This window comes from Hyperolius riggenbachi, chromosome 2 (assembly GCF_040937935.1).
Source record: "Hyperolius riggenbachi isolate aHypRig1 chromosome 2, aHypRig1.pri, whole genome shotgun sequence".
NCBI lineage: Eukaryota > Metazoa > Chordata > Amphibia > Anura > Hyperoliidae > Hyperolius > Hyperolius riggenbachi.
In genome coordinates this window covers 65,374,264-65,486,701 of record NC_090647.1, presented here as the reverse complement: position 1 = coordinate 65,486,701, position 112,438 = coordinate 65,374,264, and the positions used below count along the sequence as shown (strand labels likewise).

Here is a 112,438-nt window from a genome sequence, read left to right as displayed (position 1 = left end):
CACCTCGGGTTCTCTTTAATAAGATTGGTGCTGTCTGAGATTAGAAAGAGTTCCTTATGTGGCTACATTAGATGCAGATACTACTTTGCTGATTTTTGTTTTTTTAATAATAAATTATTTTCATAAATGCAAAATGCAATTGACCATTATCTAAAAAACTCATTAAAATGTACAATGTGTGCTTTACAATGAAAGGAAAAAAATATATAATATACACTCAAAAATTATAAATATACATACATATATATATTTATATATACACATTACTTTACAACAGTAGATTTTAGCTGCATCACTTAACGGAACAGAAAAATCAGTATCTCCTCTGCAGCCGCGTGCGGGGGTCAGCGGACAGGCTGCGAAACTTGTGCGACGCAACCGCGTTCTCTGCTAGCTGGGCTGGAATGTGGTGAATACTCTGCAAAACAAAGGCAAACACATTGATTATACATAGGAATAGCTTCATTGATAATACACAATGATAAAAAAAATCCTTACATTAGAACATTAAAATAAAGCTACATAATAACATTTAAAAAAAAAATCGTATTTTAGCTTTTAATTATTGCACTAGTAGACCGAAGCCCGTTTAAAAACTGCCTCTGGGTCTCTGTGACACCGCTGCCCGCATCTTAGTGCGCATGCACGTGCACCCGCCCGCCGTGGGCACGCTCCGGTTCCGCTGTCCGTGCTGCACTTGCGCAGTGGCACAAACACACGGGGACAGGATGACGCAGGGACAGTTAGGGGTTTTATTATATAAGATGCCTTAGTAATAATGGTAGCAGTAAGTAGATGAGGGCGGCACCAATAGCACCGCAGGCTGGTGGTGCGCAGTTATTTCTTAAGGAGGCCACACACCATACAATTTTTTAAATATCTGTAAATTTAAGAATTGCAATCAATTTTTCTGACTGATTGTAACATTTCAAAAATCTGACCAATGTACCACACACCTATGTTCAATTTTTCCCCAATTATGATAAAAATGATTGGAAACTCTGACAAAATTGCTAGGGTGTGTATATTAATAAATTGACAATCTACCACACACTATACAATCTTTAGAAAGATTGAAGAAAAATATCTGGCATACCGGATCGATCAAAATCAAAGAAAACGGGAAATCCGATCTGATTTTTCAGTCAAATGAAAAAAAAGCTTTTGATTTTTTGGGGAGATCCTATCGTTTTTAGCGAATCGCCGTAAAATCGGATCATTTTATGGTATCGTGTGTGGCCACCTTAAGCATGACCGGTAGTAGAAAGCAGACGAGGCACCAATCCACCGTCTCCTCATTTACAGTAGAATCTCGTTATAGTAAACCTCTGGATATAGTAAATTGAGTCCTCAGGTCCCAGCAACTGTGTCTGTATAAATATACAATGCATGACCAATTCTGATAGAGTAAACCATTTCCTGGTCCCTTGCAGTTTACTATAAAGGGATTCTACTCCAGCACCAGCACAGACAGTACAGCAGACTGAGATACCAGTCTAACAGCCGTCTCACGGGTAAATACCATGACCCCCTCACAGACAACATGTACCGTATCTGCCGCCCAATAAGCCGCTTCGGAATATAAGACACACGTAGGTTTAGTGGGCAAAAAACAGGGAATATATATATATATATATATATATATATATATATATATATATATATATATATATATACAGTGGTGTGAAAAACTATTTGCCCCCTTCCTGATTTCTTATTCTTTTGCATGTTTGTCACACTTAAATGTTTCTGCTCATCAAAAACCGTTAACCATTAGTTAAAAATAACATAATTGAACACAAAATGCAGTTTTAAATGATGGTTTTTATTATTTAGTGAGAAAAAAAAACTGAAAACCTACATGGCCCTGTGTGAAAAAGAAATTGCCCCCTGAACCTAATAACTGGTTGGGCCACCCTTAGCAGCAATAACTGCAATCAAGCGTTTGCGATAACTTGCAACGAGTCTTTTACAGCGCTCTGGAGGAATTTTGGCCCACTCAGAAACAAACTCATTCTTTGCAGAATTTTTGTAATTCAGCTTTATTTGAGGGTTTTCTAGCATGAACTAACTTTTTAAGGTCATGCCACAACATCTCAATAGGATTCAGGTCAGGGCTTTGACTAGGCCACTCCAAAGTCTTCATTTTGTTTTTCTTCAGCCATTCAGATGTGGATTTGCTGGTGTCTTTTGGGTCATTGTCCTGCTGCAGCACCCAAGATCGCTTCAGCTTAAGTTGACGAACAGATGGCCGGACATTCTCCTTCAGGATTTTTTGGTAGACAGTAGAATTCATGGTTCCATCTATCACAGCAAGCCTTCCAGGTCGTGAAGCAGCAAAACAACCCCAGACCATCACACTACCACCACCATATTTTATTGTTGGTATGATGTTCTTTTGCTGAAATGCTGTGTTACTTCTACGACAGATTTAACAGGACACACACCTTCCAGAAAGTTCAACTTTTGTCTCGGCGGTCCACAAGGTATTTTCCCACAAGTCTTGGCAATCATTGAGATGTTTTTTTAGCAAAATTGAGACGAGCCTTAATGTTCTTTTTGCTTAATAGTGGTTTGCGCCTTGGTTATCTGCCATGCAGGCCGTTTTCACCCAGTCTCTTTCTTATGGTGGAGTTGTGAACACTGACCTTAATTGAGGCAAGTGAGGCCTGCAGTTCTTTAGATGTTGTCCTAGGGCCTTTTGTGGCCTCTCGGATGAGTTTTCTCTGCACTCTTGGGGTAATTTTGGTCGGCCAGCCACTCCTGGGAAGGTTCATCACTGTTCCATGTTTTTGCCATTTGTGGATAATGGCTCTCACTGTGATTCGCTGGAGTCCCAAAGCTTTAGAAATGGCTTTATAACCTTTACCAGACTGATAGATCTCAATTACAGTACTTTTGTTCTCATTTGTTCCGGAATTTCTTTGGATCTTGGCATGATGTCTAGCTTTTGAGGTGCTTTTGGTCTACTTCTCTGTGTGAGATAGCTCCTATTTAAGTGATTTCTTGATTGAAACAGGTGTGGCAGTAATCAGGCCTGGGGGTGACTACAGAAATTGAACTCAGGTGTGATAAACCACAGTTAAGTTATTTTTTAACAAGGGGGGCAATCACTTTTTCACACAGGGCCATGTAGGTTTTGAGTTTTTTTCCTCACTAAATAATAAAAACCATTATTTAAAACGGCATTTTGTGTTCAATTATGTTATCTTTGACTAATAGTTAACGGTTTTTGATGAGCAGAAACATTTAAGTGTGACAAACATGCAAAAGAATAAGAAATCAGGAAGGGGGCAAATAGTTTTTCAATATATATATATATTAAACCTGGTGTGCCCATGTTCCAGGAGCGTCTTGTAGATGTTCTCCTCCAATTGGTGTCCCCCATGTGTTTTCTTCTGTTTTCAGTGTGCTTCCTTCTGTCCCCAGTGTGTACCCTTCTGTCTGTGCGTCCCCTTTTATCCCCAGTGTGTCACTGACATCCCCTGTGTGTCTGCTAAGTCCCCTTCTGTCCCTAGTGTGTACCCTTCTGTCTGGGTGTCCCCTTCTATCCCCAGTGTGTCCCCGGCTCGCCGTGTGTCTGCTCTGTCCCCAGTGTGTTCCCTTCTGTCTCTGTGCATCTCCTTCTGTCCCCAGTGTGACACTGGCTCTCCCTATGTGTTCGCTCTGTCCACAGTGTGTCCCCTTCTGTTTCCGTGTGTCCCCGGTTCTCCCTGTGTATCCTATCCCCCGTGGGAGGTCGACCGGCTATGCTTTTTCCACAGAGTGCTTTTCTACAGGATAAAAGAAATGCGGAGACTCCCCCTTGAGAAGATTGGTTAGTCCAAAACCTGTCAGATTTTTATTGACTACTGTAAATGAAAGAAACATGGGGAAAAAAATAATTTATGGCGCATTTTACGCTGGGAGATGTACTTCTTATAAATATATATTTTACATTTTGCAATGTTTCACAACAGTGGTCCTTTCAGAGAGGGGTTTGACACAAACAGATAGGCCTTCTAACTCGCTACACAACTTAAACTATACCTGAGATGTAAAACGAATAATAAAATATACATACCTGGGGCTTCCTCCAGTTTAAGCTCATCGGTCCCTCGCCGTTCTCCTGCAGTGTCTGGATCCTTTGCAATTTGGCCCGGTAATCCGGCCAGTCAGCACAGGCACAGTGCGCGCGCTCCTCAGTCTCCTGCACAGTACTGCGCAGGAACAGAATGTTCCCAGCGACATGAGCGTGAAATGGTACCACGCACGTGGCCAAGCCGCGAATGTGCAGTTTCCCCCGATTGGCCGAAATACCGGGCCAAATTGCAAAGGATCCAGGCAGCGGAAGACGGCAAAGGATCAATGAGCCTGAACTGCGCTGGAGGAAACCCCAGGTATGTATATTTTTTTTGTTTTACATCTCAGGTTTATTTTAAAGGGAGGGGGTGTGGTCAGGACTGCCAACACTCAGACCATGCGAGAAAATCCTGAGCCATGTGGGCTGTAGGGGAGATCTCAGCAACAGTCAAATGACTGCAAAATAAATAAGGTGTCCAGTAAATTGTTCACTTAGAGAGGAACTGTCGCGAAAATCTTAACATTTAAAACACATACAAAGAAGAAGTACATTTCCTCCTGATTAAAATGAGCCATATATTACTTCTCTCCTATGTTGCTGTCACTTACAGTAAGTAGTAGAAATCTGACATTACCAACAGGTTTTTAGTTAGTCTATCTCTTCATGGGGGCTTCTTAGCATGGCCTTTATTCTTTATAAAGACATTCCCTGAAAAAGGATTTATACAATGATGCTGGGAAGCCTCCCTGCTCACTGTACACTTTTCTGGCAGTTGGACGGAGCAACTGCCATTCACTAAGTGCTTTTAAAAATAAAGATAACCCTAAGAACCCCCTATGAGAACAAAATGTGTCGGTAATGTCAGATTTCTACTTGCTGTAAGTAACAGATATATAGGAGAAAGGTAGGTTATGGCTCATTTTACTCTGGAAGAAACCTACTTCTTATCTGTATATGTTTACATGTATTTTAAATGTTAAGATTTTCACGACAGAGGTCCTTTAAGACAATAACTGTGCCTGCACTTCTGGAGAAAGTAATGCTATGTTTACTGAAAACTCTGGAGATGGGCTTTCCACTGAAGAAGAAAGCATTGTAAAAACATGAATGGATAAGGGCGACCCTGGAACTCACCAGTGCTGCTTTCATTGGGAAGCCATTTGCTGCCGCCGGAGCTTTGATCATGGTGTCCTGCTGCACATCTGAAACGGGCACACAAACAAATCACAGTGTAAATCCATGGCTATATATGAAGCATGACAAGAGAGCAGACATGTTTATGCCCATCTCTTCCATCAGCCAAATGCTGCTGATGCTATTTTTATAAGTAACTAACTATAGGCAGATGCCGAAACTAGAGTATTCACAAATGATGCACGGAATTAAGTCTTCTTTAAACAACAATGCAAGCCAACAAATGGCTGATTATTACAAGCATATGGGAAGGACAAATAAAACTCTCCAATTATCACTTTAAAAAAAAAAGAATATTTAGAAAAGATGTCTGCTGGCACAACGATCAGTCTGACTGTTTAACCACTTCCCCGCCACAGGTTATTTCCCCTTAAAGTGGACCCAAATTAAAAATACAAGATTTCAGAAATAAAATCTATTTTCTAAATTATAATAATAAATAGCAGCCTTTTTTCAGCTGCATGATGACAAATATAAAATATTATACATTTATTGGAGGAACCCCTCCCTTCCTTTCAAATTGCTGGGATTTTTCCGGCAAACTGGTGGAGTAGATGGTGTCCAGCAATGGAGGAATTGCTAATGGCTGCCCCCAGTATAACCCTAGCTATGAAAAGAGGAGGGGGAAAAGCATGCACTGAAATGATCACAGGTTTTAAGGAGTGTTCATTTATCTTTGTATGTGTCAGAGTGGTGCAACTTAATATTTTTAATTAAAAAAATGTTTGGTTTGAGTCCGCTTTAAAGGACAACTGTTAGGGCCCTTTCATACTAGGACGATTAGCAGCCGTTTACCGCTAATCGCCGACGATCGCTAGCGATTTTTAAAGAGCCAGTGCAATGTAATCTATATGGCAGGGATATCACTGCTGCGATCGCTGGTGATTCGTGATTAGCGCTATACATGCAGCATTTTTTCACAATTTACAGCGATCGCAATGTATTTCAATTGCGATCACTCAAAAAAACGTGAAAATGTCCAGTGAAAAACGCATTTATTGTGTATAAATCACTGCCGCAAAATGCTAAAGCCAATTGCTAGCGCTAATAGCTAGCGTTTTGTGACTGTAAGTGTGAATGGGCCCTAACAAAAGGGATAAGAAGGCTGCCATATTTATTTCCTTTTAAACAATACCAGTTGCCTGGCAGCCCTTCTGATCTATTTGGCTGCAGTAGTGTCTAAATCACACCAGAAACCAGCATGCAGATAATCTTGTTAGATCTGACAATAATGTCAGAAACAATTGATATGTTACCCATGCTTGTTCAGGGTCTATAGCTAGGCAGAGGACCAGCAGGATAGCCAGGCAACTGGTATTGTTTAAACGGAAATAAATATGGCAGCTTCCATATTCCTCCCGTTACAGTTGTCCTTTAAAAACCAGAGACATTTTCACATTTCACGCTCCTCCTATTCATTCGCCAAAAACTTGATCGCTACTTATAACACCAACATAATCTATATATATTATTTTTTACATAAATTAGGCTTTCTTTTGTGGTACTTTTTGCTAAGAATTTTTTTGTTTCGTATGCATTTTAAAGGGAATATGAAAAAAAAAAAAGATAAAATGATTATTTCTCAGTTTTCAGCCATTATAGTTTTAAAATAAGATGTGCTATGATAGATAAAACTCACACATATTATTTGACCATTTGTCCAAGTTATTACAACATTTAATTTTATGTTTCTAATACAATGTATGGCGACAATATTTTATTTAGAAATACAGGTGCATTTTTTCTGTTTTGTGTAAACTATATCAATAATTACAAGCCCTAATTTGCAAACAAATAAATATATTTTTAAACGATATCACTTTTTTTGTGTTATTTTGGTAACTATAGTGGAGGGGGAAATAAGGGATTCAAATTAATTAGGGATTTTTTATTTTATTTTAACATATGTACGTGTAATTTTATATTTGGCCACTAGATGTCCCAGCAGTATCCAGGAATGTAGTTTTCAGTGTAATCCCACTTTAAAGAGAATCTGTAGAAAATTAAAAAAAAGTATACTCACCTAAGGAGAGGTAAGGCTCTGGGTCCTATTGAGCTTTCCCGTTCCTCCTACGGTGCCCGGTCCCGCGCAGGATTCTCTGCCGCTGCTGGAGAATTCGGTAATTTTCGGGAACCTGAGTGTACCTGAACACGGACGCTCCGTACTGCGCATGAACGAGTGTGCGAGAATGCTTGCTCTCACAGTCCGGAGCAGCCATCTTTGGGAGCACTCGGGATCCCAAAGATTGCCGAAGCCTCCAGTGGAAGTGAACAGTCTCTGACCCATCGGTTGGAATCTGCTAACGGGGGATCCAGCACTGGAACGCGGGCACCGTAGGAGGAACAGGAAGGCTCTATAGGACCCAGAGCCTTCCCTTAGGTAAGTATCTGTTTTTTTAAATTTTATATTTGCTTCAAATTCTCTTTAAAGAGGAACTCCAGTGACAATAACCAAAAATACTTAATTTTTACAATAATTATGTATAAATGATTTAGTCAGTGTTTGCCCATTGTAAAATCTTTCCTCTCCCTGATTTACATTCTGGCATTTAGCATATGGTGACATTTTTACTGCTGGCAGGTGATGTCAGTGGAAGTAGCTGCTGCTTGCTTTTGTGGAAGTTGGAAACAACTGTTATTTCCCACAATGCAACAAGACTCCCACAGTGTGATGTCAACGCCATGGTCCTGACATCACACTGTGGGAGGGGTTTCACCACAATATCAGCCATACAGAGCCCCCCATGATCCGTTTGTGAAAAGAAAAATATTTCTCATGGGAAAGAGGGTATCAGCTACTGATTGGGATGAAGTTCAAACCTTGGTTATGGCTTCTCTTTAAGTCATGCTTAGTTCTATTGTTTTTATCACCTCTATTATCACCCTTCTAGAGATTCCTGTGCTGCAGTAGCTCCTACTGGCAGAGCTTCTACACTCAGTGCATTGATAGAGGTAGATGGGATGCTTCCGGCTCCTGTACTTACTGTGCAGCCTCTGATTAAGGCGATCCAGGGACTGGAGGAGCCTCTGTTCCTCTATAGACAGCGCAGTGTGTCCCGTGTTTGGAGATCGGTGCCTGTTTGCTTGCAGTGTTTGCATGGCAGCTAAGATCTCTCCATCCGTCGCAGATGTTTCCACCAGATTCTCTGCCAGCATAAACTGAGCCGTGCTTTCTGAAACTACAGATGGAGAATAACCCAATATAAACAAGAGCCTTGCAATTAGGTACAAGTAACAGTCTCACTTGTCAGGCCATTTCCAGCAAGCGCTTATCCACTCCGCCTGTGTAAGCTGGGCTTATTGTATTTTCTCTTCATTAAAACTTCACGAAAAAGCTTTAAAGAGGGGTCTAGAAATACAGAGGGTACATCAAAGCCCTGCTTAGTGCAGACTTCCATTAAAAGCCCATCCCTACAAATTTTTTTTGTTAAAACTTTACTCCCGCCCACCCTCACTAGTCTTTTAAAAGAAAAAAAAACACCTTAAAGGATACCACAACTGACATGTGGCATAATGAGATAGACATGGGTATGTACAGTGCCTAGCACACAAATAATTATGCTGTGTTCCTTTTTTTCTTTCTCTGCCTGAAAGAGGTAAATATCAGGTATGTAAGTGGCTGACTCAGTCCTGACTCAGACAGGAAGTGACTACAGTGTGACCTTCACTGATAAAAATTCCAACTATAAAACACTTTCCTAGAAGAAAATGGCTTCTGAGAGCAAGAAAGAGATAAAAAAGGGGGAAATTCTTATCAGTGAGGGTCACACTGTTGTCACTTACTGTCTGAGTCAGGACTGAGTCAGCCACTTACATACCTGATATTTAACTCTTTCAGGCAGAGAAAGAAAAAAAGGAACACAGCATAGTTATTTGTGTGCTAGGCACTGTACATACCCATGTCTATCTCATTATGCCACATGTCAGTTGTGGTATCCTTTAATATCATGATTTTGGGGTAAACAGTGAATGGCACAGCGACTATATGCTGTAGCTGAGCTGACCATACTCTGACCCCACTTGCAGCGCCACTCCCATTGACCACCGCAGGAGGGAACCTGAATGGCTGGCAGCTGAGCCACACCCCTTTCCCATGTCCTAGTTGGGAAGGATGGTCAGTGGCTCGCGCCTTACCAAACTCACTCCCACCTGGCTCACATAGGGGCACTACATACATACATACAACTATTACATGTTTCAGAGTTCTGCCTTAACATTAGTAAAAGAATAATTCAGCCATTCTTGCACAATTAAACTTAGATCCGCATGTCTGGCCTAACAATCTGCCATAAGTTCCTACTGTAGGCTGCTAATACCAGTTGGTGTTCTGGGAGATTTTCACTGACACTGCATAATATTTAGTAAGGAAAAAACACCTGACTGCCCTTCAAAGTGGATCTAAACGCAGAACTTCCTCTCTACTCTAAGAGATAAGCAACAGCGTGATAACCTTTAAAGAAAAACATTTCTTTGTTACAGCTTTTAGAGCTCCTACAGAGATCCTGCAGTGTGGTTGCTTCCTGCTTTGCTGGGAGCACAGAAAGGGTTAACCTCCTGTGTTTACATGTTAGCAGAGAACTTGGCAGAAGGCTGACAGCTCAAATTACACTCGCTGATTACTTGCAGATAAGGGAGAATTAGAAAGGCTATTCTCTGTGAAACACATACAGGGTGAATTGCTCCGGTGTTTTCCTTGTCTCCTGTGCAAGAATTTAGGTCCACTTTAAAATAGAAAATGCAGCGTGACAATACATTACATACCATCGCTGGAGCCTGACGCGCTGTGCGCCTGCCCTGGCTCATGTGTACTCAGGAATGGACGTATCCTCACCGTGTGGTAGTTCTGTTTACACAAAAAAGCAATAAAAAAAATCATAAACAACTACTGAGATAATTATCATGAATACATTTACAAATGGCTGGATATTTCTCTTTATAACTCTTGGGCTACATTCACAGCAGGCATTACGACTCCTGCAACACAAAAGAATGGAAAAGTCGCGTTGCATGTTGTATGACTGTTGCGTTCTATACAGTGAAGCACATAGTCAATGAAAAGTATGCTTCACTGTCACTGTTAACGCACGCGTTTTGTGGTAACTCACTGTGAACGCTGCATAAGTGTTGCATTAAAGTGTAACTTTCCATATCACAATGTAGCCGTTACCTCTCAGCGTAACGCCCCACTGTAAATGTAGCCTTAACTTTCATCCCTACATGAGTAGGCTAACTTTTAGGATGTGTAAAATTCCTGAAGGTTTCCTGCATTCAGTCAACAATGTATCTATTTTACTTGGTTGTCTGGTTAGGTCCATTACAGAACTTTAATTAATCATTACCCAGAATCCTCATTCTGATTGTGGGTGGCCTTTCCCTGTATAAAACACTGCTTGGCTATCTGTATCTTCTGACCTCTAGAGAGGAGAAGGGGGACGATAAGTGGGAGTGAGCTGTGTCAGGAAATAATGTTGCTGATTGGTTGTGATTTACCAGACTGCTAAAAACCCATATTGATTGTTGTGATCAATTTAAAGAGGAACTTCAGTGAAAATAATGTAATTGTGTAATTATTGTAATTTTTACAATAATTATGAATAAATGATTTACGGTAGTTAGTGTTTGCCCACTGTAAAATCGTCCTCTCCCCGATTTACATTCTGACGTCTATCACATGGTGACATTTTTACTGCTGGCAGGTGATGTCACTGGAAGGAGATGCTGCTTGCCTTTTTGGCAATTGGAAACAGCTGTAAACAGCTATTTCCCATAATGCAACGAGGTTCACAGACAGGAAACTGCCAGGACAATGGTCCCTGGGTTCCTGTGGGAAGGGTTTCACCACAATATCAGCCATGCAGAGCCCCCTGATGATCTGTTTGTGAAAAGGAACAGATTTCTCATAGGAAAGGGGGTATCAGCTACTGATTGGGATAAAGTTCATGTCTTGGTGACGGTTGCTCTTTAAGTTGAAAGCGTGTATGAGATGTGCAGATAATAGCCCACGAGAAAATCCACAGCTGTACCTCTATTGCCTACACACTGATCACATGACAGTCCAGACATCACAACATGCCCATTACACTCAGGGCCTGAGCCCACTAATGCAGTTGTGCCCGCTTCTGTCCGCTTTTCAGCATCTGTAACACTGATGTGTAACGGAAAAGCGGACACAACTGCATCAGTGGGCTCTGGCCCTTATGGATCTGTCCGTAATGCATTCTGTGTTGGAGATGGCATGCAGGGGCAGACATATGCTGCGCAGCGCACTGTGGTCCCGTGTCCTGTAGGTCCCATGCACTTGCTCCACAGTCAGGGCCAGATTATCCTCTAGAACCCTAGTTTCTCAACGTGTGGTACGCGTACCCAAAGGGGTACTTCTGATGGTTTCAGGGGGTACTCAGGCGTGATATACTTAACCAAGAATAACAAATTTAGAGTTTTAGAAAATGATAAAACTTAAACAACACCAAATTATTATTTGAGATAAATAAAAGCAATAGTAAATGCTTGGAAATTGTTTAGAACCAATTATCATGTATTACGATTAAATATAGATTTGTCAAGGGGTACTTGTGATAATGTTTACTATGTTAGGGGTACTTGGTGAGTACAGGGTTTTAAAAGGGGTACATACCAATAAAATATTGAGAAACACTGCTCTAGGGTCATGAATGTGTTGTCACCCCCTTGTGGCTGTTTCTTATTATGACTACTGTATGTAATTTGTGAAGTGCTGCAGAAGAAATACAAATACACAATCATAATATGGTAGTGAGACTTTAGACAATGGTAGGGATTACATTGCGAGCTCCTCTGAGGGACAGTCAGTAACATGACTGCACTCTGTAAAAAGCAAACACCGTGGATGTTATCAGTGTTATATAGATACAGAATAATAAAATAATAATAATGGTAAATTGAGCCAGATTACTGGGACCGATACCAGTCGAACGGAAACACTCAGGACGACGACGAGCTACGCATCAGTGCTCATGGGGCTGGAGGACGCCCTGGGTGAGTATAAAATCTTTTTATTCCCCCATCACAGGTACACTTTAAACCATATGTGCCCTAAAATATGCTGTCATAAATAAACTGTGCCACCCCCAGCATATGAGGCTGAACTACGAGACCCGCAATACATTTCCATAATGGTGTGCTGGCATGTGAAGGGGTTGTGGGGGAGATGAAATAATCAGACATTGTGTAACCACTTTCATTCAGACATCTGCCTGCGCATGAAGTCATGTCGCCTGTAATCTGCTCGGCGGTCATTAGCTGCCATGTTTACACAATGATGAAAACACACTGATGATATGCAGCCGACCCATGATCTGAATAGACAGCAGTGATTTACAGCACTAGAAACAGCTGCACTTTCCCTCACACTAGTCCTCTCCCTTTCACAGTACATTGCATGCTGCATGCAGGGAACACGGGACACAGCTGCACTTTCCCTCACACTCCTCTCCCTCTCACAGTACATCATACGCTGCATGCAGGGAACACGGGACATAGCTGCACTTTCCTCACACTCCTCTCCCTTTCACAGTACATCACACGCTGCATGCAGGGAACACGTGACATAGCTGCACTTTCCACCACACTCCTCTCCCTTTCACAGTACATCACATGCTGCATGCAGGGAACACGGGACATAGCTGCACTTTCCCCTCACACTCCTCTCCCTTTCACAGTACATCACACGCTGCATGCAGGGAGCACGGGACATAGCTGCACTTTCCCCCACACTCCTCTCCCTTTCACAGTACATCACACGCCGCATGCAGGGAACACGGGACATAGCTGCACTTTCCCCTCACACTCCTCTCCCTTTCACAGTACATCACACGCTGCATGCAGGGAACACGGGACACAGCTGCACTTTCCCCTCACACTCCTCTCCCTTTCACAGTACATCACATGCTGCATGCAGGGAACACGGGACACAGCTGCACTTTCCTCACACTCCTCTCCCTTTCACAGTACATCACACGCTGCATGCAGGGAACACGGGACATAGCTGCACTTTCCCTCACACTCCTCTCCCTCTCACAGTACATCACACGCTGCATGCAGGGAACACGGGACATAGCTGCACTTTCCCTCACACTCCTCTCCCTCTCACAGTACATCACACGCTGCATGCAGGGAACACGTGACATAGCTGCACTTTCCCCCACACTCCTCTCCCTTTCACAGTACATCACATGCTGCATGCAGGGAACACGGGACATAGCTGCACTTTCCCCTCACACTCCTCATCCTTTCACAGTACATCACACGCTGCATGCAGGGAACATGGGACATAGCTGCACTTTCCCCCACACTCCTCTCCCTTTCACAGTACATCACACGCCGCATGCAGGGAACACGGGACATAGCTGCACTTTCCCCTCACACTCCTCTCCCTTTCACAGTACATCACATGCTGCATGCAGGAAACATGGGACATAGCTGCACTTTCCCCTCACACTCCTCTCCCTTTCACAGTACATCACACGCTGCATGCAGGGAACACGTGACATAGCTGCACTTTCCCCCACACTCCTCTCCCTTTCACAGTACATCACATGCTGCATGCAGGGAACACGGGACATAGCTGCACTTTCCCCTCACACTCCTCTCCCTTTCACAGTACATCACACGCTGCATGCAGGGAACACGGGACATAGCTGTACTTTCCCCCACACTCCTCTCCCTTTCACAGTACATCACACGCTGCATGCAGGGAACACGGGACATAGCTGCACTTTCCCCTCACACTCCTCTCTGTATCACAGTACATCACATGCTGCATGCAGGGAACACGGGACACAGCTGCGCTTTCCCTCACAGGCCTCTCCCTTTCACAGTACATCACACGCTGCATGCAGGGAACACGGGACATAGCTGCACTTTCCCCTCACACTCCTCTCCCTCTCACAGTACATCACACGCTGCATGCAGGGAACACGGGACACAGCTGCACTTTCCTCACACTCCTCTCCCTTTCACAGCACATCACATGCTGCATGCAGGGAACACGGGACACAGCTGCACTTTCCTCACACTCCTCTCCCTTTCACAGCACATCACATGCTGCATGCAGGGAACACGGGACACAGCTGCACTTTCCCCCACACTCCTCTCCCCTTCACAGCACATCACACGCTGCATGCAGGGAACACGGGACACAGCTGCACTTTCCCCCACACTCCTCTCCCCTTCACAGCACATCACATGCTGCATGCAGGGAAAACGGGACACAGCTGCACTTTCCCCTCACACTCCTCTCCCTTTCACAGTACATCACATGCTGCATGCAGGGAACATGGGACATAGCTGCACTTTCCTCACACTCCTCTCCCTTTCACAGTACATCACACGCTGCATGCAGGGAACACGGGACACAGCTGCACTTCCCTCACACTCCTCCCCCTTTCACAGTACATCACATGCTGCATGCAGGGAACACGGGACATAGCTGCACTTCCATCACACTCCTCTCCCTTTCACAGTACATCACATGCTGCATGCAGGGAACAAGGGACACAGATGCACTTCCCTCACACTCCTTTCCCTTTCACAGTACATTACACGCTGCATGCAGGGAACACGGGACATAGCTGCACTTTCCCCTCACACTCCTCTCCCTTTCACAGTACATCACACGCTGCATGCAGGGGACACGGGACATAGCTGCACTTTCCTCACACTCCTCTCCCTTTCACAGCACATCACACGCTGCATGCAGGGAACACGGGACACAGCTGCACTTTCCTCACACTCTTCTCCCTTTCACAGTACATCACATGCTGCATGCAGGGAACACGGGACACAGCTGCACTTTCCTCTCACACTCCTCTCCCTTTCACAGTACATCACACGCTGCATGCAGGGGACACGGGACATAGCTGCACTTTCCTCACACTCCTCTCCCTTTCACAGCACATCACACGCTGCATGCAGGGAACACGGGACATAGCTTCACTTTCCTCTCACACTCCTCTCCCGTTCACAGTACATCACACGCTGCATGCAGGGGACACGGGACATAGCTGCACTTTCCTCACACTCCTCTCCCTTTCACAGCACATCACACGATGCATGCAGGGAACACGGGACATAGCTTCACTTTCCCCCACACTCCTCTCCCCTTCACAGCACATCACACGCTGCATGCAGGGAACACGGGACACAGCTGCACTTTCCCCCACACTCCTCTCCCCTTCACAGCACATCACATGCTGCATGCAGGGAAAACGGGACACAGCTGCACTTTCCCCTCACACTCCTCTCCCTTTCACAGTACATCACATGCTGCATGCAGGGAACATGGGACATAGCTGCACTTTCCTCACACTCCTCTCCCTTTCACAGCACATCACATGCTGCATGCAGGGAACACGGGACACAGCTGCACTTCCCTCACAGGCCTCTCCCTTTCACAGTACATCACATGCTGCATGCAGGGAACAAGGGACACAGATGCACTTCCCTCACACTCCTCTCCCTTTCACAGTACATTACACGCTGCATGCAGGGAACACGGGACATAGCTGCACTTTCCCCTCACACTCCTCTCCCTTTCACAGTACATCACACGCTGCATGCAGGGAACACGGGACACAGCTGCACTTTCCTCACACTCTTCTCCCTTTCACAGCACATCACATGCTGCATGCAGGGAACACGGGACACAGCTGCACTTTCCTCTCACACTCCTCTCCCTTTCACAGTACATCACACGCTGCATGCAGGGAACACGGGACACAGCTGCACTTTCCTCACACTCCTCTCCCTTTCACATCACATCACACGCTGCATGCAGGGAACACGGGACACAGCTGCACTTTCCTCACACTCCTCTCCCTTTCACAGTACATCACACGCTGCATGCAGGGAACACGGGACATAGCTTCACTTTCCCCTCACACTCCTCTCCCTTTCACAGCACATCACACGCTGCATGCAGGGAACATGGGACATAGCTGCACTTTCCTCTCACACTCCTCTCCCTTTCACAGCACATCACACGCTGCATGCAGGGAACACGGGACACAGCTGCACTTTCCCCCACACTCCTCTCCCCTTCACAGCACATCACACGCTGCATGCAGGGAACACGGGACATAGCTACACTTTGACCTGCGCAAAAGCAACACATAGCAAACAATTAGATCTCATGGTGGCCCAACCTGTAACTGATTTTATCTCAGTAGTTATAAAAGCTAAACAGGATCTTTAACCCAAAATTTAATTTTATTCTAATCAGTAGCTGATACCCCCTTTCCCTCGAGAAATCTTTACCTCCTGTCGAATAGATCATTAGGGTCGTCTGTATGGCTGATATTGTAGTGAAACCCCTCCTACGGTGTGATGTCAGGGCCATGGTCCTAACAGTTTGCTGTTTGTAAACCTCGTTGCATTGTGGAAAATAACAGCTTTTTCCAACTGCCAGGCAAGCAGTATCCCTCTCTCTGCATAGAACTCTAGGCAACAAACATTCCATACAGATCACCTGGCAGAACTAAAGATGTGACCACCAGTGATAAATTTCAAAAGGTAAATCAGGGAGAGGGAATATTATACAATGGGCAAACACTGACTAAATAATCTATACATACATATTGTAAACCATAAGAAATGTTATTCATTATGTTATTTTCACTACAGTTCCTCTTAAAGGTGGTCATACATCTAGCGATTTTAGTGGCCAATTGTCAATAATAATTGTCGATCAGGCATGCTCTTATTTTTTATCAGATTTGATGAATCTTGGCAGTCGATCACCGCAGTCTGATAAATAACCACTAGAGGGGTTGCATATAATTTACCCATCTGAAATGTGAGAAGATGCCACTCTTTGTCATGGCAGGGCTGAGATTTATCAACACATTACCAACAGTTGTTTCTTCTTAATCTGTTCTAACCAGCAGGGAGAACAGTTCTGCATAATAATAAGAACCTTCTTAAATCCTAGCTAATAGTGGCAGTTTAGGATGAATTTCTAGAGCTGCTCTACAGTTAAGAAAAGTGCAAATCCATCCCTAAACTAGCGCAGATTAAGAAGTGCTTGATAGCAGTTCTACAGGTGTAGAACTGCAGGCTAGACATGATATGTGAGGTGCTCCTCCCCCCTGCTGAATTCCTCCTCAGAGCCTGCTGCTATCAATACAGCAGGTGTGTTGGTTACCACAGCAACAGCAATTCCCTCACACACTGCACTGTCTGAAAGACCTTCCTAGCTCCTCCTATTATACAACAGTATTAGAAGGAATCTGCACTATCTAATGATTTCTTAGGATGTCTGAGACAGTTCTGCCCGGATTTCTAAAAACCTACCAATATTTTGTTTTAGACACTCTTGATAAATCTGGCCCTGAGAGTGGTGATTCTTGTTCACTTGGTGAATTACCACTCCCATTCTGCATTATTATTATTATTTAGTATTTACATAGCGCCGACATCTTCCACAGCGCTGTACAGAGTATATTGCCTTGTCCGTCAGAGGCGCTCACAATCTAATCTCTACCACAGTCATATGTCTATGTATGTATGGTGTAGTGTATGTATCATAGTCTTGTGCCAATTTTAATGAGAAGCCAATTAACGTATCTGTATGTTTTTAGGATGTGGAAGAAAACCAGAGTGCCCGGAGGAAACCCAGACAGACACGGGGAGAACTTACAAACTCCGTGCTGATGTTGTCCTGGCTGGGTTTCAAACCGGGGTCCCAGCGCTGCAAGGCAAGAGTGCTAACTACTACGCCACAGTCTATTGTGCATACTCTCTCCCTTGCCCCTTATGAACTGTCAAGTTAGGGGCTGCTCATCTATATTTAAAAAAAAAGAATCCAGTAAGTGGGAAAGTGTTTGGGCTTCAGTAGTTTCTGGGTCTCACTTCTGGGACAGATATGCTGCCAATGTAAGCAGAATGGCTGACCTGTAGGCGTATTTGGAGTTATGATTCAAGAAGCATTGGAAGAAGAGAATCAGCAAAATAGCCAGGCAAACAGCAGGTTTAAAGGATAACTACCGTATATACTGGCGTATAAGACGACCCCCCAACTTTTCCAGTTAAAATATAGAGTTTAGGATATACTGTACTTGCCGTATAAGACTACCTCTCTCCCAGCGTACACCAAATAAAATGTAAAAAACATCATAAACCGGAGCTATGTATGAAGATACTGGTGCTGTACTGTATGTGGTACCCAGTACATAACAGTATATAGGCGATTGACTGGTTGGATTGGTCAACTCTCCCTCTCCCTAAGTGGATTGGTCAACTCTCCCTCTCCATAAGTGGATTGGTCAGCTCCCCCTGTCTCCCTGTTTATCGGAGCGGTATGGAAGAATAGATTGCGCTGTGCCCATAAAACACGCCTCTTTCACCCGTCTGGCCCACCCATGTATCCTATTTACCTCCTTCTCTGCCTCTCTGATCTCGCACATGTGCGCCTGCACCGCTTCACTACAGTTCTCAGCAGCTTGAGAGGCGGTAACAGGATAGGACGTATCACCCGGCTTCAAAGACACACAGGGCAAAAGATGACACCCAACTTTTCAGATTTTCAAGGGTTAAAAAGTATTCTTATATGCCAGAATATACAGTACTTACAAATGACTGACACCAATATGCCTCCCTAGACCCCAGGTGTTTCTCCCACCATATCTACATCTGCAAAAGCTCTGAAAAGCCTCAACATCACCCAGTCCCATGCACGCCTCCAGGACTTCTCAAGAACTGCTCCAACACTATGGAACTCCATACCTCCACCCATCAGGGCAGCCCCCTCCTTCAACATCTTCAAGAAAGCCCTCAAAACTCACCATTTCACTCTGGCCTACCACCCCTCACAAGTGCTCTAAACCTATGGTGTGTGATCTGGTTTTCTTGTATTCCTGTATAGTCTTTTTGCTGTTTGTCACCCCTAAATATTTTCTGTAACCTAAATTAATGTTCAGCGCTGCGTAATATGTTGGCGCTTTATAAATACAATAAATAAATAAACTTTGTTTACCTGCAACGACACTGCTCCATCATGCCTCTAGGTGGCACTGTTGAGTAGAGAGTAGACATCCTCTCTGTTTTAATACAGAGATAGATTATTTCTATTCAGGCCTGGATTTACAGGCGCCTATAGACACAGATGTCCTGGCAACTTAGACTTCACCCTCCATGAACCTAAAAACCCCGTCAAACTGCACCGCAAATGTGCTGGCTGGCCCAGCTGTCACTTCTCCCTTATTTCCCTTGCCTGTCATAGGTAGATGCAGGTGCCTCTTAGTATTAGGTAGCCAGATGTACCCTCAATAATGAGTAGCTAGAGATGCCCCAAGTGTTAGGTAGGTAGAGGAACATCAGTATTAAATAGCCAGAGGTGCCCCGACTGAAGGGAGATCTCGTCAGTGGAATACTAAGAGCTGGGTGAAAAACCATCATCAGGAGTCTGCATAGGGAAGGAGGGAGGGAGGTACTTAGGGAAGGGAGTGAGCCGCCATTCCATTATCAGGCGCCTGTAGGCACGTGCCTACAGTGCCCTATGGTAAATTTGTCCCTGTTTCTATTATATTATAACTATTGTACTTATTTTGTCGTTTACCCTCTGCCCTTTCTTTCTTTTTTTTTTTTTTAATCAAGCAACAATTACAATATCAAAAGATGATGCAAAATGAACCCAACATAAGAGGGCTTCAATGAAGCATGTTTCATTTAGTTGGGTACAGTACAAAAATGTACGCTGAGTTTGAAAAAAAAGTAAAAAAAATTAAAAATAATTTCTATTATCAAGTAGACCCAATGGCCACCGTGGAGTGCTGGGGTTGGTTGTAAACAAAGTCCTGGCCTTTCAGATTACTGTGCCTGTGATTCTTGCAGGTGTGAATGTAGGGGTGCGTACCCAGGGTGTCCCAGAGGGCATCAAAACTAAATTGTGTTTCATGCGACTAATTTTGACCCTGCTAAGGCCCGGTTCACACTTGCGGTTTAGTAAAAACCGCACCGGATGTCCGGACCGCACCGTATCCGGACCGGACCTGATCCGTACGGTTCCTATCCGGATCCGGTCCGTTTGCATCCGGTTTCCGTGCGGTGTGAACACGGTTGCGGTCCGGATCCGGTTTCTTAAGGAGATAACATCCTTTTAATTACCTGGGGTCTGGGAGGTCAGCAGAAGGGTCTGGGGTCATTGTTGGAGACAGGTGGACGTGTGGAGACCATCCGTGGATACAGAGACTGCAGTTGGGACCATGGATCCAGGCATTTACTCGTAAACTTGGGAATTCTCTCTGTTGTTACTCGTAAACCTGGGAATTCTCTCTGTTGTTCGCCTCCTTCAGCAGACATGTTGCTGGCAAAAAGAGCTCCAGCATGAAATCGCTGCTGCCCCACTCTTCGCTGGGCCCATGTGGTCCCCATCCAAAATGCATAGGAAGTGGGGTAGAACGTCCGGTTTTTGTAGCCAGTGTGTTGTGCGCTCTCCGGCTCTCATTGCTTTGTATTGGCCGGATGGTGCAGTCCGGCTCCGCTCCGGATACGGCTGCCGGAGGAGCCGGACCAAAAAATAGCGCATGTTGGAACGGACGCCGGAGTCCGGATCCGGCCCGGATCCGGTCCGGCTCCGGTCCGGCAGAACGGACGCATGTGAACGGACGCATAGGCTTTCATTGCCATGCCGTGCGTCCGTTCCGTCCGTTCTGAAAGCGGTCCGGCTCCGGCACGGCGATTCCGGACGGCCACCGCTAATGTGAACCGGGCCTTACACCCTGTAGAAGTAGAAGATGAGACCAGCTTGCATTACTTCAGCTGCGTCTACTAACACAATTCAAACTGCAGATAAAATTATATGGAGGCGAGCGAAATATCATAAAATAGAGTCTCTCCTGCCAAATACAAGAAAACATGGACCATATGGATGGAATAACAGTGCAGGTTAACAATGGAAATGAAATGTAACTCTCACATGGACTCTATTATGTGATTATGTGCTCTTCAGAGCGGTCACAGAGTGCTGCATGGAAACCCATCCAACTAACGAAGCAAAATCTACCACAGACTTGTACTGCAAGTGTCTCATGTGTAATAAGAACCAAATACAATGACGTTTACAGCGTTTTTTTCTTTTATACTCTTGTCTTTCTTGTTCTGTACGTTATAAAATTGAAAAAAAAGTTATATCAAAATGTTTCTTGAGAAGCAATATTCTACTGGCACGGATGTAAACTGCAGTTCAAATCGATGCGCAGCATCACATTTCACAGTCTTTGAAGAGCATCGGATCTCACCAAATCTCCACAGAGCATCAGATCTCACCAAATCTTCACAACACACAAGATCTCAGTGACTCTCCACAAAGCACCAGATCTCAATGAATCTCCACAGAGCATCAGATCAATGAATCTCCACAGAGCATCAGATCTCAGTGAATCTCCACAGAGCACCAGATCTTAATGAATCTCCACAGAGCATCAGATCTCAATGAATCTCCACAGAGCATCAGATCTCAATGAATCTCCACAGAGCATCAGATCTCAATGAATCTCCACCGAGCATCAGATCTCAATGAATCTCCACAGAGCATCAGATCTCAATGAATCTCCACAGAGCATCAGATCTCAGTGAATCTCCACAGAGCATCAGATCTAAGTGAATCTCCACAGAACATCAGATCTCAGTGAATCTCCACAGATAATCATATATCAGTGAATCACCACAGAGCATCAGATCTCAGTGAATCTCCACAGAGCATCAGATCTCGGTGAATCTCCACAAAGCATCAGATATCAGTGAATCTTCACAGAGTGATCAGATCTCAGTGAATCACCACAGAGCATCAGATCTCAATGAATCTCCACAGAGCATCAGATCTCAATGAATATCCACAGAGCATTAGACCTCAGTGAATTTCCACAGATCATCAAATCTCTGAATTTCCACAGAGCATCACATATCAGTGAAGTTCCAGTGAGTACTAGATAACAATGAATTCATGTAGATCATCAGATCACGGTAAATCTTAAGAAAGCACCAGATATCAGACTACTAATTCCCAGTGAATATCTAAATTGTACTGCATATTGGTATGTTTTCATCTGTGGGGATGCGTCGTTTTAGAAGGGGCAATTATGTTAAAGAGGTTTTTAAAGTAAACGCCTCATTTTTAGGAGACTTCAGAGTCTCTTTAAGTGATTTGATTGTTTAGATGGTTGGCGTGTGTATGTACTTGTCTTGTAAACAACTTGTTGTGCGGTTGGTCATGTTGTGTGCTTGGTTGTGCTTTATGTTGGACGTGTGTTAGAGTCTATAGCATCTCTGAGGTAACACTGTTTACACAAGAAGGAGAGAGGCAGTTCAAAAGGTACAAATTTAGTTCTGGCTCAGAGGAGAACATGTAGGTCTTTCACAGTTCTGGTAGACTTTATACATGTGTGGCACTATCTGTGTTACTATTCTAGTGGATTCCGTAACCTGGATGTGCGTTACCTGTGTGAGTGCAGGCCTCACGCCCGCTGATCCCGGCCTGCCCTTCCTCTGTTCTAGCAAAGCCTTGCGTTTACTCTCGTTGCTGTCTACAATGTGCCTCCTTCTCGGAAGGGTGACATAACCTAATAAGAAATGAGAAAAACCAACAATTCATACTCAAGTCATGATTTCTCTCCATGGCTGCCAGCTCATATTCACTGAGGACTGAATTAAAGTCTTGAAAGAAAAAAACAGGCAGAAGCAAAGGAGTCTAATGCCACTTACAGGGGGAAAGGGATTTACGGGGGACCCATGTCTTTGTAGCCCAGGGCCCCATTGGTGCTTTTAGTCCTGTCCCAACTCCCACATTAAATGTACAGGCAATTGATAGAGAAATGTATATTATTTAACACAGTCCAAAAAGACAGGGGAGTAAAGTGATTTACAACAGCTGATTTTCATTGGTCCAGTTCTAAGCTGCACGCATTTTCGGAACATTAACATAAAATTTGCATTAACTAAAATTGATGAGCCCCTCTCTGGCCATCTCTGCACCGTAATGTATGGAATCTTACCGTTAACAAAGGGAGAAGAGAACCCATTTATTCTAGAGAGAGATCTCCAGTTGCTCAGTGTTCCGCCGTCGATGATTACGTGAGACAAGTTAGGCCTCGTCTGCTGCACATTAGAGGGGAGGTCACCAGGCCGGACATCGCCTGAAACACAGAAGACAGCGTGAGAAAAGCCTGAAGCAGGGTTCACACTTTATGCAAAAAAATGAGGCTCGCGTCACACTGGGCATTAGTTTTTTTTTTTTTTTGCAGCATGATGTGAGGGTCACATTACACCGCAGCATCAAAAACAGCCTTCAGGCAGCAGGCCAAGCAGGAAATGAGGGTCTCTAGTGCTCACTTCCGGTGGCCTAAAAGACGAACTGCGCAGAAGTGTGGACAAATTGCGCGGTCAAAATAAGCTTCTGCGCATGCATGACGCAAAGACTTGCAGCGGCTGCTTTAAAATATCTGCGCCGCCATAGACTGACATGACTTCTGATTTGAGGCACGACACTGCTGAAGACGCCCGACAACAGACAGGTGCACTAGCAGCAGCCGAGCGTCAAATAGACACTTCCGCCGCAGTGCATCACAACGCAAAGGTATGAAAGGCCCCGTAGACTTTCATTACCGAGTGTTACCGTGCGAAATGCTTTTTTTCACATGTGTTTTTTTAAGGCAGGGTTCACACTTACTGAATATTCACATGCGAATGGTGAAGGTGTGAAAACGTGTTTGTCGTACAGCTAATGAAAGTCAATGGAGAATCACACTTCTGCTAAAATGTGCAAAATTACATCTGCATTTTCTCATGCGCAAGAAGACATCGCTTGCAGCATAAATTTCATACATTGCATACAAATTCACATCGACTAACATCAGCTGCAGCTAACATTTACTGTTATTAACCTCCTTAGCGGTATGCCTGACACTGTGTCGGGCATACCGCTCTGTGGCCCCAGGAGTCCCCCATAAATAAATAAATGTGACAAATGGCTGTAAATCCTCTAGCTAGCACTAGGCTAGCTAGTAAGAGTTTCCGGCACCCTCCAGCGATAACGCAGCCTCCTGGCACAGCTCCGGTCTCTCTATGGGGAGGATCGGGGTTGCGCATGACGTCATCTGCGATCCTCCCCATAGTGTAGACCGGAGCTGTGCGGGGAGGCTGCGCCAATCACTGGATCCAGGCTGGGTAACGTATAAACGGGGGAGCGGCGGGGATCAGGGGTGCCAGAGACTTCTTCTAGCTAGCCTAGTGCTAGCTAGAGGGTTTATAGCCATTTGTCACATTTATTAAAATATCGGGCAAAAAGTAACAAAACCTCCTGAGCGGCGTAACGCTCAGGAGGTTAATGAGGGGTACTAGTAATGAAATCAATAAAGAGTTCAAAACAGAGAAGCACTGGCAATAAATAAGGATAGTCTATAAGGTTAGAAATGAGGGAAACGTCTCTGGGGAAGTTGCAATCTTGGGGAGTGCTGGGGTCAGCCTAGGACAGGTTTGGCTCCAGTTAAATTCAAGAGGACTATACATGCATCAATTTATTCTCACCAATTTGAGGACTTTGGTTGGATCTGCTAGTGATCAATCATTAACCCTAGCTAACAGTGAATCTGCCTTCAGACGGCTTATTAATCAAAATGATTATTGGGCACAGCGGAAAATCATTCTGAAACGAATTGGGGAGACTTGACTTTTGCACATGGTTGTACTACATCCAGCGTTACAACTCATTTGCTCAGTCGAGTCTCGATCGTATTTCTGTTGAACTCAATGAGATCGGGGGAAACGCTGTGCTAACATCAGTCACTATTAACCAAACGATTTCCAATTAAGAATTGGGTCAGATTTGGGAGTCTATTAAACCGTGTTGACTTAGCTTTAGGTGCAAAGAAGGGTACAAAATTAAGGCTAGGCTTAAAGAGGAACTTCAGCCTAAACAAACATACTGTCATTAAGTTACATTAGTTATGTTAATTAAAATAGATAGATAATCTAATGTCTTACCCACCCTGTTTTAAAAGAACAGGAAAAGGTTTGTGATTTCATGAGGGCAGCCATCTTTTTGGTTGAAAGGAGGTGGCAGGGAGCATGAGACACAGTTCCAACTGTCCTGATCAACCCTTCCAGTTGCTAGGCAATGAGAACAACAACATCAGAAATCCCATCATGCTTTGCACAGCATCAGGGGAAAAATGCCCGGACAGTTTTCTTTGATGGGGTGGAGCTTAGCTAAAAATGCAGCTAAAAATGAGGCTTTGGTAAGAAAAACAAAGTTCTGATGCTGTGAAATGGTTAAAGAAACACCAAGCCTTTTCAGTTCTGCTGAGTAGATTTTTAGTCCGGAGGTTCACTTTAAAATTGGGGGTCAGGTCTTAAAACGGCTGATGATTCCTCTAAGGCTTATTGGCCCAGGCCTTGTAAGGTTTTTTGCCTTCCCCTGGATCAAATGGGATATGTGCAGGTTCAGGATGGTGTTTTATTTATTCATTTTTTTTCTGGTTGGACTTGATGGACAAATGTCTTTTTGCAACCAAACTATGTAACTACCATGTAACTATCATTGAGCAGAAAATAAGCAGTGAATATGTCGCCCTATTTTTGTAAACTTCAGATGTACTCAAAGCAGGATCAGTTCGGCTCATAGCCTTGAGAAAGGACTCCTGATGTTCAGCAGGTTTGTATAGAAGGGTACATTTGTTTGGGAATATCAAAGGATGGATATATTGGTTATTAAACTGGAGAATGCAAGTGGACCTAACAATCTGGGTTGGATATTTTTTAAAAAATTGCCTGTTATTAGCTGGCAAAAGCTTACAATCTTAACTTGGGACATATTGACAGGTTAAAGGGACTCCGAGCAGTGCAGAAACTATGGAAAGATGCATATCATTTTGAAGCTCTCTTTCTCCTCTTTCCAATGATATATAAACCGCCACCCTACGTCTTTTAGTTTTCGCTATTTTCGCGATCGAAATCGTGACAATTTCACAAAAATAGCGAAAACTAAAAGGAGTAGGGCTGCGGTTTATATATCATTGGAAAGAGGAGAAAGAGAGCTTCAAAATGATATGCATCTTTCCATGCACTTTTTGGAGTCCAGCATTTTATTACACAGGACGACTTTTCCCCAAAGTCGGCAGCTCCATTCAGCTCAATGCAATTAAATACAAGGAACCCAGGGGGATATAATTACAAACATCATGCTGGTAGGTGTGAGGATATAATTAATTAGTTGTGGGTATGCTTAAAGGCATACCCACAGGCACTGCTCGGAGTCCCTTTAAAGAATACCTGAAGTGCGAAGAATACGGAGGCTGCCACATTTATTTCCTTTTAAGCACTACCAGTTGCCTGGCTGTCCTACTGATCCTCTGCCTCTAATACTTTTAGCCATAGCCCCTGAACAAGCATGCAGCAGATCAGGTGTTTCTGACATTTTTTGTCAAATCTGACAAAATTAGCTGCATGCTTGTTTCTGATGAGATTCAGACACTACTGCAGCCAAACAGACCAGCAGGGCTGCCAGGCAATTGGTATTGTTTAAAAAGGAATACATTTGGCAGCCTCCATATACTTCTCACTTCAGGTTCCCTTTAAGTCAAAGTAAGAGTTGTCAGTTTCCAGCATCGAAAGAGACTTTGTAAAATCAGACAATTGCAGCGCTCCTCTGTAGTACAAATAATGTGATTAGGCTGCTAGGAGAGATATTAAGCAAACAGCCACAGTCTTACTAAAATAGGAGAAATATATAAATACATGGACTCCGGCACACTATGCAAAGAGAAATTATTAGCTTTATTAGAATAAAATCATTAAAATGAATAAAATTCACAGTAAAAAAATGGTCAAAGATGTCCCTAGCAAACATTAGAAAACCCAACCTTAGCTGTCTAGCAAAATATCCTGCGAAAATCTCACAGCGCATCCACACCACCATACACACTGCGAGATCTCGCACAGATAATTGGACAGACCACAGGGATCACTCCTGCAATGTTCCTGTAGATAGAGCCTCCTTCTGGCTCCTAAATCAAGATAAAATGTATACAAACGCCAATATCCATGTGTAGATAGCATAAGACATCCAGCATCGGAAGAGACTTACCTGGCGCAGAGTTTTTATGAGTTAAGGCACTTCGTACTCCTTGCCACAAGAGAGCAATCTCCTCATCGGTGGGAGTGTGGTCCAGGCGCAGTCCATTCTCGCCATACACAGGGTGCCGTTTCCCCGATGCAGGTAAGCTTTCCTGTATAGCTTGCACCCGTTCACTGTTCATAGTCAGGATGGTCTTTGTACTGTTCTCCACATGCTGAGGAGCAATCATATTACCTGAAGAACGGGATATCGTTTGAGAGGGTACTGTGTCCCTTGTTAAAATATAATTAGGGGACAAAGAACTCTTTGAATTATTGACCTGGGATGGAGACGTATTCACAGACTGACTCTTGGCTTCTGTGGTTGTCTCACTGCTATTGTAGTCTGATGTAAGCTTGGGTGGTGGATGAGGAACCATCGCCTTGGCCTGAGTCTTTGCAATCTTACCTGCTTCTGTAGCAGACTGAGGCCTTATTATGACACCCCTTCTATGTCGATAAGCAACAGCGGACTGTGCTTTAGCCGATTTTGGACGCCTCACTACCCTTGTCTTTGCTTTTGGTGGATTTCTAACAGCCTGGTTGTGTCCTACATACTTATCTTCCTCTCCCTTAGCTGTTGTCCAGGCCTGTTTGGTGAAATGGTATCCAGTAGAGTAGACAGAGCTTGGAGTCCCAGTAGCCGATGCTACTTGCTCATTAAGAGAAACAGTTGGGACAACAACATGTTCCATAAGGTTCCCTGTAGTGGAGGACTCCACTGGAGGCTTCTGGGTAGCTTGTGAGTTCCTGCTCATGTTCAATGCCTCTTTGTTGTCCGTTGTTTTGTCAGTTTCATCTAACCATCTTAGTTTTTTATTTTTCTTATTTTCCCTTTCCTTAACCAGTTCTACACTGTCCCTAATACCAGTGGAGGCTTTCTCCCCTAGCTGAAGTATTTTGCCAATACCCAACACCCTGTTACAGCCCCTTTCATACTTAGACCCTTTCTTTAAAATGCTTTTCAACAAGCTGTGTCCATCTTTGCCCGCGCTGTTAACTCGTGCCTTGATGTAAAATGTGGTCAATACAGCATCCTGGTCATCCTGTGAATAAGTACGTCCATTCAGCTGATCCTTTTGAAACTGGGTGAAACCAGAATCCATTTTAGGGACCATATTTGGGGGAGAGACGTTACCATGAAAAACATTCTCATGTTTCCCATTTACAATTTTATTGTGGTCACTTTTCTCAGTTTTATTGTGGTCACTTTTCTCTGTGACTAAGTGTGGTTTATAGGCATTCGACATTCCATTGCTCTCAGGACCTGAATTTATTGAATGAACTTCAGGTGTATATTTATTTGGTTTTAAGTCACTGTTGGTTTGGCAGTTACTGGCAGAACGTCCAGGAAAAGGAACAACTATTGGGGTTGCCGAGGGCTGAGCCATCGTCGGCTTTATAGGTACCCCAGAGCTCTGTGGCATGTCTTTGCTGTCCTGTGGTATCAGGCTATGGATGGTTTCTCTTGAGGTTTGGTCAGGAGTGGCCCAAGCTTTAGTTGGCCTAACCACAAAAGTACCAGGTGCACTTTCTCTATAATTCAAGTCAGAAAAGATCGGCTTGTGCTCTGGTGAAGGTACAGGTGAAAACTGAGTCACTCCTTGACTTGATGAAAACACAGCATAGGTGGAACCATTTTGTGTCAGGGTATCTATCCCTGCATGCTTTGCCCCATCTCTGTACATCTCCTTCTCTCCAGCTGGTGAGTTTTGTTCAATAATTTCATCAGGTATGAACTGAAGAAACTCAGGAGAGCTTTTTCGACAGTTTGATCCACTTTTATTTTCACTGATGTAGTCACTTCCACCATTCGGCGAGGAGATTTGCGATAGCGCTTTGTGCAAAGTGTCTTCTGGAAACTCTAGTGCGGTATAGCTTGGCTCATTTGCAGCATTTGGTTCCTCTTCTAGGCTATCCAAACTTGACAGACTTTCAGAATGGGCTAATTGTTCCACTTCCTGGTAAAAATTCTGAAAAAGAAAAGACGTTTAGAAGAATTAGTCAAGGTTTCCTATATCACTAGCTTATTTCAGGTAAAGCAAACAAACTTCAGCTGAATTATGGGAAGAGAATGTGATCACTGAAATTTCTAACATGTACATCACAAACTGGGAAATTCTGTAACATAATAGATGAAAATAGCGCTCACAGTTCTGCAAAAAACAAAAACAACTACTATTTGACGTTTTGGGTGGAGCCTTCCTCAGGTGTTTGAAGCCTGTGATCACGTAGTTATTCCAGTATTGGGCTGTGAGGCATTTGATTTTTCATCACACTGGGCTAAATTCATGGGCAGGTACATTCTGTTCAAGTAATTTTTCAAGCAAAACAATGTAAAGCTAAGCCTTCTTTAAAGGCCAATTGACATGCATGGTTCAAGTGTGCAATTAACTGATGCTTCTTTAGCAAATCAGCTGCTGATCAACTGCCGCCGCCTACCCTGACAATCAATGCAAACATAGGTGTGGTTGTCTAGCGTGAGGTTAAAAATGTAAATATCTGACAGGCGGTGACTTGGCTGATCTACTCACCCAAACAGGGATCAGTTGGTACGATAAACACCAACAAAATACCAACGTAAAATGAGCTCACCAGTGGTTGACGGGAATGATTCGTGCCAGGATGCGCTGTTCTTGTGAACTGGCCTTTGAAGCAAACCCGAGGAAAACCAAAGGAGAAAAATGAGATACTTGCCTATAAAGAGAGAAGCCTCTGGATCCTCCAAAGGTTTTCCCATGTCCTATTTGAGACCACCTCTGGTGCCGGGTCCCTCTTGAAGTTCACATCTGCACTACCTGCTGTGCATCAGCTCCCGCACAAGCACAGACATGCATGCATCATGGACGAGCGGCTGAGCTCATACACAGTGGGGAGCGTGACCACAATAACCTATCCGTCTAGCTCTTGTTGGATATATTCAGGAGGTCCATGTGTGGCAATGGTGGTCTCCAGGAGGTCACAGGAAGTCTCTGTGTGTTAGCGTACTTCTACTTGAGGTGACAGGGATATAGAAGCTTCCATGTTTATTTTGTTTTAAATAATGTGCTGCTAATCTTTTTGACTTCAGCAGTGTCTGATTCACAAACATGAATCGGGCATGCGATTAGTGTGGTCAGACTTCAGTGCACATGACCTATATACTTTGTCTGGGTCAGTGGCCTAAACTATTTAAGGCACAAGATATAGCTTGTTTAAAAAGGTGCTAAATATGGTAGCCTCCATATCACTGTCACTACAGGGTCACTTTAAATAGGCCTAAAAAACTAAAGGCCTAGAGGGCCTCTGATGCAATATACTTCTACCATGTTGGTGTAGTGGTTAGCACTCTCATCTTGCTGCTCTGGGTCTCCGGTTCAAATCCTAGCCAGGAAACTATCTACATGTTATATGTTCTCCCCGTGTCTGCCTGGGTTTCCTCCCACATCCCAAAAACATACAGATAAGGTCATAGGCTTAAATCACCCTAAATTGGCCCTAGACTTTAATACATACACTACATGATACATACGGTACATAGACATATGGCTATGGTAAGGGTTAGATTGTGAGCTCCTCTGAGGGACAGTTAAAGCGGACCCAAACCAAACATTTTTTTTAATTCAAAATACTTAGTAGCACCACTCTGACACATACAAAGATAAATAAACACTCCTTCAAGCCTATGATCATTTCAGTGCATGCTTTTCACCCTTCTCTTTTCATAACTAGGGTTATACTGGGGGCAGCCATTAGCAATTCCTCCTTTGCCAGACACCTCCTACTCCACCAGTCTGTCGGATTCTGTCCCGGCAATATGAAAGGAGGGGAGGGGTTCTTCCTATAAATGTAAAATATTTTATATTTGTCATCATGCAGCTGAAAAAAGGCTGCTATTTATTATTATAATTTAGAAAATAGATTTTATTTCTGAAATCTTGTATTTTTAATTTGGGTCCACTTTAAGTGACAATACAGTATGCTCTGCACAGCACTGTGGAAGATGTTGGAGCTATATAAATACTACATAATAATAATATTACTCATTTTAGCCCCATTTTATAATACTGGTATGTCAGCTTCAGTATGTACAACTGACTTGTCTATGGACTAATATTAATAATAAAAATAATATTCAAAATCATATACTGTAATAGTTGGTATTCTGTACTTATATTGATAGTAAATTAACTGCAGTGTTCAGATCCCCTTAAGACGGCAGTAGCCGAAACTAGTCGGAACAGGAGCGGGCAACAAAGATACAGGTTCGAGTAGAGGGGCCATAGTACCACATCAGGTGGGAAGCGTTACCAGCCAGGGAGGGTCCTAAGTGGATTAGGACCCTCTTAAAGAGAACCCGAGGTGTGTTTAAAGAATGTTATCTGCATACAGAGGCTGGATCTACCTATACAGCCCAGCCACTGTTGCTATCCCAAACCCCCCTAAGGTCCCCCTGCACTCTGCAATCCCCCATAAATCACAGCCGTGCTGTGAGGCTGTGTTTACATCTGTAGTGTCAGTCTCAGCTGCTCCCTCTCCTCCTGCATAGCTCTGGTCCCTGCCCCCATCCCTTCCCTCCAATCAGCAGGGAGGGAAGGGATGCAGGCGGGGACCGGAGTTCTGCAGGAGGCGGGGAGAGCAGAAGACTGACACTATAGAGATAAACACAGCCAGCTCTGACAAGCTGTTTGTCAGCAGCGTGGCTGTGATTTATGAGGGATTGCAGAGTGCAGAAGGACCGTAGGGGGGGTTGGGATAGCAACAGAGGCTGGGCTGTATAGGCAGATCCAGCCTCTGTATGCAGATAATATTCTTCAAACCCACCTCGGGTTCTCTTTAAAGTAAGTGCCTATCCTCGGGTTGCCTCTCTGTACCTTTTATCCAGCAATAAAACTTGTGTATATTCCACTAAAAGCCTCCCTGTTTGCTTTATTTGCACTTTGAGTGCATACAGGTGGAGGAGTGGAGAAGCATATCGACTATCGAGAAGAGTACATGTGCGCTGTGTTTATTCTATATTACTGACTGTTTGGATGCCAGGATTCGTCCTCACACAGCAGCACTGCACTGATTTTTTACTTGGGGCGCCACGGTTATTACTTTGAAAAAAACGAATACATAATCTGCTTCATAGATTTTTTGCTCATGTGTAATGCTGCGTACATACGATGCAATTTCCCGCCCGATCAATGGGAATCGAGCGATTATTTTCGACTTGTCCGATCTGCTCCCGATCGATAAAGTGACCGATTTTGGGCACTTACAATTGGAAAATCGATCGGGTGCACTTTGGACATGTACACAGGATGCAACTTAACGTCCGATTACGCATCGATTGGGCAGGAAATTGCATTGTGTGTACCCAGCATTAGCACTGCTTATTATGTCTTTGCTGATCTTATCAACATTTCAGCACGTGCTGAGTATAAGCAATGAGTAATTTATTTGTGGAAACAGCATGAGGCACATGCCAGTATTTGCAATCAGAACTAAAATGAGTAATGCAACCATACTACATTACTGAATGGAGCCTCATTTTAAAACCTCTTAAAGAGGAGCTGTTAGGTATAGGGTCTCAGAGAAAAAAAACACATTTATCAGTAGCTAAAGATTGGCTGTACTTACATTACATATGCATTTCACTGTCCACGTTTGGATTTCACAGAATTTTTATATAGTATTTGCAGAGAATGATGCTCCTGACAGCTCATGGCAGGTACCATGTTTGTCTGTCTCCTATGAAGCCAATTGTGTCCTCATGTCCTCCCTGCTTCCTGATGATTCACTCACACAAAAGATCCGTAATGAATAACACTACTGTGCAGTGAATATTGATTAGCCATGTGGCTAGGAACAATAGCGGACTCCTGCAGTGTACTCTGCCTGGAGATTTTTCACTGCTACTCTGTTGTAACATGAGCCTGGAGGGGAGGACCCAAGCAGCCCCAGAATGCTTTGCAGTATGGTATGCGGCCTGTCGTCCTTTTGAGAGCTTGGGTCTAACAGCTTTGCTGATAAGCACACATTAAAAGTAAGAGAGATTTTTAACTTCAGTATTGCCTTTTTGGCTTCCTTCTAAACTGTTTAACACAGGAGAATAGAGGTTTAAATTAGCTTTTGCAGCCTGACAGTTACTCTTTAAACACTCTTATGTATCAGTACATAAAGGGGACCTCCACTGTAAAGTGGAAAAAAAAAGCTAGAATCACACTGTGAGTGCTTTCTGAGCGCTTTTCTGACCTTTACTATACTGGGGGAGCATGACTAATACTGGGGAACTTCTGGCGAACTATACTGGGGGGGGGGGCACATCTGGCTTCCCCCAATACTGAGGGGAGCATGCATAACACTGAGGGAACTTCAGGCTTCCTATACTGGGACAGGCACAATTTGGGGGGGGGGGGGGGGGCATGCAGTGGAAACCTCGCCTCTGTGCTGGAACCTTGTCCCTGCTCTCTTTGTACTGCAGTGTGACATAGCTAAACACCAGGATTTCTAGTTTCTGGTTAGCTTCTAAAAACTGTGAGGCATTCCCCAGTGAGTAATGGTATACATGCAACAACTGCTGAGAGAACAATACAATGTATCTGCAGTCCAGTCAGCAGTATTTATTGCTGTTACTGTTACAGTATCTAATTACCACAATTAAAGGATTTACTCCTCATTCATTTAGAATTTTAACCCCCTCATCACTACCTAATAACCATACAGGCAGTAGATGTACTGCCGACACATCAACACTAAAGGAATTATTTCTATTTCCCCTATTATATAAAAGCATACGATACGTGAGAACATTTAAGGTAGCCATACATCAGGTGACTTGGCGGGCGATCGACGATCAGATTTGATTATCATAATCGAATCTGCTGAAAATTTGTGCCGGGGCGAAATTGGTTGCATACATCGATCAGACGTGCTGCAAGATGTCGGGACGTCATGCTCAATCGGGTATGTGGTGTTAAGGGCATGCGATATCGGGACGAGCGATGGATCACACACGCGCCCACGTTATGCCGGTAACCACGTGGGGTGCGTGTATGTGGAAGGAGCACGGAGCCAGCGGAGGACACCGACAGGTAAAGTATTAACGTAGGGAGCACCAGGGGGGGGGGAGCACAGCAAGGCAACGGATGCAGCATCACGAGGCCGATTCCCAAGAGATTTCATGCTGAAGTTGATTGGGAATTGGCCTGTGGTGTATGGGCAGCCAACCGATCTCTCTCCAATCAGATTGCGTTCTTTAACCTTAAAGAGGAACTTAAGCCTAAACAAACATACTGTCATTAAGTTATAATAGTTATGTTAATTAAAATAGGTAATATAATATCTTACCCACCCTGTTTTAAAAGAACAGGCAAAGGTTTGTGATTTCATGGGGGAAGTCCTCTTTTTGGTTGAAAGGAGGTGACGGAGCATGAGACACAGTTCCAACTGTCCTGTGTACTGATCACCCCTCCCAGTTGCTAGGCAACATGAACAACAACATAGGAAATCCCATCATGCTTTGCACAGCATCAGGGGAAAAAAGCCTGGGCAGTTTTCTTTGATGGGGCGGAGCTTAGCTTCTGTGCAGGTAAAAATAAGGCTTGGGTAAGAAAAACAAGAGTTCTGATGCTGTGAAACTGTTAAAGAAACACCAAGCCTTTTCAGTGCTGCTGAGTAGATTTTTAGTCTGGAAGTTCACTTTAACTTGAACCTGTGTCTATGAATTGTGCCCACCCTTCCCTCCCCGTAGTCATGTGATATTGATGACAGGATTAGTGGGCACTGGTCTAGAGACTGTTGACCAATGGGAGCAGCTTAGTGAAGGAGGAAGGGGTGTGCACAATTTACAGTCAAGGCCTGGGTCTTAGCTATAGCTAGGCTACCGTTAGCAACACCACAGGTTTCCTTAGCAATGCTCACGCTACTGAAGTACTATGGGTCCTACTAACAGTGTAACTTGCAGTACACTGCTGCTGGTAGTAGTGATAATATTGCCACGTGCTGTCTGCGCACAGTAATATTATTGCAGTTTAGTGCATAAACCCCTTCCTCTTTTTTTTTCCCTCATGAGCTATACAGATCAGGTTTCAGCAGCAGCTTATCTAATCAGCCACCTCACCCCAGTTTAGTTTCAGCTGTCAGCCTCTGTCGCCGGCAATGGCAATATAAAGAGCCAGGGGACCTATGTCTAGTATATAACTAGCGTGTGTACCAGGCTTCGGGCTTGATTCACTAAGACAAATAGCATGCCTTATCAGCGTTAACACGCCTTATCAGACTTAACATGCCTTATCAGAGTAGCATAGAGTGGATCTCTCTCTTGTCATTGGCAATTAGCAGGCATAAGTTCTTAGCGCTCGCAATGCTACTCTGATAAGGCGTGTTAACTCAGATAAGACGTGGTAACTATGATAAGGTGTGTTAACGCTGATAAGGCATGTTAACTCTGATAAGGCATGCTATTTGTCTTTGTGAATCAAGCCCTTTATGCCATAAAGAGTTGGACATAAGTTCACTATAAAATTGGAAGCATTTAACATTGTTTGAGTGGATGTAATGCATGTTATGTGAAGGAAAACAGTGTTAACCTAAAAATCATTACCTGTGCTTAGGTCATGCATAACAGTACAGTATCTTATTCTGGCCACTACTTGAAGGTGCTGCTGAAAGACAGCAAATTAGGCTAGTTATTCAGCCAAATACAAAGCCTGTCTCCAAAACTTGAAACAGCGCCTTCTAATGGCATCCAGGATCAGATAAGTTTCATTAAATTTTAGCAGCTACAGGGCTTGGGAGATGAAAATCTTAAAGGGATAGTTAGCAGATTATAAAATCACAATTGGTACTTACCTGGGGCTTCCTCCAGCGATCTCCTGGTCCCACTGGCAGCTCCGTTAATTGGCAACTTCCGTCTGAAGTCACCAGTACGAGTCCCCACCGTGCACGTTACACGTCATCACGACAGCCAGCGTGAGAGTCCTGTGCATGAGCGGTTCAGAGTTAGAGAACCGCGCATGCACAGGATTCTCACGCTGGCCACCTGTACTGGTGACTTCAGGCAGAAATTGGCAATTAACTAAGCCGCCAGTGGGAACAGGAGAGGAGCCAGGAAACCGCCAGGGGACCTCGTGGCCTGGAAGAAGCCCCAGGTAAGTACCAATTATGATTTTATAACCTGCACAGTATTCCTTTAAAGTGACAGTGAAGCACAAAAATCTTATGATATAATGAATTGAATGTGTAGTATGGATGATTAATAGAACATTAATAGCAAAGAAAAGAGTCTTATGTTTTTATTTTCACTTATATAGCTTTCTTTTTTATATAACATTGCATCATTCTGTCATATATGCCATTTACAAACCATACTCTGTATTTCAAACTATGAAACAGAGCAGAGATAATGACCCTTTGAACTTCCATGCAGTAGAACCTTATCTGTTTTTAGCTGTTTCTTTGATGTATAAGTGCTTCGGAAAACAGCACTGTAGCCAACCCAAGTTGAGTCGAAGAGCTCAGAGAAGCTCTTTTGCATAGATAACAATTGAAGTTTCATAAAGAGAATCTGTTCAAGTTAAAAACGTCCCCTGGTGGGTACTTACCACGGGAGGGGGAAGCCTATGGATCCTACTGAGGCTTCCCCTGTCCTTCTCCTTCCCATGATGGAAGCGCTAGAGCTCTCTGAACGGCGGGCATGTAAACATTCCCCTTCCCGGCTCCAGCACAGGCGCAGTAGCGGCCTACACTCGGGGTCAGGCGGAAATAGCTGACCCCGATCTAAGAGAATGGACCTGATCGGGATCGGCTATTTCCGTCTGAGCCCATTAGGGAGCCACTACTACGCCTGCGCTGGAGCCGGGGAAGGTAAATATTGCAGACGCTACGCTTTCCTTGCCGGCTGTAGTTGATAGAGGGGGGGGGGGGGGGGGCGGGGAAGGGCATCGCTGCCACTTGATAGGATCCAGAGGCTTCCCTATCCCGAGGTAAGTACCCCCCAGCGGACTGTTTGACTTTACAGTGTCTCTTAACTCTTCCTGTACTGGAAACAATTTGCGACTCTTTTGCTACTAATATTCTATTTCTTAGCTGAACTACACATACAAATCATTATCTCATACGTTTATTTTCACTTCAGGTTCCCTTTAAGTGGCTTAGAAAGACCCACGACAGTTCAGCTAACTTTTATTGCTGCTCCACAGTCTCAGTATATTCTGGTCGGTCTCATTACAAATACTTTTCGATTACTTTGCACTATAATATACATCGAGTTCTAATGGAGTAACTCCTTGAATTCATCAGAACAGACTTGAGAGTTTGGAGCGTCAGGCTTGCTGATGGAGAGCGCAGTTTCCTTTGTATTCACTTGCTAAAAGGATTAAAGTTCACGTCCCTCAGACCGACATGTGGCATGAGTAAAGACCGCCGAACGTGACGGCGCTAACAGACGCACTGTAAAGATGGAAATAGAAGACTTAGAAGGACGTCATTAGTTGTTAACAGCATACAGATGACTGGGAGACGTGAGTGACGTGTGCACTGCATTCCTCCAGGAATCAACATGTCCAAGCAGCGTGGAACCTGTTTTTCAACATTAGGTTCGGATCAGTCTCATTACTGTACAGCGGGCGCACATCATGTAATGCGTGTTCAAAAGTTCTACTGCTACAAATTAGCGCAATAAAGTAAGTTGTATCTGCAGTGCAACAGGCCTGACAGGGGGACGGCTCTGATGGTCATGTGATAACATTCAGAAAGCTGCAGAGTCAAAAGAAAACTGGGCTTCAACCCAATTTCTCTATATCTGAGATGACTACAGATCAGTCACAGACGTTACAGGGGCTGACAACAGAGAAGACCCAGAGCACACAGAGGGACCTCAGATACTTCAGGGGGCAGCACATTGCAGAGTACATAGTCATGTCATTAACTGTCCTCAGAGGAGATCACACTCTAATCCTACCATAGTCATAGTGTAATGTCCTACCATATTATTATTATGTATTTATATAGCACTGAAAACTTCTGCAGCACATTACAGAGTACATAGTCATGTCACTGACTGTCCTCAGAGGAGCTCACAATCTAATCCTACCATAGGCTAATGTCCTACCATATTATTATTATTATGTATTTATATAGCACTGACAACTTCTGCAGCACATTACAGAGTACATAGTCATGTCACTGACTGTCCTCAGAGGAGATCACACTCTAATCCTACCACAGTCATAGTCTAATGTCCTACCATATTATTATTATGTATTTATATAGCACTGACATCTTCTGCAGCACTTTACAGAGTACATAGTCATGTCACTGACTGTCCTCAGAGGAGATCACACTCTAATCCTACCACAGTCATAGTCTAATGTCCTACCATATTATTATTATGCATTTATATAGCACTGACATCTTCTGCAGCACTTTACAGAGTACATAGTCATGTCACTGACTGTCCTCAGAGGAGATCACACTCTAATCCTACCACAGTCATAGTCTAATGTCCTACCATATTATTATTATGTATTTATATAGCACTGACATCTTCTGCAGCACTTTACAGAGAATGTAGTCATGTCACTGACTGTCCTCAGAGGCGCTCACATTCTAATCATGTCATAGTCTATTGTCCTACCATATTATTATTATTATTGAGTATTTATGTAGCACTGACATCTGCAAAACTTTACACTTTACAGTACATAGTCATGTCACTGACTGTCCTCAGAGGGCTCACAATCAATTCCTACCAAAGTCATAGTCAAATGTCCTTCCATTTATTATTATTATGTATGTATATGTATGTTTTTTTCCTGTGCTGTCAAAGAAAACGGAGTGCTGAGAGGGAACCTACACAAATACAGGGAGAAGAAGCAGACCACCTCATACACAGTATCCCTTCACCTATTGTCCTACTCCTTAACCCATTAGACTGTAAGGCCGATTAACCAGTGCTCTCTTTTCCCTCCTGTATCTCATGCTGTACAATGTGTGTGTATATCTTCCACCCCTATGTAGAACCCAGAACTAATCATTTTCCCACAGTCTTTGTCCACCTCTCTGCCTCATATAACACCCCTATAACTTCAGTCCCCAAAGCCCGGTGCTTAGGGGTAATATTTAGATCTTCTCTCTCATTTATTCCTCACTCCCTAACCAGCTCCTGTCATCTCCAACTCAAAAACATATCTCGCATCCGACCTTTTCTCACTCAGGACACTACTAAAATGTTAGTACATGCTCTTATAATATCTCGTTAGAACGATCTGGTTAAAACTATTGTAATGTACTGCTGTGTGGACTCCCTCCCTCACCTCAGTCCCCCATCTGCGCTCCTCCTCTAGCTTAAGTTCTATGGAAAACAAAAGTTTGCTTTCTTGGAACAGAACGAATTTGCGATAATTCAGGTTGGAGTGAGCTTGAGCATCACTGCTGAATATATGCAAATTAACCATTGTTGCCCTTAGAAGCTAAACACACCTCCAGAACTGCTGGATTGCAATGATGTGTCAAGTTTGTTAATTTGTGCAGAGCCATACTAATCCAATATGCATACAGACTGTTTCGGATTGGTTTATACTCACCAGTGCATGGCATGGATTAATTTGGCTCTATGAAGTAGCGCTTGAAACACCAAGAGGTACAGACTAACCAGCAAGCTCATGGTGAGCCAAAACTCATTGGAGTTAATTTGGTTAATTTGCATATATTCATCATTGCATGCAATAGGCACTTGCCTGACTCTACTTGGAAAATACTTACATCATGTTTGCTACAATAGCTGCTTGCTGTTTTAAGAACTGCATTGACATCTAGTGGTTAAAAATGAAAATGTTAACGTTTAACTGCAACTTCAAATTACAGCTTGCCTTCCTAAAAGAGATGATAATTGCATGTCATCACTTTCCCTTGTCCAAAATGATCTACAAGACAGGATAGAGAACAGAGCCATGGAATTAATTTCTATCTGTCTCTGTGAACAAGGAATGCGTCCAGGGCATCCAGTTAATAGCAAACCTATTGTCTTAATTATAGACTGTCATCAATCCAACAACATCCAATACTGCTATCTTAAGGAGTAATTTCCTGTCATTAGTGCAAGGACCAGGTCTGCGCTGAGAGGTTTGGAAGGGCCTCCATGAACAAGACTGCATATCTGGAGGAGGCCAGGAACAGGTTGGCGTTTTGGAAAGTGAAAAGCTCACCTGATTGGCTGGGGTCACTAAGGTGGGATGAACTCTATTATAGATCTTTGGCTAGTGCACGACAGTAATAGATCCCTCTCAGATCTGACAGGGATCTATCCGATGGTCGAATCTAGTGGCCATCTATAAGGGCGCCCATACACTACTCGATTTTTGGCATCAATATCTGGCAGAAATTGATGCTGCAGCATAGCCGCCCAATAGATTATTTCCATCTATCTTCAGATGAAATAAGTCGCATGGGCTCATATGGGTGAATGCAGGAACAGGGAGGTATATGATAGTCGATCTGGTGGCAGATTGAAGGGTGTAAGAGGAACTATAGTGAAAATAAAATAATAAAATGGCTTAACTTTTTTTTTACAATATTAATTTATAAATGATTTAGTCAGTGTTTGGCCATTGTAAAATCTTTCCTCTCCCTGATTTACATTCTGAAATTCATCACTGGTGGTGACATCTTTAGTCCTGTTAGGTGATGTGTGCATAGAACTCTCAGTAAATTACCGTAATATTCTGCAAAGGGAGAGACTGTATGCTTGGCAGTTGGAAACAGCCATTATTTCCCACAATGCAATGAGGTTTACAAACAGGAACTGTCAGGACCAAGGTCTTGACATGACACTGTGGGAGGGGTTTTACCACAATATCAGCCACAGAAGTAATATGTTCGAGAAAAGATAAAGATTGCTTGTGGGAAAGGAGATATCGGCTACTGATTAAGATGAAGTTAAATTCAAGGTTAAAGTTCCTCTTTAAGGCCTTAAAGTTAGAGAAACTGAGAGCCCAATATAGTGTAGTATGTTCAGCATAGATATAGTAAAGATAATCAGTGAGAAGAATATACTCACAAACGTGGGTTACCACAAAGGCAACCACTGTATGAGCAGGTGAGGAGATTAGACCTGTCCTCACTCAGGATTAAGAAGTCACTCTCTGTAGATCAGATAAGGGGTAGGTCACCCCTCCACCAGGGGTGGACACGGTACAGCAAAAGGAGAACAGAGGTGCCAGCAGGGTACGCACGTTTCGCAGACCACGCCCGCTTCATCAGGCAATAAACGTGGGGACAAACAGAATTTCAGCAGTAGCAGCGCCTCAGTCAAGAGTCAAGCGGGCTCGGCCTGCGAAACGCGTTGCACTTTTGGGGTACTATATAATAAATGTGATTACTATTATACAGACAGTCTTTCGTGTCTGCTTTATGGAGGTAAGTCCACCGCTTCCTCCAAGCAAATTTTAAAGTTTTTATCCACTTTTACCCTGCTGGCGCCTCTGTTCTCCTTTTGCTTTTTAAAGGGAACCAGAGAGGAACGGGGGGTTGAAAAAAGAAAATGATTTTATACATACCTGGGGCTTCTTCCAGCTCCATAAGCCTGAATCGCTCCCACGCCGCCGTCCTCAGCTTCCTGGATCCGCCGGTACCGGGCCCGTCACTTCCGGCGGACGCGGCCAATTGTCCGCATCACAGGGGCTCCCTCCATACATGTACGCATGCGGCAGCGCAGTAAGCAGCCACATGCGTATCTGTATGGAGAGAGAGCACCCTGTAATGCGGAGAATTGGCCGCGTCCGCCGGCCGACTTGCCGACTCGCGGCAATGACGGGACCCGGTGGCGGCGGATCCAGGCAGCGGAGGACGGCGGCGTGGGAGCGATCCGTGCGTATGGGGCTGGAGGAAGCCCCAGGTATGTATATTGAATCCTCTCTGGTTCCCTTTAAGGCCTTGTTAACATCATAAATCGCCAGCGCTATCGCAAGCTCTGAGTAATTTATTGTGCTTTTTATAAAGCACTTTTCGCTGCGCTTTGAGCTTAAAAAAGTGTTTTTGTTAGCACTTTTCTAAGCGCTTTTGCTGAGCAATTTAGATTTTCACTTCCTGACCTGGAAAAGAATAAATGCAATGTATTAATTCTTAAAAGTGCTCGGGAAATCGCTATACAAAGCGATTTTTCAAGCGTTTTGCGCTTCTCCTATACCTTCCATTATAGCAAAAGCGCTCAGAAAATGATACATGTAGCGCGTTTGCGATTTGCTGAAAATCGAAATGCTTACATGTAAACACTCTCATAGGAAATCATTGCACAAGCACTGTTAGGGCGATTTTTAAAATCCCCGGTGCTTAAAAAAAAATCTGGAAACACTTATGGAACTTGATTCCTTAAACCGTGATATGACAAATAGCACACCTTATCAAAGATAGCACACCTTATCAAAGTTAACACGCCTTTCTCAGAATAGCATAGCGAGCGATACGAACCCGCAGGGGCTCAGGGCAGGACGAGTGCCGTTGCCAACTAGAAGGCATAAGTTCGTATGCTACTCTGATAAGGTGTGCTATCTTTGATAAGACGTGATCTCTTTGATAAGGTGTGCTATTTGTCATATCATGGTTTAGTGAATCAAGCCCATAGTGTGAACAAGCACTGCTCTGCAAAGGCTGGAGTATGGCTAAGTGGATGACAGTTTTCATACCAGAAAGTCCTGAGGCAGCAGAACCTGATGGGGCGCTCTGCAGCCACATGTGCAGGTTTACTTTGACTACTCAATCATTTCATAATAATTATTACCAAGGCAAATTACATCAGCAGAGCTGGCAACATGACTCACACATACAAACATATCATTGTTAAAAGTCCATCTCCGGGCACAGAGATAAAATTACAATTAGCTGAATAGACTGCTTTCTGAAATGGTGCATTTGTCTCTGAAAAGAGACCTCTGCATATAGAACTTTTGATCACATGACTCTGTAGCTACTGCTGCTGCAGATGCTTTGCTCGTTCCTACTGTAAGGAGGAAGACACAGTCTGGATCTGTCAGCAGCCAATAGCACGGAGGGTCTGTGAGACAGGAAGTGGCAGGTGTCTGAGCTACTGAGCTGGCACTTTACAACTGATCTTCTAAACAGACCTAAACAAGCTCTGCTGCCAAGTCTCTACAGAAGGCTAGGAAAACGCTTGTGCCTGTAGCGGCGCTTTAAAGAGACACTGTAACATCAAAAACATCCCTTGGGGGGTACTCACCTCGGGTGGGGGAAGCCTCGGGATCCTAATGAGGCTTCCCACGCCGTCCTCTGTCCCACGGGGGTCTCGCTGCAGCCCTCAGAACAGCCGGCGACAGACCCGACTGTAAATTCAATATTTACCTTTGCAGGCTCCAGCGGGGGCGCTGTGGCTGCTTTCGGCTCAGAAGTAGACGGAAATACCCGATCTCAGTCGGGTCGGCTCTACTCCCGGTCCGCCGGAAACTTGCGCCTGCGCAGTATAGCAGACCCGACGGCGATCGGGTATTTCCGCCTACTTCGGAGCCGACAGCCATCAGAGCGCCTGCGCAGGAGCCGGTACCCCCCAGGGGACGTTTTGACAATACAGATTCTCTTTAACCTCCTGAGCGATAATCCCGAGCTGAGCTCGGGGTATGTCGCGCAGGAGGAGTTCTCAGGCCCTGGTGGGCCGATTTGCATAATTTTTGTTACACGCAGCTAGCACTTTGCTAGCTGCGTGTAACTTCCCAACGTCGCCGCTCGCCGCCGATCCGCCGCTACCCGCCGTGCCGCGCAGCCCCCCCCCCCCCTTGCACAGCCTGGACAATCAGTGCCAGGCAGCGCTGAGTCGTGGATCGGAACTCCCTCTGACGTCACGACGTCCATGACGTCATCCCGCCCCGTCGCCATGGCGACCGGGGAAGCCCAGCAGGAAATCCCGTACTGAACGGGATTTCCTGCTTACTCTGATCGCCGAAGGCGATCGGAGTGGGTGGGGGGATGCCGCTGCGCTGCGGCTATCATGTAGTGAGCCCTGGGCTCGCTACATGATTTAAAAGATAAAAATTTTTAAAAAATAGTGCTGCGCCACCTCCTGGGCGATATAATTGTATCGCCCAGAGGGTTAAAGGAGAGTAACTGTCAGGCATAAAATCAAAAATCAATTCTTTATTTTTATCTGGTAAACAAGTAATAAAGATGCCAACCAGGCAATCCAAAAGTTAAAAATCACTCTTATTTTTCTTCTCCGTAAAACATAATTCCCCAGTTTCCCTGGCGCTTATTTGGTGCATCTGCCGCACAAAGGAAGTTGCAGGGCATGCTGGGTTTGCTTTTTTTCTTCTTTCTTCTCAGATACAACTAATGCAGCCTGATTGGCTGGAGCCTTTTTCCCTCCCGTTTTCCCCTCCCACACCTCTGTTCCTCTCTGATTGGCCAATATTTCTCATGCTGAGACAATGCACTTTCTATTGCAGACCTGGGTGTGAGTGTCTGAACACTGAGAGGAGGGCGGGCAATGCATACACAATCTGGCAGAGGAGAGTAAGGCCCTGTTCAGACTATGTGCGTTCCTAGCCGTTTTTACAGAGCGCATACAGAAAGATTTTACGCATAAAAACAGCTACTAATGTTTTCTAATGGCCTCGTTCACATGTATTCGTATGAGACACATACGAATCTCATCCACATTGCTGCACGCAGTTTTGTGCATCACGCACAGAAACGGACGCATTGAAAGTCTATGAACGTGTATCAAAAACGCGTACTATTGCGTTTTAGCGTACGTTTCCCTCTGCGGTTCCCATATTTTTTTTTCCCGGGTCACGTGTGTATGCAAAACGCATTCGAACGCAAGAAAAACGCATGCGTTTTTCAACTTGCGTTTGTTTGAATTTATACGCGTTCTACAAACACATACGCTGACAGTCTGAACAGGGCCTAAGGGAGGAAATGACATCAGTATTGGCTTCAAGACACAGACACAGACAAAATGGAAAATCCTAAGTAGGATTTTCTCTTTTTTTTAACTATAGAAAAATCACTAAAAGCAAAATGTGGACAGTGCAATACATATGTTATGTAAGTAGAGCAAGTATTTATCTACTTATATATGTGCTGTGTTTTTTTCTGAGGTAGTATGGCTGACAGCCTGGTCCTCTTTAAAGGAACACATGAATGGAATCCTACCTGCAGGCTGCTAAGGTGCTGCTCCTCCAGGAGGCGCTGTGCTTCCTCTAGTTTGTGCTGGAAGTAAAGCTGGTCGCTATCAAACTTCTCCTGAAACACTCTGTCGAAAGATGATTTTGGAATGGACTGTTGTCTCTTAGGCCAGGCAGAGTTGCCTATCGATGACACACCAGACGACGTGTCCGAGGTCCTGGGGAAACACAGAAATTCAGCCCACTTTCATTTAAAGACTTTCCTTCTTGAAATCGTATAGAGAAGGTATAAAAGTTCATCTGATGTCGTGAACAAAAACAATGCAACTTCAAAGTACGAGGAGAATAACTAAAAATCATGTGGCCCCCAGCAAATCTTTAATGGGCCTCCCTATGTGCACATACCCCACCTCTGGGGTGACCCTCACAGCCAGGGGTCTGGTGTGTGTGGTCACAACAACACCTGCTTGGCAGAGGAGGCCCCTGTACTGGAGGATAGGAGGGTAAGATCTGCCCCCCCTCAAAAAATAAACTCAGAGCTCCTCTGAGGCTCCAAGGGCTGCCCATCTACAGTGAAGCTTTGATGTATAATGTTTTTATTCATAGTTAAGAGTTCGGAGTACTCCTTAAAGACATGTGCCATGATGAGATAAACATGTGTATGTACAGTGCTAAGCATACAAATAACTAGGTTGTATTCCTTTTTTTCTCTTTTTGTGCTTTAAAGAGTTAAATGTTCAGTTATGCAAGTGACTCCCCAGTCAGACCTCACTGTTAAGGAATTACAGCGACAAAACTCTCTCCTGCAGAGAACAGCTTCTGAGTGCAGGGGATAGATAAAAAAGGTCACAAATTCATATATTTTAGCTCCAGGACAATTAATGATTGTGTGAAAGACTGTGTCCTTCAGCTGAAACAATAAAAACGAAACCTACTTTTTAATCTTTTATACAGCAAATAAAACTGGGGTATTCTAGGAAAAAGTCATTTATTTAGGAGTAGGAGGATAGATTCAATTGTTTATCTTATCGGTTTATTTTCAGCTTACGTACCCGGAAACCACACCATGGAATCTAATTTGCTTTTCACATGTGATTGGAAAATCGCCATGACATGGTTTTTCTCTGTTGCTTCCCACCTAATCAAATTGGTCTAATCAGTTCACGCCTGACTCTGGTACTTCTACATTCACCTTTCTCTTCCTCCCCTTCCTCTGCTTCTCCCCCCCTCCCTTTTTTCCTTCATTTTCTTTCCATATTTTTCTGCATAGGGCTCATGTGGACCCCACCTTCCTCTATTGAGCCACTTTTCTGAGTTCTTGATACTTTAGTAAAAAAAATGTTGTTTTTCTTGCCAGAGTGCTTGTTTGTTATTTTTGGAGGATGCTTTTCTGTGTTTTTCTTTATTTTATTCTTCAAAGTACTTTTTTGGTATTATATTTTTGTTTATAATTGCAATCTCCCGGAAGAAAAAATTCTTCTGCGGGGTTGTACACTGCTTTGGGCTAGGGAGAGCCATCTCTCGGCTTCTCCCAGCACCCAAATAACCACTGCCAGAACCATACGTACGTCATAACAGGACATAGGCATACCTTGTACTGGAAGGGCTCCTGTGGTTGGATATGTAGTAGAAGGGGGAGGACAGGGGTGTCTGAATTTGGCTGAGGGCATCTTCAAGCTTTGGAGTCTTTCTATGAACCACGTATGCTGCAACATAAAGCACGCAATTATTATTCATTATATGCGGTCAACAGACTGATCAGTACTTTACAATGTCACAAACAATGAGATAAACAGAGAAATATGAATATTATGTAACCAGTAATGAAACGAGTGCTGAGATAGCCCCGCCCATGTCAGAAAATTAGCAGAGGAGAAACAGGAAGAACCAGCATCATATCTACAAAGCACCGGCTACCTCTAATTAGAATATATCATTGTACTGAATTAATTCTTCATTAATCAGTTACTTGGCGCAGATTCAAAGTTCTTGATTAACAACAAGCAAGAAACATTGTAAAGTACCGTCATTTACTTGGCAAACCTGGGCATATCCAGTGTCAATGGAAGCAATCCAGCCTCGATGCCTGATTAGGGCAAAACTGGTGTAGCTGCCAAGAGCATCAAATCAAAATTCTTCCTTCATTTAACAGCTAAATCCTGATTGGTTACTTTGGGCAACTGCTTCAGTTTTCTTTGCATCCGTCTTCACAGAATAACTACATCTGTTTAACAGCCTTGCAAGGCTTTAAAATAATATGGTTGCCATGGACACAATTCCACCGTTGTTCCCAGTGCTGTCCCGTCTCATAAACTGTGAAACTGGCAGAAATCTCCAACTGTTTTACTTGCCCAGAGACAGAACATGGTGGAGGAATTCTCCTATAACAAGCTTGAGGTAAAATGTTAATAGAATCTAGTATCATAGCAAGACTGCAGCAACAAAAGTACCCCTAGGTCAGAGGTTACCAGGGCAACAAAGTGGAATCCGATTAATTACTGTATATAACGTATTGAAAACTCCGCAACTATGCATGCAATAAAGCTGGTCTCAAGATACTAGTCTTAACTGAATCTTGTGCAGGTGTGATCTTGCCCAATTTCTCTCTGATAAAAAAATCAAAACTAACCAAACATGGCAAAGAAACGATACAATTCCACAGGGAATCGATGAGTTCCGGATTGGGAATACATTTAGTGTCTGATGCAGCACCTTGCTCCATTCAATCTCCGTCAGATTACAGCTGCCACCACTAGCACTAGCAGAGGCTTAAAGGCAACCCGAGGTGAGAAGAATATGGAGGCTGACATATTTATTTCTTTTTAAGCAATACCAGTTGCCTGGTTGCCCTGCTGGTCCTCTGCCTCTAATATTTTCAACCATAGACCCTGAACAAGCATGACAATATTGTCAGAACTGACAAGATTAGCTGCATGCTTGTTTCTGATGTAATTCAGTTCACTACTGCAGCCAAATAGATCAGCAGGAAGCAAGGCAACTAGTATTGTTTAAAAGGAAATAAATATGGCAGCCTCCATATCACTCTCACCTCAGGTTCACTTTAAAGGAAACCTGAGGTGAGAGACATATGGAGGCTGACATATTTATTTCCTTTAAACAATACCAGTTGCCTTGCTTCCTGCTGATCTTTCTGGCATCAGTGTCTGAATCACACTCCTGAAACAAGCATGGGGTTAATCCAGTTAGACTTCAGTCAAATATCTGATCTGCATGCTTGTGCAGGGTCTATAGCTAAATTAGAGGCAGAGGCAGGATCAGCAGGACAGCCAGGCATTGTGCATTGTTTAAATGGAAATAAATATGGCAGCCTCCATATGTCTCCCACCTCGAGTTAGCTTTAAAGCAATACCGAAGCCAGAAAAAAAAGTCAGCTACTCAATTATGTAGAGGGGAGGCTCTGCATCCTATAGAGGCTTCCCTGTCTTCTTTCAGTCTCCTCCTTCCAGCTCTGTCACCTCCGTTGCATGTATTCCACCAACTGGTCAAACGCCTTTGAGGACCCTCGGGAGGCTTCGGTAGCATGCAAAACGGGCAGCTCTGTACTGCGCGATGCAAGTAGAATGCGCGCATTAACAGTTGCAGTGAAGCATACCTTGTATGTACGGTATGCTTCACTGTATGTGTCGTACCGCACGTGCATGGAGATGCTGCTTTTGCAGGATTTGCAACGCAGTGCCCCAGTGTGAAAGTAGCCTTAGTCCACCAATGTATTTATCAATCTGATTAGCATTTGAGCTCATTCATTATATTGTATTCATAATATATAAATAATAAAAATGCATGAGTACTGATATCATAGCACACATGTGTCTCCTGCGCTGTAAGTCTCCACCACCATTCCTATTTGGATTTGGGTTTTAAAGTGACACTGAAGCAAAATAAAAAAAACAAAACCTTATGATATAATGAATTGGTTGTGTAATACGATTTCCTAATTTCAAACATGCCCGCTAGTAGGCCTTAGCCCTAAACATGCCAACCCCCCCATGCTGCTTGATATATTGTGAAGAGCATTGTGGCTATAACAACCAAGCCTTGCCAATCAGCAGCGAAGGGAGGAGCAGAGAGGCACAAATGTCACTCCTGCCACCCATGCGTCATTGCAGGAGCCTGGCTCGATGTTGTCAGACACCAGCCTAGTGTGATATTGTCACTGGAGCTTTCGAGACCTCACCGCTTAATGTATGTGTGTGTAGGGTGGGGGGCTAGAAAGGGGTTTGGGTTTGAGAGTCTGAGGCTGTAAAGTTTACAGCCTTGGATATGGGCTGGGGATATGCACGCCTGCAGGACTTCTCAAGAGCCGCCCCCACCCTATGGAACTCCCCTCCCCCCCCCCGACTCCCCCCTTCCTTCAACACCTTCAAGCAAGCCCTCAAAACACACCTCTTTAAGATGGCCAGCCCCCCCCCCCCCCCCCACACACACACACACCTTACCGCTCTTAGCTGAGCACCTATTCAGCAAGCCCTACTGAGTGTGTCTCTTCCCTTTAGATTGTAAGCCTTTGGCATGGGTCTCCTCTCAAACAACCCCCCGGCGTGTCCTTGATTCTTGCGACCCCACCAATGACACCCTTCATATGGACTGACTTTATCTGCCTGTATAACCTTGTGTTATGTTGTATGTTGGATAACCTTGTGCTACTTCTCTGTCTGCCACCCCTTGTAAATATTGTACGTATCCCTATTTATTGCCCAGCGCTGCGTAATATGTTGGTGCTTTATAATTACAACAAATAATAATAGTAAAGTAAAGGATACAGAAAGAAAACACACAGCGGTTGATCTACACATGCATTCCTGTTACTTGCTCCAAAAAGATGATGCAGGAAACAAGAATTGGGTGAGGCACGAGTAGTGAGGACACTCATACAGAGATCTGTGCCTCAGAATTTCATGACATAACGAAAACTAATTCTAATAATGAGAAGTTATAGAATTTCATCCTGTGCAGTTGAAAAGCAATGTGGTGCCGTTTCTGTGAGCGGAGACACACTTTAATACGGACCAATAACTCGGCTTTCAGCTTTGACTAGAGTGAGGAGACTCTGCAAGGGGCGGAGAGGATTTTTCTGTTGGCTCTGCTGTTGCTAATCAGCAAAACAGATAAACAAAGCAAGAAGCAAACCACACACTCATCAAAAGAAAGAAGACTTCCTTCAGATTAACAGTTGCAGCTCCCTACAAGACTCTCCATCTCACTGAGGAAAAAAAAAATCTTTTCAGCAGCTTGGGCATCAGATAAATTCTCCGGTCCCTTGCAGGGTCTCCCCATTCTACTCTGCTGATACCACATATCACTGCCTCAGCTGCACACTGTCGAGGGGGGTGGATAATAAGTAAATACCACATAAACTATATTTCCTCTGAACGAAACACTGCAACTAACAGAAGTAAGGTTTAGAATTCCTATAGCAGCAGATGAAGTGAAAAATCAAGAGGTAGGTCTGCTAGAAGTAGCTCTACAATGGCCCGTTTCCACTGTAGCCGGTGTGCCTCTTCGAGACGCCCCCCAGACCTTCCTGTGATGCACAATCACATCTGAATCCCTCTAGCACATTCATGTCAAACTCCGGCCCACGGGCCCAATCTGGCCCTCAGAGCCATTAAATTTGGCCCTCAAGTGGTTTTCCCACTTTACATTATGTTTGGCCCACTCTAGACCACCAGGGAAGCTATATTGGAGGTGAAGCCTTGGAACACCATGGAAGCCATGTGGGGGAGATGGGGGAAATAACTAAACACTAGGGAATTGTATAGAGAAGGGAGGACCATTAGACACCAGGGAAATGTATTGGGGTGGGAGACCACTAGACACCAGGGAAGTGTATAGGGGCTGAATGGGGCCAATAGACACCAGGGAACTTTATAAGGGAGGAAGCTGGCCAGTAGACATTGAGGTTGGCCCGCGACCAGGTCCCAGTGTACAGTTTCGGCCCACTTTGTATTTGAGCTTGACACCCCTGCTCTAGCATAACTATAACATTTTGCATGTGTTCACACCCTTTCCCTTGCCTCCCCTTGGTGACCCTCACAGCCTGGGGCCCATCTCACAAGGGTCATACAACAAGTGTAGCCATCATTGTCTTCACACCCATGTGTAGCCACAAAAACACCTGGTCTGAAGGATAGTCCCCTGTATGGGAGATGGGAAGGTTAGTATTTGCGGCCCCCCTCAGCTCTGCCCCCCCCCTGCAATTGAACTGTTCCCCTCTAGTTGCGCCCCCAACATGCTAACCTCTCAGTATTCCCCCACATCATTTCAATATGACCCAGGGGAGGGCTGCAAATGTTGCCATCTAATAGCAAAACAATTTTTAAAGAATCTAGTCCAGATTTACTGGATCATGTATGATCTCTCCACAGGGGTTACCTGGAGGTCTTTTGAGATTCCTTAGTAAATGTGGCCCAGACTCTCTCCAGGTGGAAGATACTGGGTTTCAGTTCCCATCAGGCCTTTCTATAGGCTGGGTGTTTTAAGCCTGTCCCACAATCCAGGAACATGCTGGAAGTTCAATCAGCACCACCTCAGAAAAGTACCCAAAATCCAAGTAGGTGTGTCTACATGACTGTGGCAGGGCAGTAGGATTAATGTGTAAAGGCTCATAAAGGCTCATACACACATCCAACATAATGCACAACCAAACGCACAACATGACCAACCGCACAACAAGTTCTTTACACGACAAGTACATACACACACCCCAACCAACGAAACAACTAACTTAAATACTATGCAGGCAAGCTAAACGACAAACTGTACAACATGTCTGCATTCAAAGACAACAAAGTTGTTCAAAAGACTTTTACACACGTTTCAACTTGCATGATAGTTGGGCAGGTTGATCCACCGGTTGGATCTGGCAAACAACCTGTTATCAGTTGGTTGTCTTGTTGTTTGCCAGCTGTACACACTTCCAACTATCTTCCAACAGATTAAGTTTAGATGATAGTTGGGCAGATTGTTTGGAAGTGCGTAGGAGCCTTAAGCTCCATACACACGCTCAACAGCGGTCTTTTATGCAGCACAATTATCAAACAACTTCTGTTGTGAAACCAAAAAAAGTCTCTTGCTATTGTTCAAACGACTGATAAGGCGTGAATGCAACTGTTGGATTGACGTCTTATCAGTTGTTTGAACAATAGCAAGAGACTTTTTTTGGTTTCACAACAGAAGTTGTTTGATAATTGTGCTGCATAAAAGACCGCTGTTGAGCGTGTGTATGGGGCTGTAACGAGAGCCCATAAGGTGGGCTCAAAAAATGAAAAAAAAAAAAGTAGGCTACCTGATCTGCGGGGCTCAACGGATCAGGTGGCCGCAAAAACCGCCGCTCCCGTTGGCCGCAATGGCCCATTTTCACTTAGGTCACAACGCTGCGCTGAGAGACTGTGTGTCTCTCATAGCGTGCAGGGAGGTGGGGGAGCGTCAGGGGGCGTCGCCGGGGAGAGAGCTGCCCAATGGCAACTCAGGAAACCCTGCAGGAACACCCCTGGCGGGCGTTGTGAACAGGGAATTCCTCTCCCCTGTGTTTACCTCTTAGTAAGCGACAAATATTGTCGCTAATGTCGGGGGGCTGTAGTGTGGCTAGGGGGTGGGTTCAGAAAGCGGTTGGGGGACACAGAGCCATGTCATTAGGCAAAGAACATGCCTCTGGGTCCCATCTGCTCCCCGGAAGATCCACCTCGGGCTCTCTTTAGGAAATTAGTTCTAAAGGTACTTACACACACATACACACAATGGCAATCCCTAGGCTGACAGTTAAAAGCCCAGAGCTGTACAGACTGTATAGACAGGCTGTAGCCTTGCAACGCATTCTGTTGCTATGGAGAGGGGGAGGATGGACAGCTGTGCAGAGCACCACGTGGTGGCTTCTGGCAGCGGTGGGTAAGGAGAAAAATGTGCTTGCAAAAGGAGATTTAGCACTCTGCATCTTTTGGTGACGCATCAGGACGGCTGTACACTTTCTAGATTCTCAACAGGTCTGGCCCTGACTGCCCACCTCTGGTGAATTTAGCTTACCGTATGCACGAGGCTTAGGTAGTGAAAGTCCTAAAAAAATGACAAAATGATGTATGTAGGTTTCGCACAAACCAGAATTTACAGGGGCTGAACCCACATTTTACAGAGCTTAAAGGAAATGTCCAAGCAAAATAAAAAAATGAGTTTCACTTACCTGGGGCTTCTCCCAGCCCCATGCAGCCATCCTGTGCCCTCGTAGTCACTCACTGCTGCTCCAGTCCCCCGCTGGCAGCTTGGCGACCTCGGAGGTCGGCGGGACGCATTGCGTACATTTTTACGCATTCCCGCTAGTGCAGGAACATTAACACATACATTTTTACGCATTACTGGTTCATTGCGTAAAAATTTACGCATTGAACCAGTAACGCGTAAAAATGCATGTGTTAATGTTCCTGCACTAGCGGGAATGCGTAAAAATGTACGCAATGCGTCCCGCCGACCTCCGAGGTCGCCAAGCTGCCAGCGGGGGACTGGAGCAGCAGTGAGTGACTACGAGGGCACAGGATGGCTGCATGGGGCTGGGAGAATCCCCAGGTAAGTGAAACTCATTTTTTTATTTTGCTTGAACCTTCCCTTTAAAGTGTGCCAGAGCTGGTATAAAGCTGAAGTTTTATACATACCTGGGGCTTCCTCCAGCCCCATATGCACGGATCGCTCCAGTGGCTGAAGGAGAGATAAGCAAAGAGCGCAGTTACGGGACCCAGTACCGAAGCAGGAGAAGGCTGAGGATGGCGGCGTGGTAGTGATCCATGCGTATGGGGCTGGATGAAGCCCGAGGTATGTATAAAATATTACCTTTATACCAGCTCTGGTACACTTTAATGAGAACTAAGAGCAGTTAGTTCATCATCAGCTCCCAATTCTGATTAGCACCCCTAGCAAAATTGTCGCTCATCGCCCACAAATTTAGTTTCCCGAGGAACATAAATTTGCTGTTTTCTTGGAGTCTATGATTATTGTAAACTGTAGAGTGGAGAGAATGTGTCTCGGCTATATCAATAAAACGCACCAATCTTTTGTGTCTATTTTCCAATCACTCACCGGTTCTCCTCCGCTGAGACGGGGGTAAGTGGGCCCTCTGGAACTTCTCAGTGGCTTCTTGAAGCTTAATCTTTCTCTGCTGCAAAACTTCTTCTCGGAACTTCTGCTCCCTCAGCTCTTCTTCTCTGCGCTTCTCCTCCAAAGCCCTACGAGAGAGACATAGCGCCATCATGTACCATGGCTCTGTACAAACACAGGTGTACAACACGGAGGTACAGCAACAGTAATACAAGCGGAGTCTAACAAAACATACAGCAATAACAATAAACAGGCAAGAGGAACCTACCCTTAGGTGCTTACGATCTAAAAATACGACAGTAAATCCATAACATTAACATTTCAACACACCTGAACTAAAGAACCTGTGAGACATTTAGGACTAAAATTAAGATACTTATCTCAGGAGAGCCAGGGCCGGTTCAAGCTACAATGGGGCCCTGGGGCAGAATTAAGCTGGGGGGCCCCCTGCCCAACATATTCATCCCTTGTAATTCTTATTATTGCATAATGACTGGACGTAGAGAAGAGGCAGACAGCTGGGAAAGGCGAGCTGCTATTCTGACAATTTGGTGCACACATGGGGCCCTGGGGCAATTGCCCCCTTTGCCTCTATGGTAGCGCCGGCCCTGAGGAGAGCTTTCCTTGGCCCCCTCCGTTCTAGCAATGGGACCCCCCAAGTTCGCGGCTGCATTCCCTTCCCATACAAGGACAAGCGCGGCTGCATTGCACAGGGCAGCCCATGCCTGCACAGTAACCCAGAGCCACTGCTCGGGCTTGGTGGAAAAGGACGAGCCTGTTCAGCTCCATGTAAGTGCACTTGCACAAACCGTCTGTGCCTGCGCACTACGGCCGAGCTCTGCTGACAAGCTCTTGTCAATGTGGTTGTGGAGGTCTCAGTACTGGAATGGCAAGTAGGAGGGTGAGCCTAATTCGGCACTTTTTTTCAGTCAGGTTCTTTTTAAACAATACCAGTTGCCTGGCAGTCCTGCTGATCTCTTGTGCTTCAGTAGTGGCTGAATCACACACTTGAAACAAGCATGCAGCCAGACTTCAGTCATAAACATCTGATCTGCAAGCTTGTTCAATGGCTAAAAGTATTAGAGGACGAGGATCAGCAGGACCGCCAGGCAATTTGAATTGTTTACAAGGAAATAAATGTCAGCCTCCATATCTCTCTCAGATCAGGAGTGCTTTAAAAGTAACTCCAACCTGCAGTAATAAAGACGTAATGTAACTGTGAAAGACATTAGGCCAGATAAAGCACACCACAGCCAAGAGCAAAGAGGACTATGTAGATAAACAAAAAGCTAACCATGTATCAGTCCCTACAGAGAGAATATAAAATGGCCCCATACCTGGAAAACCTCCAAAACTGCATATTCGAGCTGTACAAAAAAATGACACCTATTTACCCGGGGCTTCCTCCAGCCCTCCATCCACTCACAGCCGCTGGCTCCCGGTCCCCGATTGCGCCTGCACTGTACACTCCACACCATGTGCAAGTGATCAACATGCGCAGTAGAGAACGACCTGGCGAGCCTCTGCACCGTTGGTGACCGGGAGCCAGTGGCTTAGAGTGGACCTGCGGTGCGGGACATAGTGGCGGCTAGGGGCTGAAGCAAGCCCCAGGTAAGTAGGGGTCATTTTTTTGCCAGCTCGGATATTACCTTTAGGAGAGGCAAATTCCGAGTGTCTACAGACTGAGTGCTCACAAACTGGAAATCGGGTCTGGGAGACAGAATGATGTACAAACCCAGAGAGGAGAGACTATGGCAACACTTAGAGCAGAAGACCCTCAGGGCTCGTTTCCACTATAGCAAATCCGCATGCGGGCACTGCATGCGGATTCGCATACTCAATGTTAGTGGATGGGGCTGTTTCCACGTGTGCGGCGGCGTTTTTCGGTGCGGGAAAAATCTACACGACAGGGTCGTCAGATTTCGCGTGCGGCAGGAATGCGGGCGAATCGCCGCTAATGCATTCAATAAGGAAATCGCATGCGGCTTTGTCATGCGGATTTCCCCGCGATTTCGCATGCGATTTCGCATGAAAGGCAATGGAACGTTACACAGGCAGTGACATGGTTAAATTCGCCTGGCTCCTTGCCATGCGAAATCGCATGCGAAATCGCGGGTAAATCCGCATGGGGAAACGCAGCCGCATGCGATTTCTTCAGCGGTGGAATCCAGGCGATTCCGCACCGCTACAGTGGAAACGAGCCCTCAAGGACAAAAACACTTACGGCTGCACTGCCCCAGATATATTGCAACCAGGGAAACCATCTTTCAGAAATTGATGGAACTATTTTCAGACTTTCACACAATAGAGAATAAGAGAAAACTCTACATTCTACTAGGAGAGGAAAAATCCACAGTGACAATCGCTGCACACTATGTCACAGCATGCCATTGACTGAGAAGAGGAATCCATAGTGACAATCGCTGCACACTATGTCACAGCATGCCCACAGACTCAGAAGAGGAATCCACAGTAACAATCGCTGCACACTATGTCACAGCATGCCCACAGACTGAGAAGAGGAATCCATAGTGACAATCACTGCACACTATGTCACAGCATGCCCACAGACTGAGAAGAGGAATCCATAGTGATAATCGCTGCACACTATGTCACAGCATGCCATTGACTGAGAAGAAGAATCCACAGTGACAATCGCTGCACACTATGCCACAGCAGAGAGGAGCATAAATGAACTGTAAACCTAAAAATGTCCACAAACTGCTAACCCATTGTACCCCCTCCTCACTCCCTTCCGTGTTACCCATTTCCCCCTTTTTTGGCAATGCCTGTACGAATCTTGGTAATGCCAATAAAGCTATCTTTGATTTGATATTACCGCTGCAGGAAGAAGCTGTTGTGGACACCAGGAAGATACACACTTCGCTCAGCGGTAAATACCTTGTAAAATACAAAGCCATAAATAAAGCACCGAGTTAGCTCAGCTTGACAGAGATGTCTCAAGGGCTACATTCCAGCTCAGAAAGTTCAGCATAAAAATCTGGTATTGCTGCAGTCGGCGGTGCTGTCACAGCTTCGGATACACAGAGATGCAGCTTCATACCTTTACAGCCCAGCTAAGCAGATGTGGACAGGCAGCCTCCAGCACGGCGCAGGTCTCGCCTCGTCTGCATGTTCGCACTCGGCGGTGGAAATGTCAGGCAGAAGACAGATGGGACAATTATTATCCTGACTCATACAAGTTATGTATAGCGCGCGCTGGATCTATGGATTTCCGAAGAAGACACGTGTTCCCGAATACGTAGATAAATGCAATTAGCGAGGAGGTGCCAGGGGAGGTGGATGTACTGAGAAGGAATTTCACACCAATGTCCAAAATTACCAATAGATGAGATTGATAGGGTAAACAGAGGCACCGGTAGAGATTAAAATAAATTAAAAAGCATAAAATGGGGTGAAGTAGTGGTGGACTTTCCTCCCCACAAAAGACTCGAAAGGTCGGAGTCAAATCAAGAACAATCATTTATTTCATACTCAAGCATTGATGCAACGCGTTTCGTGGGTCTGTCACCCGCTTCATCAGGCAAAGTACTAAAACAGGGGTCTCAAACTCAATTTACCTGGGGGCCGCAGGAGGCAAAGTCGGGATGAGGCTGGGCCGCCTAAGGAATTTCACAATCGCGGCGCATCGCCGCCTCTGCCCGCCCCTCTCACTCTTCCTTCACAGAGACGGGCGGGGAGAGGCGGCGATCCGTGCGGCGATTGACGTCAGGAGGGGCAGAGCTGAAGCTGAAAGCTCTGCCCCTTCCAGGAAATGCCGGCGGATTGCCCCCCGGCGATTTGGGGGTTCTGCAGCCCTCGTTTAGCGGCGGGGATGCGGCGGATTACTTGGGAGCACTGAAGTGAACTATAAGGAAGCTTTTGCCGGCGAGTGCCACAAAATATTGTATCCAGGGCCGCAAATGGCCCGCGGGCCGCGAGTTTGAGACCCCTGTACTAAAAGGAGCAGGCTTTGTTCTGTCAGTACTCTGTCTCTAGTGGGCTCTCGACTGTTATCCCCTTTCTTGTGTGCACAAATAGATTAGAGCTTGAGGTACTCATAATTAAATTAAAGAGGAACGTTGACCAAGGATTGAACTTAATCCCAATCAGTAGCTGATAGCCCCTTTCCCACAAGAAATCTTTACCTCTTCTCAAATAGATCATCACGGGGGTCTGTATGGCTGATATTGTGGTGAAGCCCCTCCCACAGTGTGATGTCATGACCATGGTCCTGACATTTTGCTGTCTGTGAACCTCATGGCATTGTGCGAAATAACAGCTTTTTCCAACTGCCAAGCAACTAGTATCTCCCTCTGTGCCTAGAACTCTCAGTGATGAACATTCCGTACAGATCACTTTGCAGACCTAAAGATGTCACCACCAGTGATACATTTCAGAATGTGAATCAGGGAGAGGAAAGATTTTACAATGGGCAAACACTGACTAAATAATCTATAAATAAACATTGTAAACAATAAGCAATTGTATTATTTATGTTATTTTCACTACAGTTCCTTTTTAAAGGGAAAGCACAGTAAATAATTCTGCAGTTGAAGATCCCGTATGGAAAATAAGAGGGGATACAAAAGGTAAAGCATCCTTTCAAAATTTGACTCTTTCAAATCTTGTAGTGTTGCTCTTTAGAAGGTGCTCCTGTAATGATGCCAGTGATTGAAGTGCCCACAATAAAAGTGGTCACACATCTGGCTATTTTGTGGGCTGATCAACCCTCTGACACAAAAATAAGTGCCACAACATGTGCGCGCAATCAATGTTTTGATCAATTTCTGGCTGTGATGGGTCGAAAGGATCAACTGAACTAGAAAATATTTGTCGCAAGTGCTTAATCAGGTTTAAACGAGTGCGCGTCAGTAACAGCGTTCAATATCAGAATTGCCAGACAACTGGTATTGTTTAAAGTACATGGGACTCGTTTAAAAAAAAAAAAGAAAAAAGAAGAAGAAACCAGATACTTACCTAAGAAGAGGGAAGGCTCTGGGTCCTAATGAGCCTTCCCTCTCCTCTCCCAGTGCACTTGGTGCAGTGCTGGCTCCCCTGTTTAAATCCCCTGCTGCAGGGGACTTCGGAAGTCTTCAGGAGCACAAGTCCTCCCGAAGACAGGCGGCTCCATACTGCGCACGCGTGAGTGCATGAGAGAGAGGGCGCTAGCACATGCGCAGTATTGTCAGAATCCTAGTGGTTTATTTATGCAGGAAAAGCTGTCATATGTGTATGTTTTCAGTTTTAATGTTCTATGCAAAATGTCATTGTAAACTGTAAAGTTAGAGTACTTCTTTAAAATATTGCTCCGAGACATCTCAGCATAATCCAGACAGTGAAACTCATAATTAGATTATTTTAGTTTAGAAGCTAAAACATTTTTGTTTATATTAGAAGCATCTTTCAAATGTCAAGGTTATAGATAAGCGGACTGTGACCCTTACTGCAGCATATATATATATATATATATATATATATATATATATATATATATATATATATATATATATATATATTTGCTCAGTTAGTACATATAAATATTAACAATCAATACAGTCCTTCTAAAGAAAGAAATGATTATTGTTAAAGCCTATAATAACATACAGCCCTGGTGTCCATCATGAGATTATGTCAGAACCTGGGATTTAGGGAAATTCCAGATTAGGCCGCCGTATTGCATCCAATCACTATAAAAGTAGGAGCTGAAAGCTCATAGTTTGCACTAGCCTACCAATCTCCTGAGAAGACACACAAGGCAGAAGCTACCTTCCCACACGTGGTTCTAGATGCTGAAGAGATGACAGAGAAGGGGTAATATGCTTAATATTCTGGTGATTTTTGTATTGGTCTGCTCTCACTAGGTTGATTACGGTACATGTTCTTCAACCTTCATCTGTCACCTTCAGCCTTCATCTGTCATCATCTTGAGGATATCCCCTGTGAATAGTTCAATTAAGGGCTGGTTAATTTCCTACTGTGTGTTGTCTACTAACTATGCATAAAGACCCTGAAATCTATCAGCAGTAATTGAATGAAGTTTGATAATAAAGTCAATTTTATGTGTGACTGAGAGGCATTGTTTTTCTTACTTAGGGATTTTATATTATTGTTTTTCTTACTTAGGGACTTTATATTAACACACCAGTAGCATTGTTCCTTGTTCTATCCCCCCCAAATCCTTTTCACCAGTCCAAAGTTTTGGTGCAGTATCAAGAAGGTGGAGGGTGATTTGTAATGTCGGAGTCATGGAGGAGGGTGTGTGGCCCGCACAGCCCTTGAGGTCAGCACTGTCCATGGCACAGACATGCCTGAACCTGGGGTTGGAGCCGCAGGTGAAAAATCTTTATATTAGCGTGACTGAATATATATTGTAGCGCGACTGAATATGGCATAACACGAGGTATGCTTTCCAGTACCGGGCGACGTGTGTGTTTAGGCTGGGTTCACACATAAACGGGTGTCCAGTCCTGTCCTTTCAGTTGGCATCAGATTTGCATGAGTTTTCTATGGCTTGGTTCACACATAAAAGGTATACATTTCCGGTCCTGTCAGTTTTTTTCAGTTTTGTATGTGTTTCTATGGGTGTGTCAACACAGAAAAGGTGTAAAGTTCCACTCCTGTCAGGTGACACTGAAAGAAAACAGATGCAAAACTGACAAGACAGGACTTGACTGGGCCGGAAATATACAGATTTGTGTGTGAACCCAGCCTTAGAGAATTGCTAGGAAGCATGCTGTTGATGAACTGTATGTTTTACAATGTGCATTGCATCATGCCTATAAAGCATGATAAGACGTTTCCCCTCTGTTGAGTAGCAATCTTGTTTTTATAGGGTACATAACGAGAAACCCCAATGTGAAACTAGCCTTACTTGCCAAAAAAGGTATGCATGATTAGTAGACTGTCTGTGCAGCGCACAACCCTACTCAGACATGACAGGTAAGACATGAAACACACAAGTCTGCATAAAATGTTGCTCCTGTTCACACTTCAGTTTTCATTAATAAAACTGATTCAGCTTCCCAGTAATGGAGAGTCACAACCTACTCAATATCATCTGTGTAAAGAGGGATTAAACTCCCCAAATTAAAATTTTAGTTCCTATTCTTAGGTACATAAAGTTCATTTTGAATCGTTTGCACTTATTCAGTGCAAGGACAACTGATTTTCAAAGTAATGCCCATGTTTTCCTTTGGCACAGTTCAAACTATACGTGTTTTAACTGAAAGAGTTTTCAGAATGCACTGCTATTGAGAAGATTAAAAAACGCATACCAACTGATTAAGGGTAAGAGGAACTGTCGCGAAAATCTTAAAATTTAAAACACATACAAATAAGATGTACATTTCTTCCAGAGTAAAATGAGCCATAAATGATTTTTGTTTGTAATCACGTGACCGCCGCTTGGACCGCATCGTGGGAGGAGCTGAGGGCCAGACGAAGAAGACGTCAGACAGGTAAGATTGACCCCCCCCCCCCCACACACACACTGCACAGGTAACTGGGAGATATCCCGGTTCCGGATTTGAGCAGCTCTGTTTATAAAGACATTCCCTAAAAAAAGATTTATGCAATGATGCTGGCCAGCCTTCCTGCTCACCGTACACTTTTTTTTGGCACTTGGACAGAGCAACTGCCATTCACTAAGTGCTTTTAAAAATAAAGAAAACCCTGAAACCCCCCCATGAGAAGATGGGCTAGTCTAAAATCTGTCGGTAATGTCAGATTTCTACTACTTACTGTAAGTGACAGCAACATGGGAGAAAAGTAATTTATGGCTCATTTTACTCTGGGAAAAATGTACTTCTTATTTGTAAGTGTTTTAAATTTTGATTTTCACGACAGTTCCTCTTTAACTTCCACTGCGTTTAATTGATGCAGGATTTTTGTACCTAAAGAGGTACCATTTTTTAAAGCCTTCTTTATATTGTAAGCATTTTTGTGGACTGCTTGCAAGTTATGATCTTGCACTGTCTGCAAGCAGGCGTACAATATAAAAAAAGCAACATTTTTTTTTCATTAATCTTTTTTTTTTTTTTACTTTAATGTTTGCTGCTGTGGGCAATAGTGCTGTCCATAGCTTTTTTTTTCTTTTAATATTGGACACAACACAGATGTTTGTAAAATATGAATTTGCCGTCTGATGTCATGACGCTGCGTAGGCCCGACACCAGGGGGCGCTGCAAATAGTTTCAACTTCCATGCAAATTGTATACAGTTTGAAACTGGACCAATCAGATTTACTTAGTGTTGAAACAGACTGGTCCAACTGCAAACTGCATATCATTTCATGAAATCTGCATGCACATTGACCATCTCTGTTCAGTAATAGTTCTGGATCTCCACTAGCCACAAGCGAGTCCAAACCTGGTGATCTCTGTAAGGGCTGGTTCATACTGCAGGAGCTTTTTTTAGCAGTAGCGATTTTGAAAAGCTCTTGCTAATGCAATGCTATGTGGGTTTTTTTATGAAATCACATTGCTCAAGTGAGGACACACACATTAGCATTACATTAGCAAGAGCTTTTAAAATTGGGGTGGGGAGGGCGATTGTACGGTCTACTGTATTGAATTTTATGTTCTGTTTGAAAAAAATTTCCAATAAAACTTATTTGAAAAAAAATAAATCACAAGTGCTTAGAAAAAGCTCTTGCAGTGTGAACCTGCCTTAACTAGGTAGATTAATTCATTCATCTTTGTCAAATGCTACATAAACTTAAAGAGAGTCTGAAGCCAATTTAAAAACTTGTTTTTACCTGTTATTTAGGTTAAGGAATATGCCCAGTGCTAAAACGCTGCATTCCCGCGGCAGAACATGGGTTTTATACCCCCCAAATCCTGGTGGCAAAAATCCACGACTTTCAAAGTCGTGGATTTTGCTGCTGCCCTGGGAGGCAGAGCTTAGCGCTGTAGCTCTGCCTCCATTAGCGTCAATCCTCCGCTGATCGCCGCCTCTCCCCGCCCCTCTAAGTGAAAGAACACAGAGGGGCGGGGATAGGCGGCAATCAGCCGGAATTGACGTGGGTAGAGGCAGAGCTACAGCAGAAAGCTCTGCCTCTACCAGGAAGTGCTCCCCGGTTTTTGCCCTGGAGATTTAGAGGGTATAAAACCCTCGTTCTGCCGCGGGAATGCAGCATTTTAGCACTGGCCATACTCCTTAATCTAAATAACAGGTAAAAACAAGTTTTTAAATTGGCTTCAGACTCTCTTTAAAAAGAACCCGAGGTGGGTTTTAGAGAGGCTGGGTCTGCATATAATGGCCAGCCTCTTACTATAAAGTTCTCCTCCAAGCCCCCCCCCCCCGCGTTCTGCTGTGCCCCCAATACATAATTGCCGTGCTAGCAACACACAGTGTGTCGCTACCAAGCTGTTTACATGTAAACTGTCACTCTCCGCCGCCCCCCCACCTTCTCTATAGCGCTCCTCCCTGCCTGCATCCCTTCCCTCCAAACCAGCGGGGAGGAAAGGAACGCGGGCAGGGAGTGGCGACCTAGAGGAGGCGGGGGAGCGCCGAGAGTGATAGGGCACATGTAAACAGCCGGCTGGCGACACGCTGTGTGTCACTAGCACGGCGGTTTTATTTTGGGGGCCCAGCAGAGCACGGGGGGGGGGGGGGGGGGCCTGGGGGAGAACTTTATAGTAAAAGAGGCTGGGCATTATATGCAGACCCAGCCTCTGTGTGCTAATAGGATTTGTATAACCCACCTGGGTTTAAAGGGAACCAGAAGTGAGAGGAATATGGAGGCTGCCGTCTTCATTCCTTTGGAAACAATGCCAGTTGCATGACTTCTGGGCTGATGCTCTAATGGCCCATACTCACGAGGGACTTTTGTCGCCTTAACACGCGGCGCGCGCGTGTTGCGGCGACAGGTCGCCCGTGAGTATGGGCCGCGCGCACCCCGAACTGTCGCCCGGAAACGGGCGCGCAACCCGAACTGTCGCCCGTCGCTGATGTCGCCAGGCGATTGAAATGTTCAATCGCCTGGCGACAGTCGCCGCCGCAACTCCGCCGCAGCTGTCGCTAGTCCGCGTGACTAGCGACAGCAACCTCCATTGGGATACGCATAGCTTCCGGCGGGGGGAGGAGGAACGTCGGCGACAGCTTCCGTCGCGGCCGCTGGTCCCTCTTCCGCGTGTGTACGCAGAGGGACGTGGCGACGAGCTGTCGCCGGCCTGTTGCCCACACGCTTACGTGTGCTGGCGACAGGCTACTTTTGCTGCCCGTGAGTATGGGCCATTACAAGTCACTGGCCCAGAATGAGCCTGATGGTCACATGCTGTGACTCTAGTGTGAACTTAATAAGAACTAAGGCCAAAAGCTCAGCATGACAGCCAAGCAACTGGCATTATTTTGCAAACAAACCAAAATGTTGTACAGGTAAATTGAATGCCACATGCTGTCCACGAGGACAGGACCTAATAGTACAATGTTGTGGTTCAGATCTACCACATATCAATAAAACTAACTTTACTTGTCTACTTTATTATTATTGTCTACTACTTTATTTGTCAATGTTAAAAACATTAGTGATCATTGGTCATAGGAACACCCAATCCCCAGTTATAAGTATCCAGGTGCAGAAAAGACGTCAACTTCAGTTAGACAAGTGGGGATCTTTGCTTATCCTCCCTACCTGAGAATTAGTGGGGTGTAGCTATCCCAGCTTGTGCTGACAATCGCAAGATCAAAGAACACCTACAGGTATAGGGTGTAGCTGAACACAGTAGCACAGTATGTGGGCAGTCACTGAATCTGCAACTCATTAGGTACTGATAAGTACACCATGCGATGACTTGCCTCTGTAGCTTGCGATGCTAGCATACAGTATATATATACTGGTTGTAGAAACCTCACTGCCAAACATCAGGCATTTACCAGCCACACTGACCACACGTGGAAGTGAGTGTACCATGACTTGCATGATATATATATATATATATATATATATATATATATATATATATATATATATATATATATATATATATATAATGTAGTGTCAACTCGACATGTTTCTTCCCAAAACGGGCTTCGTCAGGAGTGTCTACCAGTGCATTAACAACATATGCATATATAGGGCCCGTTCTCACTAGGGCGATTAACAGGTGATTCCTGCTAATCGCCAAAGTAAATAGTAACCTAATGGCAGTGATCTCACTGTCGCAATTGCAGTCGATTGCGGGCGTTTCGCGATTAACGGCAATCGCAAAACGTGTTACCTGCAGCATTTTGAAACGATTCTCGCGTGATCGTGGTACAGTGCTTGAGCAAGCGCTGATTGCGATCGCTGGGAATCACAGGAATATACAGTGAATTTACCGCACTAATTGCAGTAAAATCACTTGCGCCAAAATTAGTGCCCATATGGATCCCCCACCCAGTGCAACAAGATCCCCAGCAGCACAAGGACGGGGGCTTTTTTATTTTTTTAAAAAAAAAAGGGAAACTATACTCAGTGTTGCTTTTTGCTAGGAGGGCTTTTTTGTCTCTATTAGCCCCCTATATTTTCCTAGTGGTTCTGGGTAACCATGAGCTTTCTAAATATTCTGTAACACTATTTAGAAATGAGGTTGTATGAATGTTCTCTCAGCTCAGGGGTGACAGGAATATGTGGCACTGCTTCTTTATTTAAAAAGGAAGGCATTATGATCCTTTTCCACTGGCTGCATTTCAATCTGCAAAATGGGAATGCCCGCAATTTACCAGCGCTTCACTGATCATAGAGTTTATTATCAATGTAATCGCAGTGCACTGTTCCCACTAATGCAATTTGATTTCGACCCAAACTCAATCATAGTGCATGCTGCATTTTTCCTGGATTTGCATTAAAGGGAACACAAGTCGAGAGGGATATGGAGGCTGCCATATTTAAAGAGGAACTCCAGTGAAAATAATGTAATAAAAAAAGTGCTTCATTTTTACAATAATTATGTATAAATGATTTAGTCAGTGTTTGCTCATTGTAAAATCTTTCCTCTCCCAGATTCACATTCTGACATGTATTACATCAGTGGTCCTCAAACTAAGGCCCGCGGGCCGAATGCGGCCCCCTGAGGCTTTTTTACCGGCCCTCCACACACAGAATGCATTACTTATAGATGCGGTCAGCTACATCTTTAAATATTGGTGGTCCACATATAGAATAGCAGTGCTGGCACCACCCATCCACATGGAAGCCAGAAAGCAGTCATTTTGCTGGTTTCCAATCAAATTCTACATCAGGTGACACTGCTGTCCAATTAGACTTCAGGTTGTCACCTAGGTATGCTTCACTGTCTGGCCCGCAAAGACATAATTTTATGTATACTCCGGCCCCCCAGCAGTCTGAAGTATGTTGACCCGGCCCTTGACCCAAAACGTTTGGGGACCCCTGTATTACATGGTGACATTGTTACTGTGGGCAGGTTATGTAGCTGTTTCTAGCTGTTCTGGCTGTTACAGACAGCTGTAAACAGCCATTTCCTGTCTGTGAACATTGTTGCATTGTGGCAGTTTGCCCAGAGTACCGCGGTACTCAGAGCTTCTTGTGGGAGGGGTTTCACCACAATATCAGTCATACAGCGCCCCCTGATGGTCTGTTTGTGAAATGCAATAGATTTGTCATGTAAAAGGGGGTATCAGCAACTGATTGGGATAGTTAAATTCTTGGTCGGAGTTTGCTTTTAACCACTTAAAGGGAACCACGTAAAGGGAACCAGATCGCCGTTCTTCGCTGCCTCTATTGCCGATACCGGGTCCCGTCACTTCCGCCGGACGCGACCAGTCTTCCGCATGCACAGGGGCTCCCACCGGCTCTGTACGCATGTGCCTGCGCAGTACGGAGGGAGTGCACTGCACTTGCGTCGACTGGCTCGACTGGCCAAAATGACTAGACCAGTACAGGTGGACAGAGGCAGCGGAGAAAGGCGTCGTGGGAGCGATCCAGGCTGATGAGGCTGGAGGAAGCCCCAGGTATGCATAACATCTTTTTCTCGTGGACTCTGGTTCTCTTTAAAGAGAAACCGTGACCAAGAATTGAACTTCATCCCAATCAGTAGCTGATACCCCATTTTACATGAGAATTCTATTCCTTTTCACAAATGGATTATCAGGGGGCTCTGTATGGCTGATATTGTGGTGAAGCCCCTTCCACAGGAAACTGTGAGGACAATTTTACTGGCAGTTTCCTGTCTGTGAACCTCGTTGCATTGTATGAAATAGCTGTTTATGGCTGTTTCCAACTGCCAAAAAAAGCAAGCAGCATCTCCTTCCACTCACATTACCTGCCAGCAGTAAAAATGTCACCATGTGATAAATGTCAGAATGTAAATCAAGGAGAGGAAAGATTTTACAATGGGCAAGCACTGACTAAATCATTTATACATAATTATTGCAAAAATTAAGCACTTTTTTTTTATTACATAATTTTCACTGGAGTTCCTCTTTAAAAGACCAGGCTTACTCCCCAATAGTGACCAGGCTATTTGCATACATATATACAACTCAGTGCTCTGCAGCTTTGACAGCTAGCTGCAGAGCATACAACTTAGCACACAAATAACCCCCCCCCCCCTTTCTGCCCACCAACAGACTTTTCTGTTGGTGGGCTCTGAATGCTGCTGCAGGCTTTGTTTTTTTTTTAATTAATTTATTTTATTTTAAATAAAATCAGGTTTTTATTTTCTTTTTCCCTTATCCCCTCCCACTTATGTCCAATCAGGGTGATCCTCTCTCATAGACATCAGCCTATGAGAGGGGATCGCGTTCGAAGCCGCTCCAGGGGACAGCCAAGTCTGACAGGATTAGCCACATGCTTGTTTCAGGGTTGTGACTCAGACGCAACTGATGCTGGAAGATCAACAAGACTGCCAGCCAACTGGTATTGTTTAAAAGGAAATAAATGTGGTAAGCTCCATGTCAGCCTCGGTTTCACTTTAAAGTCAACGAGAGGGCAAGGAAATGGCAGAGCTAATGTGGTGCTATACGATTTTCTTGCAATTTCCCCAGATTTTAGTGCGAATTAGCAGCTTCAATAGAGTTATCTTGTTTGAGATAAGTGAGCTGCTTTTGACCTCAGTCGGTAGAACTCGTTGTGCTGTAAATTCTTGGAATGCTTTGATGTCTCTCTGCTAGCAGAGGATATAGAAACTGAAAGCAGGAGTCCTCTGTTATTGTCTCACACTGCCCCTTAGAGACAAGTGTCCAGAAATACACATCACAGCAGTATTAATTAGAAGCAAGAAATGTAACAAATAAAAAAAAAAATATGTGCTAAAATAAATTGGCCTGGAGCACTTGCAAGCAAATTGGCTGTTAAAGGGTAACAGTAGGGTACTGTACCATGTTAGCCATCTGTAAAAGCAAGAAGTTTTGAATCAGAATGATACTCAAAATGGGTGACTGTTAGCAGTGGTGTCCCACAGGGATCTGTACTGGGTCCAGCGCTCTTCAATTTATTTATGAACCTCCTGAGCATTACGCCGCTCAGGAGGGTTTGCAGCTGAGAGTCCCCCAGTATAATTTTAACAGATTGCATGGCTGTAATAGCTTCAGCTAGCACTAGGCTAGCTAGTAGTGGTAGCCGGCATCTCCCTGATTACTGTTGATCCCCCCGATCGCCCGCTAAATACATTACCTAGCCTGGATCCAGCGATCAGCGCAGCCTCCCCGGACAGCTCCTCTCTTCTCTATGGGGAGGATCGAACTTAACGTCATGACGTTGGCGACGTCATGCGCAGACCCGATCCTCCCCATAGAGAGGACCAGAGATGTGCAGAGAGGCAGCGCGATCGCTGGATCCAGAGGGGATCAACAGTAATCGGGGGGATGCCGGCCACCACTACTAGCTAGCCTAGTGCTAGCTGAAGCTATTACAGCCATGCAATCTGTTAAAATTATACTGGGGGACTCCTGGGGACAGGCGGCAGTATGCTCGACACAGTGTCGGGCATACCGCTAAGGAGGTTAATGACCTAGTAGATGCAGTAGAAAGCAATGTTACTGATTTTGAAGAGGATACAAAATTGTGCAGAATCATCAACTCTCAGGAAGATAGTGACATATTGCAGACGGGATCTGGATAGGATGGCTATAGGGGCACATAAATGGCAGATGAAATTCAATGTTGAAAAATGTAAAGTCATGCATTTTGATCGTACCAATGGTCTAGCACCATACAAAATAAACGGGATACAGTTGGGGACATCAAACTGGGAGAAGGACTTAGGAGTACTCATCGACAACACGTTAAATAATCGTACTCAATGCAAAGCTAATGACATTATTGGATGCATTAAAAGGGAAATAAAAACTCGAGATGCTAACATAATATTGCCCCCTGTTTAACTCTTTAGTAAGGCCACACCTGGAATATGGAATTCCGTTCTGGGCGCCACATTACAGGAAAGATTTTTAGAGCAGGTGCAGAGACGAGCAACAAAATTGATACGTGGGATGGAAGGTCTCGCTTACCAAGAAAGGTTAGATAAACTGGGTTTATTTAGTCTAGAGCAAAGAAGCCTTAGAGGGGATCTAATTAACATGTATAAATACATCAGAGGGCAATATAAAAGCTTGGCAGATGAGCTTTTTGTCCCTAGGCCTTCACAAAGGACCAGAGGACATGATCTGCGCATGGAGGAAAAACGTTTTAGCCATTTATTTAGGAAAGGGTTCTTTACAGTAAGAGTGATTAAGATGTGGAATGCATTGCCACAGGAAGTCGTTATGGTAAATTCTATACCTGCATTTAGGGCTGGTGCACACCGAGCGGCTTTTTCAGCGTTTTCAGATCCGCTTGCGGCTGCGGATCCGCTTGGTCAATGTATCTCAATGGGGTGGTTCACACCAGAGCGGGAGGCGTTTTGCAGAAACGAATCCTCCCGGGGTGAGGCATTTTTTGGATTGTGGATGCGTTTCTGCCTCAATGTTAAGTATAGGAAAAACGCAAACCGCTCTGAAAAACGCCAGTTCAGAGCGGTTTTGCAGGCGTTTTTGTTACAGAAGCTGTTCAGTAACAGCTTTACTGTAACAATACATGAAATCTACTACACCAAAAACGCTTCACAAAACTGCAAAATGCTAGCTGAAACGCTACAGAAAAAGAAGAAAAAGCGTTTCTAAATCTGCTAGCATTTTGCGGATCTGCTAGCGGTTTTTGGTGTGCACCAGGCCTTAAAGGGAACCAGAGAGGAACGGGGGGTTGAAAAAAGAAAATGATTTTATACATACCTGGGGCTTCTTCCAGCTCCATAAGCCTGAATCGCTCCCACGCCGCCGTCCTCAGCTTCCTGGATCCGCCGGTACCGGGCCCGTCACTTCCGGCGGACGCGGCCAATTGTCCGCATCACAGGGGCTCCCTCCATACATGTACGCATGCGGCAGCGCAGTAAGCAGCCACATGCGTATCTGTATGGAGAGAGAGCACCCTGTAATGCGGAGAATTGGCCGCGTCCGCCGGCCGACTTGCCGACTCGTGGCAATGACGGGACCCGGTGGCGGCGGATCCAGGCAGCGGAGGACGGCGGCGTGGGAGCGATCCGTGCGTATGGGGCTGGAGGAAGCCCCAGGTATGTATATTGAATCCTCTCTGGTTCCCTTTAAAGGGGGCTTAGATGCTTTCCTTGCATTGAAAGACATCCATAGCTACAATAAATAGGTAATGCCCAGTGATGTTGATCCAGGGATTTTTTCTGATTGCCATCTGGAGTCGGGAAGGAATTTTTAACCTTTTTGGGGCTAATTGGACCATGCCTTGTTCGTTTTTCGCCTTCCTCTGGATCAACAGGGATATGTGAGGGAGCAGGCTGGTGTTGTACTTTGTTCTCTGGTTGAACTCGATGGACGTATGTCTTTTTTTCATCCCAAATAACTATGTTACTATGTAACCATTTATTGGCTAACTTAAAAGAATAAGAGTAAGTTTTTGGTATAGCTAAAGGGTATGTTACAAAAAAACTGAAAAAAAGAAGTTTCCCACATGGGAGTGGATGAAGAAATAGAAATAGATTTCATAGTTGGATAAATATATAAATAATACAACAAAATAATTTTTTTTCACCCAAATATGGTATATTTGCATCACACAGTAGAGAAGAGAAGCTGAGGAACTTTTATATCTACTTTAATCCTAACTGGAATGCCTCAGTTTTCCCAAAACCAGCGTGACCAACATGACAGTATGACAACCAACCGAGTAGCTAATGAAACTGTTACATCATTTGTGGAGTTACTGTTTCCTATTGTTTGCCTCTTGTCCATCACTAGCACACAGACCAGCGACAGAGGCGCACCTACACAACAAGGAGTGGTGAGTAATGTGATCACTTACATAATGACTCAGTAAAAGTGGTGAAAAATATTCCTGCGACAATGAAGGGTTTATAACACTGATTTTTTTTTATGTAACAGAAATGACAACCCTGAATACTCGTTCCATGAAATGTAATTGCCTGCAGCAGAAATCACGACTTAATAAAAGAAGGCACGCGTCATCAAACCTGACTAATATAGCAGGACGGCAATCAGAGGACTCTATTAGCTAAAGGAGGATTCATAAAAGCCAGGCACGTTACCCAACACGCTGCACGCCGTGTTCTGTTATTGTGTGCGTAATCTGTAGCCTAGCACTGCAGTGTACTTACAGACGAGGACAAACAGGCATGTGCATTCATTATGAGCGGCATTATTTGTCATCTAAAGGAGATTAGGTCCCAGATCACGTATTTCTATTTATATATTTACTGTAGAGGTTTTATGCAAACCTGAACTGAAAATAAATTCAAGAGATATTTCATTGCATGTGTAGTAGCAATGGTATGTATAGAACTGTCCTGGAATCTCACATTCTTATTTTCAATTCAAGGGGTTACATTTTAACTTTGTCTGCACAGCAGCCATGTCAGTGTGTTGAAAACATTTTTGGTTTATTCAGCTCCCAACAAATCAAAACAAAAATAGCTTTTGAGTTTTTCAGAACTCTCTGGTTATCAGGATTGTAAGTAAGCCAGAAAAAGGTGTTTTTATTTAATTTTTAGGAGGGCTGCTGACTGCATTTGACTGCCTCATTTGCCTAATAAAGCACTGGTTTATTACCCCCTGCAATGTGTAATAAAAAAAAAAAAAAAACATGGGCAAGTTTTAAGTAAGCTTGGTATTATATGTACCTAAGTTTATCTTATCATGTCACTAAGTTCAGGGATTCTTTAAACTATTAAATTCACTTTCCAGAATAGATTGAGGGATCTTAATAAACATTAAACACCTTTGTTTACCTGTTTTGCTTTTACAACTATGCCACTTAGGTTACGGGTGAATTCACCGCCTGTTAGCTTCTCCCGTGCACTGGGCAGGTGATTGCTAGCATAGGCAGTAAAAAGGCAGCCACTGCTTTGAGTAATATCTGAGCCATGACGTGATGCGCTTTTTGCTGCCTAGTAACTACTACGTTTCAAATACTGACACATGTGAGGTTACAAATACATGAGTGGTCCCCCACTGGACTTCCTCTACAACACCAGACTACGCTCCAGAGCACTGAGGATTGGCAACAATATCTCATAACCGGGCCACCCCTTCTTCAGGCGGCCCCCATCTGGACAGAGGTTTCGGGCCATCTCCACCAGGTCCTCAAGGCTTTGGAAATGTTTTTCCTGTCAGCTGTCAACCACCAGCACCCCATCTCCCCCCCCCCTTACAGTTTCGGACTCGGGTCATCACCATTAACATTTGTTACTGCTTCTTCAATGTATCTGCTCACACTGCTGTATACAGCAGAGTCCCTAGTAACCAGCACCAGCGGGATGACCTGATGCCGGATACATGTGCTTGCCGGTTACTTGCATGGACACCTTAAACCACTAGGAGCCTGCTTTGTGCTGCAGCAAGTCTGCCAGACATTGCCGGAGGCTTGGTAAGTATTTGTAAAAGCCTGAAAACCGCAGAAAACAAAGTCCCCTTTATCACTTACCGGCATGCCGGCTAGTTGAGACTTCCTGTTGCCCGAGTTCTGGATAAGGCGAACTTTGCTGAATTGTATTTACTGTGCTGTATATTGTGTGTCATCTCCTATCTCTTACCTAAGCGGTATATGTGCCAAATCCAATGCCGGCACATATTGGGTCGTGCCCGGTGAAAAAAATGATTCTCATTCTGATTCATATGCAAATGTTGTAGCTGTATGCAAAGGCCTAATGATTCAACGGAGTGACTGACAAGTGGTGATCAAACTGCCACTGACCATGTGGCTCAAGCCTTACTTACTCAAGAATGGGCTAACCACAAGCACACATATCTTATGCCAGGAGCGTTTCTATGGTCCTAAGGGATCCGGCACTTTTGGGCACTCCAGCCAAAAAATGGGTGTGGCTACGCACCGGAATGTGGGTGTGGACATGGGTGGAGACAAATTTACATGAACTTAAAAGTGGTCTAAGTAGGCCTGCCCAGCAAAATGTTGGATGAAGCCCCCTCTCCATTAATACAAAAAAAACAAAAACAAAACACTGGGGGAGAAGCCCAGAAGAGAAGATGTTCTGGACTCTGCCTGGGGACATCCGGGGCACCCCAGAAAAGATCCGTGGCACGTGCCACTGATCTTTGGGGTTAGCAACGCCCCCGTCTTATGCTAAAGACACCTTGCAGACATCTTGCTTTTAAGAGTGTGGCAATAAGTGAAAGTTCTGCATCAAAATGTGTTTAGAAGAACTCTTAGGAAATCGTAAGAATCTATTTTTTTATTTATTTTTATTCATGGCCTATCAGGAGAAAAAAAAAGATATAAATAATTTGTGCGTTTTCTTCACCTGAGCATCATCCAAATAGCGTTACATTCAGAGCGGGTGAATGACGAGCAAATGGCGATTGTTATGTTACAGTGTAGGTTTCAGCAGTGCTAGACTAATGAATGCTTTATACTTTCTAAAAGCATCGGTGTAACAATAGGCTGTACAAGATACTTTATCTTCCTGCGGTAACCCTTTACTCCGTACCAGCTCCAGCCTCGCCGACTGCACAAATCATTACCTGGGAAATTACAGCTTACAAAAAGGAAAAAACCTTCCATCGATACAATGTCAGAATTAACTGCAGTTACAGAAATGGGACAGGATTGCATTCAGTGAGGCCAGGCTGAAATCCAATAGCTTGTTATTACTAAAATTAGTTCCATTACATGCTCACATTGTATTTTTCTAATTGTTGTGTGAGTGTATTAGATTTTCCATTTGCTGTACACAGAGCAGGAGATAAGACTGCTCAGTGAACAGAGCAGGAAGCATATCTGAATGACAGCTTCACTGACTGTAAGCGGCAGAATGCTTTTTTTTCTTCATCATGCATAGTGCTTTGATGGAATGAACTGGATATGGCATAGCCACGCAGTATAGCCACTTCCAGCACTAGCTGTGCCTCCGGCGATCAGAAGTAACAAGGAAGGCCGCAATGAGCGGCCTTCCTTGTTTCGCTTTCCTCGTGGCCATGGCGACGAGCGGAGTGACGTCATGGACGTCAGCCGACGTCCTGACGTCAGCCGCCTCCGATCCAGCCCTTAGCGCTGGCCGGAACTGTTTGTTCCGGCTGCGCTGGGCTCAGGCGGCTGGGGGGACCCTCTTTCGCAGCTGCACGCGGCGGATCGCCGCGCTGCGGCGGCGATCAGGTAGCAGATGCGGCTGGCAAAGTGCCAGCTGCGTGTGCACCTTTTTATTTGAACAAAATCGGCCCAGCAGGGCCTGAGTGGCACCCTCCGGCGGTAATGGACGAGCTCGTCCATACCGCTAAGGAGGTTAAAGGACACAGGTGAATAAATAAAACTATTTTTACTAACCTATTCCAGCCCCTACAAGTCACGTGTGGCACTTGCCGCAGCTCCAGTCTTCTCCAGTCTCCTGCTGGCAGCTGCACATGCATCGGGGAGCATGCTGCACATGCATCGGAAGTGTACTGTGCAGGCGCAGGCATGGTCCTAAACTCACGTTTGGGTGAAAATCAAATCGCAACAGTGGGAAAAGGGCACTGTGATTTCTATGTTAATAAGGAACTCCAACCTAAACAAACATACTGTCATTAAGTTACATTAGTTATGTTAATTAAAATAGATAGGTAATATAATCTCTTACCCACCCTGTTTTAAAAGAACAGGCAAATGTTTGTGATTTCATGGGGGCAGCCATCTTTTTGGTTGAAAAAAGGTGACAGGGAGCATGAGACACAGTTCCAACTGTCCTTTGTGCTGATCACCCCTCCCAGTTGCTAGGCAACGTGAATAACAACATAGGGAATCCCATCATGCTTTGCACAGCATCAGGGAAAAACTGCCCGGCAGTTATCTTTGATGGGTGGAGCTTCGCTAAAAATGCAGCTAAAAATGATGCTTTGGTAAGAAAAACAAAGTACTGATGCTGTGAAACTGTTAAAGAAACACCAAGCCTTTTCAGTTCTGATGAGTAGATTTTTAGTCCGGAGGTTCACTTTAAGCACGGTGTTCTAGCAATCAGCAAATCACATTCAATCTCAAAATCCGACTGAAGGGAGATTAGTGTAAAAAGGCTCTTACAGTGGCGTGAAAAACTATTTGCCCCCTTCCTGATTTCTTATTCTTTTGCATGTTTGTCACACTTAAATGTTTCTGCTCATCAAAAACCGTTAACCATTAGTCAGAGATAACACAATTGAACACAAAATGCAGTTTTAAATGATGGTTTATTATTTAGTGAGAAAAAAAAACTCAAAACCTACATGGCCCTGTGTGAAAAAGAAATTGCCCCCTGAACCTAATAACGGGTTGGGCCACCCTTAGCAGCAATAACTGCAATCAAGCGTTTGCGATAACTTGCAACGAGTCTTTTACAGCTCTCTGGAAGAAGTTTGGCCCACTCATCTTTGCAGAATTGTTGTAATTCAGCTTTATTTGAGGGTTTTCTAGCATGAACCCCTTTTTAAGGTAATGCCACAACATCTCAATAGGATTCAGGTCAGGACTTTGACTAATCCACTCCAAAGTCTTCATTTTATTTTTCTTCAGCCATTCAGAGGTGGATTTGTTGGTGTGTTTTGGGTCATTGTCCTGCTGCAGCACCCAAGATCGCTTCAGCTTGAGTTGACGAACAGATGGCCGGACATTCTCCTTCAGGATTTTTTGGTAGACAGTAGAATTCATGGTTCCATCTATCACAGCAAGCCTTCCAGGTCCTGAAGCAGCAAAACAACCCCAGACCATCACAGTACCACCACCATATTTTACTGTTGGTATGATGTTCTTTTGCTGAAATGCTGTGTTACTTCTACGCCAGATGTAACGGGACACGCACCTTCCAAAAAGTTCAACTTTTGTCTTGTTGGTCAACAAGGTATTTTCCCAAAAGTCTTGGCAATCATTGAGATGTTTTTTTAGCAAAATTGAGACGAGCCTTAATGTTCTTTTTGCTTAAAAGTGGTTTGCGCCTTTGATATCTGCCATGGAGACCGTTTTTGCCCAGTCTCTTTCTTATGGTGGAGTCATGAACAATGACCTTAATTGAGGCAAGTGAGGCCTGCAGTTCTTTAGATGTTGTCCTGGGGTCTTTTGTGGCCTCTCGGATGAGTTTTCTCTGCGCTCTTGGGTTAATTTTGGTCGGCCGGCCACTCCTAGGAAGGTTTATCACTGTTCCATGTTTTTGCCATTTGTGGGTAATGGCTCTCACTGTGGTTCGCTGGAGTCCCATAGCTTTAGAAATGGCTTTATAACCTTTACCAGACTGATAGATCTCAATTACAGTACTTTTGTTCTCATTTGTTCCTGAATTTCTTTGGATCTTGGCATGATGTCTAGCTTTTGAGGTGCTTTTGGTCTACTCTGTGTCAGATAGCTCCTATTTAAGTGATTTCTTGATTGAAACAGGTGTGGCAGTAATCAGGCCTAGGGGTGACTACAGAAATTGAACTCAGGTGTGATAAACCACAGTTAAGTTATTTTTTAACAAGGGGGGCAATCACTTTTTCACACAGGGCCATGTAGATTTTGAGTTTTTTTTCTCACTAAATAATAAAAACCATCATTTAAAACTGCATTTTGTGTTCAATTATGTTATCTTTGACTAATAGGTAACATTTTTTGATGAGCAGAAACATGTAAGTGTGACAAACATGCAAAAGAATAAGAAATCAGGAAGGGGGCAAATAGTTTTTCACACCACTGTATGACATTTTATAAATGCACAAGGTGGCGCCAAAATGTCTGGACTGAGTTTTCACTACGTTTGCATTTTACTTGTGAGAATCTGCATGTGAATTTTCGCAAAGAAGTAACACATTTTCGTATGTGGGTAGAATATTGTACAATTTATCCTCCACTGCACTCTATGTTAGGGCTGGTGCAAACCAAGAGCGGTTCTGAGCATTTTTAAAAACGCTTGCGCTTTGAAAAGCGCTTGGCTAATGTATTTCAATGGGCTGGTGCACACCAGAGCGATTTGTTTTTCCCCAAACGCAAACTCGGGTCCTGCAGCATTTTTGCTGATTTCTGAGGAAATTCAGCCTCAATGTTAAGTATAGGAAAGTGGAAAATTGCTCTGAAAAGCGCTAGATCAGAACGATTTTTCCAAGCTTTGTTGTTACAGAAGCTGTTCAGTTACAGCTCTACTGTAACAAAATATAAAAAAAAGTTACACCAAAACGCTCCAAAAATTGCTAGGCATGCTTAGGAAATCGCTAGGCACATGCCTAGAATCCCCTAAAAAAAATCACGTCAAAAAGCGATAAGCGTCCGCTTTCACGCTAGCGCTTTTTGGTGTGTACTGGCCCTAAAATGCATGTCTTCTTCACAAAAGGCTCCGCATCATCTAAAACTTCTTCTTCAAGCCATCAAACCAAATGCACTTGTGAAGAGACGTTTTGTTCCCATTTACTCCAAGCACATCGATACGTGTCCTTTGGTGCTTAACCGTCCGGATTTATATATGTCAAATGCATGTGAATTGTTTCATTTCACGTACAGTTCCATGCATGATTCAAACACATAAGGATTGATTCACAAAGGTTACTTATTTTTCACCTTGACTGTAAGGAGTGCTAAATAATGCATGAGATAAACAAATAAAGAGAGATAATTCATGAAATAAATAGATAAGGAGAGCTAAACGATCGCCGCCGGCGATCATGTCCATCAGGAAATCCCGTTCTGAACGGGATTTCCTTCAGGGCTTCCCCTGTCGCCATGGCAACGAACGGAATGACGTCATCAACGTCATGACATCACAGGGAGCCCCGATCCACCCCTCAGCGCTGCCTGGCACTGATTGGCCAGGCTGCGCACGGGGTCTCGGGGGGGGGCCCTACTACGCGGCGGGTAGTGGCGGATCGGCGGCGGCGATCGGAGAAACACGCAGCTAGCATAGTGCTAGCTGCGTGTTTAAAAAAAATAATTATATAAATCGGCCCACCAGGGCCTGAGCGGTGCCCTCCGGCGTCACTGGACGAGCTCAGCTCATCCAGAACGCTAAGGAGTTTAAGGAGAGATAAATTGTGAGTTAATAAATAAGGTGAGATAATTTAACAGAAAAGCTTTACGAATCAGGCCCATAGTGTGAAAAATGCAGCAGGTTATCTGAGTTTTTTTTTTTTCACAGAGTACATCGTAGATGAAAATTTGCAATTACAAGGAACCTAGCCTATTAACTATCATTAGCAAGCTTTCTAATGCAATATTTTGTTCCAAAACCCCCCAGAAAATTTGCATTAATGGAAATGTAGCCTAAATATCATATGTGGGAGTGTTTCTGTACTCTCCCCTCTCTGGAATGTATTATTCTGAATAGCAGTTTAAAAGGTTATCATTGCGCTCACCAGAACATTTCAACATATCACAGGAACAATTGACAGGCAGACATCTCCATGACACAGAAAGGGCAAGCATACACAGACACTGAAAATAGATGTCAAGCCAAACTTTCACTTAAAGGACCACTATCCCGAAAAATTGTAGAATCTAAAATACATTTCTACACATACTTATATGAAGTGCATTTCTCCTCCTAAAGCAATATTCACTATAAATTAGTTCTCTACTATGTTCCTGTCCCTCACAGTAAGAAGTAAAATGTATTTAACTTCTCCCCTGGCATCTTTCCATCCTCACTCAAAAAGGCTCTTGTGATACCACTACTTAAAAAAAAAAAAAAGGATCTTTAGATCCCACCACACTCTTCAGCTACCGCCCAGTGTCACTTCTCCCATTTGCATCCAAATTACTTAAACGACATGTACATACTGAACTAAGCCATTATCTGCTAACTCCCTACTTGATCAGTTCCAGTCTGGCTTTTGCTCTAATCACTCCACAGAAACCGCTCTTACAAAAGTGACCAATGATTTTCTTACAGCTAAATCCAAAAGGCCATTATTTCATACTCGTGCTTCTTGATCTGTCATCAGCATTTGATACTGTTGACCACACCTTACTCATACAGATACTTTAATCAGAAGGTATAAAGGGTCTCGCACTTTCCTGGATATTGTCCTATCTCTCTGGAAGGTTTTTCACAGTCTCTTACTCAGATTGGATCTCTTCCCAACATCCTCTGTCTGTGAAGGTACCTCAAGGCTCTGTCCTTGGCCTCCTCCTCTTTTCCATATACATGCACTGTCTTGGCAACTTAATCAGCTAATTTTGGTTTTCAATACCACTTATATCCAGATGATACACAACTGTACCACTCGGCCCCAGACCTTAACTCCCTCTTCACACATGTTCCCGACTGCCTGTCTGCTATATCACCCCATAACTTCAGTTCCCAAACCACGGTGCTAATCGGTAATATTTGGTAATATTTGACTCCTCTCTCTCTTTTATTCCTCACTCCATAACCAGCTCCTGTCATCTCCAACTCAAAAACATATCTCACTCCTGGCTGGTGACGATCCCCCATCCACTCCAAAGACTTCCTGTTCTCTTCTCTCCTATCTTTCCTCTCGGTCTATTTCTATAAATCTGAATTATCTTTCTAGCTCTGACAGCATAACTCGGCCCTCCTGAGGTTGCATGGTTATATGTTAATGCAGGTAGTCCATATGCTTGCGTCCTATGGGATGCTGGATTACCTTTTTCACAAATGTACATATATGGGATATTGTTATATAATTTTTCCTATTTTGTATTCTACATCCTTGGACCCGCTATGCATATTACTGTTGTAGGAGCCAACACTATACCTACTTGTACCTCTTCTTAATTTGGGACATATGTATTTTTTGTATAATGGGTATACCGGTTTTCTCTGTTTTACTTTAAAAAATTTAAATAAAGAATCTTAAAAAAAAACAAAAACATATCTCACATCTGACCATTCCTTACTCAGGACACAACAAAAATGTTAGTACATGCTCTTATTATATCCCGTCTGGACTATTGTAATATACTACCAACAGTCTGGCACAATGCTCCAATCAATACTGAACCCTGCTGCCCGTCTCATTCATCTTTCTTCTTGCTCTTGCTCTGCTGCTCCTCTCTGTCAGGCTCCTCATTGGCTGCCAATAAACCAGAGTGAGAAAGAAAGAAGAACCGAGAGCCCAATATGGTGTAGTATGTACAGGCAAAAGGGGGTAATTGAAAAGAGTATAAATGAAATACTCACAAACCAGGGTTACCTCCAGGCAACCACTGTATAGGCAGGTGAGGAGATTAGCCTGTCCCCACTCAGGACTAATAAGTCGCTCTCTGTAGATATGAAGAAGTTGGGGTGTCCCCCTCCACCAAGGGTGGATGTTAGACGTATGATATACGAGAACAGAGGTGCCAACAGGATAAAAACACTGTTTAAAAATTATAAAATTGCTTAGGAGGCAGTGGTGGACTTACCCCCTACAAGCAGGCGCCAGGTTCTACCCGGACATACTGCTGTGTACTCCTTCCTGTATTTGCCTGATGAGGCGGGCTTGACCTGCGAAACGCGTTGCAAGCTAACCCTGGAGTGTACCAATAAATTTAACCTGTTTTGAATACACAGTCGTTGTGCCTGCTTGTAGGGGGTAAGTCCACCACTGCCTCCTAAGCAATTTTATAATTTTTAAACAGTGTTTTTATCCTGTTGGCGCCTCGTATACTATAAATAAACCAGAGGATCCAGTTCAAACTCTTAACCCCGACCTACAAAGCTCTCAACAATCTCTCTCCCCTGTACATCTCCTCACTAGTTTCCAGAAACCAACCCAACCGCAATCTCAGATCTTCACATGACCTTCTTTATTATGCAAGATTTCTCACATGCTTCATCCCTCCTCTGGAATGCCCTTCCACAGCACATCTGTCACTCTCAATCTTTGAAATCTTTAAATGCTCCCTTAAAACTCACTTTTTACGAAAAGTATACACTCAAACTTCGACCTGCGGCCGAGTTTTACTCCTTACTAGATAACCTAAAAACACACTGCCTGGTGCCTGAGGGTTGGCTGACCATATTCAGCCTACTCATTGAAAGACATGGCCCTGACTGGTGCCTGAGGGTGGGCTGACCATATCCAGCCTCCTGATTGACAGACATGGCCCTAACTGATGCCTGAGGGATGGCTGACCATATCCCACCATCTTAATTGACAGACATGGTGCTGACTGGTGCCTGAGGGGTGGCTGATCATATCCAGCCTCATCACTGAAACACATTGTCCTGATTGGTGCCTGAGAGTTGGATGACCATATCCAGCCTCCACATTGAATGACATAGTCCTGACTGGTGCCAGAGGATTGGCTGACCATGTACTTCCCCATTGGGACAGGAGTGGAGAGAGTCAAGAGATAAATCAATCAGCTGAAAGTGAAAATGAAAATCCAACATGGCTGATTTCTAGTCACTTGTCCTTTGTCAAGCACAAAACACAGAGCATACTGTATCTACAGATATTCCATGGGATAATAAGCATTTGTTGACTGTCAAAAGTCTGATGCTTGTATGTACCGTAAAGAGGACCCATGATGACTCATGGCAGAACATAAAAGACTGTCGCAAATTATCTATTCGACCCATCTATCTGACGGGAAATTGCATGGTGTGTACCAGGCTTTACAGCATGCAGTCAGAGTAGGAGGAGAAAGAAAAGTAGAGCGAGCGAGGTGACATCATTAGGGAAAAGCAGCTTGTTGTGCTGTGGCAGGAGTTTGACAGTGAGTGAGGAGATGGGAGGCAGGAGGGCAGCAGTGTTTCAATATTCTTGTAAATCGTCAGGTGCTGTACAATCATTCCAAATCGGGGGGGCATTCTCATAAGTTTGCCTTAGGCAGCAAAAAGTCTAGAAGCGGTCCTGTTGGAAACTGAAGAGAGGGAGGAGGTTGTAGTTTGTGAGGAAAGATGTTTGTGAAGGAAGAGCAGAAAGGCGTGGCCTGTGAATAACATGGGGAGAGGCGACAGTGATCAGACTTTGTCACACTGACTGAACTTCACAATGACTTTGCTGAGGAAGCAAGATTATATTCTTCTGAGTCACTGCCCAAATGATATTACTGTCATCAAAGTAAATATTCCAGCAATGCTGTACAAAGGCGCACATTTATGTAACCGTCTCCTCAGGGACTTTACAGCTGGTGACTAATTACATTCTGGGTTTTTTTTTTTGCACAACTTCTCAGATAACTCAACAGCAACGTCCATTGTGACAGATATTTGACTGACACCTGGCTTCACCTCCAGTTAAAGTGGGGGGCCCAAACTCTTGCACAGCACGCAATGAAAAGTGTTTATTCCACATATAGTTGCTGAAGAAATTCACTTATCTGTGTTCTGCGCTTGTTTAGGCAGATCAAAGTGTCAAATTAGGCATTTTCAGCAACTGCGATTAGACTGCAGGAGAGCTCTGCCTCGTCAGCTTTCCATACACAGAGGCTTAACCCTTTCCGTCCTCCCTGCAAAATTGTAACCAAGTAAATCTTCTGATTTTTTTTTGTATTCCCATAAATTGTAATGAATAATTTTTTTTTCCATGAAAGTTTTTATGCTATGGCAAGTACCCCAGGGGGTACGTCTGATGGGTCTAGGGGTACCCGGGTTTGATATAGTTAATCAATTATAACAAATTGGCAGTTTTAGAAAATTTTAAATCCTATATAGACAAGACCAAATTAGTATTTTAACTAATTAAAATCAGTTAGCACTTGAACATTGTTTAGAAACAATAACTATTTACTACTATTCAATATATCTGTGTTAAGGGGAATTTGAGATAATCTTTAAAAACCAAGGGGTGCTCAGTGAGAACAGGCCATCAAAAGGGGTACATATCGCTGAAATGTTGAGAATCCCGGTTTTAGAGGACATTTTTCGTTTGGTTCTACTTTAACCAGTGAGGGGTCCTTTGGAACCCACATTAGTTCACAGAACCTGCAGCAGTACTGCGTGCGCTGACCATCACTCCATTGGCAATTTTCACCAAAAATCTGCGGGAAAATGGCAGCCACATCCAGCTGCTGGAGATATCTATAAATAATTTTTTTGTAATTGGTATAATTGCCCAGGATGTGAGCGGTAGGACTAGGAGCCGATCTGGGCCGTGTCAGTCAATGAGAAGGCTGGATATGGTCATCCAATCGTCAGGCACCAGTCAGGGCCATGTCTTTAAATAAGAAGGCTACTGTAAATATGGTTAGTCAACCCTCAGGTACCAGTCAGGGCCATGTCTTTCAATGTGGAGGGTGAATATAGTCAGCCCACCCTCAGGCACCATTCAGGGCCATGGCTTTCAATGTGGAGGCTGGATATGGTCAGCCAATCCTCAGGCACTAATCAGGGCCATGGCTTTCAATGTGGAGGCTGGATATGGTCAGCCAACCCTCAGTCATTAGTCAGGTCCATGTCTTTTAAATAAGGAGGCTGAATATGGTCAGCCAACCCTCAGGCCCTCAGACACCAGTCAGGGCTATGTCTTTCGATGTGGAGGCTGGATATGGTCAGCAAACCTACAGGCACCAGTCAGGGCCATGTGCTTCAATGTGGAGGCTGGATATGGTCAGCCAAGGGCCAGTCAGGGGCTTGTCTTTCAATGAGGAGGTGGGATATGGTCAGACAAATTTTATGATTTTTTTCAGTGTCATTTGGCTAAATCCAACCAGCCTGGTAAGTAACATCACAGCACATCGCGATAAGAGCTTTCATAAAGTATTGTGGTGATCTACTTCGATGTGCAACAATGCAGGGTAAGGTGTGAAGCGACAATTTATCACAGGTCTTGTAAGTTTCACCAGCTGTGCATACTCCGCCACTCTCATCTGTCTGCTGTGTGGTCTCAGTCTCAGCTCTCCCTGAAGGCTTCTCCTTCACTGCCAAGTCCTGGGGCGCGTGTGTAATGTAATGCAGAAGACAGATACTAGGGGCACTGTGACTTACTAGAGGACTCTAGTACTTATCCTCTGCAATACATCACACAGGAGCCCAGGGACACGGAAGTGAAGACAGAAAGCAGCAGTAAGACAAGCTACATAACATTTATATTACACTTTTCCCCTGGCTAACTCAAAGACCAGCCACTTAGGGCGCACTCCATGGGCGACCAGGAGCATTAAGGAGCTTTGCCCGAAGACTTCTTTACTGTTTATGTACTAGCTTGAGGCCGGGTTTTGAACCCTGGTCAAAGGCTCAAACCCTACATCAACGATAAAACCCTTAACCAGTACGCTATCCAGAGACCCAAACCGCGCCATGGAAAGGTCAGTCATTGAAAACGCATCACCTCTAGTGATGAGCTTCTGATCCACCATCAATAGACCAAAATTTTCACTAATGGGCGATTGACCTAATCGACCGTTGTTTGGCTGGAAATCAGTCAAATGGGAACCGTTTGAGGCATTGATTTCTAGCAGATTTGTCTGGATGTCGATTAAAAAAACTAAGTGTATGGTCACCTTTAGCCTGCCATAGGCTGCAGGGCACACTGTCAGCTGAAAGGACCATGTAAAACCATTGGAAGATAAGGAACGGAAAGTCCACCCAGACAGGACCAGAAACAGACAGTCAGTAAACATTAATCTGGCCTCCAACCAACACATCCGTCTCAACCAGTTAATTCTCTGATTGATTAAATGGCACTTGAATCAAACTGAAGAAAGAGTCACGCATAACGTGCAGCTAACAATAAAGCCAGAAGCTGCATTGTGAGTGCTACAAGGTGGCGCTCAGACAGCTAGACATATGCCCAATGCCTAAGCCAAATATACAACAAACAGAGGAGGCAAAGCACTCGATTCCTGTAATATCGTAAGCATCATGGAGAGTTTTCTGGCACTGCTAGACACAGACCCATTGTTATACTCAACACATAGCTGTGTCGTGGGGGTGAGCTCAAACATGATGAAGCATGAAATAATATCATGGACTCATAATTATCATGTTGGTGGCAACAGATCATTAACAGCATTTGATACTGTTGACCACACCTTACTCCTACAGATGCTTTAATTTGTAGGCATAAAAGGCCTTGCTCTCTCCTGGATATCTGCCTATCTTGCTGGAAGGTCTCTTATGCTAGGTACACACGATACAATTTTCAGGCAGATTCACCTGCTAGATTGATTTTTTCCAACATGTCATATCTGAATTTCGATCGATTTTCTGATCGATTTCCGCCCAGCTTCATGGAAATTACTTGGAAAATCGATCAGAAAATCATTTGAGATTCAGATTGGACATGTTTGAAAAAATCAGTCTGGCAGGTAAATCTGCCAGAAAATTGTATCAGTGTGTACCTAGCATTATTCAGATCAGACCTCTTCTCCACATCCTTTGTCTGTGGGGTACCTCAAGGCTCTGTCCTTGGCCCCCTCCTCTTTTCCATCTACATGTATGGTCTTGGTAACTTAATCAACTCCTTTGGGTTTCCATACCACTTAAATGCAGATAATACACAACTGTACCACTCGGCCCCAGACCTCAACTCCCTCCTCACACATGATCCTGACTGCTTGTCTGCTATATCCTCTTTCATGACCTCCCGCTTCTTAAAACTTAATATGAGTAAAACCGATCACATTTTTCCGCCTCTATGCCTGATATAAAAATAAATATTAATGACACCCCTTTGACTATCGTTACCAAAGAACGGTGCTTAGGGGCACTATTTGACTCCTCTCTCTCTCTCTTGTTCTTCATATTCACTCTCTAACCAGCTCCTGTCATCTCCAACTCAAAAACATATCTCGCATCCACCTAAAATGTTAGTTCATGCTCTTATAATACCTTGTCTGGACTATTGTAACATACTACTTTGTGGACTACCAACAGACTGGTACAGCTCCAATCTGTACTGAACTCTGCTGCTAGTATCATTCTTCTTTCTTCTCATTCTTGCTCTGCTGCCCATCTCTGTCAAACTCTTCTTTGGCTGCCAATTAACCAGAGGATCTAGTTTAAAGGCTTAACCCTAACCTACAAAGTACTCCACAATCTCTCTCCTTTGTACATCTCCTCCCTAGTTTCGAGATACCAACCGAATCGCAATCTCAAATCTACACAAAAGCTTCTTTTGTCCTCCTCTAGAATTACCTCCTCGCGTTCACGTATACAAGACCTCTCACGTGCTTCAGCCTCCTCTGGAATGCCCTGCCACAACACATCCATCACTCTCCAACCTTTGATATCTTTAAACGCTGCCTCTAAACTCCCTATTTCCAACAAGCATCAGCGCTAACTTAGGCAATTTCCCCTTTGACCTAAGGCCAACTTGCCTCCTGTTAGATATTCTAAAAACACACTGCGTTTTAGGAATGGTTATTGTATACTATCACACCTCGTGCCCCCCACCACCCCAATCCCTTTAGATTGTAAGCTTGCCAGGGCTCTATCACCCTTTTGCATCTTGGAATTTGTTATACATTTTATTCATCTTGTTACTTTTGTCACTGTAATTACCAGTTCTGTATTTTACCTCGTTACATACATAGTTATTTGGGTTAAAAAGAGACATACGTCCATCAAGTTCAAACAGAAAATACAGTGCTGCCTATATGTATTCATACCTCTGGCAAATTTAGACTTAAAGTTACTTTTATTCAACCAGCAAGTCATTTTTTTTGACGGGAAATTACATAGGTGTCTCCCAAAAGATAATAAGACAATGTACAATAGGCATTATTGTGGAAGAAAAACATTGCTCAGCTTTTATCTACATTTAAAGGGACTCTGAGCAGTGCAGTAACTATGGAAAGATGCATACCATTTTGAAGCTCTCTTTCTCCTCTTTCCAATTATATATAAATAGCCACCCTACGCCTTTTAGTTTTCGTTATTTGTGCGGCCGCCATGTTGGATTCCTTATTCAGCATTGTATTATGCAGGACAACACTTTCCCCAGTGTCGGCAGCTCCATTCAGTGCAATGCAATGTAATACAAGGTACCCAGGGGGATATAATTACAAACATCATGCCGGTAGGTGTGAGGATATAATGAATTACTTTTAGGTATGCTTAAAAGCATACCCACAGGCACTGCTCGGAGTCCCTTTAAGCAAAAAGTGTCCAGTCCCAAATTATTCATACCCTTCACAAACTGTCACAGACTGTGGGAAAATCCAAAGTTCTATACCATTCCAAATAGTCCAAGCTGTCTTACAGCATCCCAATTACCCTGATTAATTGGGAACAGCTCTCTGCAGTTGGTTTGTGGACAGTCATGGCTAAGACAAAGGAGCTCAGCGAGGACCTGCGGCTGCGCATTATGGCTGCTCACAAGTCAGGAAAGGACTACAAGGCCATTTCTAAATGTTTTCAAGTTTTAGGGGCTACAGTGCAATGTATTATTAAAAAATACAAGATGTTCTGCACTGTTGAAAATCTCAGAGGACGTGGTTGAAAGCCAAAAGTGACAATTGTGCTGACAAGGAGGATAGTGAGAGAGGTAAAAAATAAATAAATAAAAAGAATCCAAGGATCACCACCAAGGCCATCCTGGTGAATCTGGGCTCTGTTGGTGGCAATGTCTCAAGGCAGACCATCCAAAGGACACTGCACACTGCTGGGTTCCATGGATGCAGACCAAGGAGGACGCCACTTCTCCAAATAAGGCATACAAATGATGATCTAGAGCAGGCATGGGCAAACTTGGCCCTCCAGCTGTTAAGGAACTACAAGTCCCACAATGCATTGCAGGAGTCTTACAGCCACAGTCATGACTCATAAAGGCAAATGCATTGTGGGACTTGTAGTTCCTTAACAGCTGGAGGGCCAAGTTTGCCCATGCCTGATCTAGAATGAGGTCCAGGGCCAGCAGGATTACGCACGGCCCCTCCCACCCTGGCAGTCACTTCTTTAACCTCCTTCCCTCAGGCTGCAGCTACAGAACCACCCCCACCAAAACCTCCAGGCACAGAAACACCTTCTTCCCCCAAGCAGTCCTCCTCCTTAAAGAGAACCTGTAAGAAAAAAAAGATCCCCTGGGGAGTACTTACCTCTTGATCCTTATGAGGCTTCCCCCTTCCTCCTGTGCTGACAGATCCAGCCGTGGGTCCCCCAGACAGCAGAAGACGGCAATAGTTACTTTTGGGATCCAGTGCAGACGCATTACCATCTTCCCCCTCGGGCTGCGGAGGAAATAGCTGAGCCCGAGCCTGCACAGTAGAGCGGACCCGATCGGGCTCAGCTATTTTCACTGGAGCCTGAGGGGGAAGATTAAACTGCACCTATGCTGGATCCCAAAGGTAAATATTGCCTCATGCTGTAGGCGCTACTGCGCCTGTGCAGATCCGCCAACAAGCTTGTCAGTGGATTTTCAGGGGGAGCCAGCGATAAATCGGGGCTTCACAGGAGGAACCAGAGGCTTCCCTCTCCCAAAGTAAGTACCCTGTAGGGGCACTTTTGTCCTTATAGATTCTCTTTAACACAAGTCCCCTCCACAATGATACCCCCTAGTCTCCTCCAGCTCCTCTGGTGCCCCAGCCTAGTTGTAATATCATATGTTGTTATATCATGTTGTTTTGCACTATGTGGTTGTTATTTGCACTATGTTAATTGCTGTGTGTACCACAAATAATTCCGGGTGCAACGACTGTTGCAACTGGCGAATAAAGTTGATTCTGATATTCGTACAATTGCCGGCTATGACTGAAGGTTATCCCAGGACTAGTCATAGCCAGCCACTGAGTCACAGAGAAGCCCGATTAACGAACGTGAGTGATGCTAAAGGTCTTGGGAACTTGTAAAGCAGAACTATTAAAACAAAGTTTCACACATATTAAACACGTTTATTAAAGTCTGATGCAGAAAATGTTTCACTGCCCTGTTTTAATTACAAGATTATTCCGTTTTATTTCAGCAAATGGACTTTGCATCAGCATTTTTAATCTTGACAAAACCAAGCACGCATGTTCCGTCCACCTTAGACTGCTCCTACATGTTTTATATTTTGGTGCCTTTGGGATACACTATAAGCATTTTATTTTACAGTAGAATCTCATTATAGTAAACTCTGATATGGTAAACCTCTGCATATAGTAAACTCTGGTCCCAGCAAATGCGTCTGTAGAAACATACAAAGTAAGACCAATTCTGATATAGTAAACTTCTGGTTTAGTAAAATACTTTTCCTGGGGTTTACTATAAAGGGATTCTACTGAACTACAAACAGAACAAAAAATAAATCGTTTAGAGAGTTTTGTTATCACTTTGTAACTTTATTCTCAAAAGCACTACAGATCTCAGCTGTAGTTTTTGAAAAGCCCAGAGAGGTTTAAAAACTAATTCACAAAAACTGCAGCTATACGGCTCAGGGCCATTTCTGGACATTCTGACGCCCAAGGCAAGGCATCTTTTAATGTCAGGCAGAAGAAAACAAAATATCTGGCACTGCAGTGCAATTATGCATTTAATCAAATGAGTTCATCACTTACAGTATAAAATGCCGACTAAAAGTGCTGAAAAACTGCAAAGTACATGTAGGACACAGAAGTGGCATTTCCATCCAAAGCAACGTGACTGCATATAGCAGAAAGAGTCCTACCGTAGGTGAGGTAGATGGTAGTGGGCGTAGGGCAAAAACGGGCATCCCAACAGCCGTTTCGCATGGCGGTGCTTCTTCCAAGGCTAATCCCAAGTGGACTTTGCAGTTTTTCAGCATTATTAGTCTGCATTTTATAGGTGATGAATTTGATTAAATGCACAATTGCACTGCAGCGCCGAATCTTTTGTTTTCTTCTGCCTGACATCAATACGTGTGTGGTTTCCTGAGCACACAGAGTGCGTCAATGTGATAGGTGGTGCCAAATCCACCATCTCTCTACCCCCCCATCCATGTGTATTTATGGCTTTGTATTGCCAGCTTTCATATATTCTCTCTGACCACATGAAAGGCATCTTTTGCCTGCCCCCATCCCCTAAATTTACCCGTATATACTTGCATATAAGCCACCCCACGTAAAAGCCGAAGCACCCACATTCCCATCAGAAACCAGGAAAAAGTGATTGACTCACGTATAAGCCCCCTTCCCAGTATAGCCCCCTCCCCAGTAGCCATATCTGTCCCCAGTACAAGCCACCCCCCTCCCCGTAGCCAGATGTGCACCAAGGATGATACAGCTGGGTCTCAAGATGCCACTAGATGGCAGGGAGCCAGCTGGCAAGAGCAGGATCACTAGTGCACAATCCTTAAGCTCCTCTGCCAGTAACAAAACCTGCTCCACCATCTGTTCTGCTGCACTGACTCGCATATAAGCTGAGGGGGTAACTTTTCAGCACGTTTTTTATACCGAAAAATTAGGCTTATACGCGAATATATACAGTAATGTAGCCTACATTAATTGGCTTTGCAGACAGCAATGACAAACTGATAGATTAGATACAAAAATGTTGTTTCTCAAAACCAGGCCAGATACACCTCACTGGCTCAAACTCACTCAACCCACATAACCGATCCCTCCTATAAATGTAAAAACATTACACGGTTTATGAACAGCCTGGGGCATTACAGGTTAAAATATTGTCCTGGAAATCCAGAAGAGCTGCAACAATCAATACAGACCAATTACAGCTTGATTAGCTCATGAACAGTACCTGGCATACATTGTTATGCTATTCAGGCAGCCTTCGCTATACATATCAGCAGTTCCCATCATGCATGTCTTAATGGAACAAGCATATGTGTACAAGAATTCCTTAAAGAGAACCCGAGGTGGGATTTACTTATGCTAGTGGGGCACAGAGGCTGGCTGTACACACTAACACCAGCCTCTGTTGCCCCATGGTGTGCCTCCAGGACCCCCCTGCGCGCCGCTATACCCCCCGCAGTGCTAGCGAAACACAGCGTGTCGCCAGCACAATGTTTACCTCTGCCTGTCTGTTAGCGCCGCCCCCCCCCCCCCCGCCTCCTCCGTATCTGCGTTACCCGCCCGCGTCCCTTCCCTCCCGCTGATTGGAGGGAAGTGGCGCGGGCGGGTAGCGCCGATACGGAGGAGGCGGGGGAGTGGCGCTAACAGACAGGCAGAGGTAAACATTGTGCTGACGACACGCTGTGTGTCGCTAGCACTGCGGGGGGGTATAGCGGCGCGCAGGGGGGTCCTGGAGGCACACCATGGGGCAACATAGGCTGGTGTTAGTGTGTACAGCCAGCCTCTGTGCCCCACTAACATAATTAAATCCCACCTCGAGTTCTCTTTAAAGCAGTAGGATTAGCCATACTATGCCAGGAAAAAAACACACATATATAAGTAGATAAATACTTGATCTACTTACATAACACATGTATTATACTGTCCACGTTTTGATTTAAGTGAATTTTATATAGTAAATGAAGAGAATTCTGTTTCTAGTGGGAACCCTGTCTTTTGCCCACAGTTTGAGGCTAAATACGGATGTCATTTCTTCCCTTAACTTTCTTTCCTTTTCTCCTCCAATCGCGGAGTCACCTCAACCTTGCTTGTAAACACAAGCGAGCAGAGGATCATGTTTCAGCAAGGCAACTAGGCAGGGAAATAAAGGTAAGAGGAGGAATATATTATAGATAAAAAGAACCCCCAGCATGCAACTGAATAGCAAAAGCTATTAAAGGGCCAGTGCTCTTAAAGTATGTGATAACTCCAAACCATAACATCAGAAAAAGTTTTGAAAGATTTGTATGCAGGATTAGCATCTTTATCACTTAATACACTCAGACCAGTTGCTGTTTAAATTTTTATGGTGACAATCCGGCTTTAAAGCATTCTGATAAGAACAACTCCTTGGTGCCTCCTCAAGCAGCTCTCACCCCAGACTTCGTCTTGCCTAAAAACAGCCCTGGGCTCACTTTTTGCGCACTGGAAAGCTCAATAAAACTTTTAAGGGTTGGTTCACATCATACGTGCTTCTGTGTGCATTTTGGCAGCGCGTATGGTGTATGGACACGTAAGAATGACCGAAGTGCATAGACAGCATTTCTGCCGTTCCGATCCTGGGTGCTGTGCTGCGATGCGTAGCAGTGCGATGTGCTATGGGACTGCTACATGCATTTTTTGACAAAGCGCAGCGATGGCCCATTCACTGTATTGAATGAAATCAGCAGCGCAGATTGTGTGTGATCGTTAGTGCTGCATTTCGATTGCACGGCCAGTGCAAACATTTACCTTTGCATAAACTTAGGTTCTTTTTCAAGGTCAAATTTAGGGAAGGTCCTTGAGCAGTTATTTTTTAATGAAGAAATACTGGTACTTCTCATGTATAAAAATCGACTTGTTACTTTGCCCTTCATGACGTAACCACTAGCAAAGTAACTTTTTACATTCCGAAATAACATCATGTGAGGCCAACTCCAAGATTGTCATTCAAAGGGGTTTAGCAACTGAGGTTCTGAAATAATAATAATAAATACTAAAATGATACATTTATTTTTGGGGAATTTAGGCTTTATTGAAAGAATAAAAGTCTCTGGATTGTGGAAAGAATAATCAGATCAATATCTTGGTGATCAGTCGGTTATTTTACACAGTTGGGCCCGTGGTGAGCATTGATGCGGAGCAGCTCCCCAATCTGCCGGTTTGCCTCCTGCAGTGTCCTGTGTGTTCTCTCCTTGTCACCGGAGGAGGTGCCCTTACTCCGTGACCTGACGGCACATGCATGACCTCTTGCGTGCATTCAGGTCACATGGTACAGGTGCCCAGCAGTGATGAAGAGAAGACACTGGACACAGGAGGAGTGCGCCTGTGGACAGGTTAGCTAAACACTGCTTAGATCCTCACCATGGGCCAGAGGAGGGAGAGATATCACATTACACATGGGGGCAGACTGGCTGGGGGTCCACCTCTCATGAAGAAATTGAATACCGCTATCACCATGCACTCGACCTGAGCTCGAGTAAGATCTTTGCCGCATGCCGGACCCATTGATTCAATTGATTTTGGACAGAATTCCATTGGGTGGCCACATACTGTGCATGGATCATTATGATGCATGGGCACCTTTAGTGACAGTTAGCAAATGCAAACAGCTTAGACTGTGTTCAGCAGGGCTGTGGAGTCTATACAAAAATTATCCAACTCCTCAGTTTATGAAACCTCCGACTCCAAAATGCCTCAGACTCCGACTCCTTAGTCTAATACTTACCAGGGCTGTGGATTTAGTATTAAAATCATCCGACTCCAACTCCTCAGTTTATGAAACCACCGACTCAGACTCCAAGTACCCAAAATTGCTCCGACTCCTCAACTTCGCTTTCAACTCCACAGCCCTAGTGTTCACACATAAATCAGTACATTTCTGGTCCAGTTCAGTACTGTCAGTCAGGGCTGTGGAGTCTGAGTTGGACCAATTTGAGGTACCCGGAGTTAGAGTTAGAGTCGTGGTTTCATAAACTGAATCAGAGTAGGAGTCGGATAATTTTTGTACCAAATCCACAGCCCTGGTAAGTATTAGACTAAGGGGTCGGAGTCGAAGAGTCGGAGCAATTTTGGGTACCTGGAGTCGGAGTTGGAGTCGGTAGTTTCATAAATTGAGGAGTCGGAGTTGGAGTCGGATGATTTTTGTACCGACTCCACAGCCCTGCTGTCAGTTATGCATCAGTTCTCTATCACTTTGGCCTGTTTCATAAATAATTCTGCACATTGCTATTCTGGTTCAGTAAGGTCCTGTCAGTTTTCTATCAGTTTCACTTGACTGGACCGGAAATGTCCAGATTTATGTGTGAACCCATCCGTAGCAACACATACAAAACTTATGCAAACTTTCAAAAACTGACAGAACAGGACTGGACACCTTTTTATGTGTGAACCAAGCCACAGTGAGACAAGGAGTGAGATAAATGTACAGCACAGGCCTCTGAGTCTCCCTCCATTAAAGCAGTAGGATCAGCCATACTATGCCAGGGAAAAACACATATATAAGTAGATAAATACTTGATCTACTTACATAACACATGTATTATACTGTCCACGTTTTGATTTCAGTGAATGTTATATAGTAAATGATGAGAATTCTGTTCCTGGTGGAGGCCATGTCTTTTGCCCACAGTTAAGGCTAACTCCTCATGTCATTTCTCCCCTTTACTTTTTTTCTTGTCTCCTCCAAGACTCAGCCTTGCTTGTAAATACAAGTGAGTAGGGGATTAGGTTTCAGATAAGCAGCTGGCAGGGAAATAAAGGGAAGAGGAGGAATAGATTATAGATAAAAAGAACCCCCAGCATGCAATTCTTTGGCACCGACTACTAAAGGGCCAGTGTTCCTTAAGTATGTGATAACTCCAAATCATAACAGCAGAAAAAGTTTTGAAAGTTTTGAATGCAGGATTAGCATCTTTATCACTTAATACACTCAGACCAGTTGCTGTTGAAATTTGATTTTTATGGTGACGATACCGCTTTAAACAAGGACAGATTGATGATAATAAACTCAACATTATAAATGAGAACCAAAACATTTGGCTTACTTTCTTCGTCGATTTGTCTCAACTGATAATTTCTGAGCTCTCTGTCTGATTATTTTCTGTTCTTCCAGCAAAGTTTGTCGCTCCTCTTCCAGGTCTATTTCCAGCTGTATATTTCTTTTAATAAAATGCAGTTAAGGAAAAATGAGAATGACTTTTCCCCGGAGACTATAAAATAATAAAACATTATAGTAAGGGCCATGTCACATGGGTGACTCAGTGACTGCTACTACTCACAGCTGCTATTAATATTGTCCAATGCGATTGCCAGCAACTATAACACGTAACATTAAATATGATAGTCATTGCTCTTCCTGCATGCCATAGCTGCATTAGATAAGATCAGCAGCACCTGACACTACATTCAAAGACTAGTTCATGTTAGCAAAACACTCTGTATTCATTAAAGAGAGTCTAAAGCCATATTAAAAATGGCTTTTAAACTTATATTCGGCAGGGGCATGTTTGCTAAAACGCTGCTATCCCGCGGCATAAAGAGGGGTCTTTACTCCCCAAATCCCCCCTGCAAAATCCACAACCAACTTGGTCGTGGATTTTGCTGCCCTGTGCGCTTCCGTGTGAGGCAGAGCTATGAGCTGCAGCCCTGCCTCACACGCGTCTATCAGCGGCAGATCTCCGCCTCTCCCCGCCCCTCTTAGCGAAGGCAGACTGAGAAGGGCGGGGGGAGAGGCGGAGATCCGCCGCTGATAGACGCGTGTGAGGCAGGGCTGCAGCTCATAGCCCTGCCTCACATGGAAGCGCTCCCCGGAGGTAGCAGGGGGGATTTGGGCGGTAAAGACCCCTCGTTATGCCGTGGGATAGCAGCGTTTTAGCAGGGGCAAACATGCTCCTGCTGAATATAAGCTTAAAAGCCATCTTTAATTTGGCTTCAGACTCTCTTTAAAGAGAATCTGTACTGTCCGATTTGTACAATAAAAAAACATACCAATCAAGTCACTGTGATCTCCTGGATCCCTCTTTGCCATTTCTGCCTCGATCCTGGCTTTTTAATCGCCACTTTCAGGCAGTGTTTACAAACAAAAAACATGGGCGTTAACCAGGAAGTGGTGTGTGTGTGAGTGTGTGAGTGTGTGTGTGTTTTGTATATACACACACACTATGTGTGGATGTATATGTGTGTGTAATATATATATATATATATATATATATATATATATATATATATATATATATATATATATTCATACACACATACACACACATATTTGTATATCATGTTACAGTATACTACAAGTTTTTATTACATAGTGAATAATCTGGGATTCTCACAGTTTCTCAGCATGTGACAGGCAGCTCCCTCCCCCCTCAGCCTCACAAACTGCATCACTGTCTGTGAGGAGTAAACAAAGCACACAGAGCCTGCAGGGGGAGTGCATAACTTGTATTAAGTACAACAGAGGCAGCACCTTCCTCCCTGGGTCGACAAAGCTTGACAAAGAAAAGAAGATTAGATATATTACAGAGACAGTGCAACTAGAAAAGGCTGCAGTAATCCAGACCACATAAGAACAGGTATAGGAACTTATAGGATAGAAGAAATAAGGTTGAAAATGTTGTTACAGAGTCTTTTTAAATCTGAAAATCATATGCTAAACCACACCAAATTTTCCTGTGAACTACAATTATAATGAAGCACTTATTTTGCCTTCTGACAAGATCTGAGGGAGCCCTGGTTGCCTTCTAATAAATATATTTTAACTTAAAGAGTACCTAAATTATAAATTACAGTTTGCTTTAAACCTAATAAATTGTCAGGATATATAAACTCACACTTAAAGTGTGATTTTCTCACCCCTAGGGTCCGCATTGCACGCAATAGTCTTGAAATCCCCGCCCTCAGTGTGAAATTGGGTCCTGGGCGGCCTTTTTTTTCTTTCCAAACCATAGGTGTAAAGGTTGCTGGGGGATTGATGTCATAACTCCACCCCTCATGTCCATGGGATCTTATCTAGGCAGACAGACAGCTGAGATAAGAATTATAGCAAACAGACATGATAAGATAGGCTGCAGCAGTTTTCTGGTGTCTTCTCTCTCCTACACATAGGCGTAGAAATCACCCGTGACCTCTGAAATCACAGGGAGGCACAGAGCCTTTGGGGACCCCTCCACCGACGAAAACCATGTACAGGAGCGTGTGTAATTATTGCCTGCTTCCAGGCTGTTTCACAGCAGAACCCTCTCTGCTGCCATTTTCCGGCTTCCGATCACATGGGTTTGGGTACAAAGGGGGTCGATGCTATACATTTTGCAGGGGGGCTCTACTAATTCTAGTTAAGTCCCAGCTCCTACACACTGTGAAAAGAGAAGTAATTTGATCCAGGCAGGCAGACAGCAGGGGAGGGAGGGGCAGGGGAGTTAACTAGGCTGAAGAGGTGGGCACAATGCTTTCAACTTCAGGAGGAATAAGGAAGTGCTACTTACAGATATAAATGTGAGTCTGTTCTATCCACTATGATGTACCAGATGTAACCTTTATAAGTTCATATAACTGTACACAGTGCCTAGACTACATATATGTATTGCCATTCAGACCTTTTTTTTGGCTGGAGGTGGTCTTTAAAGTGTATTGGTGAGTAAAAAACAGGGCTGTGGAGTCGGTCCAAAAATCCACCGACTCCGACTCCTCAGTTTAGGATTCCACCGACTCCGACTCCTCGACTCCGACTCCTCTAATTTGCATATTACAATTTTGTTGATTAAAAGTATGTAACATGAAATTCGTCTCTTAACTGCCAACGCTTAGGAATTTTACAAGACAACTGAAGTGAGAAGGATATGTAGACTACTATATTTATTCCCTTTAGACTAAAACTAGTCCTTGGTAAGAGTACTTGTAAAAGGTACAAACCGGCAGGGCTGTGGAGTCGGTCCAAAAATCCACCGACTCCGACTCCGACTCCTCAGTTTAGGATTCCACCGACTCCGACTCCTCGACTCCGACTCCTCTAATTTGTATATTACAATTTTGTTGATTAAAAGTATGTAACATGAAATTCGTCTCTTAACTGCCAACGCTTAGGAATTTTACAAGACAACTGAAGTGAGAAGGATATGTAGACTACTATATTTATTCCCTTTAGACTAAAACTAGTCCTTGGTAAGAGTACTTGTAAAAGGTACAAACCGGAACAAAGAACATCTATCAGGCCCTAGGCAATGTAAGTGTGGGTACATGTAAGAATGATGTGCAGGTACTCTGCAGGGGAATGAGGAGATTCTTCCTCTATTACACATTCTTCATGCACAATCTGAACAAGGTTTATGGCTGACAGACAACACCTCTGTGTTCAATGTGCACAGCATTCTCAGTGGATTCCCTGCAGCTCTGTGGGGAGCGCATATGTAGAGTATAGTACTACTGTGTAACAAAGTAAACCTGAGACAGATGAAATTAAAGTTTTATACATACCTGGGGCTTCCTCCAGCCGCCTTCAGGATAATCAGTCCCTCGTTGTCCTCCTCCACCACCTGGATCTTCTGCTATGAGTCCAGGTACTTGAGCCAGTCGGACGTAGTGCGCATGCACACACTCCGCCGCCAGGAGCATACTACACCTGTGCAGCACTATTGCGCAGGTGCAGAATGTTCCTGGCTGTGGGAGCGGCATGCGGCCGGACAGCGCTGACTGGCTGAATTACCAGGACTCATAGCAGAAGATCCGGGTGGTGGAGGACAGCGAGGGACTGATTAGCCTGAAGGGGGCTGGAGGAAGCCCCAGGTATGTATAAAACTTTACTTTTCATCCGTCTCAGGTACCCTTTAATTTGTAGTCACCAAACCAAATTTTAACAACATATCAAATTATTTGATTTCATCAGCAAAGGAAGTGCATACATTTGCATAAATCAGCATCAGTGCAAAATTATTTCCATCTCATTGACCATCTCTATTAGTGACACAGCTACACATCAGGCTTTATTCTTACAGCATAGATGTTATTTAGTATATATAAGAGATTCCTGTGTACACATCATATATACAGTCACAATCAGATATGTATATCTGACCTTAAAAATACGGGGACTGCTTTATTGAAGCAGCACAAGTAGCTAATTTTGATTGGTTTATTTCATTTTTGTGGACTGAGCACAGCTATTACTGTATATATACTGTATATATACATTATTTTTAATGACTATTATCTGAGAAATAGAACATTTTATCATATTTTCTATTTTAATTACAGTTACAAATTCATTAGGAGTCGGAGTCGGAGTCGGTGCATTTTTTCCCGACTCCGACTCCAGGCACCCAAAATTGCCCGACTCCAGTCTCAAGTCTTTTGTAGACTTCAAGAGGTTTTCTTCCAAGATTGTCCTGTATTTGGCTCCATCCATCTTCCCATGAACTCTGACCAGTTTCCCTGTCCCTGCTGAAGAGATGCACCCCCCGAGCATGATGCTGCTACCACCATGTTTGACAGTGGGGATGGTGTGTTCAGAATGATGTGCAGTGTTAGTTTTCTGCCACACATAGCGTTTTGCATTTTGGCCCAAAAGTTCCATTTTGGTCTCATCTGACCAGAACACCTTTTTCCACATGTTTGCTGTGTCCCCCACATGGCTTGTGGCAAACTGCAAACGGGACTTCTTATGCTTTTCTGCTAACTACGGCTTTCTTCTTGCCACTCTTCCATAAAGGCCAACTTTGTGCAGTGCACTACTAATAGTTGTCCTATGGACAGATTCCCCCACCTGAGCTGTAGATCTCTGCAGCTCGTCCAGATTTACCATGGGCCTCTTGACTGCATTTCTGATAAGCGCTCTCCTTGTTCGGCCTGTGAGTTTAGGTGGATGGCCTTGTCTTGGTAGGGTTACAGTTGTGCCATACTCCTTCCATTTCTGAATGATCGCTTGAACAGTTCTCCGTGGGATGTTCAAGGCTTTGGGAATCTTTTTGTAGCCTAAGCCTGCTTTAAATTTCTCAATAACTTTATCCCTGACCTGTCTGGTGTGTTCTTTGAACTTCATGGTGTTGTTGCTCCCAATATTCTCTTAGGCAACCTCTGAGGTCGTCACAGAGCAGCTGTATTTGTACTGACATTAGATTACACACAGGTACACTCTATTTAGTCATTAGCACTCATCAGGCAATGTCTATGGGCAACTGACTGCATTCAGACCAAAGGGGGCTGAATAATTACAAACACCCCACTTTGCAGTTATTTTTAAAAAATGTTTGGAATGATGTATGATTTTCGTTCCACTTCTCACGTGTACACCACTTTGTGTTGGTCTTTCACAGGGAATTCCAATAAAATAGATTCATTTGTGGCAGTAATGTTACAAAATGTGGAAAACTTCAAGGGGGCCGAATACTTTTGCAAGCCACTGTAATTTAACCCACCTCTGTGCATTACTGTACAAAGTATCCTGGGTCTTATTCAAATGATTTTTTTTCTCCTGAGTTTTCCTTTGGAAATACATTTTCCTGTTCAATTTAAACTCACTTTTCAGCATTTTGCAATTGAAAAAGTACCACAAAGTAGGTAAAAAGTATTTTTTCTGCTTGCTGGTGGCTGAAGAGTATTTTAGTGGCTGAATAGTATAATGGTTACAGTGTATCTAAGATGGGGCCACAGGATTAAAATATATATACCTGGGGCTTCCTCCAGCCCCCTCAGGCCTGATCGCTCATACGTTGTCCTCTTCTGACTGACTATTCGCCTGCTACCGGCTCCGGAAAATTTTGCGCAGTCCGGCCAGGCACACTCCCGTCTCGCTCCCATCTCGTTCTGTGCTTGCGCAGTAGTACGGCACAGAGCGATCCCCGCATCGTTACCGCAGCTGGTGCATGTGCGCAGCTGGGCTGCACACGCGCAGTTGGCCCCAGGCAGGGCCCAATTGCAGGCAAACAGGAAGACAGAAGAGGAAGGCGTGGGAGCGATCAGGCCAGAGGGGGCTGGAGGAAGCCCCAGGTGCGTGTATTTTACTCCTGCGGCCCCATCTCATGGTCTCTTTAACCCCCTTAGCGGTACCCCCGTGCTGGACAAGGGGTAAGCCGCCGCGGAGGATTCCTCAGGCCCTGCTGTTTTTTTTTCAAACACGCAGCTAGCACTTTGCTAGCTGCGTGTTTGTTGCAATCGCCGCTGCCCGCCACCGATACCCGCCGCGATACAGCCCCCCCCCCCCGGCATACCCCTTGCGCAGCCTGGCCAATCGCCGCCAGCTTGCGCTATGGGGTGGATCGGGATTGCTTGTGACGTCACAACGTCGATGACGTCACTCCGTTTGTCGCCATGGCGACGGGGGGAAGCCCTCAAGGAAATCCCGTTCAGAACAGGATTTCCTTATGGGCAAGCGGCGCCGGCGGCGAACGGTAAATACGGGGGGGCGCCGCAGGGAGGGGGGAAGCATGTAGCTAGCGCTAGGCTAGCTACATGCTAAAAAAAAAAAAAAAGGTGGAAAAAACCCTTTCGCGGCCGCACAGCCGCACTTATCATACCGTCAGGGAGGTTAAAGGACATCCAAGGTGAAAATTAACTGAGATAAATTAAAAGTATCAATCCTCCTCCTCCTGAAAATGACTTTTTTAGAAATCCCTGTTTTATTTTACATTTAAATCTAGTTTTTAAGTTTTTACTGTTTCAATGTCTCTGCTCAATGACACCTTATTTGAAGTATGCCAGAGCTATGAATTATTGACCCTTTCCTGCTGTCAGAAGCCATTTACTGACAGGAAAGTGTTTTATGGCTGTAATTACTTATCAGTGATTGTTACGCTATAGTCTGACCCAGCCCCGACCCGGACAGAAACTGTCACTTGCATACCTGATTTTTAACTTTGTCAGGCAAAGAAATAAAAAGAAAAAAAAAAAAAAACAGTACAGCATAGCCATTTTTGTGCCTGGCACTGTACATGCACATGTGTATCTCATCATGTGACCTCGATTGTCCTTTAAGTGCTTTGCCTCTGACACAGAAGACCAAGGTTCGAATCCTATCCCTTCCCTGTTCAGTAAGCCAGCACCTAATCAGTAAGGAGTCCTTGGGCTAGACTCCCTAATACTGCTACTCCTTGAGCATGCTCTACTGGCTGCAGCTCTGTCGCTTTTGAGTTCGCCAGGAGAAACGCACAATATCAATGTTCTTTGTCTTGTCTCTTCTTTTATTGACAGGGTGTAAACAATTGTCATGCTTCTAGGTAAATTAACCCAAAATGGGATGAACAAAATACAGGCAACAGGGCATATCAAAGTGATAAGGAATTTCATAGAGCTAGCCTAGTGTAGTAACAGTAAGTCATTTTGTGTGATTTTTGTTTATGCTGAAAATCTATCAAAATTATTAATCAGAAGACCTTGATCGATAGGGGTCGGCTGAGGCAAGAAAGCCCATCAAATGACCCCGCTTGGAAATCTATTCAAATCTATTGAAATGTATGTGCAGTGTGTGGAAAGTATCAGTCCCTTCCTGGCTGATCTGTTTGCCACATTGGGTGGCGAACTATGTGTGTATGGCCACCTTGTCGCATACCTGAAGTGAGAGAGATATGGAGGCTGCCATATTTATTTCCTTTTAAAACAATACCAATTGCCTGGCAGTCCTGCTGATCTCTTTGGCATTGGTAGAGTATAAATCACACACCTGAAACAAGCATGTAGCTAATCCAGCCAGACTTCAGTCAGACATACCTGATCTGCATGCTTGTTCAGGGTCTATGGCTAAAAGTATTAGAGGCAGAGGACCAGCAGGAAAGCCAGGCAATGTGCATTGTTTATAAGGAAATAAATATGTCAGCCACCATACTCCTCTAACTTTTGTGTCGTACCACACCCAACCTCGAACAGCGGCGAGTATAATCATACTACAATTCGCTCAAGTACAGCACACATTGTTGAAAAGGATACGAGTATGATTTGGTCCGTTGGTTCTGCATGACTGCGGCCTGCATCAGCTCAATGAGGGGGGTATAAAGTCTCTTTTTCTCCTCATTGACTGAGATTGAGTCTAACAGCTTCAAAGAAGAGTAACCGTCTAGACACTTCACAGGTCCTCTGGTTGTGCCAGTGTTGTTGTTTGCAAATTAATGCAGCTTGAGGTATATTGAGTCACCATACAGGTCAGAGAGGTAAAAGGTTTAGTGTTGCCCTATTGAAAAGACAGCAGCAGAAAGATGACTGTGGTATGGTAATTAAAGAAACAAAAAGTAAACTGTGAAATGGAAAGTCAAATAGTAACTAAAACCTGATAACTAGGCGTGAATAAAGAGTCAACATGCAGTTGATGATGGTTGTGTCAGGGCTATGCTGGTGGTACTTGGTCAGTGTGAAGAACTAATGAAGTGTTAATGGGATGCCACGTATACACTAAATGCGTATTCTGGAAAAACAACCAAAAAAGTTATATAGAGTACATACTTAAGGCTAATGAGAAAACAGTCAATGAGATTCTTATGACAGGTGCCTGAGGGGCTTAGAAACGAGAATTAAGCACAAGGTAAAAAGTGGTAAGGAACATACAGATTTAACGTTTAGGCTTAAATCTGTAATAAACTTTCAACACTGAACCCTGCAATGAGTTTGTGGGTCAGCAGATTATTTGATCTGTGAATTTTAGTGACGTAATAGAGAAACATACAGTTCCTTGATAAAGGCACGTAATTTTACTGTGAAATTCAGATTTCTGAGCTGGAAGTTAACTGGATATAGACTGATTTACTGCCAGTGCCAGTTAATTAGTTGCTTAGGTAACAGAAAAGTAAATCGCTATAAAGTGTTTCAGAGAAGACAGGTACTGGGCAGCAGGCTATTGACAGAACAATGGTTTGCACACAGTATAATGGGGCATACAGCAAAGGAGAGTTTATAAAATAGGGTGGTACATAATAACAGGAGGGTTTTATATCAAAGGGTGCAGTGCAGTGAGCTGTGCATAGAATAAAAGGGTACAAAACAGAGAAAGGGTTCTAAAAAATTAAGGAATTTAGAAAATAACGTAGTGAACAGAACTTTCAGTGGAGAGGTGCATCTCTATAAAGTGCTAAGTACAGGGCGGTATTCCGTTCATGCAGTACATGAAACTGACCCAACAGTGCAGAGGGGGTACAGATCACAGCTCAGTGATGCTCTGGAGGTCCTTGAGGTAGTCTGCAGCACAGAGGGATGCAGAGAACAGATTCAGCAATGTTCTAGCCTTTTGTCCAGCACTGATATAAAAGCGATATTCTTGTGGTCCAGACAGGTATAGATCCAAAAGGTTTAATTCACAGGAGTGGCCAGTGGAGGAATAGGGAGGTCCAGTAGAGGAATGAGTGTCTCTTAGTCTGCAGATGGATCATATGCTATAGACAAAGTATGATCAGCACTGGTTTACACTCAAATAATATGCTATAATGAGAGATAGGTACAGCGGCTGGTTGTATATGTTATGGAAAGATCAGGGTCTATGTACACTAGTAGTTCTGGTGTATGAGGGTATATGCATAATGTCATGCTGTGGCCATGAGTGTCTTCTGTACAGAGCAGTAGGTTAGCGTGAGAAGGTATGTGCACAGCACTAGAGAACAGGTATATGGGGGTGTAGACACAGAAGCAGATGTATGAAGGTCTATGAACACAAGTAGTTCAGGTCAACAGAGATCAGTAAAGGGTGTATTGTAGGAGTAGATGAAGTACACAAAGCTTTATGCCAGTAGATAAGATGTATGATGGTATAGCAATAGATCAATATCTAAGCAATATATCAGCAAATTAGGTATATGATGGTCTAGGCACAGCAGCAGAACATTGTATACGCTTGACTGAAAAGTATTAGCAAATCAGGTATATGTGGGTGGACAATAAGATCAGTGTATGGGAGTCCACTTAGGTGTATGAGGGTCTATGCAATGGATCAGTAAATGTATGAGGGTCTATGCATAGCAGATCATGTATCTAAGCATCCAAGCACAGCAGAGAATCAGTATATGGGGGTCAACCCAGGTGTGTGAGGGTCTATGCAATGGATCAGTAAATGTATGAGGGTCTATGCATATGTATGGGGGTCCAACCAGGTGTGTGAAGGTCTAGGCAATGGATCAATAAATGTATGAGGGTCTATGCATAGCAGATCAAGTATCTAAGCATCCAGGGACAGCAGAAGTTCAGTATATGGGGGTCTACAAAGGCATATGAGGGTCTAGGCACAGCAGCAGAGATCAGTGGGGGTCTCTACACAGTGGCGGAGCAGATCAGGTCCATTCTATGCACAGCAGTAGTGGAGGAGGAGATCAGGTCCATTAGGGTCTATGCACAGCAGTAGTGGAGGAGGAGGAGATCAGGTCCATTAGGGTCTATGCACAGCAGTAGTGGAGGAGGAGATCAGGTCCATTAGGGTGGGTCTATGCACAGCAGTAGCAGGTACCAGTCCCATGCACAGCAGCTGAATGGATTGCCATTAGGGTCTAGGCACAGCAGCAGTGGAGGAGATCAGCTCCATGCGGGTCTAGGTACAGGATCCCGTGTCAGGAAGGTCCCCGAGAGGCCATGGCTCTCTTAGCGGCGTCCCCCCGGTCACACAGCTGTCAGTGTACGCTCTCCATCTTGTTGCCTGGGGAGTAAGCTTCGGTTGCCAAGCAGAGCGCAGCCCCGCCCCACCCAGCTGACGTCACGTCCGAGCATAAAAGCCCCTCCCGCCGCTGTACAGCGTGTGGATGAGAGACGCCGCTTGGTGTCATGTGCTCTTTGTGCTGTGGGCGGTTGTTGTGCTTGTGCTGTCACCCGCCCGGCTGATGCTCCCCTCCTGTCTGATCAATAGAGCGCTCCCTCCCTACCCGGCAGCCCAGTGCGACAGCAGCCTGTGTTTCTGGAGCACAATCTCACTAGGGGCAGCAAATGCAATAGCAATGTGACAGGTGACACTGAAGCGAAAAAATAAATGATCTAATGATTTGTATGTGTAGTACAGCTAAGAAATAAAACATTTGGATCAGAGACATGTCTAATATTGTTTCCAGTACAGGAAGAGTTAAAGGACTTCTGAGGCCAAATCTAAAAAAAAAAAGTTAAATACCTGCATCACATTTGAATGCACGGAGGACGCCTTCCGCGTCCTCCGTGCCGTTCCACCGGGTCCCCGCCGCTCAATAGCCCCCTGACTGCACGGCCCAGGTCGGGCTTTCCTGCCTCCACTAACATGGCCGCATGAGCTGGCCGTGGCTGCGCAGCCTGTAGCGTGGATCGGCTGGTAGGCCCTAGAACTGCGCAGCCGCACTCGCGGCTATACGGACTGCGGCCAGCTCATGCGGCCATGTTAGTGGAGGCAGGAGAGCCTGACCCGGGTAGTGCGGTCGAGAGCCGGCCAGGGGGGCTATTGAGCGGCGGGAGGGCGCGGACGGAGTCCTCCGTGCATTGAAATGTGATGCAGGTATTTAACTTTTTTTAGATTTGGCCTCGGAAGTCCTTTAAGAAACTCCAGTTATCTATGGAAAAGAGCCACTGAGCTCCACCACTTTCAAAGTCGCAGAGAGCTCTGTTTTCTGAAGCTTGTTATCTCAACTGTCTGTCATCGTATTTTCTTTCCTTTACTTTCTTTGCAGAGGACATTTCAAAGTTCACTGGCCTGCTCTGTAAAATCATTTAGAATGCTGAGTAGTGTGTAAACTGCAAATATTAGAGAATTATGCAATGTTATAAAAAATCGATATAACCGAAAATAAAAATATGAGAATATTTTCTTTGCTACTAATATTCTAGTAATTATCCGTACTACACAACCAATTCATTATATCATAATTTTTTTTCACTTCAGTGTCTCTTTGAAGTTAACCTAAACTGAAACAAAAAAAGGTCACTTACCTAGGGCTTCTACCAGCCCCCTGCAGCCCTATGCCCGCTCTGTCTTGGAACGATTCTTCGGTCCCCCACAGCGGTTGAGTTTCGTTTTTGGCGGCTGGGCCAGTCGATGGCCACTGCGCTTGTGTGGCCCTGGCCGCATGCGTACTCGATCATGCTCTCGCCACCAGGCGTGTCCTGCACATGTACAGTACAAGGAAATCTTGCACTTTGCACGTGTAGGATGCTCCCAGCGACAACAGTGTGATCAAGGACGTGCGTGGCCAGGGTAGCATAGGCGCAGTTGCCATTGACTGGCCCAGTCACCGAATATGAAACTCAGCCGCTGCAGGGGACCAGAGGATAATTCAGTGACGGCGCGGGCACACGGCATCGGCAGGTAAGGGAAACTTTTTTGGGGTTTCAGTTTAGGTTCACTTCAATCTAGCAACCTGACAGACAGTGGCGTAACAATCCATGGAGGCTCCCCAGCAAAACTTTGTTAGGCCACCCAATATTCAAACCCCTCTAGCCTCCCCTTAGTGCCCTTTACAGCTTTTGGGACCCATCTCGCAAGGGTCATAAAACAAGTATGCACACCTTCCAACTTTTTGAGATAAGAAAGATGGACTCTTAAGCCACACCCCTGCCACACCCTAACCACGACCCTGGCACACCACAAGTTACACATACCATAAAAATTGTATAAGAAAAATATGTTGTTTTATAATTCAAACCGCACTGGTCCTTTCTATCCTGGTTCATTTTCCTTCATATTAACATCTGAAAATTAGAAATATATTAATTTAAAGGATGGGAATAAAGTTTGGTGTCAATAAAACACATTTTTCAGTATATAAAATACATATATTCACATAGATCTGTACATGGGGAGAAAGAGGGACTGTCCCTCCAAAAGAGGGATGGTTGGGAGCTATGAGTGTAGACATCATGATCTTCACGTCCATAACAAGTGTAGCCACAAAAACACCTGATCTGAAGTATTGTTCCCTGTATTGGAGGAGGAGAGGTTAGTATTTGGGGGTCTCCACAGCTCTGGGCCCCTCTGTGATCCCAGGGGGCTGCTCCCCTATAGTTATGCCCCTGTTGACAGGCTATACCAGGGGTTCCCAAACGTTTTGGGTCGAGGGCCGGGTCAACATACTTCAGACTGAGTATACATAAAATGAGGTAGAGGTCTTTTGTGGGCCAGACAGTGAAGCATACCCAGGTGACAAGCTGCAGTCCAATTGGACAGCAGTATCACCTGATATGGGATTTGATTGGAAACCAGCCAATGACTGCTTTCTGGATTCCATGTGGATGGGTGGTGCCAGCGCTGCTAGTCTTCTACTCTATATGTGGACCACCAATATTTAACGATGTAGCTGACAGAATCTTTAATTAATACATTTTGTGTGTGGGGGGCCAGTAAAAAAGCCTTAGGGGGCCACATTCAGCCCACGGGACTTAGTTTAAAGGACCACTGGGCTATACCCTTACAGGATACATGAGCTGAACGCTGCTCATAAAGTTTAACCTTGTTCAAACTTCTTACCGTAGATGGCCATGTGATCAGAACACAACACCCACAATCGCACACCATCTGCGCTGCGGATCCCATTCACTACAGGGTCAGCGCTGCACTTTGCCAAAAAATGCGTGCAGCAGTGTGATACTGCATCACACTGCTGTGCAGCGCATGTGGTCTCCTTTCGGACTCTTTTGGGCCTGCTAGGGCCTGCTAGTGCAACCTCACCGGACTGGGCCTCAGGCCTGGGGATTTGTTTCTTTCGAACCACAGCAGTGATTCAGTCCACCAGCCAGCCACCATTGAAGTCCCAGGGGATACTCAGACTTTTGTTTCTCATCTATTCTCTCTCTTCTCTCGCTCTCTCCTACTCTCTATCCTGCTCTCTGCGCTGTCCCTTCCCAGCCAGGGCACTATCTGCAAAGAGTTTGTATGTTCTCTCCGTGTCTGCGTGGGTTTCCTCCGGGCACTCCGGTTTCCTCCCACATTCCAAAAACATACGGATAAGTTAATTGGCTCCCCCTAAAAAATTGGCCCTAGACTACAGTACTTACACTACATGATATAGACATATGGCAATGGTAGGGATTAGAATGTGAGCTCCTTGAGGAACAGTTAGTGACAAGATATATATATATATACACTGTACAGCGCTGCGTAATATGTCAGCGCTATATAAATTCTAAATAATAATAATAATAATAATAATAGACCTTTGGTGGGGCATCTGAATTGCTGCAGAGCTGTTGAGCGCCGTAACGGGATTGCGGCAGCTCCACTCAACATAGCACTCAAAAGCCCCCTCCTAGGTCCTCCTACACTATGTTTTTGTGTTGTGTTTGTGTTTTTGTGTATATGCCATGCTTTGGATATTCTATTGTATGTACTTACTGTATGTATTACTGTATGTATTTGCTGTACCATCACCGACCCTGTATGCGCCAAAAATAATTCCGGGTACAACCCCCGTTGTACTTGGCGAAATAAATGATTCTGATTCTGATGTGGTCTGAACATCAGACAGTGCAGACGATGCACATCTGATATTCCTGCGTGTTGAACATTAAATGCGTTGCCGAAATGCATACGGCAATGCATATAGTGTGAACGAGGCCTTACTTGCGGCTTCTCCCAGCCCCCAGAAGTCTTTGTGTCCCTCGCCGCAGTTCTGCAATCATCTGTGCGCATCTGCACACTCGTGGTCACAATCCAAGCCATGGGATCGCTGGCCGCTATGGAGGGTATAGTAGAAGACTGGATGACTGGGCTGCTACACAAAAGATTTTCAATATCGTAATTAAGTGACTGATCCCCCTGGGTCTCTGTGCCTCTCATGTAACAGGAAGTACAGTCTTTGCTATTTTTATCCATACATTTCAAAGGAGAATGAGATTAACCTTTTAACTGCCAATTTAACTAGTGGCTCCAGGCCAATTTATTTTAGAATATTTAGTTTTATTTTTCATTTGTGATATTTCCTTGCTACTAAGTAGCCACTTAGGCAGGCCATTCACTTAAAATTTGCACGTGTGAAACATGCAGTGCGGCACGTGTTGCAAGTGAATAGACTACTCTCTATTCGTCATTTTTTCGTAAACCCATTTTCGCATTTCCTCCACATTAAAAAAAACTGTACAACTTTCTGCAATTTCTACACATACTGCACGCATTGCTAATGATATTGTAGTTTTCTGCAATTACAAAATCCCACATACAAAAAAAAACATAGATCAAAAACATGATCTCATTGCAACTAAAAACGTCCGCAACATCGCACAGCCAAGTGTGGTATTGTAATAATTATTAGACACAATCTACAGTAGGAATGATCGGAAAAAGCAAATTCCGTTCCGCCGGAAATCGCGGATTCTGCCAGCGTTAAATTTCGTCGCTATGAAAATTCCGCCAGATTTTTCCGTAATTCCGCGGAATTCCAGATTCCGCCGGAAAATTTAAAATAATCGCAAAAGCAGCCTTATTTATCCTATATGGTAGCCCATAGACCCTATTAACTGTTCCCTTAGTCCTTTTTCTCCTTCCCTCCTCCCGGGCTGGAGGGTCTCGTCTTCCAGGGAATTGTAGTATTTCAAAAGCCAGCTTACATACCTTGGCCGGGAATTGAACCCAGGTCTGAGTGCGTAGTAGGTAGCTCTCTTCACCACTATACCACCACCAACACTATATGCTGAAGCCAGCCTAGCATGTACCATTATGATATATCCAAGAGAAAAATGAACTTGCTTAGGGATTTGTAGCATGTCAAAAGCCAACTCACATTGGCCAGGAATAGAACCCAGGCCTACCGCTCTGTAGTCTGCTATCCTAACCATTATACCACCAACACAACACACTACAATGCTACATGCTGAAGCCAGCCTAGCATGTACCATCATGATATATCCAAGAGAAAAATGAGCTTGCTTAAAGATTTGTAGCATGTCAAAAGCCAACTCACATTGGCCAGGAATAGAACCCAGGCCTACCGTTCTGTAGGCTGCTATTCTAACCATTATATCACCAACACAACACACTATAATGCAGAGCGGTAGGCCTGGGTTCTATTCCTAGCCAATGTGAGTTGGCTTTTGACATGCTACAAATCCTTAAGCAAGCTCATTTTTCTCTTGGATATCATAATGGTACATACTAGGCTGGCTTCAGCATGTAGTGTTGGTGATGGTATAGTGGTAAAGAGAGCTACCTACCACGCACTCAGACCTGGGTTCAATTCCTGGCCAAGGTATGTAAGCTGGCTTTTGAAATACTACAATTCCCTGGAAGACGAGAGAGAAAGGGAGTAGAAATGCTTGTTATCAGGCAGAAATCAGTTTGGTGGGGAAACAAATTTGAATTCCGCGGAATTTTAAAATTTTCCGCGGAATTCCGTTTTAGCCCTATAGCAATTCCGTTCTGTCATATCGGAACCGGAATCACCAAATTCCGTCCGGAATCGCGGAATTTATAATTCCGTGGAATCCAGCGACCATCCCTAATCTACAGTAAAAGGACTAGCAAAAAAAAAGTAATTTGTAGGCAGTGTAGTACTGTCTATCCCTTACTAGAAGGCAGAGTTACGTAGCAGGTGAGATAGCAGAGGACTTCTGCTATCAAACCGTGTATAGCCCAAATTCACATATACAGTACTTGGCAGTGGCTCCGCTGTGTTATATGAGATAGTTTGAGGACAGCATCTTAGAGGCGAGCGCTTTCATTACAGCACAGGAGATTTGGGTGCAGCCGGCGCCACCATAGGCCATAATAGGAATTACGGCTATAGTGGCGCACACTGAGTATCTTTGGCCCGTCAGAAGACGGAGCAGTAGTTACATTTAAAACACTGTAATTCAGCCGCTAGCAATAGCTGGAAGCCGAATTACATAATTCCCCACTATCCACGTGGACCTAGAGGGGGAATAGTATTTAACGCTATCAGGACTTGTGCAGCAGCAGAATAAGCCATATATCGGCTGTATCCTGCGCCCAAATCTCCCGGAGGCCAATTAATATGTATGCCTTAGAGGTTAATTGCTCAACTATTGCACATTGAATCTAAACATATCTATACCCCCCCCCCCCACACACACACACACACACACACACACACACACACATACATTAAAGGGGTACCTCTCCCCTGAAATCTCTCCATTAGACTTCCTCAAGTACATTGATCAAGGTGGTAACTAGAGGTGTGCTGCTCTGTGAACACAGGGGTCCAGACTCCAGAACAGTGG

At 44.3% G+C, this 112,438-nt stretch overlaps 1 protein-coding gene across 1 annotated transcript; it reads right to left on the bottom strand.

Annotated features, from left to right (window-relative positions):
• Positions 1–224: 224 nt before the first annotated feature.
• On the bottom strand, positions 225–105,965 carry CEP126 (centrosomal protein 126). The gene is made up of 13 exons (XM_068266853.1): positions 104,448–105,965; positions 103,271–103,511; positions 95,404–95,517; positions 54,577–54,722; positions 47,087–47,201; positions 45,524–45,713; positions 27,369–29,370; positions 23,281–23,421; positions 22,727–22,848; positions 10,019–10,100; positions 8,242–8,436; positions 5,198–5,265; positions 225–418 (listed from the first exon to the last, which is right to left on the bottom strand). Exons 2-13 carry the CDS (start codon positions 103,312–103,314, stop codon positions 314–316), a joined length of 3,324 nt encoding a protein of 1,107 aa, XP_068122954.1. The 5' UTR covers positions 103,315–103,511; positions 104,448–105,965; the 3' UTR covers positions 225–313.
• Positions 105,966–112,438: the final 6,473 nt, after the last annotated feature.

Bases quoted from the DNA above. Each gene is read 5' to 3' on its own strand.
- CEP126 (XM_068266853.1), bottom strand. From the start codon at position 103,314: ATGCAGGCCGCAGTCATGCAGAACCAACGGACCAAATCATACTC. The intron at 29,371-45,523 runs GTAGGATTCCAT...TTTCTTTTTCAG, and splicing joins AGCACCTTAGCAGCCTGCAG to AATTTTTACCAGGAAGTGGA. The intron at 23,422-27,368 runs GTAAGTCTCTTC...TCTGTGTTTCAG, and splicing joins TCATAAAAACTCTGCGCCAG to GCGATGTCCGGCCTGGTGAC.